Raw genomic sequence first — 122,146 nt, forward strand, 5'->3', positions numbered from 1 at the left:
TTATATTAGAGCAATTCCAGTGTTATGGATGCAACATTTGTAGTAAAAACCTAAAACATAAATTCACAGAGAAAGTACATGTTAACACTATATTGAACCATCTGTTTATATATTCCAAAACAACCACAGTTATGGGATCAGAAAAATATCAATCTGTGAACATTTTATAGATTTTAAATGAGGTAAATAAACATGTTATGGATGTGACCAATAGAGTATGCTAGTTTACACAACATACTTTGAAGAAATTCATTGAATTTAACTGCACAACCCAAAACAAACAATGCTAATCAAAATGATAGGAGTTGGCTCTCTTTTAAACAAAAATGCTCAATTTTATTTTATTTTACAATTTTTTGCATTCATGAGGAAAAAGCTTTGTTATGGATGTGACAGATGTGAAATTGCCACTTGGGTGACTTTGGTAAATCAAATATAATTATTTGAACAGAGACATTTTTGAGTGTAATAGCACTAACATATTGTTGCTGTATAAATAAATTGGCAGGATGATTTTGTTTTGTATGCATTATAAGAAAATAAACAATAATTTAAGATTTTACCACAGTTCAGTCCTAAATCAATGCCTCTTTTTCCTAAAATTATTTATGTTTACAACCCACATTATTAATTCGTTTTGAATTTAGACAAGATTTAGTCCTAAAATGGAAACGGTTTCAACTGGTTTTGTAAGCATGACATTTTTTTCCACTATGAAACTTTCAAACATGTAGAGTGTTATAGGAGTAGCCTGAAAGGAAGTTCTTTAGTGGTTTAACCTCAGCTCAGATGTGTTTCCGCTCAGAGTAAGAGAGGTTTGAATGATCAGTTTATTCATGTGGATCAGACAACTTACATTGCAAACATCAAACATGCTTAAGTTGTGTAATATGAAAATAATTAAATATTTTGATGTTGTTAAATGTCATATTGTTAGTGTTTCATACCTTGTGCCTTTGAATTTGAGAAAGAAAGCCTGAGAGACAAAAACAGGACTGGTTTTAAAAAATGACACTTTTAGAAATAGCACTCAGGCCACAGCAAAACCTCCTCTAAACTATGGACACAGACACTGTTTGTCTTTGGTTTTCAAGTGACTGAAGGGAGGAAACATGTTACTCTTGACTATTTTGTTGAAAGTAAAGGATTAAATATTATGCAGGGTTTTAAAATAATAAATATAGAACCATATTATTTGTTTATTCACTTTTTAAAGGGATATTTTACCCAAAACTCTCTCTGTTTAGTGGTTTTATTAGTTTCTTTATTCGGTTGCACACATTTTTTTTTAATTAAGCTGAAAACCAGTACCCATGGTAATAAAACCATAGTAAGAAATAACAAATACTGTGGAGGTCAGTGGTAACAGAATTTACAGTTTTGGGTGAACTTTCCCTCTAATGTCAAGCCTATCTTCATAGTGATCTCAGAAAAAAATTCTGAATGATTTACAAGTAACAAAACATTATAAAAGGCGACGCAGTGGCGCAGTCGGTAGTGCTGTTGCCTCACAGCAAGAAAGTCGCTGGTTCGAGCCTCGGCTGGGTCAGTTGGCATTTCTGTGTGGTGTTTGCATGTTCTCCGCGTTCGCGTGGGTTTCCTCCGGGTGCTCCGGTTTCCCCCACAGTCCAAAGACATGCGGTGCAGGTGAATTGGGTAGGCTAAATTGTCTGTAGTGTACGAGTGTGTACAAGTGGGTATACATGATTCCCAGAGATGGGTTGCAGCCGGAAGGGCATCCACTGTGAAAACAGGTGCTGGATAAGTTGACGGTTCATTCCGCTGTGGTGACCTCGGCACTGAGCCGAAATGAAAATGAATGTATTGTAAGGCGTGAGATATCACAAATACTTTGATGTCTTTGACAATTCAAACATGAGCCAAAAATAGAGACAATTGGCTTCACAACCCAGCAGGTGGGAATGCGGGAAAGAACCAGTTACCGCTACATTTGCATTTGAATCCGCTGAAACTCGAATTCAACCACCCCAACTCACACATATGGTCATTTCAAAGTCTGAATGTTCTAAATTAACCCAAGTGACTTTATCTATCATGTTTGATATCATTTGAAATGTCTCAGTGCGACTGGTACAATGGTCTCATTCTCTCAGAAATAGACATAATCAAAACAATAAATATATAACTTCAGGCATCTTTTGAACCACTGTGAAGGGTGTGACTTTACCACAGGCAGCACTAAATGCAAATGCCTTTTGTTATGCACACACCCGATTTCTCTGAGCGACATGAACACCCGAATGAACGGATGTAATAGTTACTAGTGAAGACAAAAGGTTCAAACATTTATCTAAATTATATATTGATATAATCTTCTTAATGTTTTATGATTGGAGTCAGATAAAACTTAAGATAAATATATTAATATTCTAAACCACCTCATGCTAAAATTGGAGTCAGATATGAGTTAAATTTAAGGTAAATCAACATTGTGCATTGGTAAGACCGAACAGGCACTGAACCTTCATCCACCAGTGGACACCGGCATTGGGCCAACTGGTTGAACCTTTGTCATGTTCACCAGCGAACAACCACCAGATGTCGCTGGTAAACACACACACACTTAGAACTACACTTTTCCTCGGCCAACTGAAGGAGTTAATGTGTGGCTTGAAAAGTGTGTGTTAATCAGTCTCTAAAGTCCTCAGGTGTGAATGTAAATCAAGCTAAATGAGAAAGCAGGTGTGTGGGCGAAGAGCATGTATGAAGTTGTAGTCCAGGAAAAGTGTAGTTCTAAGTGTGTGTGTGTTTACCAGCGACATCTGGTGGTTGTTCGCTGGTGAACAAGACAACCTTATAGTATGAATGAAATAGGAACACACTGAAAATAAAGGAAACAAATCTCAGTGCATATATGCAGCTGTCACAATACTATATCCACTATATTCATGAAATTAACTATCCAAAAAAAACAAAAAAACATGGGATATTTATGAGAGCTTTAATGCCAGATGCCTAATGCTAAAACACGAAAACTACATGAAGTATTTATCATAGCAGAAGAAATATGTAAATATGTTTTGGATGAACTTAAGTGTTAAATGAAGACAACTCATATTTTATATTCCCACAGAATATTTGACCAACTCCCTCTGTCTCATCCATGTTAGCCATCCTTGTGTTTCTCCTGGTAAGCTACACAAACTAGCCTACATACAATGCGCCAACATGTTTTTAAAAAGCAGCACATTTGCACATTGAAAAAAACTTAATCAAAAAGGCTTTCGATTTGAGTAATGACAAATGATGACACACAACCCAACACAAGGCTGATTAAAAATGTAAAGAGCAGAAATTACATATATTTACTTAAAAATGTAATGAGTATAAGTAATAAGTCCATTCATTTTATTTTCGGCTTAGTACCTTTATTGATCCAGGGTCGCACACTCACACACTACAGACAATTTAGCCTACCCAATTCACCTGTACCGCATGTCTTTGGACTGTGGGGGAAACCGGAGCACCCGAAGGAAACCCACGTAAACGCAGGGAAAACATGCAAACTTAACACAGAAACACAAACTGACCCAGCCGAGGCTCGAACCAGCGACCTTCTTGCTGTGAGGCGACAGCACCTAAGTAAAAAGTTAAGACAAAAAATAGTGAAGTGCTGTTCCTGAAAAAAAAAAATTTAAGTACATGAATTAATTATTTGTTCTTTGTTATTTCCCATCAATGTCTTCGGTGCAGCAAGATGATATTACAGCAAACAAGCAAAACTTCAGTGCACAGGACCAATTCTGTATATTTCCTATTAAAAAAAAAAGATACAGTCAGTTCTTAATATGGCTGCTCAAATACTTTCAAATAATCAAAGAAATTTCAGAACTATGCCTATTTGTTTAATAATATAATAAGCATTTGACTGTATATTAATATCTGCATATGGACCAAAGATAAATAAATAAACACAAATTTTAGGCATTTTAACTAAATGTTGATTTATCATACTTTGTAAAACAAGAGGGCGTGCTTCAAGTCTATGAATAGTTTAACAAACCTATTTACAAAATCTATGATCCAATAACACTGCAAGACTGAATAAAATGATTTGTAACTAATATAAATGCAATCTAATAGAGAGAAAAAAATTATATATCAAATATATCTATTTAAATCGGTGGGCCTGACAGGGTTGAATACTATAGCAACCAGCATTGCTGTATACTTGGACAGGGACATGTGTAATAAACTGAAGAGAATTAGTTTTCATTTAAGTTGAATTACACTCTGCTTTCTGCATGATAGGCTGGATATGTAATGTATTGTAATGTGTATTTATATAGCGCATTTATTGTGTATGGCAATACACCCAAAGCGCTTCACAATCATGAGAGGAGGTCTCTCCACATCACCACCAGTGTGCATCGTCCACTTGGATGATGCGACGGCAGCCACAGGACAATGGCACCAGTGCGCTCACCACACACCAGCTATTGGTGGAGTGGAGAGACAGTGATAGAGCCAATTCAGTGGAAGGGGATAATTGGGAGGCCATGATCGTAAGGGCCGATAGAGGGACTTTGGCCAGGACACCGGGGTTAAACCCCTACTCTTTCACGAGAAGTGCCATGGGATTTTTAATGACCACAGAGAGTCAGGACCTTGGTTTAACGTCTCATCTGTAAGACGGCGCCCACTGACAGTGTAGTGTCCCCTTCACTTTTACTGGGGCATTAGGACTCACACAGACCACAGGTTGAGTGCCCCCAGCTGGACTCACCAACACCACTTCCAACAGCAACCTAGTGTTCCCTAGTGGTCTCCCATCCAGGTACTGACCAGGCTCAGCCCTGCATAGCTTCAGTGAGTAACCGGTCTTGGGCTGCAGGGTGACATGGCTGTGGCATGTGCCACAATCTGAAATATTGTTATGTCTTTTTTTCCTGTTCATCTAAGTCCTGCTATAGCCACTCCTCATTTTATTTGGGCTTGGAACCGGAACATGGAATTTCAAATAAACTCCTGTGGCTGAGTTCTGAAACACAAACATCATATGTGTTTAGTTAGTGTGATCTACTCATGACATTTACTTCTTGCTACTGTTAAATCTGAATAAACTGAACTTACAGTAAAGAGAGAAATAATTCCAATACATACAGCAAACATTATTGCAGTCCTCTTTGGTCTTGGTTTTGTTCCTTGGTTTGTACTTTCTCTTACTTGTTTTTCTGAATCGACAAAAATGAATAGGAAAAACTATATGAAAACATACATGCACCCATTCCTAGAGCAAAATATTAATGCGGGGCAAAGATTAATCGCAACCAAAATAAAAGTTGTGTGTGTACTGTATATATGTATTATAAAAATATAAATGCAAACATGCATGCATATGATACAGATTCTAAATATATTCAAATATTTATGCAATAAAAATGTTTTTACACACCTTTGACAATAAGATTGAAACTCTTTAATATTGATTGTCTTATAATATAGCACGTGTATCTTCCTTTATCACTGTGTTGAAGATTGTTGAGTTTGAGCGAGAAGTTTCCATTCTTATATTCATCAGGGAAGGTTTCAGCTCTGTTCTTATATTCTTGATTTTGTCCCTCTACTGAAACTTGTCCATTAATAATGTCGTACACGTTCAGATTATTGTGTCTCCAGCACATTATGATGTCTTGAACTGTGAGCTCAGGTTGTCTAGTAGAGCATTCGATAACACTTGAGTCACCAATAAAACCCACAATGCTCTCCTGCAGAGACACTAAAAAGAGAAAAGTTTATTATATAAAAAGAACTAATAAGGCATTTTCTAACTTGACTGTTAAACTTGTGCTCACTTTCAGTCATCAGCAACATCAGCTGGAATAATAATAATTCCTTACATTAATATAGCACTTTTCTGGGCACTCAAAGCGCTTTACACATGGGAGGAACTTCCTCATTTACCACCAGTGTGCAGTATCCACCTGGATGACGCAACGGCAGCCATTTTGCGCCAGACCGCACAACACACACCAGCTGATTGGTAGAGAGGAGACAGAGTGATTAAGTCAATTATGATATAGGGATGGTTAGGAGGCCATGATGGACAGAGGCCAGTGGGCAGATTTGGCCAGTATGCCGGCGTTAAACCCCTACTCTTTTTCGAAGGACATCCTGGGATTTTTAACGACCACAGAGAGTCAGGACCTCGGTTTAACGTCTCATCCAAAAGACGGCGCTCACTGAGCAGTATAGAGTCCCTGTCACTATTGACCTTATTCTAAAATGCGGAAGTGCGCCTGTTTTCGCGATTGTCTTAGAACTTCCGTTTCAGTCACCTATGGGAGAAATGACTAGGAATAATAAACGGCAAAAACGGTCAAACTACTTGCTCTACAAACAAATGTTTGCATGACTATAAAGACCAAGTAGAATAATAAAACAAGGAAAAAGATTCAAATGGCAGCGCCCACTCGTCTGCGGAGAATAAGGTCAATACTGGGGTGTTAGGACCCACACAGACTGCAGGTTGGGCACCCCCTGCTGGCCTCACTAACACCACTTCCGGCAGCAACCTAGCTTTCCCATGTGGTCTCCCATCCAGGTACTAACCGGGCACAGCCCTGCTTAGCTTCAGTGGGCGACCATGTAGAGGTCTGCACTCCCGTGGCTGCCCGCGGGCGCCGCGGGACCCGACCAGATTTCTGCGGCGCGGGAACAAACTTCCGAATAAATCGCAGGAGCGGTCGGTAACGGGTTTAATTTGGGACGGGAGCGGGCTGTCTAGTAATATCGCAGATATTGCTATGCGAATGAGAGAGAGAGAGAGAGAGAGCTTTGCCTGTGTGTGTGCTTGGTGCTTGTGTGTGTGTATGTTAGTGCGCGCGCGCGAATGAGAGAGAGAGAGAGAGAAAGAGAGAGAGAGAGAGAGAGAGAGAGCTTTCCCAGATAGCAAAATACACTCGGGCTAGTTCCGGCTAGATTCTCGCCTGCCTGAGACTTACCACTCGGCCTGGCTCTGGCTGCCGGACTCGGGCCAGATGCTTGTGGGCTCACACCTGTGTGTCTGCTTGGTGCTTGTTTGTGCGTTTGTGCGCGCGTATGAGAGAGAGAGAGCTGTCTGTGGCCCCGTTTACACTAGTGCGTTTTAGTTTTAAAACGGCGTTTTAGAATGAAAACGATCCGCGTCCACACTCGCGTTTTACCCAGCGTTTCTGAACTGCTCTCCGTCCACACCAAAACGCTGAAAACGCACATCACGTGACCACACACACACACTTTGGCAATCGCTGGAGCCCATCTACCCAGATGAGAGCTCTGCTAGTCGGACTTCTCATCAAGCATCTCCCGCTGGATCTAATCTCACTATATTTATTAAACGTGATATTTCATTCATCTTGTTGTCTTTATCTAACGACATATTCCCTGACTTTGGTCATTGGAATATATTACTTGTTCTCAGGTAACGTGTTTTGGCTGAGCGCAAAGATAAGTTAATGATTAATGTAAGCACGTAGCCTACATTCTGTATATTGACTGATCGCTTGCCTTTATTTCCTATAATGTATAAACTTATTGTATGTTATACTTTTATAATGGCCATTATCGATTATTAAAACTGATATTCAGCAAAAGAGAGGGTGTGTTTCGCATTTTCACTGAAATTGAAAGGAGGCAGTTGTTATCGGCTCCGTTTTGTTATAAATATGCACACAGTGAAGATGACGCTCATGCAGCACGACGCCTCAACATTTCTGCGGTCTGTTTAGTTGTTAATATTAAAATAAAAATAGGCAGTTCCTTATATCAAGTTTACATTTTATTGTTGAGAAAGTGAAACAATGTAGCCAAGGTGATGTGAATGAAGTTATAAAGTACACTGTTCCCTGTGAAGATTGACGCGTGTCCTCGGTATGTTTTCCATATCAAACTGAGAAGAAGAGATGCAGCCTTGATCAAACTTGCGAAGTCTGAACTTACACGGAGAAGATTCAGGACTGAACTGTGTGTTAGGCTACTTAATATTGAGGAAAAGCCCCAATCAGAGAGGCGAATGTCTGCAGCCCCACCTCCGTTTTCAGATGTCTCCGTCTTTCCCCATCCACACTGAGACGGAGCAGCAGCGTTTTAGAATGAAAACGGCCTCTCCAGCGTTTTCGAAACGCTCCGTTTTCGGCGCTCGAGAACTCCGGCGTAGTGTGGACGGATGGCGTAACCGTAGCAAAACTTATGCGTTTTCAAACTAAAACGCGCAGATCTCTACGACCATGTAAGCGCTGCAGAGAGCTAGCTGCCGGAATAAGACCAATATGTCTTGCCTGTTAATAAAAAACGTTGTAAGCAATATTTGGCGATACATATCATACGGTCCTTACAGTGAAACATATGAAAACATATAAAAGAGTATTGCTCAACTCTAAATACATTGCTTGCTGTTTAAATTGCAATTGTTTAGGCAATTAACAAAATTATTTTTTATTTATAAATGTAAACTAAGGCATTTTTATAGAGACAGTTTATAGACAATTAAAGACTAAAGTTGTTATTGCGTTACACTGTTTATTGCACCCTCTTTTTTAGCTCATTTCTCTCTTTTTTTAAAGGTTATAATACTTAATTAACAATATGGACTATTTTATTGAAAAATGAATTGTTTTGTTATTTTGGCTTCAGGGCCCTGTTTCAGAAAGGAGGTTAAGTGAAAACGGAGTATGTGAACCCTGAAATGAGAGAAACTCTAGGTTTTCCATTTCAAAATGACAGGTTTGTCGAACTCGAGAAAGCAGGGTAAGTCAAGCCTGTTTCTGAAAGAGAGGTAACTTACTCTGTGAACCTAACCTGGTCTGGAGCTGGTTTTATTCTCTAAACTTTGAGTTTCTGACGGTCTCCTCCCCTTTTTTAAAGACGAAGCAGTATTTTCAATGCAATCTCATGGCAATTCACAAAGAAACGTAAGTATTTTACGTTTGGTCAGTTTAGTGGCTAATTCGTATGAATTCATACGATCTAATTTGTACAATTTAGTACGATTTGCTTTTTGGTGGGGTAAGGTGCCACGCCTTCTTTTTAAAATCGTACATTTTTGTATGACTGAACTCGTACAAATTCGTACGAATTAGCCACTAAACTGACAAAACGTAAATAACTTACGTTTCCTCGTGAGATCGGGCTGGTGTTTCTCACCTTAGCCTTACGTTTCCACTCACCTATTTTATTGTTTGATTTGGAGATGCGCATAAAAAAACGATTGATGGAAATGTCATGATGCACATAACTTTTGTAAATAGACATAAAATCATGCGCATAACTAAGTAGGATAAACTTTCATTCAATAAGAAAATATGTACATAAACTACGATGGAAACACTTTTACCGAACAAATTCCAGGATGTGTATTAAAAAAGAGATCGTACATCAGGTGCGTACATCAGGTGCATTCGACATGAAGCACGCTACAGCCGGCAATCAACGAGATTAGCCAAGCACAGGTAAGGGCGGAGTTGAAAACGGAGCTGTCAAGCCAGACACTTCAGGGCTCAAAGTTGCCAAAGTCATGATGACCGATCACAAGGTGTCATCATTATTTTTTTTTTATAACAACAAAAGATTTACAGTACAAATAAAAACAGAACACAGTCTCTACAAACTAGTACATTTTTAAACAATAAGAGAATTATAAATTAAATATCAATTGTATGAAAGAAATAAGGGGAAATGAAAGGATAATATAAACATAAAAATGAATAGGCCTATTAAATGCAAAGCAATAAGCACAAATTTTAGGAGTTTAAACATCACTCTTTAGGCTAATACTTCTTGTTTGAATATGGGTTAACATTTATTTACATTTATAGATAAAACTTCATTCATTCATTCATTCATTTTCTTTTCGGCTTAAGTCCCTTTATTAATCTGGGGTCGCCACTGCAGAATGAAACACCAACTATCTAATCCAGCATATGTTTTACACAGCAGATGCCCTTCCAGCTGCAACCCATCTCTGGGAAACATCCATACACACTCATTTACAATGGACAATTTAGCTTACCCAATTCACCTGTACCGCATCCGCATGTCTCTGGACTGTTGGAGAAACCTGAGGAAACCCACGAGAACGCGGGGAGAACATGCAAACTCCACACAGAAACACCATATGACCCAGCCAAGACTCAAACCAGCGACCTTCTTGCTGTGAGATATTTGATGGGTTGCAAATATCAAAATCAAAGCTCTGACGTTTGCTTGCAAATCAACTTCTGGCTTTGCTCCTTTTTATCTGCTCTCACTTCTGCAGATTTATGTGCCCTCCAGAAACTTGCGTTCTGTGAATAAACGTCGCCTCGTGGTTCCATCCCAAAGAGGGAAGAAATCACTTTCCCAAACTTTCGCATTCAATCTGCCCAGTTGGTGGAATGAACTCCCTAACTGCATTAGAACGGCAGAGTCACTCGCTGTCTTCAAGAAACGACTAAAAACTCAACTATTTAGTCTCCAATTTCCTTCCTAATCTGCAATTGCCTTTCCGGCTCCACCGCTAACTGTTCTACAAAATAAATAAATAATGTTTTGCTTCTTACACTTTACATACCTGAATCTTGCCTACAGCACTAATTCATTTTTGCTATTATAGTTGTGTAAATTGCTTCCTTGTATGAAGTGCCTAGAAGGATTTAAATCAAACTTCGCTTATCAACACATACATAAAACACGTGTATATACACCTATAAATTACTCGCATATACACCTATACTCCTGGATGTTCAAAACAGCACAGATGAAACTTGTGCATATACATATAAACTTGGCGCATGCATACACCCACATACATACGCGAATACATTTAAATTCAATCCTCACATAAACACCCACATTAACACACGCACATACATATAAACTTGCTGCTACAAACACACCTATACACATTTGCATATACATATATACTCAATTCTCGAATGAACACCCACAATTACACGCACATACATATAAACTTGCAGCATGCAAACACACCTATACACACTCACCTATATGTATAAACTCGATCCATGCATTTGCACCCATGAACTCTCACATATCAATGTAAACTTGATATGTGCATAAACACCCAGATAACACTCTTACAAACATACAAAATAAAATTCACAAACATGTACAGTTAGTTGTGTGTGTGTGTGTGTGTGTGTGTGTGTATATATATATATATATATATATATATATATATATATATATATATATATATGTGGGGGTGTGTGTGTGTGTGTGTGTGTGTGTGTGTGAGTGATTTCATATGTGTATATGTATGAATTCTCAGTGTAAAAGCAAGTTATTTCACTTAAAAAAGAAGTAGCTTAATTTCTACGTAAAAGTCCTTTGAGCACAAATGAACAAGATCGTTATTTGTCATGAATCAGGTTATTGCAAAGCTTATGAAATAGAAAGAATGTGATTAATAGAGGTAATAAATCTATTCAATTATGAACATATGTTATATAAAATATTAGTCTATATAAATAGACTATACAAAATAAGAAATATTTTTAAACCTTTTAATTTAATTGGATAATTACACAAATATAAATGGACAGATAGAACCCTTAAAGCAAGTTCAAGCTGAAAAGCAGCCAGAACTATAAAAACTGTATACTCAAACTAAATTCCTTTTTTCTATTGCAAATGTTAATGTAGCCCAAGCCCGGTTTGGATAATCGGGAGGACAGGGAGAATTCCCAGTGGGCCAGTCCGTTTTTTTTTGCCAGTGAGGGCCAGTGTCCCTAGCTGCTTGCACTCTCAGCTGTCACACTTTTTTTCATTTATTTATTTATTTGACCATAGCCTCATTCTTTTTCTTCATTATTTTGCTGCAGATCCGCTGTTTTTATTTATTTTCTCACAGCCCCATGAGCAAAATGCAGCCTGTAGGTTAATGATGAGGTAGCTCATCATTCATTCGACCCCAAACAGCGGCACCTTAGTGAATATAAGAATTTGAATAATTAATGTTAATGAATTAATTGTGGTGAATCAATGAATATTACACCTGCTCAATAAAAATCACGTTTCACTACATTAATAAATCTGACTTAACTTGATCAGAAATCTAAAAAGGGGAGAAAAAGATTAAGCCATCAATAGAAAGTAATACTGTGGTTAAGAGTCTTTCAGAATATAGTGCAATACTTACTTTACAAACGTTCTGACACAACAGCTCCCTTGTGGTCCAGTGGTCATCATGTTGCATTACGACGCCGCCAACATGAATTCTAACCTGATCTGAGTGATTTTTACATTATTTTTATTTTGTTGTTAGGACATATAATACTGTTTGGGTTACTTATATAGGTGTACATATTTTATTTATTTATTTATTTTGTGTGAACACCATTACAAAGGACTGGATATCTATAAAAAAATGTGCACAGAATATATATTCAGATATTGCACAGTGGGCCGGACTAAGGCTTGAAACTCTAGGGCTGAAAAGGAGTCCCACTCTAGCCCTGATGTGGCCTATACACTTCTTGTTTTGTTTTTTAATTATTATAATTGTTATGCTTTTAATATGTTTTTATAATTTGTATGTCATAATTGCAAGATTTTGGTATAATTTTGATTGTTAATTATGCAGCATATACAAAAAAAAAGAAAAGAAAAAAAAAACTCTGATTAAAAGTTTCTAACTGTACATATGTTTGTGAATTTTATTTTGTATGTTTGCAAGAGTGTTATTTGGGTGTTTATGCACACATCAAGTTTACATTGATATGTGAGAGTTCATGGGTGCACATGCATGGATCGAGTTTATATGTATATGCGAGTGTGTATAGGTGTGTTTGCATGCTGCAAGTTTATATGTATGTGCGTGTGTTAATCAGTGGCGTTTCGAGGGGGGGCTTAAGCCCCTGATGTATTGTCAAAAGCCCCTGATCCTTTGCAATATGTTGCACTTAAAGAAAAATATGATGTATAACATTTATTTTGTTTTCTAAGTACTGAATATTACTGCGCACATCACGCACATTCCACCTAATGCAGTGTTTGTGTCGGGTCAGCTGTTCAGCAGTACCTGTATCTACCGGCAGGTGGGAGTGGCACTGTTGTCAGATGATGTTTAAAAAAAATCCGCCACTGCACTTTATTTATTCATTATTTTGAAGAGCTGAAGCTGATGAGGTAATAATACAACTCTTTCACGAAACTAATTAGTTCTGACTACTGATGAAGCTTAACATTTGTTTCCACAGTATAAAATATGTGTAGTTTTGGTAAATAATAAAATAACTAATGGATAAAATGTGCATCATATATCAATGCATACATGTGAATTAGTCAGAAAAAGGTAAATTGTTTCTAGCTTTTCTATGATATCTAGGCATATTTATCTACATATGATATAGCCAGTGCCAGTCACATCTGTTTCTAATAGTTAAATCACAGTGAGCTCATGCATCTAGCATATTATTTTATTGCTTCTATTATAACATGCTATATCAGTTAGCACGGAATTATAAATCGAATTTATTCTTATGAAAATACCTGAAATGGCTGGATGATGACATACAGTTGAAGTCTTATTAGCCCTAGTTGAATTATTAGCCCTCCTGTTAATTTTTTTCCCTAATTTCTGTTTAACGAAGAGAAGATTCTTTCAACACATTTCTGAACATAATAGTTTTAATAACTAATTTCTAATACCTGATTTATTTTATCTTTGCCATGTTGACAGTAAATAATATTTGACTAGACATTTATCAAGACACTTCTATACAGCTTAAAGTGACATTTAAAGGCTTTAAAGGCAGGTTAGGGTAATTAAGCAAGTTATTGTATAATGATGGTTTGTTCTGTAGACTATCAGAAAAAAATTTAGCTTAAAGGGGCTAATAATTTTGACCCTAAAGGGATTTTTTAAATGTGTAAAACTGCTCTTATTCTAGCTGAAATAAAACAAAAAAGAATTTCTTCAAAAGAAAAAATATTATCAGACATACAGTGAAAATCTCCTTGCTCTGTTAAACATCATTTGGGAAATATTTAAAAAATAAAATAAAATTCAAAGGGGAACAATAATTCTGAAAATCAGTTAAAGCCTTTTTATGTTTATTCAGATCTAATTTTCATTAAACACAGCAATAGCTGGATACCCTTATCCATATTAAGGATTTCCTGGAATGATCTACTACTTTTATGAGGCATCTCTGGAATTTCTGCTCAATGAATGAATGAAACAGGCTACATGCATTTAAATTGCTACAATGCCCACATTACCTTATTTTGAGGAAAACTGAAAAAATCTCCTTCTAAAGAAATTTGAAGGAAACACATTTCTAGCATATAGATCTTTATTTTTCTTTTTTGTACTATTTTTGATAAAATTGTTATTATGTCAAAAAATAGTAGCCTATTGAATATCAATATTTAGCAAGGTATTGAATTTAAAAATTTCAGTATTTTGACAACACTACACCTTAGTTAATCACTCTGTCCAAATGAACATGTTTGTAGCTTTTTATTGCATTGGATAACTCACACTATAAAATAAATCATATTTTCAGATTTAAGGACATGCAGAAAATTACATTTTCAAAAAACAAATAGAAACTGCAAATCAGGAGAGGAGATAGGAGGCTCAAGAGGTATGATATGGCTCACAACAAACTAGTAAATGAGAAGTGGGATAATTTATCAATGTTTTTTTTTCCTTTTTGGTGTTACAAGTCACAAAGCTTCAAAAATGTATTGTTAAAATACTTTCAACTCAAAAACCCTATTTATTATTAAAACATTTATAAATATAAAAGTAGATTTTGGGGTGAATTTGAACAATGAATTTGTGGGTGTTTATGTGAGGATCAAGTTTATGTATTTGCGTGTGTATGTGGGTGTATGCATGCGTCAAGTTTGTATGTACATACAAGTTTCATCTGTGTTGTTTTGAATATCCAGTAGTATAGGTGTATATGCGAGTAATTTATAGGTGTATATGCATGTGTTTTAAGTATGTGTTGATTAGCAAAGTTTGATTTAAATCCTACACGGCACCTCATATCCTTGTCCTCATTTGTAAGTTGCTTTGGATAAAAGCGTCTGCTAAATGACTAAATGTAAATGTGAGGCGACAGCCCTACCTACTGCACCACTGCGTCACCGAAATAAAACTTTCCAATATATAATAATGTAAAACCTAAAACAAGTTGTTTTGATTAAGTCTTAAACAATGATTAAGATTATTTTGGATAATGAAATCATTTTTAAAAAGGCCCTTTAATCCAAAAAGATTGAACAAAAGGGCATTCCTTAAATAAATGAGTTACACTTTAAGCAGACAAAGGGCAGATACATCCATGTCACTTTTAAAACTTTTGCATAAACAGCTTGACAGGAAAAAATACATATATTTTAAATCATATAAATATATATCTATTTTGTTTTATTATTTAATAAAATAGTTCTTTAACTTAATTTGTTAAGAAAACATTATGGTGTCAGGATCAATGATGATAATTATTTTATTACAAGTCTGTAAGACTTATTTGAGTTAATATTTAGGGTCACTAATACATATATATATAATTGAAATTCTTGATGGAGCTGAATGCAGTAAATATTTTGTATAAAAAAGGTCAAAAATAAACCTGTGCTAACAATCTAGCTTTTATAACCAGATTATTTAACAAAAGATGATACTGCAGTAAATATTTGTAGTCTTTTAATAAGCAGGAAATATACAAGATAGAGATCGTATGAAAAGTTGTTTGTTTTGAAATTTGTGAATCGGATTTTGTCCAATAATAAAACCAAAACACACGTGGTTGTTGTCATGCGGTGAACTCGACCAATATAATAATATCGGAGTCTTCATGGCAGCTCCAGCAGTCATTCCTTAGATGCTGGACCGGCTGAATCAGTCGCCTGATCCCCGAGTGTTGCGGTACTTTGATGCCACATGTGACAGTCACGTGCTGTTGGCACAGCATCAATCAGCGTTGCCAGGCGTACGATAATTATCGTATTTGTATTGTATTATCGTATTTGGCACTTTTCCTCCCATGCGCGCCGTGCTTAGGTCAGTACAGTAGTTTTCAGCTTGAGGGCGATCGTATTAGCAAAACAATAAAGTTTAAAAAATGAGTGCTGGAAAGGAAGGTGAGAAGGACAGGGGAGAGGCGAAGAGGAGGGCAGAGTCTGTGGAGCAGCCTAAAAGTAAGCACTGACAGCAAACGTACAGAAGTGAGTGGGAAAAGGATCTGATTTTTGCAGGATGGCTAAGGCCTGTTTTTGGCAATGACAGCAAAGCTTTCTGCTGGTGTTGTAATGTACACATGGTGGCTGAGATCACTGTTTTAAAAAATCACGAAAAGTCAAAGAAGCATCAAGACAAAAAGAAAAATCTTGTCCCAGCTCAAATGTCCACTTGCTGCAAAAACCTGTGGAGAGTGAGATGGATACAGCTGTGAAAAATGCAGAGATGAAGTTAACAGGGTTTATGGCAGAGCACAACATAGCACTACGGACCTCAGATCATTTGGTTGGTGTCTTGAAAGATATATTTAAAGATTCAAAAACAGCTCAGCACATGTGCCTTGGGAATGTAAAAACGCTTTGTGTCGTTGTTCGTTTTTTCGACAAAGGCATAAATAGAATTCAAACTTGTTTCTGGAAACTGGTACAAATCTATTCAGACAAATACGGACAGTTGGCCGCTGAGGGAGCAACTGCTGAAAGACTTTACAACGAGATAATGAACCGATGCAGAGGTACCGATTGAAAACACAGTGGGATTCGGTTCGGATGGTTGCAATACAATGATTGGAAAAAATAATTTCGCCTCCAGTCGCCTTAGAAACGATCTGCCAGGCATCACAGTGCAGCAGTGCGTTTGCCACTTGTAGCACCTCTGTGCAAGTGAAGCATGCAAGCAGCTCCCTCACAGGTGCGAGGATTTAGCCAGAGACATATATCGATATTTCAAAAACAGTGCAAAACGTGTCGCACAACTCAGAGATTTTCAAGACTTTTGCCATGTTGAGCCCCACAAACTACTAAAGCCCGCCCAGACTAGATGGCTGTCATTGAACGAAGTTGCCCAGTGGAATGGTCTTCGCCTTTTTTTTACCGACCAGTGGCTCGAGGCCAGATTGACGGCTGCGGAGAATATTTTTCACCCCTAAATGATGAGTCTCTTCATCTGTACTATTATTTCCTTGAGTGGACGTTGCCTAAATTCACAGACCTTAATCAGTGTTTTCAAAGTGAAAAGGTGGTGATTACTTCATTGAAAAACAAGGTCTGTGAAACCTAAAAAGATCTCCTCCTCACCTTCATGGACAGAGACTATGTTCTGCACACTCCTTTGAATCAGGTCAACATAAATGACAACATAAAAAATCAGATTAAACACACTGTACTTGGGTGTAAAAGTGATGCAGCTTGCTGTCTTTGGTTTCCCTCACGCAACAATTGCCACGGTTGATTGACAAGACAAATGCAGACCGTCTCCAAATCCTCGATGACCAGTGGAGGCGATTGCCACTGGTGGCCTTAAGCAAAGATACAAAGGCAATGGATGTTGATGAATTCTGGCACCATATTTCTACATTAAAGAGTTTCGAGGGTGCAACGGTGTTCAGTAAATTGGGAGAGTTTGCCCTTAATGTTCTCGTTTTCCCCCAACCAAATGCCTCATGTAAGCGTGTGTTTTTCAAAATGAATCTTATCATGACGAAGCCACAAAATCGGCTCATTACAGATACCCTGAATGGGCTCGTGCACACCTCAGACTGTATTATAAATTCTGGAGGGTGCACTGCCTTCAAACCAACCAGCACAATGTTGAGGTCCATGACTGCATCAGATTTGTACCCCAAAGTGAATCCTTCAACATCTGGCAACACACAGGTCTCCGATGACAGCGACTCGGAGGTGGAGTTTGAAGCTTCCCACTAAGGTACGCCTAGTTTTTTACGCATTCTGGTAATTTGCACGTTGTGGCAAAACGCTATTTGTCTAGATAATAACTGCATACTGTTCATTTGACTCGTGTACGATAATTTTTTCTCCAAATCTGTTAATTTGATGTTCTGGTACGATAGTTTGACATTTCCAATCTGGCAACCCTGATCCGGACAAAATTTCTAACCAGCATGCACCGCTTTATGGCAGATTTCGATATATCTGCGCAGTGCTGCATGAAGTCGAACGCACCTAATGTCTACATACCGAATGTGCCTTCAATTAGGGATGGCTGAGGTGAAACTGACATTTCGACACAGTTTCGAAATCCCGAAGCGCAAGTGTTTCGAAGCACTGCACCGAAGCATGATCCGAAACACCCAGGTCACGTGACTAAAGTGTTTATAAACACCTAGTCAAGTGACTAAAGCGATTCAAAGCATCAATCACTTCAGAAACGTTTCAAAACCTGGCAAATCTGCGTTTGACTGACTGGCTTAGAGTGAAACTTTGTCCCATATGGCCTGGTGGCCTGTGCATGTGTACACTAACTGTGCTGCAAATGGATTTTGGGTTCAAATCCCAACTTGTAAATGCTCCGAAATTATGATTTAATGTATTTTAATAATGTTACTGCTTTATAGTGTTGTCTAGATAGGATTAGCTGCGCATATGCCATAAATACAGCATAATTTTTGTAAAACTGTATAATAATAATTCATATTTTTGCATTATTGTGAATTTCTGAATAATTCTGCAACTTGGGGTTTAATACCTCAATTTGCGTAAATGTTGCTTTACTGAAGCTGTTCCAGTGCAATATATAAAAAATTATGTCTAGGTCACTGTAGAGTGGGGTCTCTAAATGATTTGAAGCTTCGACACATTTGCATCATCTGTTTTAGTGTTTCATGAAGCCTTGCTTTGCCCACCACTATTTTCAATACAGCTTGTATTAAGAACAAGGAGCAAATGATACAGTAGCTACAGCCGTGTGCTCTTACATGCAGCTTCTGAATACCTAGGTTCACATTTATGATGTCATGAAATAAGGACTCTAACATTAAATGCAATACCTATTTAAAACCAGAAAGGGTCGCTAAATCACAACTTAATCCTAACTAAATGTGAAATGTCTGGATAAGACAACACCTTGATTAGCAGTTTCAGTTTTTTTCATTGCAGTTGGTGCTTACACTGCAGTAAAGTGCCCCAAAGATTGAGCTTGGCACCTTTTGAAATAAAGGTTTAACTTACATTTGTGTTAGTTTAAGTTAGGTTTAATCTGGTTGTGCTGCACAGTGACGGTTCTAGCTTAAATGACACCCTGGGCGAATTACCCCATATACGCCCCTCAACACCTCCAACCCCTAATCCTAAATGTAACTGGAAAACAATGTAAAGACAAAACCGGAGTTAAGAAATATTTTGCATGAATATTAATTATGGCAATTCTATAGAATACAAAAATAAATGTTTTATAGAATTATCTGTTCATCATTACGGAAGCGTAGATGCGGAAGCGTAGAGCTACTTCTTACACAAACTCAATAGTGATGTGCAAAACCCACTGATTTCCTAGCTGATCCTATACCAAGTTAGATGAAGGCGAGTATCGGCAATACCGATCCGATTCCGAAACTGCCCAAAAATGACTGTTTGGTAAATTAAAGTAGCAAGTAGTGTACTTAAAAGTGTCCCTTTATACTGAATACGACACATATAACGGGTTATAATTGTTTAATGATGAAGAATTATACAAAAAAGCCAACATATATTTATTGACAACATGTGAGCGTGTATATCTTAAAACGCCTGTCTGAAAAAAAAAAAACATTCACACTTCTACATTTAGTGGCATGTTAATCCGGTTCCCATGAAAGTTTTTTTTTAACCTTTTTTCGTTGTTTTATCAGTCACAAAAAACCCAAGACCCCTAATACAGCCACATCGCCGCATTTTCTCCCTCTGTACCTGGATGGTGCCTGCCTGCTGCACCTAAGGACTCTGAAAGCGATGTTAGTCTCGCCCTAGAAGCACTTGTGCCTCTCCTTTCCTCCTCGTCTGACAGCCTATCATGATGTTGTCATACTCTGTCTTGTGATTATTATGTAGATTTTTGATTAAGTTTATGGTATTACCACAGTACCTCACTGTTTTGTTACACTTGTCACAAACAGCATCATTTGAGTTTATGGAAGTGAAGTAGCTACACACATAACTTCGCATGTGCCACGCCAGCGGACTGAGTGGCTAGCTACCGTGATCTGCAGTTGTATAGTGCCACCTTCGATATAAGCAAATATGTATCTCTCGTACCAATATTTAGGGAATCCGAAGTCGATACATATTTTAGCGCTTTCGAGCGCATAGCGGCTTCTTTTCGCTGGCCTAAAGATTCATGGTCCCTTCTTCTCCAGTGCAAATTGGTTGGAAAGGCACAGGAGGTTTTTGCTACACTGTCCTTAGAGGACAGCCTTAATTATGATACTGCTAAATCAGCAATCCTCCGTGCTTATGAACTCGTACCTGAAGCATACAGACAGAAATTTAGAAATCACAAAAAGCTTTCTAGCCAGACTTTTGTTGAGTACGCGCGAGAAAAAGGCGTTCTTTTTGATAAATGGTGTAATGCAAGTAAGGCAACTGACTTTAATTCGTTAAGAGAATTAATTTTGCTTGAAGAATTTAAAGATAGATTGCCTGAACGTGTAGTGGTATACCTTAACGAACAAAAAGTTATGTCGTTGTCACAGGCAGCTGTGTTGGCAGATGAGTTTGTGCTTACGCACAAAAATGTGTTCTATCCAGTCCGATCGGATAAAAATCCCACTGTTCAGTCTGTGAATTTTCCACGTATTCCGACTGCTACTTCCCGACCTAAAGAGGCAATAGAGTGTTACTACTGCCATAAGAAAGGGCACAAATTATCTGAATGTTCCACGCTGAAGCGAAAAAATCCGCAACAGCCATCTAAAAGTGTTGGTTTTGCAAAATCTATTTTAACTAACAGCAATGATGAGAGCACTGATCTGAGCTACACACCATTCTTGCTCAGGGGTCTAATTTCATTATCTGGCAACCCTGAAGATCAGTGTGAGATTGTACTGCTGCGTGATACAGGCGCTTCTCACTCGTTTATGGTAGAAAATGCATTATCTCTGCCTGAACACTCATCTTGTGGATCTAATATTTTAGTCCAAGGCATTGAGATGGGTTTTGTAAATGTGCCACTATATCGCGTTCATTTACAGTGCGATTTGTTCACTGGGTTTGTGTCAGTCGGCATTCGTCCTTCTCTTCCTGTTAAAGGAGTTTCATTTATTCTAGGTAATGATTTGGCCGGTGGTAAAGTAATGCCTATTTTAGAAGTTACTGATCACCCCAATCTTACCTGTTGTCCAGACGAGTTATCAGTAAATCACCCAGATACTTTCCCAGCGTGCGTAATGACGCGCGCCATGTCACGGAAAGATGATTCAGTTGACTTATCAGACTCTTTTATTGCGCCAGTATTTTCTGAGAATGTAGTTTCTCCTCCAGACAAAACAGCTACACAGAAACAACAGGAAAAATCTGAATATTTTAATTTTGATGGTGATGCTCTGAGTTTGCCCGTTACTCGTCAGCAGATTATTGCTGCGCAGAAAGATGATGATACTTTGGTAAAGTGCTTCGACTCCGTTGTTGATTCAGATCAGATTGATAAAAAGCAAATTGCGTATTTCGTTGAAAATGGCTTGTTGATGCGCAAGTGGTGCTCTAATATTGAGACTGATGCTGATTGGAATAATGTCTATCAAATTGTCGTTCCCTCCGCTTACCGCCAACATGTATTATGTCTAGCACACGATCATGTGATGTCAGGTCATTTAGGTATCACGAAAACATACAATCGGATACTTAAACATTTCTTTTGGCCTTGTTTAAAGAAGGACGTCGTGCAGTTTTGTCGCACCTGCCATACGTGCCAATGCATGGGGAAGCCAAACCAGGTAATTCCACCTGCTCCTCTTTTTCCTATCCCAGTCATAGGAGAGCCATTTGAACATGTAATTATTGATTGTGTGGGTCCATTACCTAAAACCAAAACAGGTAATCAGTTTTTACTTACAATAATGTGTACTGCTACTCGATTTCCCAAGGCAATACCGCTCCGCAGAATTACAGCTCCTCTTATAATCAAATCATTGATTAAATTTTTCTCCACATTCGGCTTACCAAAAATCATACAAACTGACCAAGGATCAAATTTTATGTCAAAAATGTTTGCTCAAGTTCTAAAATCATTGTCTATCACCCACCGAGTATCAAGTGCTTATCACCCACAAAGTCAAGGTGCTCTCGAGCGATTTCACCAGACGCTCAAGTCTATGTTAAAGAAATACTGTGCGGATACCTGCAAAGACTGGGATGAGGGCGTTCCATTGGTACTATTAGCGGTGAGAGAAATTATCCAAGAGTCTCTCGGGTTTAGCCCCGCTCAGCTTGTATTCAGTCACGATTTGCGAACTCCTCTTAAACTTCTGAAAGAGAACATTTTGGAAATTAAGGAAAGTCCAAAAATGAATGTTCTTAGTTATGTAAGCCGTTTTAGAGAACGTTTACATGATGCTTGTAAATTGGCAAAAGAATCACTTAAAGCTGCGCAAAATGTCATGAAGCGTCAGTATGACACCCGAGCGGTCGCGCGCTCCTTTCAGCCCGGCGATCAGGTGCTCGTACTGTTGCCAATGCCTGGTTCTGCTCTCTCTGCCCGCTTTTCTGGACCCTATGTGGTGCAGAAAAAGTTAAGCGAGACAGATTACGTAATTGAAACACCTGACAGAAAACGCAAATCGCGGGTATGTCATGTTAACATGTTAAAAACGTACCATGTTAAAGAGAAAACTCAGATCACCACACCTGTTCTTCCTGCTGTTGCAGTTGTGAGCGATGTTACGCATTCTGAAGCTGATGATGGTGGCCTGGTGTTACGCAATGCTCCTCAGCAGTGCGCTCGTTTAACTAATTCAGAGATGCTGAAAAATCTGAATTCACATCTCACGTATTTATCAGATTCTCAAAGGCAAGATATCATTCATTTAATTCAGAAATTCCCCAATCTTTTCAGTGACACTCCAACGCAAACATCCGTAATTAAACATGACATCAATATTCAAAATTCTTCCCCAATAAAGCAACATCCTTACCGTGTGAACGCACACAAGCGTGCTATTATGAGGAAGGAGGTTGAATATTTGATGGAAAATGGTCTTGCAGTTCCTAGTTGCAGTCCATGGAGTTCACCGTGCGTTCTGGTACCCAAACCAGACGGAACATTTAGATTCTGCACAGATTACCGTAAGGTTAATGCTGTCACTGTCCCAGATTGCTACCCTTTACCCCGTATGGAAGATTGTATTGACAACCTTGGTTCAGCTAGTTTTGTCACTAAACTTGATTTGTTAAAGGGCTACTGGCAAATTAAATTAACTCCGCAAGCTTCTGCTATCTCAGCCTTCGTTACACCAGATCACTTCATGCAATATTCAGTTATGGCCTTCGGATTGCGAAACGCACCTGCCACATTTCAAAGATTAATTAATACGGTTTTATTCGGCGTTCCAAATTGTAACGCATATTTGGATGATTTAGTGGTTTATGCATCTGAATGGTCTGAACACATTTCTTTGCTGCACACTGTTTTTGAAAAACTGTCCAACGCCACATTAACATTAAATTTGGCAAAATGTGAATTTGCTAGGGCGACCGTCACATACCTTGGTAAGGAAGTTGGTCAAGGTCAAGTTCGGCCAGTCGCTGCGAAAGTCTCCGCCATAGCCGAATTTCCCGTACCTAAAACCAGGCGAGAGTTGCGCCGGTTTTTGGGTATGTCGGGGTACTATCGGAGTTTCTGCCGAAACTTTTCCAGTGTGGTTTCACCCCTAACGAATTTACTTAGTCCTTCTCAGCAATTTGTTTGGTCAGCTGAGTGTCAGCATGCTTTTGAGAGCATAAAAGCTTTGCTCTGCTGCGCTCCTGTACTCGCGGCCCCAGATTTCACCACTCCTTTTAAACTGGAAGTAGACGCGAGTGCTCTAGGTGCTGGCGCGGTACTTATTCAGGAGGACCGTGATAGTATCGAGCACCCAGTCTGTTATTTTTCCAGAAAATTCAACAAACACCAAATTAATTACTCCACTATCGAAAAAGAAGCACTTGCATTACTATTGGCATTACAATACTTTGAAGTTTACCTTGGTTCCAGTTCGTTTCCAATCATTGTTTACACCGATCACAATCCGTTAGTTTTTCTCTCCCGAATGTACAATCAAAATCAGCGCCTCATGCGCTGGGCTTTGATTGTACAGAATTACAACCTGGAAATCCGTCACAAGAAAGGCACCGACAATATAGTGGCCGATGCTCTTTCCAGGTGTGTGTAGTTGGTCGTAATTAAACCGCATGGTTTGTTTTGCGAGTTTTTTTTCTTTCTATTTCACAATTTTTTTTTTTTTTTTAACAAACAATATTATATGTTTGTTCTCATGGGTGGGAGTGTTATGTATTTGTGTTTTTTGTGCTCTGTTTTCTCTGTGTTTTTTCCCTCTCTCTCTCTCTCTCTCTCTCTCTCTCTCTCGCTCTGTTCTCCCGTATCTGCTCTCATGTATTCTCAGGTTCTGTTCATTGGTCCATTCAGCTGTCAGTCATTCCTCTCCGGTTACGTCACTCTTACGTCACATCCAATAAGCAAAGACCTCCCGTGTTAAAAGCGCGCGCCAGACCACTCGCTCTTTCTTGCTTTCTTGCTTGCATTTGTCTCTTTCGCTGTTTCGTCGCTTTTTTTTGTATTTACCGCGTGCGTTTAGAAATTACCCCGTCTAACTGTGTTTTGTTGTTGCTTGTTTCTGTGTGCACGTTATCAGTCCGTTATTCGTACATTGTTCTTAGTTTATCGTTGTTTACGAGGCTTGGACGAAGCGGACAGGTAAGAAGGTCACGTGACATACATTTCGCAACACTCAGGACTACTCTGCTGTCTAGTACATTAGGTTAGGGGCGAGCGCCACTCCTTGTACTTTTTGAATAGATAGATAGAGTAGATAGTTAGGGCTCGGAAGATCTTCGTGTATTAATTATACTGTTTTTCACATAGTTAGTTAGCTAGATGCTTCTGGGAAGTTAGATTTAGTTTGGGTTTTGTTCTTTTCATTTCTTTAGCGCCGCCCGCGTCCCTTCTGCCAGCTCTCTTGTTTTCCCCGTCTTTATTTGTTTCAGTGTTGTACATATTTGTAACAATTACGCACATGACTTTGAGGGCGGAATAACAAGTAGTTCCGACTAAGTTGCCATTATTCAGAGAAACTAGGGTAATTAGGGTTACTTTCTGCCGTTACCTTCCACACATTTTTATCGGCGTACACATGGGGGTAAATTAGATTTTACAGTAGGGGGGACAATAAATATAAAATTTCTTATGAGCAGTTTTTTCAAGGGGACACAAATAATACAGACAAATTGTACTTATAAAGATATGTCCCCACAGTTAAAAACGGTTCCATCATTATTATTACAACATAAATGAATACGTCATTATACGTCATTATGGTTATCATGAATTGTTTTTCTCAGGTTCAATGACAAAACAAATTGTTCTTCAAAACTATTTATTGCATTGTTTGTTGAGTTGTTTACAGTCAACTGACTGACTCCTGAAGCAGAATAAATGCAGTCATACTGTATCATACTGTAAATGGGTGAGCCTGTGAAGTTCATCTGCTAAACAGCCAGAATTGTCATTATCCCTTCATTAAAAGCACAACACCCTTATCTGACACTGTACATATGATTGACCCTGCTCTGCTTGTTTCTCAATAATTTCTCCTTTGCCTGTGATTAATATTGTGACATTAGTATTTTCATAAGCACTCAATCTGAAAGCCAAATTGTCTCAATATGTGAACTTTTTGTACTTGGCATTTAGGTGCACTGAAAAATGATCTTATGTCCATTTTCTCTGTCATTTTATCTAATGGATGACACTGCAAGGCAAGTTTATTTATATTGTAGCACATTTAATACACAATGGTAATTCAAAAGTGCACATAAAGTACGCAAAACTCAGAAAAATAATCACAACAACAAAAACAAGGAATTTAAAAAGAAATACCAGAAAATACAGTGGGGTTAGTTTGGATGTAGCACAGTGCTCATTAATCGGGGTCGCCACAGCAGAATGAACCGCCAACCTATCCAGCAAGTTTTTTACGCTGCGAATGGACAGCTAAACAATATGCTAATTGTGGCCGTTAATGTTAAGTTAAAATTATGCCAAGTCGTCACAAATGAAACAATGCATGGGAAACGGCTTTGACGTGTTAGTTGCAGTGCACTATACAACAAGCTATTGTATACAGGCTAACGTTAAGTAATTTTAATGGCTAATACAGCAGATTCATGGACAATTACATCTGTAATCAGCCTTTTTGTCGCAATAATTTATGAATGAGTCTGCATTAACTACATTGAAGAGAATCACTTATTTAAGGTGAATAAAATACCTACTTGCTAAAGTTTAACATTGACTGAGCCGAAGCCAAACATCCGTCTATCCCCGGGTGCCTCCTAATGTGAATCCCGGTAGTTTATATGCACAACGATAAAATATGCGACACAAGTTGTCGGCTCGCAGTAAGTTTTGCTAGATGACAAAACTAAGGTTGATATAATATGAGGATGATCTTATTTTGACTAATGGCTATAGAAGCAGAAAGGAAGGATAATGAGGCAGGGGTAAGACCCAGCCGGGGAACGAACCAGCGACCCTCTTGCTGTGAGGCAATTGTGCTACCCACTGCGCCACCGTGTAAATGAATGAATGTTTTTATGGTTATTTATGCCATTACCTTATTATCATCCTATATATGTTGCATTATTATTATCATCCTTTGTATGCAGGCCCGGCGCCAGGATGTCATAACTGAGCAAAAGTATCTGGATGCAGCCTTATGATGCAAGCTGAGATTGCATCAATCAGCGATGCAATGTCAAACACATTGCACTCAAATGGAGTGCATTCCTTTTTCCTTTTAATTTGGCTATTTATTCACTTATTTATTATTACTTTGCATTACTGCCGTACTATACTTTTTATAGTAATAATAATATGCTTCGCTATTACTGATTTTATCAATGAAGGTAATGCAACCATACCATTTACATAATAACTCAGACAGACCATGGCTTCAGAACCAAACAAGTGCTTTAAATTAAGCTACATTATATTATCCTTATTTCTTTCTGTTTTATTCAAATAATATAAATGTTTAAAGTTTTAGGTAAAGACATCAAACTATGTCTACACATGCAAGCTAGACAACTCTATAACCGGTAAATAAATATAGTGAAATCAGCATAACCAAGTCATCATGCTTCATTACCCAACCAATCCGCTTGTTAAGTGTGACGTCACGCGAAGCGGCTTCCGGGTCCAAGTGCTCTATTCAACTGAATGGGGAGACCATGGTAATAATAAATGTTTACAAAGCAATTTAAAATTTCTGAAAATCACGATTGCAATATATATATATATATATATATATATATATATATATATATATATATATATATATATATATATATATATCCATGCCTAATACCCAATGGCTAGAAAGTAGGGATGTAACGGTATCAGAATTTCACGGTACGGTAATACCTCGGTATGAATGTCACGGTACGGTATTTGAATCATTTACAGGAAAAAACAAAACTTATGAAAATACTCCAAAAAAGTGCCAAAAGTGTCAATGACATACAAATTAGCCATCTATCTGTAAGCTTTGAAACAGGAACTTCAATTTTAATAACAAAAAAATATTAAACCATGTAAAAAAATAAAGTTTCAATTTAGTATTGTTGAAAACTCATCACATTCAACATTTAATCACTCACTCACTTAGATAGAGATGGGTTTAAAGGAAAATTATCATATGAATATAATCTGGTAAAAGCTGGTATCTCTGGGTATTTACAATGTCCCCTGCAACAGAAAAAAACCCTCTCATTTGGGACTGAGGTTTCTGGGATAGAGAGATATGAGTTGGCCCAGGTTGACAGCAGTGGGGTAACGTTGTGCATTGTCTTTCCCCCACTTGAGAGGACAAACCATGAGTGAGATAGAGATCTCATGTCTGCATCAATCTGAACAGTGTGCTGACAACACAGCTGATAAGAACTCGCGCGACAACACCCCTATTCAGTACGCGCGCGGCGACAACACAGCTGATAAGAACTCGCGCGACAACACCGCTATTCAGTACGCGCGCGACAACACAGCTGATAAGAACTCGCGCGACAACACCGCTATTCAGTAAGCGCGTGACAACACAGCGCTATTCAGTAAGCGCCCGACAACACAGCTGATAAGAACTCGCGCGACAACACCGCTATTCAGTACGCGCGCGACAACACAGCTGATAAGAACTCGCGCGACAACACCGCTATTCAGTAAGCGCCCGACAACACAGCTGATAAGAACTCGCGCGACAACACAGCTGATAAGAAGTCGCGCGACAACACCGCTATTCAGTACGCGCGCGACAACACAGCTGATAAGAACTCGCGCGACAACACCGCTATTCAGTAAGCGCCCGACAACACAGCTGATAAGAACTCGCGCGACAACACCGCTACTCAGTACGCGCGCGTCAACACAGCTGATAAGAACTCGCACGACAACACCGCTATTCAGTACGCGCGCGACAACACAGCTGATAGGAACGCGCGCGACAACACCGCTATTCAGTATGCCCGCGGCGACAACACCCGCTTTAGAGTTTTCCAGCTCTTTTTCATCCCCGCTTCTAGCAGCACACTCCATTTCCGCATTACTGGATTTGTAGTGACAACAGACCGCAAGGGATGATGGTCAAGCATGGGCTGATGGGAATTGTAGTTTTCGCTACCTCCCGTTCGCTTCATTCGCCTGAGCAAATTTTCTCAGAAGATCTATAGTTTTACCGAGTCATGCGACTACGGTAATATCGAAAAAAATTTATATTGCGGTATGACGGTATTTACAATACCTTTACATCCCTACTAGAAAGTGATTATTTTTTTATAAATTGTAAAAATGTTGGTATTTGTTATGCAGCAAGCCCAGAGATTGTTGTGTACACTATGACTTTATGTACAATTAACTTTAATTTGTGATATGAATAAAAAGTTATCAAAAAATATATATTTCTCAACTCAAATGAGTGGCCCGGAAACAGTATTACATACGTCACCAACACGTCACCACTTAACACGCGGATATCAGTTTTGGGAAAAAGTTCAATGTTACAGTCTAATGTCATTTAAAAAATATCTTAGTAACATTTTAAAGCATTGTGCCTGGTTTATACTTCTGCGTCAAGTGACCGGCGTAACTCACGGCGCATGCAACACTCGTAGATGTACATTTATACTTCTGCTCGCTGTCTCTGTTGGTCAGCAACACTTCCGAAACAATAGTTGGCAATTAGGTGTTAATGTTCCTTTGTGTCGAGTTTCTTTGCTGCTGTTTTGTTCTTTCTGAACACTTGCTGAATGTACAAGTGGCTCAAACACGCTCATTTTGAGGCAGGAACTGGCGGACGTGCAACAACTTTAACTGTGAGGTAAACACAAAAAAAAATCTTTCCATCCAAACAAAAGGTAAACAATCGCTCCATCTGGGTCACGCCATTCGCACGGATCTCGGTCCCGCCCAGACTCGTCAGCGCTACCAAACCGACCAATCACAGAGCTTGCGCTAAGCCTCGTTGCAACGTGTAGTTAAATTTTTTGAGAGGTGCACGTCAGCGACGCAGACGGCTACGGCGTAGGGCTATGCGTCAATGCTGTTGCATACACCTGCGTTTGACGCAGAAGTATAAATCAGCCTTTAGTGTAGCCAGAAAATTACCAAAAAAGATACCCAAGTTCACAGTTCACATAATTTTGGCATGGATGACACGCAACTCAATAGGCTATATATCTTTTTTTCATCATTTTAAAGGTAAAAATCAGGGCTCTGAACCGGTTCAAAGAATGAAAACGATAAACGAAAACAACTGACATTTTCCAGGAACAGAAACAAAAAACGAAAACAAGAAACAGAAGAACAGAAACATAACCATATAATAACAGTAATTTATTGTTCTCTTAATTATATGAATTTGGGAAACAAAAAGCATTAATTTATATCATGTCTAGCTACAAACGCGACGGTGACGCATACAACGTGAATGCCCGTGAAGCAAATGTCATAAGCGAAAGTCGTTTCTGATGCGACGAGCTTGTCTTATAGGTCACAGAGAACCTGCTCGTTCAAGTACAAAGATATGTTTCGTTTTTAGTTATTGTTATTAAAACTTGTATTTATACTAAATGAATTATTGATAGTCGATTGTTTTTATATGTGTCTCCATAAAGAAAATCCTTATGTTAATATTTCTCAATCATCTGATAAATCAATCTGTAATATTGAAGGATGAGGGGAGGATTGTGGCAAACCAGTTTATTTTGTTGACCAATCATATTGTACCCGATTGGTGCAACTCCACCCCGTGGGTGTCAAAGAGGGTCATCCCGGGAAGTTGATTAGAGAGTTCATGAAAGTGCGTAGTTCATGCGATCTGTTTAATAAAAGCAATCTGTGAAACAAATGAAGAGTTTCCATGACAAAGATCATAAACATGAGAGATAAAGTTTTGAAAGATATGATATATTATTAAACCACTAAAACATTTTCCTTTTGGAGAATTACAGTATTTAATAGCTTAGTCCATATAAATAATCCATAAATAAAATACATTATTTACAAGGCTACTGAAGAATTAACCAAATATGCAATATGATCCGCATAATGATCACATTGAAATTAGATAAGCGTTCATCTTTATATAAACTATAAATGCCTGGCCGTGATGCGTTTTTATGCCAAAGATCATATAGCTTGAAAATCTTTAACATTTTAGAGGAAGTAGGTAAAGTTTGCACAATCGGTGTTTGGTCTTATTAATCTGCTACCCATAATTAAATTTCATGTAGCCTACTTTTTTATTGCTTGATTATATTTGTGCATAATAGGTTTTTATGTGTCCCCAATATGCAAAGTCAAGAGAGTGCACGACTCCATAAGGTAACGTAAACTGCACACACTTGATTATGTAATGTGTGAAATTGGGCACACGTCTCACAGCGCAAAGCATATCTTAATAAATGCTCCTGCCTAATCGGTCATCGATAAGGTATATCGGTTTTAAAGGGTTATCGACAATAAATTGATCATTGAGTAATCGTTAGCATCCCTAGTTTAATCAATTGTGAATGTATTGGCAATGTTATTTAAAAGGCACACACAATCTATAAATTAATCTATCCAATACAGGGCTCTAGACTAACTTTTTGCCTTGGTGCACCTTTTTTTCTTAGGTGCACCTCGCATTGCATTGCATACAATTTTATACAGTACATTAAAGATAAATAAAGCAAGGATATTGGAATGATGCTTTTTATATTTTTACACCAACAAAAATATCTTGTGTCATGCCCTTGTATAATAAAAATCTTTGTAATTGTAACATTCAACATGCAATAAATTGCCATTAAAAAATCCTAAACCGCATAATGTTTTGTATTTTAAAATAAAATATATATTTTTTTAACTTGACCTATGCCTAATCCAAATAGCACTAAATAATTTACATATTTAAAAATTACACTAATTAAACTAAATAACTATATATTACGCTAAATAACTAAAATAGCCTATATAATCTTATTCTCTGATTAAAACTAAAGTGATTTAGCAATGCCGCACCACTGACAAGCCAATCGCAGAGAAACAAAATCAACCACAGAAATCGCAGAAACCGCAGTGAGCACTTTTTCCAAAGTTATGCCTTTCTTTTTCCACAAATAATTACTGTGCGTTTAATGTTAAATAAAACAATAATGAATATAGGCCAGCATATAGGCCTATAAGTGTATCCTGTGTGTGTGTGTGTGTGTCTGTGTGTGTGTGTGTGCATGTGCGTGTGTGTGTGTGTGTTCGCATTGTCATCATGAACAAAAGTGCAGATATGATGAAAGTTAGAGATACATTTTGAAGCTTTACTCATTATAACAGGAATTTTTTGCAAAAATACAGACATACTTAAATATTCGTTTGGTCTCAATAATAAATGCTTCTTTTGGACATGATGCTGACAACAGCTATAGTGTTTAGAAATGGCCAACGAAGGTGGGCTGGAGTATTATAAATGTTTTTACTGTAGATCGAAACTGGTTACAGATATTAAACTAGAGATACTGATATTATATAATAAAAATGATTTTAATCTATAAAATAAAGAGGTGCACTTGTGGTCAGTGAAAATTTGACTTGAACTTCCTTTCAGTGTGGGTAAAGCTCTCGATGTGAGCTAAAGGTTAGCACCAAAGAGGTGTGAAACAACAAGACTTCATGTAGAAGTGCTCAACTAGACGTTTGAACAAAATGAGGATTCTGCAACTTCAGTTCTGTAAGTTTTATAGATTATAGATATCTTTGTGACTCTGGACTGTTTGCTTTTGTATGTTTTAAGATTTCTTTCTGTTTCTGATTAATACATTTCTGTCTGTGATTTTCCTGCAGATCTTCTGATGTGGTGTCATGCTGGAGATACATTTACGAGTCAGTTTACGGGTTTGGGTGAAAATGTGACAATAAGTTGTGATATTGATGCAGATGAAGTGACATGGCTGTTACTGAATCCACCAGATCACCCTGTTAAGATATTACACATCTTCTCAAACCCACCAACACATTTCTACTTAAATGAAACATACCGACAGAAATACTCAGTGCTGTCAAATGATCTGATCATTAAAAACATCACATATGATGACTTAGCAGTTTATTATTGTGCAGACATAGATGCATCTGTACAATTCAGCAGTGGTACCAGACTACAGCTCTTGGGTGAGTGGTGTTTCTCTTTTCTTTCTTTTCTTTATACTTGCTGTATTATCCATTAGATACATTTTAGACGCTTGGAGCTTTCTTTAAAAGCTCTAAAGAAATAAATTTCTTTATTTTTTAGCTCCATCTCACTTACCAGAGTGTCAGAACTACACGGAGATGAAGAACTTGCATCAAAATCACACAACAGTGAAATGTATTCAGCAGAATCAAACACCATGGAGGACATTTACAATCATCTCTGGTCTGCTGAATGCTCTTCTGGTCATTGGTGAGGTTTTTTCATAATTATTTAAGTAACCGCAGTGTGATTCTATAATGAGGTAACAACCGTGTGACTCTATATGTAGAAAAATAAAACCGAAAACTCTTGTACACGATGTTGGTGTAGAGATGTAGTTCTTACATTATGTTCAATGTTTGTATTTGAAATTAGGATTATTAAAAGTTATAATACCTGGAAGACGATTGCAAGAACTTTATATCACTGAATGGCATCAAACTCAGTCAAGTGAAGAATCAAGTAAACCACGGGTAAGTTACACAAAGCAGCTCTTACCCAAGAAAACACAAAATTTTACTTATTATTGTTTTCTCATTGATCTTTCAGTGTGCTGAGGAGGATTTTTCAAAGCTGCTTAAACCGTTCAACCATTCTGAGGTGTGTAATTCCCTGATAACAGCCGTTGTCTTTAAAAGCGATGAATAACATGTACCAACATGGAAAAAAATACTGTAGTTATTTAATATCACAGTGTTTTGGACCATACTAAAGTGTATTATACTGTGTATGTTAAAGCATTTACAGCACATTGTTAATGAATTCTAATGTCTAGTTTTAAAAGTGAACTGATAAACTGTAATTAGTGTAGTATAATTTACTTTTTACTACAGTAAGCAGTGTATTGTTACGGAGACCCAAAAGGGATGTGATGGTGGAGAAAAAATGGGTGGTAGAAAAAGAAAACGTGGTGAGAGGAAAATATATTTTTAACTATACAGTTAATATCAGAATTATCAGCCCACCCTGAATTATTAGCCCCCCTGTTTATTTTTTCCCCAATTTCTGTTTAACAGAGAGAATATTTTCTGAACACATTTCTAAACATAATAGTTTTAATAACTCATCTCTAATAACTGATTTATTTTATCTTTGCCATGATGACAGTAAATAATATTTGACTAGATATTTTTCAAATCACTTCTATACAGCTTAAAGGAACATTTAAAGGGTTTACTAGGTTTACTAGGCAGATTTGGGTAATTAGACAAGGTATGGTTTAATGATGGTTTGTTCTGTAGACTATCGGAAAAATATATAGCTTAAAGGGGCTAATAATTTTGACCCTAAAATGGTTTTTAAAAAATTAAAAACTGCTTTTATTCTAAAACATTAAAAAAACAAATGAGACTTTCTTCAGATGTAAAAATATTATCATACATACTGTGAAATTTTCCTTGCTCTGGTAAACATAATTTGGGAAATATTTAAAAATAAAAACCAAATATAAAAAAAAAACAAAGGGGGGCTAATAATTCTGACTTCAACTGTATATTTTTTTTATATTTTTGCATTCCCTCGCAAAGATGTTTTGCGTTCCCTCGCAAAACTGACGTTCCAAAAAACTTCCTGTTCACTTTGTATTTTATAAATATAGCTCATTTGTTTATACAGTCAAGCATGAACCCAGAGTATGAATGCTATTTCTTTCATTAAATGGTTGATGTGCTTATTGTGACGTCCTACACTGTGGAGTGTTTTAGAGTGATTGCATTAGGAAATTAATACATTAGGATAACCTGTTAAAAAGAATTATTTAATAATTTATTTTATTAAAGGCCTAGACCTGTTGTACTTAAACCCATCAGTGTTCAACAGAAGAATTATATTATATTATATTATATTATATTATATTATATTATATTATATTATATTATATTATATTAGTCTCTCAAACCAAAACAATAAAATAAAATAATTGGATTAATAATTAATGATTACATATTAAAAATATAGATATTAATTAGGTTTTCCTCACTTCCTTCCTTTCTTTTTTTCTCCCACCAATTTTTTTCCCACCATAACATCTTTCTGGGTCTCCGTATATTGTAGTATAATATATGCTAGTTGTAGTTTTTTTTTTTTTTTTTTTTTTTTTTTGCTTGTTTGTTTTTTAAGTTACAAAATATTTACAAAAGTTATCTGTATAATAATCTGTAATGGAAATCAGGCTTGCTGTCTTTTAATTGAAACGCAGCTGCTGTCAGCTTTTGTCTCTGTTATATAGTTTTCAGTATTGTATTTAAAATTAAATCTGAGATTAATGAATAAAATAAGAATCTTTCCACCATTTACTCACACTTCAATAAATCTAAATTGTTATGAGTTCCTTTCTTCTGTTGAACACGAAAGAAGATATTCAGGGATGCTGGTTTGCAACATTCTTTAGCTGTCTAGAGCTAAAACTACTATAGAAGTCAATAATTACAAGTTTACAACATTCTTCAGAATATATCTTCATGTTCAACAGAAGAAATAAAGTCAAACAGTTTCAGTGAGCGAGTGAATGATGACAGAATTTTTATTTTAGGGTGAACTACTGTATTTCTTTAATTCTGTAATACTGTGGTTTTCGCTTTTTTACAAAAACAATTGTTTTGTACACTGTGATGGCTTATTGAATAAAAAATATTTTAAAACTGTCATCAACTTGTTTATTTCATTAAAATGTTTATTAGAGACAATAAGACAGTTAGAGAGCAATAGATTTACTACATCAAGGTCATATACACTATTAATAAATCTATTTTAACAAAAGCTGTTTTCTTATTGAAGGTAATTAGAATGCTTAAAACCAGTCTATATGTAGTAGGTCTAGAATATTTGTCCAAATGAATGTTTTATCAATGTAAAAATCATTAGAATATAAAGTAAAGATCAACTTTCATGAAGACATTTCTGTGAATTTCTTTCTGATTAATAATCGCTAAATACTTTATTTAAACAGATTGAATAGATTTTTTTCAACCCTCAAACTGATGCCTATCTTCATCAGGTCGTGAGAGAAATGGTCTGATCCGTGCAATATTGCGGAGATGAAAGAAGGCAGTTTTTGTTGTGTTTGAAGTCGGAGTTAAAACTGAGCTGTGTTTCAAGGAGCACCCCAAGATTACGCACCTGGGTTGAAGGAGACAGTTGAACATTATCATCCGAAAGTGTAAAATCCTTGTGCTGGCTTACCTTAGTAGGGGTGCCATTAATAAGACCTCAGTTTTGGAACTATTTATTTTAAGGAAGTTTTGACTCATTCCAAGATTTAATTTCTAAAAGACAGGCAGACAAATCTGACATAGCAGTACTGAGAATGCCACAGGCCCCACTATCTGCAGTTAGATAAAGGTCATTTACGACCCTAACTAGGGCAGTCTCAGTACTGTGCCCAGCTCTTGCATTACAAATAACGTGAGTTATGTAATAATATTACTCCTCTAAGTAACAAGTAACGCATCACTTTTCAAAATGAAGTCTGTGGCGAGGGGGCGTGGCCGAGAGCCGTGGGAACGGGGTGAGGCCACCGCGTAACTGGATACACCTGCGGTGCGCACCTGCCTCGGATCCCACGGAAGGAGCTCTGGACCATAAAAGGAGGACCGATGGCAGAGGAAGCTGAGAGAGGATCGGGCCCGGACTTATTTTACTTTTGCTTTCAGTTTGACGGCAGTCTTCATGAGGAGCTGCCGTCCGTTTGTTTTGGTTTAGACGGCAGTCTCCGTGAGGAGCTGCCGTCATTGTTATTAATAAATCATTTTAAAGCTCTGTTGGTTCTCCGCCTCCTTCTTCCCGGCGGCCAAAGGGCCGTCAACTTCACTACAGTGGTGCCGAAGCCCGGGAGAAGGAGGGACGCGTTGTCCAGATGCCCTCGCCGCTGAGAGAGGGGGCGAGTGTTCGGGAGTTAACCCGAGTGGGGGAGAAACCCGTCCGTCTGCCCAGAGTGCCGGGGCGGCTTGAGGCTGGCGAGGAAAGGATCTGCCTGCTGCCGTCTCCCAGCATGGGGGAGGAGCAGGGGACGCGGGGCTCACCACCGGAAGGGAAAGTGCTGAAGGGAGCCATCCCACAGAAGCCGGGGGAGTCGCCGCGATCCGCCATGATGCCGTAGCCTGCATCCATCCACCGAAGCGGGAGCGGAGCAGGAGACCAGAAATGCTGCCAGCCAGCCAGGAGAACCGCCGCCGGACGCCAGAAGACGGACGGGTGGATAGATTCCTCCACAGGGCTCCCAGCACGTCGTCGCATCTCTCAGCTGGTGGAGGACCGAGTGGCAGCGTGTCTGGAGAACCGAACCCCAATTTTTTTTTTTCTTTTTCCTCTCTCCCCTTTCTCGGTCTACTCTGTCTTTCCTCCTTTTTTTTTCATCTCCTTTTCTCTCGGCCCGTCTCATATTGGTCTTGCGGGTGCTGTGGCGCCAAAAACCCCCGGCCTGTGATGGGAGATGGGGGTATGTGGCGAGGGGGCGTGGCCGAGAGCCGTGGGAACGGGGTGAGGCCACCGCGTAACTGGATACACCTGCGGTGCGCACCTGCCTCGGATCCCACGGAAGGAGCTCTGGACCATAAAAGGAGGACCGATGTCAGAGGAAGCCGAGAGAGGATCGGGCCCGGACTTATTTTACTTTTGCTTTCAGTTTGACGGCAGTCTCCATGAGGAGCTGCCGTCCGTTTGTTTTGGTTTAAACGGCAGTCTCCGTGAGGAGCTGCCGTCATTGTTATTAATAAATCATTTTAAAGCTCTGTTGGTTCTCCGCCTCCTTCTTCCTGGCGGCCAAAGGGCCGTCAACTTCACTACAAAGTCATAATATTTTATTTACTTTTTTAATAATGTAATGAAAGTTAGATTATAGTAATTGCTGAATTAAAATGAACGTCGCCACGTTAGATCCTACATGCAATGAGAGAACACAGGAGCAGACAGAAGTGATGATGGCAGAGCCTTACATCTCTGTGAAGGAAATATTCTCATTATTTTAAACACATGGAGGAAAAGGAAAAGAGGATTATCTGAATATACAGTGATTTTACTTCACTAATAAGACAAAATACAAAAGAAGCAAACACATTGCTTTAAAGAGCACCTATGGTGAAAAATCTACTTTTCAAGCTGTTTGGACATACATATGTGTATATATAGTGTATATACTGTCATATTGGGGTGAAATAAAAACACCCAGTCCTTTTTTTTTTTTTCCAAATTTAACAACATAAAAACCGTGGACCAATTGGAGCGGTTTTCAGATCGACCGCAACTTTACGTAGGAGTGCGGTCCCCTTGCCCACCAATATTGATTGAAAGCTTTTTTTATTAACATGTCTCCATAGCAGGCCCGGATTGGCTAATCGGGAGGACCGGGAGAATTCCTGGTGGGACGGTCCGTTTTTTGGCCACGGGGGCCGGTGTCCCTAGCTCCAGAATCTGTTGCTCTCAGCTGTCACACTTTTTAAATTAATTTATTTATTTACTTGACCACAATCTTCTTAATCATTATTTTTTCAGCTCTGCTCTTTTTATCTATTTTCTCGCAGCCTCGTGGGCATGATGCAGCCTGCAGGTTAATGATGATATAACTCAGATGAGTCACTTCTCATTGTACAGCTGTCGTAGTCCAGTGGTTAGCTTGTTAGGTTACAGCGCCACTGATCCGGGTTTGATTCTTGCTGAGTAATTTATTTTTTTCATTTTTATTGTTAAGACATATAATACTGTTAGGGTTGTTAAACATTTGAAGTTCTAAAACAGCTGTTTTCTCAAAAAAAAGACCTGATAGTGTAATTAGAAACTGAATTGGAAATTACCAAATTTTTACTGCTATATTAGTGAAATTACAGTTGCAACACTCATCCTTTATAAATTCTCCTTTAGTGAAGGGTTTCCTGTGCTGTGCGATTAGCTGGGCTACATCATAACTAGCCAGCGTAGAATTTTCTTGCATTTTATTAGCACGAAAAAAACTGCTGTTGTTGAGGTGATAAGCCAGCTGCAATTTGTTTTACTTTTTGACCTCGTTCGGCACCAGTGTAAGAGCTAAAGGCCTGATGTTTTATTTTATAATGTCTTTTAATATTATATTCCTTCATTACTGCAACTGATTCCTGGCAAATTAAACAGCAGTGTTGTGCAAGTTACTTCCAAACTGTAATACATTACAGATTACTTATTACTGTTATTTCAATGTAATCCCTTATCTTACAATATTACTGTCTCAGAATTGTAATATGTTACATTACTCTTATATTACTTTTTAGTTACTTTCACCAAAATAACTGCAGAATTAGAACTTAACATTATAAAATTCTATAATGAGCATTTTACATCCAGTAGAAAGTAATTTGATGTAGCAGAATGACTGTGACCTCTCCAGGCTACTAACAATATAGTATATAATTGGCACTGTGATAGCTCAAGACAATGCAAGAAAGGATGACAGCCAGAATTACAAATGATCTGTTAAAAGTATGGTAGAGGTAAAGTGATTACCTGGCAATATCTGTGAATGGCTTGGCTATATTCATATTAGACACAACAGGCCGATATGTAAACTCCAATGCCATGACAAAATGCAGATTTTGTTTCTTTTCTTATTGTTGCCATTATTGTATTTACTTTACATTCAAGTGGTTTACAACACAAAACAGTCCTGCACAAAGTGAGCATGATGAACAGCTTTCTCAGTATAATGTTTGTGCTTCGATTTCCTGTTTGTGGACAAAACTGCTTGCGAGCTCTCACATACGCTGCTTGCGCACAAATTCTCATGATCTCTCAAATATGCACTGCTCACGCACAAGTTTTCTTGCTCTCAGTACACTGCTCTCTCAGTGAGATTATATGCAGACTCACAATTTGTGTCTTGTGTTCCCTCTTCCTTTCAAGCTTTTTGATATGATTTATATTAGTACACTATTTATTAACAATAACCAAAATACTAAAATAGACTTATAATTTTTAATATAAAAAAACATATTATTGTTGGCTGTATGTTATATAATGAGATATTTCAAATAAAAAGCATTTAGACAAAAATAAAAACTAACGCAAGCAGAAATGCAACTAATAGAAACACTTGATATAGTATTATCCTACTGTACTATTCACTCTTCAAATAAATGTCATTATCAATCACATTTTTTTATGGCAACTAAAATAAAGTGAACTAGTGTCTGTTGTCTTCTACATTGTTGATGAGATTTTGGAGGACATTTTCCCTCCCATCATCTTCATTTTGAGAAGAAGCTGTTCCACAGGGCCCCTGAACACACATATTGTCATTAAGTACTTTAATTACTCTGTTGTGGTAATATTATATTTGCTATGGTAACACAACAAGTGTAATATAAACAAATGATTCAGTGCTGTAGTTTTTTTTACAATATGGGGTAGATTGTACAACAATTCACCACACTTTACTGTAGTAAAACTACACTTTATATTTAATTTTATGAGTTCACTATTCTTAATACGACAGTATGCTTAAGCATTCATTGTAAATACTAGCCTAAAACATAGGCAGTATACCTTACACTCAAAAACACTAGTATTTATTATAGAATTTATCTTAACCTGTAAGTAAATAGTGTAGCAATAATAAACCATATAAAAATTCTTGGGATAACAATTAAATAGGAGGATCTCTGGAGAGCAACAGAACAAAATGAAGAGGAAAAACAAGGCACAGATTGTGAGTCTGCATCATCTGTCGGAGCGAGAGCAGGTCGTTAGCACGTGAGCAGCCCAGCCAGTGTTGAGTGAACGCGAGGAGTTTTGTCCACAGAGGAAACCGGCACGCTCACTCGCTCGTATTACATGAATGAGCTTACGACATTTGTCAGAGAAATAACGCCATATGCACTTACGTCCGTCTCGCGAATGCACTGTCTTATGCCATTTTCATCTATTTTCCGCTGCGCGTACTGCGAACCGGGCTGAGCCAATAGCCCCGGACCTTGAGCTCAGAAGCTGAAATCATTCCGCGTTCAAAGTAAAAAGGTCATAGCCAGATGGGAGATTAATGACAGCACGCGCATATATTCTCTAGCCACGAACAGGAAATAGAACTGCGGTATTTTTTATTTGTTAATGTCTTGCGGGTGAAAAGTGTGTTGTAACGCACACGTTACTGAACATGTACCGAGTAAAATATTACTGAAAATTTATTAGTAATGCCTTACACTACTGCGTTACAGGAAAATGTAATACATTACTGTAATACATTACTTTTGTAACGTATTACTCCCAACACTGTTAAACAGACACAAATTCCACTGACCTCTGTGAAAAAATATGCTTTGACCCATCGTGACTGAAATTTCCTGCACTCACTGTTGATTTTCCTTTTTCTTGCTTGCGCCATAGCTCGCCAAAACGTGATTATGAATTATGTTTCTTTTAGTTTGTTCGGTTCATTTTACTTCATAACAGGAACTGCTGCCTTATGAAGGCATGTAATAGCAACACCCAGTGGTTATTTATTGAATTACGTTCATTTTGTATAGCGGGCCAGATTCTATTAATATCCATGAATAGCCTCGCGGGCCGCCACAAAACTGATTGCGGGCCGCAGATGGCCCGTTGGCCGTAGTTTGGACACCCCTGGTCTACGCTATGTATGTGTGTGTGTGTGTGTGTGTGTGTGTGTGTGTGTGTGTGTGTCTGCGTGTCTACGCTATGTATGTGCGTGTGTGTCTGCGTTACGTGTCTGTGCTATGTGTGTGTGTGTCTGCACTGTGTGTGCGTGAACTCATTGTTGCAACTCCACAAAAAATGCATCAAATACTGATTGGTAAAGTTCTTACTGTAGTATTTTTCACAGATCTTACGTGAGATCTGCTTCCTAAGGCAGCCGAGGGCGGCGATTGAGGCATGTTGCTGACAGGCACATGGGAACGTTGGATGGGGATGACTCGCCTTAAAGGCCCAGTGCAAAAAAACAGCAACAACCTTTTCCCAGCTATAATACAGACATTTAAAACAGCTATAATAAATACTCTGATGGGTGTTTTGAGCTGAAACTTTACAGACACATTCTGGGGACACAAAAGACTTATAATAAATATGAAAAAAGGGGTAACCTATGTGCCCTTTAAACTGCATTAATCTGTATAAACGGCATGCACAGCTCTGGGGTCAGGAAGTTCTCAAAAGATAACATTGCCCTGTATTATTATGTTTTTTCTTTTCTAAAGGTAAATAAAGGGTATACAGTGTGTTCTTAACTGCAGAGCTCCTCTATTTAAAAGAAGAGAAAAAAAAACTGATCTGCAAGTTCTGAAAGAGATCAAGCCTCAGCCAGGTCAGAAAAAGTCATACAAAAGTAATTCAAAAGTAACGTAACGCTTTACTTACCATAAAAAATAACTAAGTAACACAACAAGTTACTTTTTTGGGGAGTAGCTGAATATTGTAATACATTACTTTATAAAGTAACTTTCCCCAACACTGTTAATCACAAATGAATCGTCTGTGCTTTATAAACTGTTAGCATCTGAGATGAAGAAAACCATAAGGCAGAAAAAATAAGATGAGAGCGGTTTTAGAAACTCCACTTGACACCTACACAAAGGTGTTGTTGGTTGTTATCATGTGACTAAATGAATGGAACGTTTTTTTTTTTTTTTCTGGTTTTGGTTTGGTGCTTCAGCAGAGTTTAACCACATCCCTTTTCAGAACAACAGAGGGACACAAATTTGTGTCAAACAGGAGATGTGGTTTTAAAAATAAGTATTTAAAAATCATTTGAATGCGTCATACATTTACCAACAACATGTTAAAGGGATAATCCATATATAAATATAAACCTCACTGAGGAAAATTAACCATGGTCCGTAACCATGACTTTAGCTACAAACTATGGTTTTTCAGAGTGTACTGTGGTTTTAAAACCATGGTTTTACTACAGTAATACTGCATATTACAGTACCATTGCATAAAAACAACAAATAAATTACAAATAAAAAGCCTTTTGCCTTTCAATTCTTTTTACATTGGATTGCGAATTTGTGACCCCTGGGGTTATTATGCTAGATCAGGGGTGCCCAACCCTGTTTCTGGAGATCTACCTTCCTGCAGAGTTCAGATGCAGCCTTGATCAAACACATCTGTCTTTAATTACCGAGTACTGCTTCAGATCCTACTAATGCTGCTGTCACACTTGAGATTATGCATGTGAAATTTAGTTGTACAGCTGTGAGAAAAGGGGCGGGACCAAACAAGATAATTAATTTTAAAAAAAGCGATCGATTGGTCCATGTTTGGTCCATGTCCATGTTCTGTCCAGAGGGGTCATGGTTGGTCTTCGATTGGTCTCAGGCAATCATGTGATGTGATTTTGCACATCAGAGTTCACCAAGCTTGAACTCTCCAATGCAGCGAACTGTAAAACTTGTGTTTCAGGTCAGATACATTAAGATTTAATTGAGTTAGCTGTTTGATTAGGGTTAGAGATAAACTCTGCAGGTGTTTAGGTCTCCAGGAACAGGGTTGAACACTCCTGCACTAGATAAAGGACACAGCAATAGTGTTAGTTTCAGTAGGTTTATTTAACAGCACAATGTTAAACTTCAAAACCCTCATGGCACTTTCATACATTAAAAATAAAGGCCAGGACTGCACATAGAGGCTCCAAGTGGCGGTCTCCAAATTTAAACCAAGAATAGTCTTGGTAGTTTTGGTCTTCTTTGGCTCTTGGCGAAAGTGGTCACACTTTTTCCCTCTCCCTTCCTTGTCTCTCCTCCTCTTGTCTCATTTTATTCTATCTCTGAGGCTCTCCTTGCCCTGCTCTATAAACAAATAAGGAATTATCGATTTATCAGTTGGTCTCTGAATGCAATTGACACCATTTTCTCGATGAAAAGTTTCGGTTCAGTGGAACCCAACTGTCCTGCGGGAACGTTTGCAGCTGGATACATGATGGACAGGTGGGAAAAGTAGCATGTCATGTGCCTGGTTGCTCTGTCCCTGGAGAATGTTGATGATTTCTATCTATTCTGAACTTTGATAACAGGGTTTCTGCTGATGGGCTTAGGCGGGGCTCTTTGGTATGGATGATTGATAAAAGTGGTCAGTGCGGCTCAAAACCCCACCAAGCTGGCTGGATTAAAATGGTAGTGAGCAGAGCTGTTATTACTGTGGCTATAGACTGCAAATTAGAAAACATCAGGGAGAAACTAGCGGCTTCATGTATGAAGACATTCTCTTTATACATCCGAATGAACGTGAGCTGAGCGCACATGCACGCTGAAAAAAAGTGGAATGTGAATTGGAGATGCTCCTTTCGAAGGTAGACTGGAGAAAAACAGTATTATTTGCATATTATTATTTCCGATGTAAAGGTGTAAAATTTTGTAGTTTATTTAGGCTAAGTGCAAATAGCACACCTCGTTGGAATGATTCCCATTCAGGGCTGGACTGGGGCAAAAAATCGGCCCTAGCATTTTGGGCCAGAGCGGCCCACTACATTCAATCAAAATGCTATCTATCTATGTCCAATATATTTATCAACTCATATTTTATAAAACACAAAAGCCATATATATGAAATAAATAAGTAAATACAAACTTTAATCTCAATTTAATTTCTGTATAGTGTCCATGAAGATATTTGTTGAGTTCTAAAAAATACACTATTCATTCATTTTTTTTTCTACACATTAGTCCCTTATTTATCAGGGGTTGCCGCAGTGGAATGAACTGCCAACTATTCCAGCATGTTTTATGCAGCAGATGCCTTTCCAGCCACAACCCAATATCAGAAATCACCCATACACACTCATTCACACACACTCATACACTACAGCCAATTTAGCTTATTCAATACACTATTCAATCAGCCCATGTTTCAATAATAAACATAACAAAAACTGCCTGCTAATGCATGGGTAAATCTTTAAAGGGAACAGTGTACTTTATAACCTAATTTACCTCATTCTGCTTGCTGTTTCACTATCTAAACAATGAAAACATAATATAAGGAAATTTGTTTCATTTTGATATTATGATTAACAGACACCAAACAGCCTTGTGTAGCTATATATTTATATGAGCGTCATCTTCACTCTGCATATTTATAACAAATCAGGGCTTAAATATAACTGCCTCCTTTCATTTTCATTGAAAAGAACAAACTTTACCCCATCTCTTTTGCAGAATATCAGTTCCCCTTCGGGGGGAACTTCAGCACTATAAGTGGATTTGATTGTAAAATCCACGCATTGGGAGGTTCGGTTCAGAAGCTACTCGTCTGAAAGAGTATTGAACGGGCCAATTAAGAATGAATTGGCAGCGCAAGCCTGCGCAGGTGAGCGGCATAAGCAATCAACTGAGTATATAAGCTCACCTGGCGCAGCAGACGCTATCCTTTTCGCTTCAGAGACTTTCTGATCGAGTCGATGAGGGTTCCTCCTGCTGTGACCAGCGATTCTGAGCGAACGAGAGCATTCTCCCGGTCCAGAGTGTGTACACGCAGTGGCAGACGGTCGAGCTGGGTTTCTCCCTTGCCTGGCGTTCTTTGGGTCCGGTCCTCCAGAGCGGTGCGTATAAAGTTGCAAACTTCACAGAAAGAGCAACACAGTCGTGCAGCACGTCCTTATCAGGACGGCGCTCCGACTGTGCGTTTCTGGATGCGGTGGTTTCCTGTCCTCGGATGATGGGCGCGGGCACTGCGTTACATGTCTGGGGGTCCAGCATGTTAATGCGCTGCTCGCGGGCAGTTCATGTCGTCATTGCGATGCCATGACTGTTGCGCAAGATCGCGGTTAGCCTTTGCAAAAGGGCGAACCACCCCAGTTGTCCCCTGCTCTGCAGCGGGCACTCGGGCAGATCTGAGGGTTTCAGCGAGAGATAATCCGTCGCCCACGGGCCCGCGGACCTCCCGCTCCTCTAAGCGCTCCATCCAAGCTTCGGGCGGGGGAAGCGATCCGTCTAACAGATGGTAGCCCTTACGCCCGATGACACCGGAGACCAGATGTCCACCGCGGCATCGGAGGGTGGGCTTTCATTGTCCGATGATGATCCAGACCCGCTCGCCCCCTTCGGGCTGGTGAGCGCTGTCACTACGGATCCTGAAACGGACATGTTAGCCGTGCTTTCCCGGGCTGCTTCGGCCGTGGGTTGGAGATGGTTTATCCCCCAGCTCCGCGGCCGGACCGACTAGAGGGGCGTTCCCTTCTTCCCGGAGGTGCACAGTAGGCTCACGCGGTCTTGTAAAGCACTTTTTTCTGCTCGTGCTGCGTGTTCCTCCACCCTAACCACTCTTGACGGTGAAACAGCCAGGGGGTATGTGGCGATTCCTCAGGTTGAGTGCGCGATGGCGGTAAATCCGCGCGGCGCCTCTTCTTGGCGGGGTCCGCCTCGTCTCCCATCCAAAGCCTGTAAGTTATCTACCTCCCTCGGAGCTAGAGCTTACATAGCTGCGGGCCAGGCTGCTTCTGCCTTGCATGCGATAGCCACCTACCAGCGCTACCAAGCGCAGGCGCTGGCCGAGCAGCACGAGGGTGGGTCCAACCCAGGCTTACGAGCTTCGCACCGCCGCCGACTTAGCTCTTCGGACTACTGAGTCCGCTGCGTGTGCGTTGGGGAGGACGATGTCCACATTAGTGGTCCAGGAGCGCCACCCCTGGCTGATATGCGCAAAGTCGACAAAGTCCGCTTTCTTGACTTCCCCATATCCCCAGCCAGGTTCGGCGACACTGTCTGTGAATTCACCCAGGAATTCAAGGCGGTGAGAGAGCAGTTGGTGGGTGATGTCTTATCGGCGGTCCGTAGCCCGCTCCGCCCGCCGTGCCATTCATACCTGCTCCTCGCCGAAGGCGCCCGCCTACGAGAGCTGCTCCGCCCCCGCACACGCCTCCGGCGAAGCGAGCGCGTCGGGCACCTCGGAAGCAGGCAGCCCCCCTGCCCAGAACGCCGCTAAGTCCGGCAACGGACCGCGAAGCGCCCCTGGGACAGGCCATCTGGAGAAAAGGGAACTTGCTCTTTCCCCGCTGGAGGGCGGGGCCCCATTTCCAACGGCACTTTTTACTGCCATGAAAACATTATGAAAGGGCACTTTTCACTTCCCCAGATGTGACAGCCCGAAATCTGCCAGTCTGGGACGCTATGCTTTCTAGCTTGCAGATTCGGTGCGTTTCGCCAGTGGCTCACGAGCGCTGGGAGGACGGTCTCCTTTCTCCCACCCCTCGAGCCTCCCCTCCGGAGCTCGGGTTTGGAGTGAGAGCAAATATCTCACCTCCAGCTTTTCCGTGGGACCCGCGAGCTTCCCGGATCAGCACACCCACTCCGCGCTGCCCCACTGCTGGTACGTCAGCGATTGTAGCGATGAGTCCATTAGCGAGAGCTCTGCCTGCCTGGTTAGCGCGGGCCAGCTCTTCGCGGTGGCTCATACACACAATCAGACTCGGCTATGCGATTCAGTTCGCGAAACGGCCCCCCAAGTCACGGGTGTGTATTCACCAGGGTCAGCCCCCTGTCCGCCCCTGTCTTGCGAGAGGAGATTGCTGTCCTCCTGGCGAAGGATGCAATCGAGCCGCTCCCTCCAGCCGAGATGGAGAGCAGGTTTTACAGCCCACGCTTCATCATGCCCAAAAAGAGCGGTGGGTCACGGCCAATCCTAGATCTGCGCGTTTTGAACCGCTGCCTGCACAAGCTGCCGTTCAGAATGCTCACGCAGAAGCGCATCCTCCGGTGCGTTCGTCCTCTGGGTTGGTCTGCAGCATTAGACCTGATGGACGCGTATTTCCATGTCTCCACTCTTCCTCGCCACCGACAGTTTCTGCGGTTTGAGTTTGAAGGTCGAGCTTGGCAATACAAAGCCCTCCCCTTCGGGCTCTCTCTGTCTCCGCGGGTCCTCACCAAGCCCGCGGAGGGTGCCTCAGCGCCCCTTCGGCTCGCGGGCATCTGCATACTCAATTTCTTTACGACTGGCTGATTTTTGCCCTCTCTCGGAGCAGTTGATTATGCACAGAGACAAAGTGCTCTGGCACTTCCACCTGTGGGGGTTTCAGGTCAACCGAGAAAAGAGCAAACTCGCCCCCGTGCAGAGGATCTCTTCTCTCAGGCTGGAGCTGGACTCGGTCACCATGGCAGCGCGCCTCTCCGGAGAGCGCGCTCAGCTGATGCTGTACTGTCTGAGAGAGCTCGACAGTAAAATAGTGGTCCCACTGAAACTATTTCAGAGGCTCCTGGGGCATATGGCATCCGCAGCCGCTTCATGCCGCTCGGATTATTCTATATGAGACCACTTCAGCACTGGCTGATCACGATCGAGTCCCCAGACGCGCATGGCACGCGCGCGCACACCGAGTCTCTGTTACTGCGCTGTGTCGCCGCGCCCTCAGCCCTTGGAGCGACCCCTCGTTCCTACAGGCCTGGGTGTCTCTAGAACAGGCGTCCAGTCTTGTTGTCGTTTCAGCAGACGCTTCCAACACGGGCTGGGGGGCTGTGCGTTGCGGGTATGCGGCTGCGGACCTGTGGAAAGGTACCCAGTTGCATTGGCATATCGCCTGGAGCTGTTGGCAGTGTTCCTCGCTCTCCACCGTTTTTTTCCGGTGCTGGAGCGGCAACACGTGCTGGTCAGGACGGACAGTACGGCGGCGGTGGCGTATATCAGCCGTATAGGGGGAATGCGCTCTCGCCGCATGTCTCAGCTCGCCCGCCGTCAGCTCCTCTGGAGTCATCCGCGGCTGAAATCGCTGCACGCCATTCATATTCAGGCAAGCTCAACCATGCAGCCGATGCGCTCTCACGGCAGCCTTGCGTCCTGGAGAATGGAGACTCCACCCCGAGTCTGTTCAGCTGATATGGGCGCGATTCGGGGAAGCCCAGATCGATCTGTTGCTTCCCCCGAGATCGCTCATTGCCAGTTGTTCTTTCCCTGACCGAGTGCTCTCGGCACGGATGCACTGGCTTACAGCTGGCCTCGGGGCACGCGCAAATACGCGTTTCCCCCAGTGAGCCTGCTCGCGCAGTTACTGTGCAAGGTCAGGGAGGACGAGGAACAGGTTGCTGGTTGCGCCCCTCTGGCTCAACCGGACCTGGATGTCAGAGCTCTCCCTCGCGATAGCCCTCCCCTGGCAGTCCCTTCGAGAGAGCACCTACTCTCTCAGGGACAGGGCACCACCTGGCACCCTCGCCGATCTTTGAAGAGATTTTTAGACGCGAGGAAGACTTAGGTAACCTCCGATTGCGGTGGCTAATACCGTCACTCGGGCTAGAGCCCCCTCCCCGAGCGCGCCTATGCCCTGACGTGGAGTCTATTCACTGAATGGTGTGTCTCTCGCTGAGAAGACCCCCGTAATTTGCCAGATCAGCGTTGTGCTTTCTTTACGCCGAGAGAAGTTGGAGAGCAGGCTGTCGCCCTCCACACTCAAGGTTACGTGGCTGCCATCTCCGCTCTCATAACGCGGTGGCTGGCAGCACCGTGGGAACGCATAACCTCATCATCCGGTTCCTCAGGGGCGTTAAGCGAATTAATCCACCCCGCCCCCTCTCATGCCCTCTTAGGATCTCGCCCTCGCTACACAAGCCGCGTCAGATCCCTTCGATCCTCGACTCAGTATATTTCTGTCCCTGAAGACAGCTCTGCTGGTCGCGTTGATATCGATTAGAGGGTCGGGGACCCGGAGGCATTTTTCGGTCAGTGACTCGTGCCTGTAATTGGGCTGGCTTCTCTCACGTATGAGACCCCGCCCGCGATATGTGCCCAAGGTTCCTACCACTCCGTTTTAATACGAGGTAGTGAGCCTGCAAGCGCTGCCCTCGGAGGAGGCAGACCCAGCCCTTATTTATTGTCCAGTTCGCGTTTTGCGTATTATCCGGACCGCACTCAGAGTTTAGATCATCTGAGCAGCTCTTCGTCTGTTATAGCGGTCGGCAGCAGGGAAGTGCCGTACCGAAATAAGTTCCCACTAGATTGTGGATGCCTTTCTTTCACTATCAGAGCCGAGATGAGCCGCGTCCCCCGAGAGCGCGTGCGCACTCCACTCGGAGCTTCGCATCCTCTCGAGCGCGCGCACGCGGCGCCCCTCTAACAGACATCTGTAGAGCTGCGGGCTGGGTGACACCCAACACATTTGCAAGGTTTTACAATCTGCGAGTGGAGCCGGTTTCCTCAAGGGTATTAGGTAACCCTTGGTGATTGAGGAAACAATTCGGTAGGGTGTTGAAACACGCTTGCTGCGCCATTTTCCCTAACACGGAGATACGTGCGCCTTTTTATCTGTCAGTAAAGTTCCCCGTCAGGTGAGCCCTGCAGATTCCTCCGTGGCCCCCAGCACTGACTCAGCGGAGGAGTCACTTGCTGGCCCACTACGTTGTAGGTCTGCCCGCTGGTCAGCCCGCGTTTTGGGTAAAGGTGCCTGCTATGCGTGGTCCCCACTAGGCGATCCCATATGCTTATTCAGCCACGGTTAAGCCCCCCCCCCCCTGGGCGGACCCGTGTCTTCCCTCCCCGCTAACCACTCTTTTGCTATGCGTACTCCCCCTTTTAGGGCTAGTCCATATGTAAATTCTGCCATCTATCCCCCCTTGGGTAACGGATGGCCTCCGCAGCGTCCTCCCTATCGGGATTGCACGCTTCCCAACGTACTGTCGTATTTTCCTAGAATTATCTAGATGCTCACGACTTCCCAAAAAATATATATAAATCCGTAAAACTTCTGTTGAAGTAGGATAAATTAGGCAGGGACACGTTGGAGGACCGCGCCCCCCATGATGTGGGTGCGTCACGCTTGCTTGACTATCTCCTCATCGGGGGTGTTGGTAAGATGCAGTCATTGTGGCGCTTTCAATGGGCTCCCAATGCGTGGATTTTACAATCAAATCCACTTATAGTGCTGAAGTTCCCCCCGAAGGGGAACGTTCGAGGTTACTAAAGTAACCCTTCGTTCCCCGAGGAGGGGAACGGAAGCACTATACTCCGTCGCCATAATGACTGTCCCTTAGCTGTTGAAAGTCTCTTCAGCTTAAAAAGGATAGCGTCTGCTGCGCCAGGTGAGCTTATATACTCAGTTGATTGCTTATGCCGCTCACCTGCGCAGGCTTGCGCTGCCAATTCATTCTTAATTGGCCCGTTCAATACTCTTTCAGACGAGTAGCTTCTGAACCGAACCTCCCAATGCGTGGATTTTACAATCAAATCCACTTATAGTGCTTCCGTTCCCCTCCTCGGGGAACGAAGGGTTACTTTAGTAACCTCGAACGTTTTAAAAATCAATAATGGCCATTATAACAGTATAACGTACAATACATGTATATGATAAAGGTAAGCAATCAGTCAATGTGCAGAATCAGTGTATGTTACATAAAGTAATATATTAGCTTATCTTTGCACTCAGCCAAAACAGAGTTACCTGAGAACAAGTGATTCAAAAGACATAAGAGTTGTTAGATAGACAACAAGATGAATTCAATATCACGTTTAACAACTATAGTTAGATGAGATCATCCAGCAGATTAACTGTGACATGCACTATACTCTCACCTGGGGTTTAAGCTCACCCGCTGAACTACTTTCTGCAGCTCTTGGCAGAGAGTGTGCGGTCACGTGATTTGCGCTTTTAGCCTTGTAAGTTACTAGAATGAACGGAGATCTTTTCAAAACCGCTAAATGAAACGCCGGTGTATTTCCCGCGATTTCTCTGCGCCTCCCCTTGCATTCTTTCTTTCTGACTCTCGGCTATTTTGACAAATACACACAGACTACGCACGCTCACACAGAGTCCAAAATAGGAGTTTGTGATTGGGCCAGCCCAATGTCAATACAGAAAAGATTTTTGTGACCATTTTGAGCAGTCACCACTTATACTAACGTTTATACTATACTTTGCTTTTTGCACTATTGGGATTGTTGTAAAGCTGTATTGTTGGAGTGATGTATTATGCTACTTCTCCACTTCAGAAGATGCTCTACTGTGATCCCCCCCCCCAACCCCTCCCCCCCTAAGTGACGTTGTGCTATACGTATACTGATTTGTGAGTTGCCCTGTTTTATTAAACTGGTCATACGCTGAACTGAGTGCTTGTTTTAAGTGTATCCCTGAAGTTTGTGTGTTTGTGTGTGTGTGTGTGTGTTTGTGTGTGTGTGTGTGTGTCTTTTTGTACTGGTTTTTATCTTGTTTTTTCTTCCTTCAGAATTGGGGCGCGCTGGTGTAGAATTGGTGTGGTGCTGGTGTATCCTTCGCCTGCTGTGTTCACAACTGGTGGTGTGGTGAGTGTGTGTGCGTGTGCCTCCAACACTATAACCCAGTGGCCCCGGTTCTGAGGAGGAAGTACTGAGTAAAATGTGTTTAAATGCATTAAAGTGTTTGTACTGTTTTAATAATCAGATTTTTTAATAAATTTGAATCAACTTCATTCAATTTTTGTGTTCTGAAGTCTGATTTGAGCCACAACGAATCTGTGTGTCTTGAAACTGTTGAATAACTGTGTAATGTGGGTCCCTGGCCAATAATTTCCAGGGTGGCGTAGTCGAGCAATATACCTATAATTCAACCAATCCTCTTACAATCCAACACCCCCCCCTCCCCACTTATATATATAATTTGGAGGTGTATGATGTTGTTTTTTCTGACCATATGCCCGTGGTATTTGAGATTTCTTTGCCTAGTAATGCAGACAGGCCACGCCCCCTTGTCGTGCGTTATCGTGTTTTTTAACTCCTCCACTGCCACACGGTTTTATGATTGTTTTAACTCTTACACCATTTCTGTGCCCTTGCATCATAATACAGATGTTTTTAGCTCCTGGTTACATGACACCTGTAGGTCTGTGCTGGACAATGTTGCTCCATTTAAAACCAGGCAGCCTAAAGTTAAATTTGAACCCTGTTTAAATGATGATAGTCGTGCTGTTATAGGCGAAAATGCCGTATAGCTGAGCGAAAATGGAAAAGACAATTTACAGGTGTCTTTTCAAATTTTAAGAGAACATTGACATCATGTCCAATTGTAATAAACCTCAGGTGTTATTTAAGTCAATTGATTCTATTCTTAATGCCCCTCAGGCTCCCTGTTTTGAACCCTCTTTTGAAATGTGCGATAACTTCTTGCTGTTTTTTATTAATAAGGTGGCCTCAGCTAGAGCCCAGATAACACCACCCAATTTTGATCCCTCAATCCTTCCCATGTTCCCTGCTGCCTTTCAGCAGTTTGAGCATGTCACTCTCGCTTAGCTAGATGAGATTGTGGCCCACATAATGCCATCAGGTTCACCTCATGATGCTGTTCCCCCACACCTTTTGAAAGAGGTCTTTTCCATGGTGGGCTTTTTTGTTTTAGCTATTATAAATAACAGCCTTACTTCAGGAGTGATTCCTAAAAATTTCAAACATGCTGTTGTACAGCCCCTTCTTAAAAAACCTGGAATGGACACAAATATTCTTCAAAATTATAGACCAATCTCCAAGCTGCCTTTTTTATCTAAAGTGTTGGAAAAAATAGTCTATAATCAGATAATTGCACACTTGAATGAGCACAACCTTCTTGAGATTTTTCCAGTTTGGTTTTAAAGCAAAACACAGCACTGAGTCTGCCCTTTTAAGAGTTTTTAATGATATTCTTTTATCATGTGATTCTGGTGACTGTATGGTTCTTGTCCTATTAGATTTAACAGCTGCTTTTGACACTGTTGATCATGACATTTTACTTTCATGCTTGGAACATTGGGTTGGCATTAAAGGTGTAGCTTTGGAATGGTTCAGGTCTTATTTGGAAGGCCGAACCTTCTCTGTGCGGTTGGGTGATTGTGAGTCCTCCGGTGCTCCACTAGCATATGGAGTTCCACAGGGTTCTATTCTGGGCCCTATATTGTTCTCTCTATATCTGCTTCCACTTGGTTCGATTCTCAGGAGACACGGCATCTCCTTTCACTGTTATGCAGATGACTGTCAGACTTATGTTCCCCTTAAAAAAACAGATGACCTTCCGCTAAATGCACTGGACTCATGTTTAAAGGACATTAAGTCTTGGATGGCACTGAATTTTCTCCATTTTATTGATTCTAAGACCGAAGTGATGGTGTTTGGCCCCAGTTCCAACGTTGCTCATTCTGTACAACTAAATAATCTCGAAACTTTTTGTAAGCCAGAGATTGTGAACTTGGGTTTTAAAATGGATCCTGAACTAAACATTGAAAGCCAAATTCGGTCTGTTGTTCGCTCTAGCTTCTTTCACTTACGACAACTGGCCACAATTAAGCACGTTTTATCGCACAAGCACTTTGAAACAGTGATCTATGCTTTTATAACCTCCCGCTTGGACTACTGTAATGCCCTTTATTTTGGGGTGAGTCAGTCTTTGATCTCTCGACTGCAACTGGTTTAGAATGCAGCTGCACGTCTTTTAACTGGCACACGCAAATACGAGCACATCACCCCGATTTTATCTTCTCTTCACTGGCTGCCCGTGCACTTCAGGATCCATTTTAAGGTACTTTTATTTGTTTTTAAGTGTCTAAATGGTGCTGCACCCCTTTACCTCTCTGAGCTTCTCTGTTCCTACACACCTTATCGTTTGCTCAGGTCAGCCGACCAGCTCCTCCTGGGTGTGCCCAGGACCAGTCGAAAGCTCAGAGGGGATCGGGCTTTTGCTGTGGCTGCACCAAAATTGTGGAATGAGCTGCCGTTGTACATTAGACAAGCCCCTTTCATCACTGTTTTTAAATCTCTTAAAACCCACCTTGGCTTTTAGCACAGCTTGAGATGTTGACATTTTATGTTTATTTATTTGTATCTTAAAGTTTGTTTTACTCTTTGTTGTCAGCACTTTGGTCAACTGTGTTGTTTTAAAGTGCTTTATAAATAAATTGAATTGAAAGAGAGGGATAGAGAAGAAAATTACATCAGTGAGTTTACATGGTTGAATTCTAAAACAACCCACTTAGCAAAATTTCTCTGGCCCAGCTCTGGCCCACACAATCAGGTTTTGCTTGGCCCACATGCCGCAGTGAATTACGGTACATGACTGGACCAAATCTGGCTTCCAGACAAGGGCCAAACACAGACCATATCTGGGCCAAGTCTCAGCCAAGTTAATAACTCATAACTGGGCCTGAACTGGGCCAGATAGGTTGGTGTGTCACGATTGCAATGAAATTGATAAACCCATGGAGTGACGCGCTTTAGGTACACTATGGGCACGCTTTTTCTCAAAGTGACCTGATTGGTAAAATTTTTTTTCTTTACTCAAAAATGATTTTAGTGTATTTTAAATGTGGGTCAAGACTGGCCAAACTCACATGGCCCACTTATCAAATTTTTAAATCTGGACCAAATCTTGTGTGCCGCCTTAAAAACGGTGCCACCTCTGCCAAACCCGGGCCATGTTTGGCCCACATGCTGTATGCCTGTGCCGGATGAATGCCTGCTGTGCCAGCTTTTTGCCAAATCTGGGCCAGAATTCTTTGCTACTAGGGAACCGTTATTCTGTTATACTTGGACAGGGACAAGTTTCAAAGAAGAGTTTTGAAACACAAACATCATATGTTAAATTGGACAGTATGATCTACTGATGACATTTACTTCATGCTACTGTTAAAACACTGAAAACACTGCACTTACAGTGTGTCATTTTGGTAAAGTAGATGCTCACAGAATTTGAAAGAGAAATTGCAAAAGGCACAAAATAAATTAGCATGAATATTTTCAAAAATGCATCCAAAAGCACATTTTCACAAAGAGTGTTTTAATAAATTAAGTATGTTAACTGTTAGTAATAGAGTGTGTTTTTTAAAACTGGGAAAGGTACGTAAAATGTTTAATAATGTGGTTCCTAGTTATTTGATAAACTATTTTTTAAATGGTGGGGCAACAGCATTCATACAGTACTAGGAGTTGGGATTTTAATATTTGTTTATTTAAGTTTAGAAGTTTAGTGGGGGAAAATATGTTTTTATATACAAGTGCAATCATGTGGAACAAACTACCAAAATCAATCAAGGAAATAAAAGATTTAGGGTTGTTCAAAAAAGCTATCAAAAGATGTTTTTTTGATGAGGATAATTAGTTTGCATGGTGGATCCTCGACAGTTTTTTTTAACAAAGTGTATGGAATACTTTTTGTACAGTTTGTCTAAAATCTGTCAAATTCAATTCAATAATTCCAATAAACAGAACAAAAACTATTACAGTCATCTCTGGTCTTGGTTTTGTTGCTTGGTTCATACTTCCTCTTATTTGTCTTTCTGAATGGACAAAATAAATATTAAAAAACAATATGAAAACACAAATACACATCTGTTCTTAGAGCAAAATATTAGTGCTGGACAAAGATTATTTGCATCCAAGATAAAAGTTTGTTTTAACAAAAATTCTCTTATGATAAGCACGTGTATCTTCCCTTATCACTGTGTTGAAGATTGTTGAGTTTGAGCGAGAAGTTTCCATTCTTATATTCATCAGGGAAGGTATCAGCTCTGTTCTTATATGCTTGATTTTGTCCCTCTACTGAAACTTGTCCATTAATAATGTCGTACACGTTCAGATTATTGTGTCTCCAGCACACTGTGATGTCTTGAACTGTGAGCTCAGGTTGTCCAGAAGAGCATTCCAAAACAACTGAGTCACCAATAAAACCCACAATGCTCTCCTGCAGAGACACTAAAAAGAGAAAAGATGATTATATAAAAATAAAGAATAAGGCATTTTCTAACTTGACTGATAAACTTGTGCTCACGTTCAGACATCAGCAGCATCAGCTGGATTAAGACCAATATTTCTTGCCTGTTAATAAAAAAGTTTAAATTAATATTTGGCAACACATATCATAGTCTCCTTACACTTGTTTATGCTTAGTTCACTCTAATTCTCAACTATCACTCTATATATCAATGAATCTCAGACACGCAGGTTTTCACTGTGCTTCCTTTACTTCACATGCATGCGCATAGCAATGACGTCATACACTACAAACCATACATGGTCTGTCACATCCTCCCATCCTGCTGTCTATATACATAACATATTGGAACATCTTTCCTTTTTTTTTTTGTTTTTTTTTTAAACAATTTATATACAGTAATATGTGCACTGTATGCAAGGAACAACATAACATTACAACATGTGCACAACAGCATAACACTGTATGCTCTTAATTTCGCTTCAGTGTCATAAAAACAATGACAGATGTTTAAACAAAATCTCTCAAGTGTGTTGGTCTTTTAACTATTCTGCCACTTCTAGTTATCACAACACTGTTGCTGGTGTCTGTATGGTGTGTGCGTGTAATGCGTGTCTCTGGAACTGCCTTTGTATGTCCCTCATCTGGATGATTAGTCTGAGCAAGCTTGACAGTATTCCCTGTGTCTGCTCCCTGTGGTCTTCCAGGCACAGTCCTGAGATGTTTCCGATTTCTCCGTACAACAGTTCCATTTTCCAGCTTGACAGTGTATGATCGGTTATTGGTCATTCTTTCCACCTTTGCCAGTGTCCAGTGTGCTTTACGTTTTGTGTCCAACTGGACTCTTACTTGTTCTCCCTCCTGCAGAGGTCTAAGATCTTTCGCCCCTCTGTTGTAGTAGTAGGCTTGTTTGCGTTGGTTGATTTTTACAGCGTGCTCTGTGTTTACAACACCTGGCTGCAGGAGGCTGTCCCGTGTTGGCAGTAATGTTTTAGTTCTTCTGCTCATGAGTCTTTGGGCAGGACTGGCATTAAATCCTTGAGATGGAGTGTTCCTGTGCTCTAGTATAGCCAGGTATGGATCAGCTTTTGCTCTCTTAGCTTTTTCCATGAGATGTTTTGCGGTTTTAACTGCTGACTCGGCTTTGCCGTTGCTTTGCGGATATGCTGGAGATGACGTCACATGCCTAAATTCCCAAGCTATGCTGAATTTTTTAAATTCCTGAGAGCTGTACTGTGGCCCGTTATCAGAGATAACTGTGTCTGGGATCCCGTGTCGTGCAAAATGGGCCTTTAGTTTGTGTATCACTGTGCTTGAGCTGGTATCAGTAAGATAATCAATTTCCCAGAAGTTAGAAAAATAGTCAACTGTGATGAGATACGCTCTGTTGTTGAATGAAAAAAAATCTGTGCCTACTTTTGCCCAAGGCCTTATCGGAATGTCATGTGCGCACATTGTCTCTTTCTGCTGTCGCGCATCTACAGTTCTGCAAACAGCACATTTCCCTATGTATTCTCTCATAGCGGCACTCATTCCAGGCCAGTATACACAGTCTCTTGCTCTTCGTAAACAGCTTTCTATGCCTAGATGTGATGCATGAATTCTCTCCATGATCTCTGTTCTCAGCTTTGCTGGTATTAGAGCTCTCTTACCTCTAAAAATCACTCCACCTCGCTCACTAAGCTCTTCTCCTATAGAAAATAATTGTCTCACCTCTTCTTTCAGCTGAGTTTTCTCCTCTGGCCATCCCTGAGCTATCACTTGCTGCAACATCTGAAATTTCTCATCCTTAGCTGTTTCTCTCTGTATCTTTTGTAGAATCCCTTCTGATATGGGCAGGTACTGCAACATGTTGATTGTCTCAATTTCTGTCTCTACTGATCCTTCTGCAGCACATTCTGATAGGTATGCTCTGCTGAGAGTATCTGCTAAGTGCATCAGTTGACCTGGCACATAGACAACGTTAATGTCATATCGTTGCAGTCTCAAAAGCATTCTCTGTAATCTTTTGGGCGCATTAAGCAATGGCTTTTTTACAATGGTTTCTAGGGGTTTGTGGTCTGAGTGTACTTCTACTTTCCTGCCATATGTGTACTGGTGAAATTTCTCCATTCCAAAAAGAATTGCTAGGCATTCTTTTTCTATTTGTGCATACCCTTTTTCTGTGGCTGTGAGGGCTCTGCTGCTATAAGCGACTGGTTGTCCTGCCTGCAAAAGTGCTGCGCCCAGTCCTGTCTCAGAGGAGTCACATTGCAAAACTAGGTCGTCCTCTGGATTGTAGTACTTCAAAACAGGTGCTGAGGCAATCATTTGTTTCAGTTTGTTGAATGCATCTTCCTGTACATCAGTCCACTCCCAAATCACATCTTTGTGTGTCAGTTGTCTTAATGTGTCACAGCTGTCTGATAAATGTGCACAAAATTTAGACAAATAGTTCACCATACCTAATAATCTCTGGAGTCCCTTCACATCAGATGGCCTGGGCATCTCCAATATAGCTCTCACCTTCTCTGGGTCAATCTTTAATCCCTCAGATGTCAGTCTGTGTCCAATATATGGCACCTCTTTCTGTCTTAGCTTGAGTTTGTTGAAATTTAGTTTAATGTTTCTGTCTCTACAACGGTCCAGGAGTTGTCTTAGCTTTGTGTCATGATCTTTCTCAGCTGCCTCATCATTGTCACCTTCACCACAGATAAGGATGTCATCCGCTATTATCCGTATTCCTGGAAGCCCCTCTAATGCCTAAGTCAACCTGTGCTGGAACACTTCTGGAGCCGGGCTGATTCCCATAGGCATTCTAATCCATCTGTACCTGCCACATGGCATTGCAAAGGTAGTGAGGTAGCTTGACCGTTCTGAAAGCCTTATGTGCCAGAACCCATCTTTCACGTCACACACTGTAAAGACTCTCGCTTTGGTCAGATCGGGGAGAACATCATCTATGGTGGGTAAGGGAAAATGTTGACGTCTCAATGCTTTGTTTAATTGTCTTGGGTCGATACAAATTCTGAGTTTTCCAGACGTTTTTTTCACCACCACCATTCTGCTAATCCACTCTGTGCTCTTTTCCACCTGAGCTATAATGCCTCTCTCTACCAGGCTTCCCAGCTCATCTTTTAGGTGTTTCATTAGTGCCACAGGAACTCTTCGCTTTGGAAGCCTTACTGATTTCACTGCGTGATCCACTTCTAGGTTATATTCTCCTTCCAGGCATCCATCTCCTTCAAATACGTCAGCATACTCCCTATGTATGTCACTTTTGTCCCATGGTTCTTTTCCTCTGCATCTTTCTGTGGTAACAATATCATCAATTGCCATAATATTTTCATGCTGTATTCTTACCAGATCTATTGCCTGTACTGCCTTGTTTCCCAGTAGGGGCACTGAAGAGGAGTCTTCCACAACAATAAACTCCATCCGGTACAGTTTTCTATTTCTCGGGTTTCTTATTTTTATTTTGCATTTTCCCACTGGTGCTCTTATTATACATGACCAGGATTTGTTCAGTATTTTCCATCACGGTGTCAGGGTTTAACTGCTGAATGGGAATTACGTTACAACTGGCTCCACAGTCTAATTGAAATTTTACTGGTCGTTCTCCTATCAACATGGTTGCAAACAGTTGTTTTTCCTGTGTGTCCTCTCTCATTTGCGAACTAAGGCTTAGGATTTCCTGAAATGGTTCCTCTTCAATTTCTGCCACACTGTGTATTCCTTTTCTCTTAGTTTCTTTTGTTTTACATGTGGCAGCAAAATGGTTTAATTTGCCACATTTTCTGCATTGCTTTCCATAAGCTGGGCAACTCAGTTTTTTCCACTCATGCTGTTTTCCACAAAATTTACACTTTGTAGGAGTTTGTTTTGCACCCTGATTTTGTTTAATTATCTGTACTGTGTGCACTTCTTCAGCTTTCTGTCCTTCTATGGTCATTACATTCTCTTTTGACAGTTCTGATGCTCTACAAATCCTTACGCATTTCTCAAGCGTCAGTTCAGGCTCTCTTAATAGACATTCTCTCACATGTGAGTTCAGTATGCCGCAGACAATTCAGTCTCTAATCAGAGAATCTTTAGCTGATCCAAAGTTGCATGTGTCCACTAGCACTGTCAAATCAGTAATATACTTATCAATCATTTCGCCTGAGTTTTGATTTCTGGAGAAAAATTTGTATCTTTCTACTGTTTCGTTTGGTGCTGGATTGCAGTGCTATCTGAACGCGGTTATCAGCCTTTCGAGCGTCAGTTCACCGTCAGCCGGGAGGGCGGCGCCTAGCGTCTTACTCAGTTCTCTCCCGGTTTCTCCGATTAAAAACTGGAAAACTTTTACCTTCGTCTTGTCATCCGCATCTGTAAGCGATAAATCAATGTACAGGGAAAACGTTCGAGGTTACTAAAGTAACCCTTCGTTCCCCGAGGAGGGGAACGGAAGCACTATAAGTGGATTTGATTGTAAAATCCACGCATTGGGAGGTTCGGTTCAGAAGCTACTCGTCTGAAAGAGTATTGAACGGGCCAATTAAGAATGAATTGGCAGCGCAAGCCTGCGCAGGTGAGCGGCATAAGCAATCAACTGAGTATATAAGCTCACCTGGCGCCAGCAGACGCTATCCTTTTTAAGCTGAAGAGACTTTTAACAGCTAAGGGACAGTCATTATGGCGACGGAGTATAGTGCTTCCGTTCCCCTCCTCGGGGAACGAAGGGTTACTTTAGTAACCTCGAACGTTCCCCTTCGGGGGGAACTTCAGCACTATAAGTGGATTTGATTGTAAAATCCACGCATTGGGAGCCCATTGAAAGCGTCATAATGACTGCACCTTACCAACACCCCCGATGAGGAGATAGTCAAGCAAGCGTGACGCACCCACATCATGGGGGGCGCGGTCCTCCAACGTGTCCCTGGCCCTAATTTATCCTACTTCAACAGAAGTTTTACGGATTTAGATATATTTTTTGGGAAGTCGTGAGCATCTAGATAATTCTAGGAAAATACGACAGTACGTTGGGAAGCGTGCCATCCCGATAGGGAGGACGCTGCGGAGGCCATCCGTTACCCAAGGGGGGATAGATGGCAGAATTTACATATGGACTAGCCCTAAAAAGGGGGAGTACGCATAGCAAAAGAGTGGTTAGCGGGGAGGGAAGACACGGGTCCGCCCAGGGGGGGGGACTTAACCGTGGCTGAATAAGCATATGGGATCGCCTAGTGGGGATCACGCATAGCAGGCACCTTTACCCAAAACGCGGGCTGACCAGTGGGCAGACCTACAACGTAGTGGGCCAGCAAGTGACTCCTCCGCTGAGTCAGTGCTGGGGGCCACGGAGGAATCTGCAGGGCTCACCTGACGGGGAACTTTACTGACAGATAAAAAGGCGCACGTATCTCCGTGTTAGGGAAAATGGCGCAGCAAGCGTGTTTCAACACCCTACCGAATTGTTTCCTCAATCACCAAGGGTTACCTAATACCCTTGAGGAAACCGGCTCCACTCGCAGATTGTAAAACCTTGCAAATGTGTTGGGTGTCACCCAGCCCGCAGCTCTACAGATGTCTGTTAGAGGGGCGCCGCGTGCGCGCGCTCGAGAGGATGCGAAGCTCCGAGTGGAGTGCGCACGCGCTCTCGGGGGACGCGGCTCATCTCGGCTCTGATAGTGAAAGAAAGGCATCCACAATCTAGTGGGAACTTATTTCGGTACGGCACTTCCCTGCTGCCGACCGCTATAACAGACGAAGAGCTGCTCAGATGATCTAAACTCTGAGTGCGGTCCGGATAATACGCAAAACGCGAACTGGACAATAAAGAAGGGCTGGGTCTGCCTCCTCCGAGGGCAGCGCTTGCAGGCTCACTACCTCGTATTAAAACGGAGTGGTAGGAACCTTGGGCACATATCGCGGGTGGGGTCTCAGGACGTGAGAGAAGCCAGCCCAATTATAGGCACGAGTCACTGACCGAAAAATGCCTCCGGGTCCCCGACCCTCTAATCGATATCAACGCGACCAGCAGAGCTGTCTTCAGGGACAGAAAGATACTGAGTCGAGGATCGAAGGGATCTGACGCGGCTTGTGTAGCGAGGGCGAGATCCTAAGAGGGCATGAGAGGGGGCGGGGTGGATTAATTCGCTTAACGCCCCTGAGGAACCGGATGATGAGGTTATGCGTTCCCACGGTGCTGCCAGCCACCGCGTTATGAGAGCGGAGATGGCAGCCACGTAACCTTGAGTGTAGAGGGCGACAGCCTGCTCTCCAACTTCTCTCGGCGTAAAGAAAGCACAACGCTGATCTGGCAAATTACGGGGGTCTTCTCAGCGAGAGACACACCATTCAGTGAATAGACTCCACGTCAGGGCATAGGCGCGCTAGGGGAGGGGGCTCTAGCCCGAGTGACGGTATTAGCCACCGCAATCGGAGGTTACCTAAGTCTTCCTCGCGTCTAAAAATCTCCAAAGATCGGCGAGGGTGCCAGGTGGTGCCCTGTCCCTGAGAGAGTAGGTGCTCTCTCGAAGGGACTGCCAGGGGAGGGCTATCGCGAGGGAGAGCTCTGACATCCAGGTCCGGTTGAGCCAGAGGGGCGCAACCAGCAACCTGTTCCACGTCCTCCCTGACCTTGCACAGTAACTGCGCGAGCAGGCTCACTGGGGGAAACGCGTATTTGCGCGTGCCCCGAGGCTAGCTGTAAGCCAGTGCATCCGTGCCGAGAGCACTCGGTCAGGGAAAGAACAACTGGCAATGAGCGATCTCGGGGGAAGCAACAGATCGATCTGGGCTTCCCCGAATCGCGCCCATATCAGCTGAACAGACTCGGGGTGGAGTCTCCATTCTCTAGGACGCAAGGCTGCCGTGAGAGCGCATCGGCTGCACGGTTGAGCTTGCCTGAATATGAATGGCGTGCAGCGATTTCAGCCGCGGATGACTCCAGAGGAGCAGACGGCGGGCGAGCTGAGACATGCGGCGAGAGCGCATACCCCCTATACGGCTGATATACGCCACCGCCGCCGTACTGTCCGTCCTGACCAGCACGTGTTGCCGCTCCAGCACTGGAAAAAAACGGCGGAGAGCGAGGAACACTGCCAACAGCTCCAGGCGATATGCCAATGCAACTGGGTACCTTTCCACAGGTCCGCAGCCGCATGCCCGCAACGCACAGCCCCCCAGCCCGTGTTGGAAGCGTCTGCTGAAACGACAACAAGACTGGACGCCTGTTCTAGAGACACCCAGGCCTGTAGGAACGAGGGGTCGCTCCAAGGGCTGAGGGCGCGGCGACACAGCGCAGTAACAGAGACTCGGTGTGCGCGCGCGTGCCATGCGCGTCTGGGGACTCGATCGTGATCAGCCAGTGCTGAAGTGGTCTCATATAGAATAATCCGAGCGGCATGAAGCGGCTGCGGATGCCATATGCCCCAGGAGCCTCTGACATAGTTTCAGTGGGACCACTATTTTACTGTCGAGCTCTCTAAGACAGTACAGCATCAGCTGAGCGCGCTCTCCGGAGAGGCGCGCTGCCATGGTGACCGAGTCCAACTCCAGCCCGAGAAAAGAGATCCTCTGCACGGGGGCGAGTTTGCTCTTTTCTCGGTTGACCTGAAACCCCCACAGGTGGAAGTGCCAGAGCACTTTGTCTCTGTGCATAATCAATTGCTCCGAGAGAGGGCAAAAATCAGCCAGTCGTAAAGAAATAGAGTATGCAGATGCCCGCGAGCCGAAGGGGCGCTGAGGCACCCTCCGCGGGCTTGGTGAGGACCCGCGGAGACAGAGAGAGCCCGAAGGGGAGGGCTTTGTATTGCCAAGCTCGACCTTCAAACGCAAACCGCAGAAACTGTCGGTGGCGAGGAAGAGTGGAGACATGGAAATACGCGTCCATCAGGTCTAATGCTGCAGGCCAACCCAGAGGACAAACGCACCGGAGGATGCGCTTCTGCGTGAGCATTCTGAACGGCAGCTTGTGCAGGCAGCGGTTCAAAACGCGCAGATCTAGGATTGGCCGTGACCCACCGCTCTTTTTGGGCACGATGAAGTGTGGGCTGTAAAACCCGCTCTCCATCTCGGCTGGAGGGAGCGGCTCGATTGCATCCTTCGCCAGGAGGACAGCAATCTCCTCTCGCAAGACAGGGGCGGACAGGGGGCTGACCCTGGTGAATACACACCCGCGACTTGGGGGGCCGTTTCGCGAACTGAATCGCATAGCCGAGTCTGATTGTGCGTATGAGCCACCGCGAAGAGCTGGCCCGCGCTAACCAGGCAGGCAGAGCTCCCGCTAATGGACTCATCGCTACAATCGCTGACGTACCAGCAGTGGGGCAGCGCGGAGTGGGTGTGCTGATCCGGGAAGCTCGCGGGTCCCACGGAAAAGCTGGAGGTGAGATATTTGCTCTCACTCCGAACCCGAGCTCCGGAGGGGAGGCTCGAGGGGTGGGAGAAAGGAGACCGTCCTCCCAGCGCTCGTGAGCCACTGGCGAAACGCACCGAATCTGCAAGCTAGAAAGCATAGCGTCCCAGACTGGCAGATTTCGGGCTGTCACATCTGGGGAAGTGAAAAGTGCCCTTTCATAATGTTTTCATGGCAGTAAAAAGTGCCGTTGGAAATGGGGCCCCGCCCTCCAGCGGGGAAAGAGCAAGTTCCCTCTTCTCCAGATGGCCTGTCCCAGGGGCGCTTCGCGGTCCGTTGCCGGACTTAGCGGCGTTCTGGGCAGGGGGGCTGCCTGCTTCCGAGGTGCCCGACGCGCTCGCTTCGCCGGAGGCGTGTGCGGGGGCGGAGCAGCTCTCGTAGGCGGGCGCCTTCGGCGAGGAGCAGGTATGAATGGCACGGCGGGCGGAGCGGGCTACGGACCGCCGATAAGACATCACCCACCAACTGCTCTCTCACCGCCTTGAATTCCTGGGTGAATTCACAGACAGTGTCGCCGAACCTGGCTGGGGATATGGGGAAGTCAAGAAAGCGGACTTTGTCGACTTTGCGCCTATCAGCCAGGGGTGGCGCTCCTGGACCACTAATATGGACATCGTCCTCCCCAACGCACACGCAGCGGACTCAGTAGTCCGAAGAGCTAAGTCGGCGGCGGTGCGAAGCTCGTAAGCCTGGGTTGGACCCACCCTCGTGCAGCTCGGCCAGCGCCTGCGCTTGGTAGCGCTGGTAGGTGGCTATCGCATGCAAGGCGGAAGCAGCCTGGCCCGCAGCTATGTAAGCTCTAGCTCCGAGGGAGGTAGATAACTTACAGGCTTTGGATGGGAGACGAGGCGGACCCCGCCAAGAAGAGGCGCCGCGCGGATTTACCACCATCGCGCACTCAACCTGAGGAATCGCCACATACCCCCTGGCTGTTTCACCGTCAAGAGTGATTAGGGTGGAGGGACACGCAGCACGAGCAGAAAAAAGTGCTTTACAAGACCGCGTGAGCCTACTGTGCACCTCCGGGAAGAAGGGAACGCCCCTCTAGTCGGTCTAGAAGCAGCCCGGGAAAGCACAGCTAACATGTCCGTTTCAGGATCCGTAGTGACAGCGCTCACCAGCCCGAAGGGGGCGAGCGGGTCTGGATCATCATCGGACAATGAAAGCCCACCCTCCGATGCCGCGGTGGACATCTGGTCTCCGGTGTCATCGGGCGTAAGGGCTACCATCTGTTAGACGGATCGCTTCCCCCGCCCGAAGCTTGGATGGAGCGCTTAGAGGAGCGGGAGGTCCGCGGGCCCATGGGCGACGGATTATCTCTCGCTGAAACCCTCAGATCTGCCCGAGTGCCCGCTGCAGAGCAGGGGACAACTGGGGTGGTTCGCCCTTTTGCAAAGGCTAACCGCGATCTTGCGCAACAGTCATGGCATCGCAATGACGACATGAACTGCCCGCGAGCAGCGCATTAACATGCTGGACCCCCAGACATGTAACGCAGTGCCCGCGCCCATCATCCGAGGACAGGAAACCACCGCATCCAGAAACGCACAGTCGGAGCGCCGTCCTGAAAAGGACGTGCTGCACGACTGTGTTGCTCTTTCTGTGAAGTTTGCAACTTTATACGCACCGCTCTGGAGGACCGGACCCAAAGAACGCCAGGCAAGGGAGAAACCCAGCTCAACCGTCTGCCGCTGCGTGTACACACTCTGGACCGGGAGAATGCTCTCGTTCGCTCAGAATCGCTGGTCACAGCAGGAGGAACCCTCATCGACTCGATCAGAAAGTCTCTGAAGCGAAAAGGATAGCGTCTGCTGGCGCCAGGTGAGCTTATATACTCAGTTGATTGCTTATGCCGCTCACCTGCGCAGGCTTGCGCTGCCAATTCATTCTTAATTGGCCCGTTCAATACTCTTTCAGACGAGTAGCTTTTGAACCGAACCTCCCAATGCGTGGATTTTACAATCAAATCCACTTATAGTGCTGGAGTTCCCCCCGAAGGGGAACTCTTCTTCCCATGCTTTCCAAGCTTTTGGTATATTCGTCGCATTCCAGTCAAAATTCGCTGGCGGCTTCAATCCGAAAGCACCCTCCATGATCGGCGCACGTCTCTCTTAATTACTTTCTCCGTAGTGATTTACCTCGGTCTTTCACTTTTCTTCTTGGTAATTTACCGCTGCCACCATGTTTATGCTTAGTTCACTCTAATTCTCAACTATCACTCTATATATCAATGAATCTCAGACACGCAGGTTTTCACTGTGCTTCCTTTACCTCACATGCATGCGCATAGCAATGACGTCATACACTACAAACCATACATGGTCTGTCACATTCTCCCATCCTGCTGTCTATATACATAACATATTGTAACAACACTGAAACATAAAACAAGTCACGGTTACAGAAATGTAACACTTTAAAAGAGTAATGCTCAATCCTAAATACATTGCTTGCTGTTTTAACTGTTTGGGCAATAGGGTATATGCCGAGCTAGTGCTGTTCCCATGCTGATACACTTCCGGTGACCTGTTATTGTGAACTTTTTCTCATTTTATACGGTTCCTTATACAGCATCGATGTTGAAATGTCATTAAAATACATTTAGTTAAATAAACTTTAGCATTTATTTAGTTGCTCAAGCGTAAAACGAGACAAAAAGCTGTTTACTCCCACGCGCTCGTCAGAATCGGCAGGCTAACGCAGAAGCTCCATTGAATATACTGGGGTAAAATAAATGCTCATATTATAAAGATATGGCAGGGAAAATGTAATTTAATGCAGTGCTTCTTGTACAATCTGAGACCCACTTTAAATCGGATATCACTCAGCTATTGGAGATCGCTGATTTTTTTTTTTTTAAAGAAAACAGTAGTGATGTGACGTTGTGCGCCGAGGCTTCGAAGCATGTATCAAAAAAACGATACATCTGGCAGTGAAGCAGTGTACCGGAGCTTGATTCGTTTTGCCATCATCACGTGATCAGTGACGTCCGAAGCTTCATTTTCGCCTTTACCCACGTGACTGCTTCAAATTTTGATTCAAATGTTTAAACACCCTCATAGTAAAGAGTATAGCGAGAGATTAGGCGTCGATTACATACATTTGTACTGTTTCAAAGCACTGCACCAGTCCCACACAGCAGTAATTAAACTAAAATACAATAGTAATTTTTAGTAAAAAGGTTTTGAACCATACTAAAGTGTATTAGCTTATTTTTTTACAACTATCTTTAAAGAAAACCACTGCATATCGTAGTATTGTCTTTAACAGAGACCATCTGGCGAGCGCATCTTTATAGTATCAATCACATGGCGTCCTTCTAGAGCACTCGCCTCCCACACAGGAATCGCTGGTTTGATCCCCGCTTGGAGCAGAGCTAGTTGTATTATGATAAACTTTTGAATACCTTGGATTTTACCACAGTCATCAGTTGTGTAATGTAATATATCTTGTGTAAAAACTACAGTATTTGAGTAATTTGTTTATATTGCTGTTGTTGTATTACTACATGAATGAGTTGGTCAGTTGTGAACATTTGACATTATGGCAGCACAGTGCTTTCCCACACTTTCACCAGAAGAGGTCCTCATCGAGCTCTGATTTAGAAAGCTTCGAGTAACGAACCCTTTTCCGATACAATTGAGTCGAGCGCTTCACTGGTTCAGAAAGCTTCATTTCACCATCAAAACAGACCTTAAACGCACCGGATTTTGCATTGCCATTCAATTCGCCGGAAGCGCTTAGGTTAAAGGCAAATTAAAAGTCCTATTAGCATGCTTCGCCCCATTTATGAAAATGTTTTCTTTTATAAATGTAAATTAGGTCATTAATAAAATTAAGACATATGCAATAAAAATGTTATTGCGTCGTTTATTAGACCTTTTTTTTTTTTTTACTAATTTCTCATCTTATTTTAAAGTTTAGAATAATAACTGAACAATATGGAATATTATGGGCTGGAATCGGTCTGCTACATCTGGCAACACTGTTTGAACACTTTAGTCACATGACCAGGGTGTTTCAGATAATGCTTGGAAAAGTCTAGATCGGATACATGGCCAGGTGAAAATAAATGAAATTTTTAATAAATAATAACAATATTTCTCGTTAACGTCCGGCAACAACTACCGGTGCTTCGAAACGTCAGTTTCACGTCACCCAGACGTACAGGAAGAGCAAATTAAAAGTGAAACAGCCGTTCGATCTTGCAGAGGGCAGATAGCACCGCATTTTAAAATCAGGTTAACGTTAAAAAATAATTAACTGTTTTTCACCGTAAGTGACTTAGGCAGTGAGTGACGATGTTGGGAAAATCCAGGTATGTCTGTCGAAGTTTTTTTCTGAATAATAGCCTACCATTCAAGCTAATATGTTCGGTAACACTACACAGTTAGCTTGAAATAAGCCATCATTTGTAATGTTTATGAAAACGGGATAAAATAGCCAGGCTAAATTTGGTGCAATTAGCTGATTGGTCGGCTTATGTCCATCACTTCACCCATCATTTGTCGAAATATTTCGGACACATACGCAAACTATTTTTATTACTTTGCTTACACCAAATTCTGCGACCGTCGTATTCTGTGACTCTAGTAGGCGCCGTTCTCACTGTTTTACTTGAACTCGCTCCCACAGGCGGACTGGGGTCCGTTCTTCGTACCTCGCTTAAATGATCTAAGATGATTTTGCCGAACCTGGATCTTTTAATCTTGATAACTGATCTCTCGCTAATTTGGTTCTTCAAACAAGTTCGTGAATCAGATTAGAATGTCTGGATGAACTGATCTGAGATCGCTGCGTGTGTTGTGAAGGGCAGATCTATCGATCCTCGAAATCATGATCAGCAATGCAACGATTGGCTGACGGCACAGCAGCGTAATGACATCATCTGATTAATATTCAATTATCCATGTGAGCAAAATTACATCAAATTAGCAGTAAATGGTTTGTTAAATATGACACGCAATAACCTTCCACATTTGTTGTGAGCTGCAGGCTTTCCACTTTCATGTGTCAAGAGTATTCATCATGTATTTCAATGCATATCAATGTATTTAGTTCTACATTTAGAAAAGATTTTCTTTATTATAGTAGCCGTTTTTTAATCGTTGTATGGAATAACTGGATGTTTACAAAAGCATTTTGATATTGGTAAAGGTGTCTGCAACTTTTGTGAAGCATCAAATCACTGTCATATTAACTGTCAAAACATGTTCATGACTGCATTAATGTATTATTTCTTTTTTTAAAAAGTCACATATTTTGCATTTCTCATAAACAAATTGTACTAAAACGATCTAAAAAGTTCATATCAATAAATTTTCTCTTTGTACTTTCATTTCGAGGGTGCAGATTGCATAAGTTTTGTTAATATAACTTTATTTTAATAATAATTATAACTTTATATATATAGTTAATTTTTTTAAACTATTTTCCCAAGTGTATATAACTACTACTGTAAGAAAATATCATAATTCGGTACTTTCTCTATTATCTTTGCTTGAACTGACTCGATCTAATCCTGTTTATATGAATTGAACCTGCTCCCGATCAGGTTTGAGCTAGCAGAACTGTTGCTATGACAACAACTCTCAGATCAGCTTTGAAGAATGAAATGATCCTGGATCATGTCAAATCGTCAATATCCAAATCCAGCTAACTGAGTAATCCACGTACGAAGAACGGACCCCTGGACACGCAAACAGCGTACACACTCTCACGTGAACGCGCTCGGCGCCCGTGCACATTATATGAGCGCGTCAATATATTTCATCGTTCTCTGTTTACTATTATTTTTCTTGCCTTTGATATATAGATGTTAAGTTTACATATATTTAACAGCCCATCAAATAAAGCATTTTGCTATAATATGACCAGTACAGCGAGCTTTTATATTAATTTTAGGTTATTAAAACACACTATCTATCTATCTATCTATCTATCTATCTATCTATCTATCTATCTATCTATCTGTCTGTCTGTCTGTCTGTCTGTCTGTCTGTGTAGCTAGTCTAGTTTGTTTTAGCATTTTTCCCTTGTAAGCAGTTATGTAGATTACTGTTGATCCCTTTTAAATGTTCCCTAAATATGTTTATAGAATTTCTAAATTGGCTTTTAAATTAAAAAGAAAATTATTGAAGTAAATGTGAAATGTGTGTGTAAAATACTGGTTAACAGAATGTAGGCACACAAGTTAAAATAAGTAAGGTGCATAATTTAATTTAAAATGAAATGTTTTTTATGTGTATATTTTCAAAAAGGTTAAATCTAAGAAAACATTTAACTTAACAATTACTTGAAAACTATTAACATAAAGACATGGTATGGGATTAACATTCTGCACAGTTGTAGGGGCTTCATGGAGTCAGGCTTAAACACATTACATGTGATACCTCTGGTCACACGTGTCACTGAATCTGTAACGAAGGAATAAATGTTTTGAGACTGCCATCTTATTTTAAAAGAAGGTTACTCAAGAACAAGGTAATGGTTTACTGTATGTTTCCCCTTTCTTCTTCCACTTCTATATTATTTTCCCCACAATAGTGGCACAGCTCACTAAGGTCATCTATTGAACCAAAATATACTTTTATCTACAACTATATGAAGGGTTAATTGGGTCTTAGTCATGTGGGAAAAAGTTACTATGGAAATTATAGCTTGACAATTTGGCAATTACTTATCACTAAAATGTAATATTGAATTAACATTTTCTAAATTCGCACAATTCTATAATAAAAAATATCAAAAGGCAAAATATCTCCAAATTATACCCTTTTTTTCACACAACTTATTTTTGTAAGTTGATTATTTTTATGCAGTGAAAAACAAAGTACCAGATTCATTCAGCAGTCTAATGGCAATTTTTTCCCCTGTCATTGTCCCATACAGAGATATTATTTGCAAACTGCAGAGACTCCACAGTTGTGATGAAACAAAACACTTTATATATATATATATATATATATATATATATATATATATATATATATATATATATATATATATATATGTATCATACATTTTCTTTTGTGTGATTTAAAAAAAAAATCCTAACTTGAAAAAGACAGTAAGGCAGGGAAGAGACTTGCATTTTTTGTTTATTTTTATTTTGACTATGTCAGGTAACACTTATCTGTAGGCTATATACCTATTTTTAAGGTAATATTTATAATGGTTTTCCTAACTGTTTTGGCATGCACGGAGGACTGTGATTTGGCATTTTGGAAAAAATAATCTGCATAAACTTTAAATAAAATTAGGTGTAGAATTATTTTTATTGCTATGAGTTTTTGCTGACCAAATAAAAACTTCAAAACAAAACCATGGTGTAGATCTATATACTTATGCATGAATTAACACATAGTCCTTTAATATGGATACGATAATAATACTAAAATGAGCATTAAAAAGTCTTGTATATCATTTTGAAAGATGCAAGTGTGCGGTGAAAAGAGAAAGAGAGAGCAAAACTGTCCAGAAACATTATTACAAACTGTTTGATTGAACCATGCGTGTTGTATTTTATCATATTTGAATATATATATATATATATATATATATATATATATATATATATATATATATATATATATATATATATATATATATATATATATATTTATTTATTATATATATATTTATTTATTGGGTATGTATTATCAAAATTGTAGTTTTTTATTATCATGTAAGCTGTTTGCATTTGGAGAACATTATTTTTTTCTGTGTGAAATACGAGGGATCAGATACTAGCATTGAACAATTAATTCAGCACACGCAACCTGGGTGCATTAACGAGGCATTAACGACGCAAACTAGACTAATTACACAGACAGACAGACAGATGGACAGACAGATGGACAGACAGATAGACAGACAGACAGACAGACAGACAGACAGACAGACAGACAGACAGACAGACAGACAGACAGACAGACAGATAGATAGATAGATAGATAGATAGATAGATAGATAGATAGATAGATAGATAGATAGATAGATAGATAGATAGATAGATGGTTTAATAACCTAAAATTAATATAAAAGCTCGCTGTACTGGTCATATTATAGCAAATTGCTTTATTTGATGGGCTGTTAAATATATGTAAACTTAACATCTATATATCAAAGGCAAGAAAAATAATAGTAAACAGAGAACGATGAAATATATTGACGCGCTCATATAATGTGCACGAGCGCCGAGCGCGTTCACGTGAGAGTATGTACGCTGTTTGCGTGTCCAGTCCGCCTGTGGGAGCGAGTTGGGCTGTTTCTCAATATGCGTTCTTCAGCGGTCTTGCGTCCTCGTGTTCTCGTGCAACGTCATCATCAGCTGCCTAAGTTCAGTTCCAATACTCAAGATCGCAAGTACGGAGGACGCGTGAAACTTCCCGGATGTGTTCTTGATATCGAGGACACACCGTCCCATTTCTCAAAGGACGCATTCTCTGCCCTCGCGGTCTCCTGAGTTCGTTCTTCCGAGGACACCTGGCAAGACCGCTCTCCACAAGAACGCAAGTCCATTCTCTGCGTTCTTGGAATTGAGAAACACCTTCAAGTTAAACAGTGAGAACAGCGCCTACCAGAATACGGCGGTCGCAGAATTTGGTGTAACACCGCCATCATCTTGTGTTTCTTATCTTAAAGGACTTGGAGAGTGAAAATATAAATTAAATACAATAAAGTATTATGTATGATCAGATGCAGTAAATGAAATAATATAGAGAGAAATAAGTCTGTAAAATGACAGAAATAGTAGTGGCAGTTTATTACAGTACCATAATATACAACACCAAACCATGCAATATATCACTTTACGCTATTAAAATGTCATTAAAATGCCTTTTACAAACTTTTCAAGATTAAACATTGTTGGAAGAAAGATCAAGGCCCCATAATGCAATTCAAAAGCATACAACTGATTTACAGACATTTCTTTTACTATTATTATTATTATTTGTTATACAGCAAAGTGCTTGAAACTGGCGGGTTAATGTGCAATATAACAAAACAATAACTATTATTTAAATAAAATATTCTATATTGTTCAGTAATTATTATAACCTTGACAAAAGGGTCAAATAAACAGTATAACGGAATAACAACTTTAGTCTTTAATTGTCTATTAATTGTCTCTATAAAAATGTCTTAATTTACATTTATAAATGAAAATCCTTTTGTAAATTGCATAAAAATTACTATTAAAACAGCGAACAATGTATTTAGGATTGAGCATTACTTTTAAAGTGGTAAATTCCCGTAACAATGACTTGTTTCAGTGTAAGGAGACTATGATATGTGTTGCCAAATATTACTTTAAACTTTTTTTTTTTAACAGGGAAAAAATATTGGTCTTATTCCAGCTGATGTTGCTGTCGACTGAAAGTAAGCACAAGTTTAACAGTCAAGTTAGAAAATGCCTTATTATTACTTTTTATTTAATCATCTTTTCTCTTTTTAGTGTCTCTGCAGGAGAGCATTGTGGGTTTTATTGGTGACTCAGTTGTTTTGGAATGCTCTTCTGGACAACCTGAGCTCACAGTTCAAGACATCACAGTGCGCTGGAGACACAATAATCTGAACGTGTACGACATTATTAATGGACAAGTTTCAGTAGAGGGACAAAATCAAGCATATAAGAACAGAGCTGATACCTTCCCTGATGAATATAAGAATGGAAACTTCTCGCTCAAACTCAACAATCTTCAACACAGTGATAAAGGAAGTTACACGTGCTATATTATAAATGAATCAAAATATAAGAGTGTCAATCTTATTGTCGAAGGTGTGTAAAAACATTTTTATTCCAAAGAGTAAAGAGGTCTAATAACAAGAATATTTACATTTTAATACAATTAAACATAAATATTTGAATTTATTATTTATAATCTGTTTCATATGCATGCGTGTTTGCATTTAATAACACATATATACAGTACACACATACATTTTGCCAAAACAAATTTTTGTTTTGGATTAATCTTTGCCCAGCATTAATAGTTTGCTCTAGGAATGGATGCATGTATGTTTTCATATAATTTTTCCCATTCATTTTTGTCCATTCAGAAAAACAAAAGAAAACGAGCCACGGAACAAAACCAAGACCAGATTTGACCTTAATCATTTTTGCTATGTGTATTGGAATTTTTTTTCTTGTGACTGTAAGTTCAGTGTATTAAATTTTAACGGTAGCGTGAAGTAAATGTCATGAGTAGATCACACTGTCTAACTAAACACATATGATGTTTGTGTTTCAGAACTCAGCCACAGGTTTTTTTGTGCCGGTCCCGAGCCCGGGTAAATGAGGAGGGGTTTAAGCAGAATTTCCACTAAGTAAGTGCATCTTTAATCCTACAGCCCTTTTTACAATGCAGATAATGTCAAACCAGCTTTATACAGATAAACAGGAAAAAAAACATAACAATAATCAGATTGTGGCACATGTTCAGCATATCACGCAGAACGCAGAGTGTAGTTAAACTTAAATGAAAACTAATTCTATTCAGTTTAATACAAATGTCCCTGTCCAAGTATACCGCAATGCTGGTAGTTTTAGTATTCAACCCAAGGCCCACTGATGTAATTTGACAAAACAAATTTCAGCTGTACTTGTGTATATATATATATTTTTTTCTCTCTCTCTCTCTCTCTCTCTCTCTCTCTCTCAGTTTTTCAGTTCAGTTCAAGTTGCTTTATTGGCATGACATTAAGTACAGTATTGCCAAAGCATTTCAAATATGAAACATATTAAAACCTCTCTCTCTTTCTCTCTCTCTCTCTCACAGTTAGATTGCATTAATATTAGTTACAAATCATTTTGTTCAGTCTTTTAGTGTTATTGGTTTGTAAATAGGTTTGTTAAACTATCCATAGACTTAAAGCACATTTTCTTGTTTTACAAAATATGATACATCAACATTTAACTAAGATGCCTACAATTTTTATTTTTTTATGAATATATATTTTTGTTCCAGATCGTGCAGATATTAAAGGTGGTGTAGGTGATTTGCCAGAATGCTAGCATTAGCATAATAGCTTTGAAATTTTACGACTCTCTCCTGCCGTCCAAAGCCACGCCTCCTTAAGTCATGAACACGCGAACTCGCACTGATTAGATAGAACACTAGATCATGCCATTCACCAGTTAGAAAACTCTATGGAGACATGCACTTTATCAAGCGGAGTTGTTAACAGGCCAAAGGGTGCAGGAATTATATATCTCCAAAACTGTGTCACGGGCTGGCACTGTTCAAACATGAACAATTGTGTGAATTTAAATCAAATTTCACCTCAGTAAAGTTTTTAAGTTCTAAAGGGTTAAATATGCAAGAAAGTTTTACCGTTAATTGTATAACTAATTTTGTCTATTTGAATGAACTGCAACAGGTCATACATCCAATGAAAATAGTTTGGCGGAAAAGGCTTTTTCCAGTTCAATAGGATAATTCTTTTAGCAATTATTAAGCAAAAGACTGCAAAGATGACAGTGACACATTTCTAGGATTGAGTCCGAACAGTGCCACTAAAGGAAACGGGTCAATTTTTAGAAGAAAAATATCAGATATTGATTTAAAGAGCCCATATTATGGGTTTTTGAAAATGCCCTTCCATGTAGTGTGTAACAGCTCTAAGTGAAGTGAAATACCCAGCTAAGGCTTAAATCTGTAAGTGTACACTGTTGATTCATCTATAAAAGAGTCGACTCATAGTGCTTCAAATAAGTCGTCTTGATAACGAGTCATTAGGTGTTTCGCCATGACGTGATAACGAAACCAAGTAGTTGCACTTGCAAACCCGGTCGTCTGTATTTTCAAGTCCATCGTCTGTATTTACATTCACCCACTGGCAGCCAAAATCCACGCCTTACACTATCGAGCGTGTATGAACTGTGAGTACTTTTATATTGTTGATTAGCTGCTGGGCATTTCACTCTGTCTCTCGCTGAAGGCAGTCAGTATAGACCAATCGCAATAGTCTGTTATCGGTCCAATCAGCGCAGTTTAGTTTTGCGCTAAGGAGGGGTTCGGGAACTAATGAATCACTGAACGATTTATATGGGAGTCGCTGGGATAATTAGGTAAAAATAAATGCAGATTACAAGGTAATGAAAGTGTTTTTTGACCTTGCATGCATATTAGACTGTTGTTGGAGACCCTTACAACCAAAATATGACCCTATTTCATGTATAATATGGGCTCTAAGAGATTTCTCTGGACAAAGCCAAAAGGTATGGTAGAGGTTAGCTGGAGCTTGTCGGCATCCATAACAAATGGGATCAAATTCTGGGTTTGTTTTAGATAGTTTTTGTCCAATAAATTCTGTGTAGTAGTTTAAACTGTATCAGTGAATGGCGAGCAATATTCCATCTAAAGTCTTAAAAAAAGATTTGAGTATAAACACTGGAATGTTTTGAAATAAGAAAAGAAATTTAGACAAAATGTTTGGTTTTTATGCACTGCAAAAAATGCTTTTCTTATTTAGATTTTTTTGTCTTGTTTCAAGTTCAAATATCTAAAAATTCTTTAATAAAGGAGAATTTTCTAGACAAGCAAAACCTATCTTGTTTTGAGAAATAATATGACAGCGAGTTTTTCCTTAAAACAAGCAAAATAATCTGCCAATGGGTTGAGCAAAATAATCTTGTTTTTCCTTTTGACATAAGATTAATTTGCTTACCCCATTGGCAGATTATTTAGCTTGTTTTAAGAAAAAACTCACTTAATATTAACATATGATTTCTCAAAACAGGACAATATGTTTTGCTTGTCTAGAAATATCTTCTTTATTTGAGAATTTTTAGATATTTGGACTCGAAACAAGACAAAAAATATAAGTAAGAAAAGCATTTTTTGCAGTGTGGTATTAATTTTGCCTATACAAGCGATAATGGAAGAGTCGTCCACCTAGCTAGATCTTGCTTTGTTTGATCCAGAATTGGAATAAAAGGTTAACAACACACTTTTAACATTTATGTACATCAAGGCACATTTTTGCATCTGTAAACAAATAGTTGGAAGTAATTTTTTTGCCTTCCCATTAATTTAAAAAAATGTTTCCCAAGTAATCTTTAACAAACCAAATAATTCTTCACAGTATTTTCTATAAAAATAAGTTTGTGTTGAATAAAAGCAGTTTTAATAAATAATAATAAAAAATATATATATTTTAAGGTCAGTATTATTAGCCTCCTTAATATTTACTGTGTATTGTAGATTATCTAATTATCCCAGCGACTCCCATATGAATCGTTCAGCGATTCATTTGTTCCCAAACCCCTCCTTAACGCGAAGCTAATCTGCACTGATTGGATCGATGACTGCCTGTTGCGATTGGTCGGCATTCAGTGCGAGACAGAGTGAAATGACCAGCACAGCTTATCAACAATATAGAAGTAGTTAGAGTGCATAACTAGTTTATTGAACCAAAACTCCAAGAACTGGGGAGGAGATCAACGAAAGTCTCCTAGACCATCACACTCTACCTGCTCTTTTTTTTTCACACACACATTACCCTTTTCCTCACTTTCTTTTTCATTTTCGGGTTGAGGGCAGCGTGATTGCCAATAGAGTGCCAGTTCAACTTGCTCCAGCCCTGAATGTTATTCAGACACCTTACCCCAAATTTAACCCCCCTGGTCTTTTGGATTTTCAGGGACTGATGTGTGTGCTGTTTAACACCAGCATATTGCTCTATTCTTAACCAGGACACACATTCAGTATTAATCCACACAGTGGCAAAAGCTGAACTATTTTGAAACTTGACTGCTGCAAGTGTGTAAGAACAGCTGATGATGGCCATAGCAACGACAAACGGCAGTGGAACACAAGGGGTCCGTTCTTCGTACCTCGCTTAAATGATCTAAGATTATTTGGCAGATCCTAGATCTTTTCATCTTGATAACTGATCTCTCGCTAATTTGGTTCTTCAAACAAGTTCGCGAATCAGATTAGAATGTCTGGATGAACTGATCTGAGATCGCTGCATGTGTTATGAAGGACAGATCTATCGATCCTCGAAATCATGATCAGCAATGCAACGATTGGCTGACGGCACAGCAGCGTAATGACATCATCTGATTAATATTCAATTATCCATGTGAGGAAAATTACATCAAATTAGCAGTAAACGGCTTGTTAAATATGACACGCAAGAACTTTCCACATTTGTTGTGAGCTGCAGGCTTTACACTTTCATGTGTCAAGACAAGAGTATTCATCATGTATTTCAATGCAAATCAATGTATTTAGTTCTACATTTAGAAAATATTTTCTTCATTATAGTAGCTGTTTTTTAATCGGTGTAAAGAATAACTGGTTGTTTACAAAAGCATTTTCATATTGGTAAAGGCGTCTGCAACTTTTGTGAAGCATCAAATCACTGGCATATTAACTATCAAAACATGTTTATGACTGCATAAATGTATTATTGCTTTTAAAAAAAAATCTATTATACACAATTTGTACTAAAGCGATCTAAAAAGTTCATATCAATAAGTTTTCTCTTTGCACCAGATGGCAGTCTTTGTATTTTCATTTCGAGGGTGCAGATTCCATACATTTTATTAATATGTATAACTTTATTTATTTTATTAATGACTATAACTTTAACTTTTTTATATATATATATATATATATATATAGTTTAAAAGTATGTACCATTTTCCCAAGTGTATATAACTACTACTGTAAGAAAATATCAGAATTCGGAACATACTTTCTGTATTATTGCTTGAACTGTTTATATGAATTAAACCTGCTCCCGATCAGGTTTGAGCTAGCAGAACTGTTGCCATGACAACATCTCTCGGATCAGCTTTGAAGAACGAAACAATCCTGGATCGTGTCAAATCGTCAATATCCAAATCCAGCTAACTGAGTAATCCACGTACGAAGAACGGACCCCAGCTCGTAAATGCATTTAAATGTAAACAAAGCAGCATGCATCGCGCTTTCAATGTGGCTTTAGACGCAATATGAGAATATAAAGAGTTAACCTGATACAGTACAAGCGGTTACAAGTAACAAAACACAGTTAAATACATAATTTGAAAACAAGGAGACAACCATTTTAATCGCACTTACTTACACTTGTGAAATAGAGGAAGAAACTGATCCTTGTACATAACAGTCCCTTACATCAAGTCTTTTCTGATCCTTCCTTTAGCAAACAGCTGATGAATTATCCATTGTAAGGGTGTAAGACTCCAGAATGCTGAGATATTTTTGCAAAATTAAACTTCAACCACTGATTCTTCACAGTTTCATCTATGGGTAGAGAAAATAGCACTAACTTTCCTCTCACACTTCCAGTAATATCCAGCTGAGTACAGCGTTGATTCAACCGGCGTCTGCTACAGTGTGTGTCTACTCTCTTTTTCTTTGTGTACTGTGCTTGTGGGTGGGACCACAGGCTTCAATTTTCCTGGGTTTGTGCGCACAACAACTGGGCAGTGCTTAAGGCTCTTTAAAAGTCAGACTCTGACACCATTTGTGATAATAGATTCAAATCAACTCTAAAATTGTTTAAAAATTATTTTCTGTAATGCACAAGCTTTGTTTTTTTACAGTTGTGCCTTTTTGATTTTATTTACAGTAATGAATTAATATTTTCAGTATATTGAATTCACTATAAACACTTAGATGAATTAAACTCTGACACCATTTAAGATAATAGATTCAAATCAACTCTAAAATTGTTTAAATTATTTTCTGTAATGCACAAGCTTTGTTTTTTGTTTTTTTACAGTTGTGCCTTTTTGATTTTATATACAGTAATGAATTAATATTTTCAGTATATTGAATACACTAAAAACACTTAGATGAATTAAACTCTGACACCATTAAAGATAAAAGATTAAAATCAACTCTAAATGTATCTGAATATTATTCTGTATGATGCAAAAGCCTTGTTTTTACAGTTGTCTTTGTTGATTTTTTTATATACAGTAATGAATTCATATTTTCATTATATGGAATGCACTGTAAACCAGGGATGGACAAACCTATTCCTGGAGGGCCGGTGTCCTGCAGAGTTTTACTCCAACACTAATAAAACACACCTGAAAATGCTAATCAGTGTCCTCAAGATCACTAGAAATCTATAGGCAGGTGTGTTTAATTAGGGTTGGAGCTAAACTTTGTAGGACACCGGCCGAGTTTGCACATCCCTGCATTTTCACACCATTTGAGATCAAATATTCAAATCACCCCTAAAACTCTATACATACTTTTTAACCACAAAGAAGAAAAGTATTAATTATTTACTACTATGTAAGGCTGGGATCATTTAGAGTTAACTAGTCAGCTAACAAGTGAAGTAATCTTGGCTGTAATCCTCCCACACATCTTGACAGTAGGACACACTTCTTGATTTAGATTAACCATGCTCCTGGAGCCCCTCCAACACTATTTTGCAAGCCTCCTTAAAGTGTGTGTTTAACCAAAAGATAAATTCTGTTTTGAATTACCCCCACGAGACCTTCACTCATCTTCGGAAGACAAATTAAGATATTTTGGATGAAATTCAAGAGTTTCCTCATCTGCCATAGACAACAATGTTCGCAAATCATTCAAAGGCTAGACAAAGAACCAAAGACATTATTAAAACATACTGTGTGACTTTATTGGTCCAACTGTAATCACAACAAAGCTCCAAGAACACTTTTTCTTTATCAGATCAGCGTGCACAGTACTGCACTTTCATGTTGCACTTTTGATTCTAATACATTGTACTGCTTGTAGTAAGCACATCATTCTTTACCGGAAGCGGGAGAGAAGATGTAAGCAATCAAACACATTTTTTTTTTGGTGCACACAAGTGTTCTTGGAGCTTAACATGATTACAGTAGAAACACTAAAGTCACATGAAAGGTTTTGACAATATTGTTGCTTTCTTTTCTGGACTTTGAACATCTCAGAGCCATTCCTGTTCATGGAGGATCAAAGAGCTTTTAATTTCTAAAATATCTTAATTTGTGTTCTGAGGATGAATGAATGTGACAACATGAAGGAATTAAGTTAACTTATTAGTTTTTACAATTTTTTTTCAGTGGATTAAACTTAAAACAATTAAATTCAACGATAATTTAAATGGTATATTCACCACAAAATAGGCAACCGATTAGAAAATAATTTAATCAAAATAGAAACTAGGTTAGCCTAGCCTCATATGCTAACCATTCAACAGCTTGGTTACTGGAGAGGTGACATTTAAAAATAATCTAATAATAACTAATTAATCTGTTATTTCTCTTTTTTAGCCAAAAAGCCTGATGGACTATTGTTGTGCAATGAAATATATCGTTACTAGCCGATTAGGAAACACGCATGGACAGTGCTTCTACATAATTCATTCATAGAAAAAGCAGCCAGAAAGAAGAAATTGACAAATTTGTGCCGAATATTAGCATCATTGACTGATAACAATGTAAAGTACCTATAACTGTCAGTATGTTTGTGTGCTCTTTACAGTTTCTATTCTAATTTGCAGTTAAGTGGAATAAATTAATATATTGAAATGCAGATGAAAGTATAAATAGCAGAAGTGAACAAAAAGATTTTTCCTACCAGCAAATATTAATCCGACACCAAATTTAAAAGCAGACACAAACCAGCTATAATGTCATCACCAATGACCAAATCTCCAAAAAGACAGACGAAAACATCAGTGATTTGTAGATCTGATATGGCCACGAGGCTTATAAATGACAGCTGCAGGTGAAGTAAAATGGTCGCAAGTGCTTAAGCGAGGGCTTAAAAAAACAGACAGCTGGGAAACAGCCTGCTTTGTATTTTGTAGAAACACAGTTTAGATCTTTTTAGGCTAAGAGGTGTGTGTTATTGCCGTCTATCACTGTGTCAGGAATATGGAAATAAAACCAACTTACCTCCGCTCCTTTAGCGCCGCACATAGAGTTTGATCTGGGCTGGCATTTCTCCTCTTGGGTTTTAGGTTTCGGAAAGGGAAAATATTCCACCACCCTGTCTACACTTTTATGATACTGCACATTCCATAGGCACAACGCTTTGGCCTATTATTTCCCTCCCTCGAAAACTTGACAGCTCCTGCGCGTAGCTATGATTGCTAAGCCATGGTTGGTGGGTGGTGTTTTTTTGGGTGTGGCTTAGCAAAAGGTCAAGTAAAGTTAAATGTTAAAGTATATTGATGGAAAAAGTACTTACTACTCTATTTTTACTTATACTTATCTATCTGCCCAGGCATTTTAATATTTCAAAGTGAGTATGATTAATAGACATGTGTTCATAGTTTTACCACATCTACTACCCGTGGCATTTTCTATAGTATGTAAATATATTTTTAGTTTTCTGAAACTAAATTTTTACTTACTCTGTTTGTAGGTCAGATGGTCGCTCTGCACAGGCAAGAACTGAGTGACTTCCTGAAAAACATTTTCTTTCTGCGTCTGCCCATCTTCGCCTACACACAAAAAGAACAACATCTGCACCTCGTCTGCTGATCTTTGATGCAGCTGTTTTATATTATGTGCAGCAGTCGTTTAAAATAATCCCACAGTGACGTAAGCACATTTAGCACTCAGTTATTCTTGGCAGGATAGTCCTGTTATGGGCCAAACTTAGACAGAGCAAGGGACAGCAGCTGCAATTCAGCACGATGGGGTAATAGAACAAAACTCAAGATCGTAAACAACTGTGATTAATGATGAGCTAATTTAAATACTTAAAATTTCAGAAATGATCTAGGAGGAGTCCAAACTAACAGGGTCTTGGCCTGAAGGCATTTGCAAGTTAACAATTAAAATCATAGCACCACCAGATGGCCAACACAATTAATCAGTTGCAAAAATGTTTAAAAGAATTTCAAAAATGTACTATCTGACTGCAGATTTGCATATGGAAGGTGAGATATGCAAGGCATTTTAGAATGATCATATTTGGGGGTCAATGTGGCCACTAAAATATTTTAAGTTGTTCTTATTTACAGGAATGCTGCATTTTCTTTAATCATTGTTAAAATGCTTGTTACACAATATTGTTATCGTCTTGTCCTTGATCATTTTCATTTAAATTTTTTTTTTAAAATGTCATTCCTTTTTAGAATAAAACTTGAATGTGCTGCTCTGATGTGTCCTGTGTTAAACGTTTTTAGAAATTCTAAAACATATTCCTAATTAAAATAATCTTGTTATTATGACATGTTCATCTTACAAATATATTTAGCTTTTGTACTTAAATAGGTTTATCACATTGAGTCATTTGTAGATAAGCCTAAAGTTTCCACAAAGACTAATTATAGCCTATATGATTTATTAATAATTCACATGGAAATCCAAAATTGAGTAAAGCACTGCCCCCAAATCAAATACTGCATTGCCTTATAATATAGATAATATTATAGATAGATTTAATGCTAACAAGAATTAATTTAAATAATGTTACCAGGACTGCAGGCGATAGAAGGTTGCACATTTCGAGAGGAGATGGCAACACTGACCGTGAAAAAAAGCGAAAGTGATAAGCTTCATAGATATATACATTAGATGTAGCCTGACCTATTGTTGTCTATTGGACGGAATGCGTCAATAGCGCCGCCATCTTGCTACAGGGTAGCGCTCTGAAATGAATGCGGAACCAAGGTACAGTGGAGGACTATGGCCATCCAAAGCCAGAGATATACACATATATCTATGATCGGGAGTTTTCCTGGATGTTAGTATGTAATTTTTTTTCTAATTACGAAAATTATAATTTTACATCACTTTTCTACATTGATGGATCAGTGACCGCTTGGGCATTCCTGACAAAAAGCTTGTGTTTGTGTGTACAGAAATTTCACTGTGTGTTTCAGAAATTGAAACTATTCACCCTCCCTGTTTACTGTTATCATCAATAACGTTACCTGATTAGCACTAAAGTTCAGAACATACAAAAACAGAAAAAAAAAAACTTAATATTACCTATGAAATGTTCTGCTTTTGTGCTTTGTTTTCTTTGTTTGCTCGTTACTACACCCGTTGACAGCGCTAGTCCCGCATCTTTACGTAATAACACTGTCTTGACTAGTGCGGATGAATGACTCTTGTCCTGGGAGCACTGTACCAATGTGGCGGCGCTAATGACGCATGCTCAGGGTCCCTATGCGATATCTAGTGTATATATCTATGGATAAGTTTTTGGGCAGACTACTGCTTTTAATATACGTTTAAATTCAACAATAGAATTAAGTACAACATTGTTCACAGTGAGTAGATAGTGGTAATGTTAGAAGTCTTTCATATATATCCGTTCGAATATTCAAAGTAACATCGTAAACAGACATAATGGACGAATGTGCGAATATAAAACCAACTTTACCTCTATGTTAAGCAGAAACTGTCAAATCAAATGGCTGATTACGGCTGAAATTAGCTGATTAGTACTCAACCAAAGGTGAGCACAAAAGTTTAGCAGTAATGTCAAAAATGATTGAAGATCCCATATAATGAAAATCTGGGTATGTAAGCGAAATAATTAGGTTTTCTATCCCTAGATTAAACAGTAATGGTACAATTGAAATCTCTTTGACAAAAAAAAAGACTTTATATATAACAGTGAAGCAATATTCCGCCATGGACAAAAGAAAGGGGCTTTATTTTGATGTAAAAAAAAAAAAAAGATTTTTCATCCATTCAAAATACAAAAATGTATTGATAACTGTCAAATATATGATGTAAATGACATTTAAAAAGAAAATACTACATAAATATGAGAAAGTACACTCTCAGAAAAAAGTGGTACAATGTTGTACCAAAGATGGTACAAACCCTGGTCACTGGGGCAGTACCTTTTTATGGAACATAATTGTACCTTAAGACAAAGAAACAATTTTGTACCATTGCAGTTTGTACATTTAAGGGCATGGTTTGTACCATGGGAAAACAAAATGTAACTTTGGTTTTTAAAACCTGCAGATAAAATATTGTACCTTCTTCAAATGTACAAATCTGATACATGAAGGTATTACAGTGACAAGACACTTTGTACCTTAAAAGGGTCAAATGTGTTCCTTCAAGAACTATTTAAAGACATTTTGCTATATCCAAAATGCGTAAAAAATTCTGTAAATATTAAACATCAAATACATTTTAAACAATGTTTTTTTTAAGTTTCTTTTTGTGTGAATGCACCTTTTCCATTGACAATAAAGAATAAAAATACTTTAACATAACTTTAACACTAAAATGTTACAGAAAAAACTTTCTCCCATGTACAATATAAAACATTTGTTTTCTCCAGTTTCACACAATACCTTTGTAATCACTTAAAAGTCTATTTAATTGACTTAATATTAAAGTAGAAATAGAATTATGCAAAACTAATGTTTAATTATTCATAAAATCACGTTGCCTTTCCAGTAATGTTTATTTTCATAGATATTGTAATAAAGAAGGAGATGTCCAACACTTATGTACCTTTTTATGAGAACAATTGAGTACCTTCATTTCAATTGTACCATAAAAGGTGCAGAACAGTATTGAAGGAACTCATCGGCATATTGCAGTGGTTAACACAAGTTGAATCTGAAATCTTGGGCATCTCCAATGGTCTCATTCATTGAACTAGCTTGAGGGCTTATACCATCAGGATAACAGAGCTCCAATTGATTTCGGGCTCCTCTGACTAGTACTTCTATGCAGATGTTCTGGTACCCTTCGGCTAACTAGCCAATGATTAATTAAACCAGTTAAATTAAAAACAATGGCCCTTACAGGATCTTCAGCGGAAACCATTTCACGAGACTTTTAATTGACTCCTGGTCATGTGCTCGCCTTGGGCATATCCTGCGAGAAGCACAATTTCGTAGAGACAAAGAGATCTCTAGAAACATTAATGCATATGAACAAAAGCTAATCTCTTAATGTTAGAACTAAGGCAGATGTATCTTTGAATAATATGCCATAATGTTCCATATATGCTGTTTATTCCAATCAACTAGGTTAATCAATGTGTTGTTTTAACCCTTATAACAGAGTAAAATAATCTGTATGTGTCTGAAATGTATGATGTCTGGTATTGAACAAAAGCTAGTGACATTTGCAATATGTTGGTGTAAATGAAAAACTAGTAGTACAAACAGTATTCTTCTTGTAACGTTTGATGTAGGACAGTTTCAATCTTGCAAGAGTTCTACCACGTGAAATCTACATGCAGTCTGTTAATTAATGACCTTTCCTACGTCAGTATGGGGCGTGGCCCCACCCTTCATGGCAGCTGCTCATTGGCAGACAGTGCCATGGGGACGAACCAGACCAGGTCACTTAAAAACACCCTGCAACAAAGAAACTTTGCTTTTTGCATCAGCTAGCTTGCGCATGCTTTTGCTCTCTGCCCCCTTTCGCCTGCCCGGACAACGCGTCGCCACGCGATTGGGTCACTATGAACTTCCACGCAAACCTCTTAAGTTTCGGGACTCCCGAAGCTGCATGAACTTCCGCAAACCGACTCTCAGCAGTCTGTCACCTCGGTAACCCAGGACAACAGCCATTCATGAGCGCGTGAATCCCAAAGACGTCATCGAAGCGAGAAACTACCCAATCAGAAGCACCGTGTTTCCCCAAGGCCAGCCGGCGAGGGAGATTCGACTTCAGCAAAAAGGGCGCAAGTAACACAAACTAATGTTGTCTCTTGCTGATCTTGTGCAGATTGATCTTAAGCAGTTAAAGATAAGCCATATCTCTGCTTTTGTGGTTTCTCAGGTGTTATTCTAAGATCTTGTAAGAAGTATTAGAATTAATTTGGGACGTTGTCAACTCATATTGCATCCTCTGAACTACCTCTGTGTGTATGTGTGAATGTGTGTGTGCGTTTGTTTGTTGTTTGCTTATTACGTAGTTAGTTTCATGTATCGTAGTGTAGCTCAATAAATCTTTGTACTCATTTTGTAAGAACTGTGTTCTTGTTTGTGTGCTTCTAAGTCATTGCCTCGAGCTGTAGATCTTGTTACCTTGCTAAACAAACATCCAATACTGTGTTATGTTATTATCGTTGGCCACGTAAATAATATTAACAAGATTGGTGAGATACGATGTCTTCTATTTGCGGGACAAATGGTAGATAAAGTGTGAATCTTTTAATCTGATTCAATCTGACTCAATTGAGTCGAATTGAGGTACCTTCAGGATCCGATTCATTGAAATGAGCTAATAAACCCCTGATCGATATTAAAACGTAGGTTGATCCCCTACAGTATCATAAGAGTTCTTTTCTGTACCATATAAGATACAACTTTTGCAAAGGTACAAAAGTACCTTTTTCAGACTGTATAATGAAAGTAGTCTCCTGGAGTTCAACAAAATCTTTTGTTTTGGAATAAAAATGACTCTTTTAACATAATTTGACTTTCGTCATTCTTATTTTCTTAATTTTCCAACATTCACTTCCACAGACCTTCAGAGAAATTAAGTCACAGTGGCATTTATACCTTTTTCTGTTACAGTCTGTACCAAGGATCATAATGGAGAGACCCTGGCTAGAGAGGAACTTCTAAAATGTTGGTCAACACTTATTTTTCTTTGCCAAATTTCAGAACCAGAAAATATTTTCATGCAACTAAAAAAAGTTTGATTTGAACATGCACTCAACTAATATTTAAATGCAACACTTTCGTTTTTGCTCCCTTGTTTAATGAGCTGAACTCAAAGATCTGAGACCATGTACAAAAGATGCATATTTCTCTCAAATAATACCAGGTGTCTGGTGTGTCCACCATTTGCCTCATGCAGTGCAGCACATCTGCTTGACAAAGAGTGATCACGGTGTTGATTGTGGACTGATGGTCGACTCCTCTTTAGTGGTTGTGCGAAATTGCTGGATATTGGCAGGAACTGGAACAAGCTGTCATATACACTGATCCAGAGCATCTCAAACATGCTCATTGGGTGACATATCAGGTCAGGATGCAAAAACTGGGATGTTTTCAGCTTCCAGGAATTGACAATACCGATGTTTGTGGATGAACGGCACAACAATGGCTCTCAGGGTTTTTTGTCGAGGTATTTCTATGCATTCAAAATACCAATAATAGCATGCCTCACATACCATAATTCCAATGCCACTATTATCAATTTGATTCAGAATGTTGACTTCAAAAACCGCTCATCCACACAACAGCATACAAACTGTCTGCCATCTGCCCTGTAGAGTGAAAACCAATATTCATTCTTTAAGAGGACACTAGTCTCCAAAGTGCCAGATACCATCGAATGTGAGCATTTGCCCACAAAAGTTACAAACTGTACAACAACAAACTGCAGTCAAAACCCAATGAAGATGAGGAGCATGCAGATGAGCTTCCCTGAGACGGTTTCTGACTGTTTGTGCAGACATTCTTTGCTTTTGCAAAGTGATTGTTGCAGCAGCTGTGATTGTGAGGCCAGTTGGATTTACTGCCAGAATCTCAGAAATTCCTTTAGGGATGGCTTACGATAATTTATGGGAAACAGCTGTGGTGGACATTCCTGCAGTCAGCACACCCTATGACATGTAACACGTTGTGGAGTTTAGCACATTTTAGATAGGCGTTTATTGTGGCCAGTCTAAAGCTGTGGTTACACTAGCTAAATTCTGTTGTGTGCTGCACAACACATTCACATGTGTATGAACAAAAGTCTTTAGGGTGAAAAACTCAGCCAGACTGTCTGCAGCACACCTGTCCAATAGTCATGCTGTCTTATCAGCATCCTGATGCCAAAGGAGAAGCACTTTAGCAACGAGACCAACAGCCTGTAAGTACATTTAGACTTGTTTCAGTTGTTGTGTATGGTTTGAGGACACTTAAGACTTGTTTTGAGCTTTTGTGTAAGGTTGTAGGACATTTAAAACTTGTTTTCAGTTGTGTATAGTACTAGAAAAGTTTACCCACTGTTTCCTTAGTTACTATAAGAGCTTGTGTGTTGAGCGCGGACGGTTTCTCGTTGTCCGCCGCAGTTTCGGGCGTTGTTTTGCTCTCGAGGCGTGTCCAGCTGAATTCAATCAGCTAGTGCTCTGGGTGTCCAGCTGAATTCAATCAGCTAGTGCTCTGGTTGTCCAGCTGAATTCAATCAGCTAGTGAAGCTATTCACTAGCTGATTGAATAGTGAGTAAATGAGATGGTGTAAAGACCATCGCCTCTACCTGCGTGACTCCACCGAGCAAAGACACAGACAAAGCACTTGAGTACTTTACTTTCTTACTTTACTTTATCTCTACACTTAATTTTGTTCTCATTGCACTTTTATTATGTATTTACTAATTCCTGTTGTTACTAACACTCGCAAAGCACGGGAGGTACGCTGCAGGCGTAATCCTCACAACCTTTGTTCAATACATGTATCTGCTATTTCACAACTCACTCTCTCCGTGGGCCTCTGGAATTGTCAATCAGCTGTTAACAAGGCAGATTTTATTACCTCTATAGCTACATATTCTGACTATAATCAGAATAACTAGGCCTGGATGAGGCCGGAGGACACTGCTACACATGCAGCTCTTTCTGCTAATTTCTCTTTTTCCCACACTCCTCGTCAGACAGGGAGAGGGGGTGGGACTGGACTACTGATTTCCAAAGAATGGAAATTCACTCAGAGACCGTCCCTGCCAACAATCAGCTCCTTTGAATTCTATGCAGTCTCCATTATCCACCCCTTCTACATAAATGTGGTTGTCATCTAACGCCCACCGGGTACAATAGTTTACTTCTTAGATGAACTGGCTGTTCTTCTCTCATCTTTTTCTAATTATGACACTCCCTTGTTGGTGCTAGGTGACTTCAACATTCACATTGACAGACTTCCAGACTCTGCTTGCCTCTTTTGACTTCAAAAGAGTACCTACTTCTGCTACTCACAAATAAGGTAATCAGCTAGATCTTATTTACACACGACATTGCTTCGCTGATCAAACACTAGTATATCTACTACAAATATCAGATCATTTCCTTCTGTCCCTCAACATCCACATTACTCCTGAGCCGCCACACACTCCAACACTGGTTGCCTTTCGCAGAAACCTATGCTCTCTCTCACCCACTAGACTATCCACCATTGTTTCAGACTCTCTTCCTCCATCTGGCAAACTCTCTGTACTTGATACAAACAGTGCCACTGATACACTGTGCTTCACACTAGCATCATGTCTAGACAGATTATGTCCTCTTACATCTAGGCCAGCCCGTGCCAGTCCTCCTGCACCCTGGCTCTCAGATGCTCTACGTGAGCATTGCTCGAAACTTCAGGCTCCAGAGAGAATTTGGCGGAAAACTAAAAATCCTGCACAGCTTTTAACCCTCTGGGGTCGAAGACAGCGTATACACGTTTTGACCTGTGGTGGCGTCAAACTGCTGAAATGAACTTAAATGATACTTTCAGTTTTGATCGTACAGATAAGATCAATACATCAATCGAATCTGTTATGTGTCTTCTTTCTGTTGTGTACACTCACAACAACAACAAACGTGTGTGCTTTTGCAAAATAAGGAAAACAAACAGTGTAGGCATTCTGTCTTTTCTCTCTCCGTGAACTGCTTTTAGAAACGCGTCAGTAAAATGCGCTGAAACTCCGCGAATACTAAACGCACACAGATGAGACATGCATTTCTAGAAAGCTTAAAGTGTCTACTTTTAAACACAGCTATGCATGTTGAAAATAAACATTGCTTGATAAAGTAATCGGTATGAAACCAACGCTATGTCTAGTTTCTCAGTCTGATCTCGTTAGTTTTAATGCGACCACGCCTATGGGGCATTGTTATTACAAGCGTCTGAAGACGCGAGCAGACTGTGGTCAGAAAAACACGTCACTAAAATGAAAGGAAACTCGGCAAATAGTCAACAAAGATGATGATTTATGATATCTATATAAAGCTTGATATGTCTACTTTTGCATTAACCAATTCAAGTCGTAAACAAATGATCTCTTTTTATGTAATCCGTATAAAAGTAAGGGCTGGTACGGATTCTCCTATATTGCCTCATTACAGCAGCGTGGTCCCGCCTCTCAGTAAGCGCGCTTCATATGTAAATCCAGATGTGAAAACAATGGAGGTAAAGGACCAGTGGCAAAGAGAGCTAAAGTAGACAAGAAGTGCTCTGAGTTTGGTCAGTAATGCGAGTAATGCTGGTCCGTGTGTCATGCCAACAAACTGTTAAATAAAGATGTAGCCTTCAACGTCACAAAAATTTATAAAAATGCTACAAAAGTGGACCAGGATCAAATAATCCTGTGTCTCTGAGTCTCCGCTGATGTCAAGAAGAAGGCCAGGTGTTACAGTGAAATACTGCCTTTTTCCTGCGCCCCTCCTCATCAAAAGATACCTGTCAGCAATTCTACATTTCTAAGTGTCCTTTGTACGTTTATTCCTTAAATAATCACTGTGAATACTGAATGAGAGGATGATCACTTGAGCCAAAAGCTGCTGTGATGCGCGCGACTGTTTAAAATATTTCATTATCGCACATGGTGTGTTTTTCACCTGCTTTCTTGTGCTCACAGTTATTTTTGTTAATATAGATTCATTCTATAAAATAACATTGCTCTATTATGAGATTACCAAAACTAACTCAGAATCGTATTATTATAATTCAAACTTAGTATACACTATTCCATATATTATGATGTATTGTTTTTTTAACTAATTTAAAATGTTTGACAATTTTAAGATAATATGTTGCATTTAGGCATGTTTTTTTTTTTTTTTACTTATTTATAAACTATTTATAGACAATCTTCATTTACAAAAAAAAAATAAAAAATCTGTAGATTTGCTATGTGTAAGTTTACAAGTTTGATGAGTTTTACAGTGTGCACTGACTCTCACAAAAGTATCTCTTGTTTTTTTGTGATTAATATACTTTAAATAAACTGCAAACAAAGACGTATAGAAACTTTCCTCTAACTCCTCCTTGAAACTCTTCCCTCCTAGTCACATACTGTACCTGTCTGATGGCTCATTATGCAGCTCATTATGCAGGTCTTTGTCTTCAGGTGTGACTCACTGCATAGTAATGATAGTTCACACCTTCTCGAATAAATCAATTTCACTTAAAAAGTGACTTAGAATTTTCAATTCATTATATTGTTTTCTGTGAGCAAGTTAACAAAATGATTCTCACATCATTTTGAAGCAAAAACACTAGACTACCAGATCCAGTTCTCAAAAGTCTTGTGCACAAATGTTCTCTGTGTGTTTCACGGCCTTGTTTCAGTGACTTCAAAATTTTAGTTTTTCACTAACCACGCATAAACGTTTCTTTCTCAAAAACACAAACATGCTGCTTAGGTATTATTGTAGCCCAACTTGTGCTGTTTAAAGTGTTATCACACTTTAGCCAATAATATGTTTTTAATATACTGAAAACCACACAAATGTCAGTGCATGTCAGAACTTCTCCAGAACCCCAATTCACCCTTAGACCCCAGCGGGTTAACATACCAAACTCGTCTGTCTTCTTTCTCGGCTGAGGTTACTTCTGCATAGCAGACATATTTCCGTCAGAAAAATCAACAATGCCACTAATCCTCACCTACTTTTTAAAACATTTCCCTCCCTCCTCTATCCTCCTCCTACACCCGCATCCTCCACACTTACTACTGATGACTTTGCTACATTCTTTAGCACCAAAACTGCAAAAATCAGTGCTCAATTTGCTGCACCTACAACAAACACGCAAGGTACACCACCGACACCACACAAACTCCCCTCTTTTTCCTCAGCTCTCTGAGTCTGAGGTGTCCAAACTCGTGCTGTCTAGTCATGCAACCACCTGTCCACTTGATCTCATTCCCTCTCATCTCTTGCAAGCCATCTCTCCTGCTGTCATACCAACACTGACTCACATAATTAACACATCTCTTGACTCTGGTTTATTTCCCACTTCATTTAAGCAGGCTAGGGTAACCCCACTGCTAAAGAAACCCAACCTGGACCATACACTACTTGAAAACTACAGACCAGTATCCCTGCTTCCATTCATGGCCAAGATTCTGGAGAAGGTAGTGTTCAATCAAGTCCTGGACTTTCTTACTCAAAACAATCTCATGGACAACAAGCAATCCGGCTTTAAGAAAGGCCACTCAACTGAGACTGCCCTGCTCTCGGTTGTGGAGGATCTCAGACTGACTAAAGCAGACTCAAAATCATCAGTACTCATCTTGCTGGATTTGTCAGCTGCTTTTGACACTGTAAACTACCAGATCCTGCTATCTACGCTCGAGTCACTGGGCGTTGTGGGCACTGTTATACAATGGTTCAGATCTTACCTCTCTGACAGGTCATTCAGGGTGTCTTGGAGGGGAGAGGTGTCCAACCTACAGCATCTAAACACTGCGGTACCTCAAGGCTCTGTTCTTGGCCCACTTCTCTTCTCCATCTACACAACATCTCTAGGACCAGTCATCCAGAAACATGGATTCTCCTACCACTGCTATGCTGATGATACCCAGCTATACATCTCTTTTCATCCTGATAATCCCTTGGTTCCAGCTCGCATCTCAGCCTGCCTGTCAGACATTTCACACTGGATGAAAGATCATCATCTTCAGCTTAACCTTGCAAAAATGGAAATGCTTGTAGTTTCTGCCAACCCGACTCTACACCATAACTTTTCAATCCGATGGATGGATGGGGCAAACATTACTGCATCCAAAATGGTGAAAAGCCTTGGAGTAACGATTGATGACCAACTAAACTTCTCTGACCACATTTCTAGAACTGCTCGATCGTGCAGATGTGCACTCTATAACATCCAAAAGATCCGACCCTTCTTATCTGAACATGCAGCTCAACTCTTTGTTCAAGCTCTTGTTCTCTCCAGACTGGATTACTGCAACTCTCTTCTAGCGGGGCTTCCAGCTAACTCTATCAAGCCTCTTCAGCTGCTCCAGAACGCAGCAGCACGAGTGGTCCTTAATGAACCTAAAAGAGCACGTCACTCCGCTGCTCATCCGTTTGCACTGGCTGCCAGTTGCTGCTCTGATGTTTGCCTACTAAGTGACGTCTGGCTTTGCTCCTTCTTATCTGCTCTCACTTTTGCAGATTTATGTGCCCTCCAGAAACTTGCGTTCTGTGAATGAACGTCGCCTCTAGGTTCCATCCCAAAGAGGGAAGAAATCACTTTCCCGAACGCTCGCATTCAATCTGCCCAGTTGGTGGAATGAACTCCCTAACTGCATCAGAATGGCAGAATCACTCGCTGTTTTCAAGAAACGACTAAAAACTAAACTATTTAGTCTCCACTTCACTTCTTAATCTGCAATGGCCTGTCTGGATATACCACTAACTGTACTCAAAAAAAAAAATACTAATGCTTTCCTTCTTAGACTTTACAGACCTGAAACTTGCCTATAGCACTTATTCACACCGAATATTAACCATTAACAGACAGATATTCAAATATTATTTAATATAAAAAATTGACATTTTCTATTTTGTGACCCTTTAAATATTTTTAAATACTGATTTATTTTAACATGCTAACAGCATACAGAACATAACAGAACATCTTCATGCACCTGCAGTGTTTCCGACAGCATAGAAAAAAGAATCAACTAAATAAAAACAATAAAACAACAGGCCTGCCCTAGATATTTTTCACTGAAATGGCAAATTTTAATTACAAAACGAAAACACTGACTGAATCCTTAAGAACCGGCATAGGCTGTTTGTCCAATCGTTTTTTTTTCCGTCAAATAAAAATATCAGGCTATTAAATCGATCGCTCCTCTGGAAACATGCATCTAATTAATGCTTCGTTGTTATTATTATGTCACAAAACCCATTTTAACATTTTATTAGAAGTCATTAGCTTAAAGATTGTCATAATGACATATTTCCCCCCGTCTCACTCGTGGTTCATGTGTGCACGCTGCCAGTGCGTTTGAACCTAAGGGCTTGTATGTTGACTTTTTGTAAAGTATAGGCTACTATAGCATATAACAGCATATGCATACATGTTTTATAAGCAAGAAAATAAAGCTTCAGTTTGGTGCAGAGTTATCATTATGAAAAATGTAAGAAAATCATTGGATTTGTTTTATTCATAGATTATGTAGGCTATTTTAAAAATTGATATTATATAAGAACTATAAATAACACATTTTCTAAATGGAAAAAGTTGATTTGTTAGTTGAACACTAAGTCATCAATAGCCTATTTATTAAGTTTATGACGCGGCTTCAGGCAGCACAGAGGCGATCAGCATCAGCGCTGGTTTGAGTCAAACTGTAACCAGAAATATCCTTTTTTTCATTTTGCTTTGCTTCTTTGACAAAATCCGTCTGTAGGCATGTGTGGTTGCACGTGTTACTGTCCCGCGAGTTAACAAATATGTGTTGCACATTAGGGGCCGATCACACTTTTCTGTTCTAAAAACGCGAGGTGGACCTCACTGCCTTTTATGTTGACAAGAAAAAAAGAAGCGCGATGCTCTTTTTCAATGTCACTATAGGAAACGACTGAATCAGCTGGTCTATTGTGCGCGAGTTTTGCTGTCCATGTTGATATATTGTAATATATAATAACATTGTGATGTTCATGATTTGTAAAGTAATACAGCTCTGGATACTTGAAAATGCGACCACAAGTCTCTTCTCCATTATTAAAAGTTACCTGTTGTTCTGACAACACAAACACTGCAGGCACTTTAACAGAAACCCTGCCTCTGCTTTCATTTTATTGAAGAATGAAAGACGCGACAGACGTAACAAGTTTTTCCGCTCAAGGTTGAGTTTTATTTCAACCACGAGCACACAGCACACAACAGTATAACGTGAGGCATGCAGGGCGCATAATGCCTAGTTCACACTAGAGGATTTTAAGCCTGATTTGAGCCCGATTTGGAAGTTAACGAGCTCGCCGACAGATTGCGCTGTGATCGGGAAGAAATCTGCGGGCGCTCGGCGCTCTTTATGTGTGAACTACTGAACAATGCATCAACGAGGCTCGCTGACGCGTCGCAGACACCTCGCAGACGGAAATCCAACATTCAGCATGCTAAATATTCCAGAGCAGTCGGCTGACTCAACCACACGTGTGGTCAGATGTAGTGACGAGCTGCAGCCAATGAGAGAGCATATCAGCATGAGCTGAATGCCTGTGTGTTCAGGAGCTCAGCAGAAACATCTGATTGGTCAGAATGGGCATCGGTGCACTCGCTTCATTCTGCGTTAACACAGACATGAGAGTAGGCTATATTAACAGTGGAACTAGAATTGTGTAACTATTAGAATTACCATACTGCTCATTCTGACCGTTCTCATATAAAGCGCCATATTGTCACAACATATTTACATTCAAAGCTATTATTGAGATATTAAAATTAAGCTTTGAATGTCTGGCATCATATTTAATGACACCATTACCCTAAAAATATAATCTTTTTTTTTGTAATACAGCCTATAAATATGTAGTTAAGATACTAAAACACTTAAAGGTCTTGGCTTTCATTTTCACTTTCAAACAGGAGCTATTTAACAGCACAGAATATGCAGTTTTGAAAGATATCTGAAGTAAATTGATGTTTTTGCCATCAGAAAGTTTTGTTTATGTTAGCAGGAAGTTGCCAGGCAAGAAAATGCACACATTTAAAGTCACAGCGAAAAGTATCAGACATGCATGCAGTCATTTTGACCAATATGGTATTTTAAGGCAGAAATGCTCAGTTCTTTACTGTTTTGTAATAAAATAAAATAACAATGTCAGAAAGAAATACACTAATAGTTAGAAAACGGCAGGGTGTTATAAATATGTTAGTTTTATTTTTCAAAGAGTTATAAAATTACAAAAATTAAAAACTCTCTGTGTATCTATCCACTGGAACCTGCAGATGAGTGAATAATCCGCTAATAAATCAGCTGATTTGACAATGTTTTTAAATGCTTTCTCCAAAGCTTGAAACGCTGTCAGTGATGTAATCAGCACACAAGCAGCCAATAGTGTTCAGCTTTTTCTGACGACTCCTCCCTCAAATTTTCATTGGCTGTGGTTTGGTAGCTTGAATGAGCTGATGGGGAATGAGATGTTGTCAGATCATGTAGTGTGTGACCCCCCTCTTGTGGATCGTTCACGGAGTGTTGCGTAGTGTGAACACCACAGAGATTAAAAGACACAAAGTCAAGTCATGTAGTGTGATCAGCACAGCGATCTGCTGATGTTTAAAATCCTGTAGTGTGAACTAGGCTTAAGCAGTGCGTAAAACACTCACGGCTGTTAGTAAACCATTCAAAAAATACCCTTCTCAATGCAAAAAGCGCGTTCGCTGTAATCAGCCCCTTATGCAGCCAAAATTTTAAATATAAAAAGTAATATAATTTAATGTCGTTTAACTGATACCATTAATCAGTTACAAATGCACCATTTCTGTTAACGGTTAATCAGTTATTTTGAGCATCCCTAATAGAAAAAAATATTTGAATTCAGCTCTTGAAAATGAGAGCAAAAATGAAAGTGTTGTGTTTATATTTAACTGTGTATTTGTGCTCCTATTATTGTAACTTATTCTTGTTCGTAGATGCCTGTAATCTCACTCTTGATCCAAACACGGCACATGAAATGCTCTCAGTTGCAGAGGACAACAAAACATTGGTGCATAACTCAGAGCCGATGATTTATCCTGATCACCCAGACAGATTTACTGGCCTCCCACAGATTCTGTGTAAAGAGAGTCTGTCTGGACGCTGCTACAGGGAGGCTGAGTGGAAAGGACTGGGTGACATGGTGGTGTCCTATGGAGGAATCGGAGAAAGGAGAAAGTCTTGATTGTCGTTTCGGAGCCAATGATGGAGTCAGTGACTCTGTGTGATCTGAACTCTTTCACATGTACAATCACACACATGTGATTAAAACGTTTATAACTCAAACCTTTACCTGCTGAAATTAAACTTTTTTTTTTAAGCTGAGGCTTGGAAAAGATATGCAGTGTTGGTCATAAATCACAATTTAACAGTGTTTTCAAACATATAGTATTTATTTTAGGTTTCAGACACTCAAATACACATAACTACTAGCAAAAAGCAACATTTATGATTTGTAAAATACACGCTGGTGACTATGGAGGTGGCAATAATAATTATTTTTAAATATAACTGCACAATGTGCTTTATTCATATTAGAGACACACTGTTTCAGGAGTTCACACTTAGCTGATGATCCATCAAAAGCTTGTTTGGCACGCTATCCCGGGAGAGAGCCCTGAGCTCAAGGGATCCTTGAGCCCAGGGCTTCCTCCCGTTTGCAGAGCAAGAAGGGAGCTTGAGCTCACGTGTATCTCAAAAACTCCCCGGCTGCAGTAGCTAAGGGAACACTTGAGAAGAAGGAAGCTAGACAAGTGCCTGATTTGTTAAATCTGTTATGCATTATGTGTATCTTTAAATGGTGGGAGGAAACCGGAGAATCCGGGGGAAACCCAAATGGACATGGGAAGAATATACAAACTCCTCACAGAAACACCCACCGGCCTGGTGGGGACCAGGGCGGGCAATGTTCTTGCTCTGGGCTTAACAGTGCTAACCACTGGGCCACCATGCCGCTCGATCTTTGGTAAAAGGGGAGGAAGGGGAGTATCTTCCAGAAGAAGATAAGTGTAGACTGAAGACTGGTTATTTATAGTAACTTAGGAATCATATGATTGGGAGATCATGATTAGCTAATGTGAGACCGGCTGTGATAAATCATAAGCACGCGATCCCTTTCGAAATTAGGGATGGCTGACGTGAAACTGACATTTCAACACAGTTTCGAGATCCTGAAGCGCAAGTGTTTCGAAACACTGCACCGAAGCATGATCCGAAACACCCAGGTCACGTGACTAAAGTGATTCAAAGCATCGATCAGTTAAGAAGCGTTTCGAGACCTGGCAAATCTACATGTTACTGCCGGAGTCTGATTCTTTACTTGTCTCATATGGCCTAGTGGACTGTGCGTGTGCATGCTGTTACTATTTTTCCAATGTCTTTTGGGTTCGAATCCCGACTTGTACAAATACTCCCAAATCATGGTTTTATGTATTTTAATCATATTTCTGTTTTATGGTGTAGCCTAAATAGATTACAGCTGCAGATACGCCATCAATATAGCATCATTTTTGTAACACTAAAACAATAATAAATATTTTTACAGTACTAATGGTTGGGTTTAGGGTTTGGGTAGACGTTAATGAAATACAATAAATGGGAAATTTAATGAATAATATAACATTCTTGATACCTTCTGGCCACAACTGTGTCTAATCTAGCAATAACCGTTTTAATATCAAAACAAGACCTATTTATTCAAAAAGTGTTTATTCGGATGTCAGACCAATGTTAAAACAAAACGAAACAAGAACAAAACATTACCAACTGGTATTAAAGCATTTCGAAATAGCTGTATCTGCCTAGATTCGAACCCACTATGCCCACATGGAAGTCAGAAACCATAACTGCTCCACTAAATCTCTTGAATATATATTTCTACAAAGTGGGGTTTAATACCTCAATTTGCTAAAATGTTCTTGCTGAAGCTGTTTCGGTGCAATACATGAATAAATGACCACTAGGTGTTACCGTAGAGTGGGGTTTCGAAACGTTTCGAAGCTTTGACTCATTTGCTTCGATTGTTTCAGTGTTTCATGAAGCCTCGCTTTGCCCACCACTACTCAAAATGAGTTTAGAAATAAACTTCATTTATTTTACTCCAACATTTACTCTATTACGCTTCCAGTTAAACAGACAGGAAAATGATGAATAAACGTGTTGTAAATCCAGCAGCTTAAATCTCCTGCGGAACCAGAAGTGTCCAAACTCTGTCCTGCAGATTTTAGCTCCAACTTGCCTTAACACACCTGCAAGGATGTTTCTAGAAAGCATTGTAAGAGCTTGATTAGCTAGCCCAGGTGTGTGTGATTGGGGTTGAAACTGAACTGGACAGCCCGAGTTTGGACACCTCAGGTTTAAAGACTCATAACCCTTCATTTATTAAATAATATGATCATATATTTGAGAATTGGAGTATATATGGATATTTCACAATATAATTTGCATGTTGGTCAGTGCTTACAGTAAAGGGAAACAAAACACTATATATACGTAACTCATTGGGGCTGCGGTGTGTCACCTAACTTAAAATAACTTTCTCAATCACAGTCGCGATAAAAAAGCTCACGCAGGGCGGACAGCAGGAGTATTAAGAACTGGTAAAAGGGATGAACAACAGAGCGGATCATTTCTGTACACTACGAAACACAAAGTGGCTCTCAAAACTATTTGGACAGTTAAGACTAAAGATGGGATGGTACCTATAAATAAAAACCCGAACCATTCAATTCACAGCACAGCGTTTCTTATTTTTTAAATCGTTCCACACATAAAAACATCCTATGGCTTCACAAGAATTGGAAAGCAACATGATTTTTTATATGGTTGTGTTTGCAATAAGTACACGACTCCACTTTTATCTACTTTTATTATTATTGTAGTAAGTATGTTTGCAGTAAGGTATGGCGTAGAACAGGTGATCTAAAATCTTTCTGAAAGTGCATTTATAAAATGATTCATATTTTACGAATGCACTCAAACCACTTAACTGGACGCATAATGTAAATGACCATAAGTGTCTGAGGACCGCATGCTTCGTAAAAGAAAACAAAAAAAAAAACTATTTAAAAATAGTTAAAAACTATTTGGTATTTGACTGCAGTTCAGTTAAATTGTTACACCATTATATGACAATAAGATATTGTAAGTCAATATAGCAGAAACCTTTATATTGAAAGGGAACAATCAATGATTACGTTTACATGAACATCAGTAATCAAATTATTTGCCTTAATCTGAATAAGATGATGATATGATTGAGGTGTTTACATGAGTTGCTTTTTCAATGCGCCTTTCATGATCCTGTTTTACATGCTATAGCACATATTTCAATTAACGTCATTGCATCACCACATTTCCTCTGAAGTTTCATGTAATTTCGGGTGTTTCATTTTTAATTTGTCAACTTTAACTGCAGTTTGGCACTTTTACTTTCATTTAGGATCCGTGTACGTTTTGCAGTGGTGGAAAAAGGGTACTGAAAAATCATACTTGAGTAAAAGTACCAATACCCGCCTAAAAATGTAGTTGTAGTAAATCTGTTGTAAATATTACTGAAAGAATGAGTAAAAAGTAGCCCTTTCAAAAGTACTCAAGAGTAGTGAGTATTACGCTGTTAAAAGCTGATGTGTTTACATCTAATTTGTGGATGTGTGTAAACGTAACATTCTGTAGTGCATCAAGTTACTGGCCAGCAGGAACACAACGTCACAAGACGTTAATATTAGGGTAGATTTAGGTCATGATGTCAGGTGACCAAAATTCAATGTCTAGCCTCTAAGGACAACATTATTTTGATGTCCAATAATGACATAAAATGACGTTGATTTTAGGTTATGTTAAAGTGACCAAAATTGAGCCAACATCTTAAACCAACATCATATTGACGTCCAATACTGACATTTATTCATCAGGTATGGCAACCAAAATCCAACGTCTGATGGACGTCATAGTGGTAACGTCCACACAACATCAAGCTGTAACACCATTAGACGTTGATTTTTGTCCAACACAAAACAAATGGTTAAAATATTCTACTACAAGCTAAATTTTTGCATTTGGCTTTGTGTCAGTCTCTCTCTTTTTGTTTTTTTTTGTTTTTGTTTCTGTGTTTACACACAAATAAATACTATTGTAATTTTTCATAGAAATGATGGTGATGATGTTTTTGAACCAAGCTATAGTAAATTGTATTATACTATATGTTATTTGCAACACTTTATTAAAAAATGCTAAAGCATGCTGTAAGTATTAAGTACTCGTAAACTGATGAACTAATTAATACTGTAGTAAACTGTAGGTTTTTTTAGCCTATCAAATATAGATAATTTACAGCAGTTTATAAGTAACAAAAATACACTATTATTTCAGATTTAATGCCAAGTGAAAACCAGAACTGATTTTAATATTTTAAAGTTCTCAGAATGGTATATAAAACAGTTTAATAGTAGTTTTGCAATTGTGCAACTTATTTTTGTCTAGAAAGTCTTATGCTACATTGTGTTGTGACGACCCCTTGTGGTTGTTTGTGGCTGGGGTGTGGGTGTGTGTGTGTTGCAGGTCCAGCTGATAGCGCCGGGATTGAGAACACCGGTTTGTGATTTAGTTGCTCTGCTATAAATAGCGTGTCTGTTTCAGACGAGGAGCGAGGAGGCTGTTCGTGGAATCTGGTAACTTACTTTTCGTCTGGGATCGATCTTGGACCGGAGTGGGCTAGCAACATGACCTTCGATAATAGTAAATAAATATATTTTTTCTACCGCAATCGCACTCGACTTCTTATTTGTGGTGACCAGTTTAGGTCATAACAGTGTGGTTAAACTCAGCTGAAGTGATAAACCAAAACCAGAAACAAGTTCATATGGTCTTTTGAAAACTTATCACAAAAATAAAAAATATACAAAAACCATTATCATTTTTATATCATGTATTCAAATGACATTAATTAAAATCAAAAGTGCTGCTTGAAACTTCTCTGACTCTGTTTTCCTGCATCTGTTTTTGAACCCAGAAGAGTGAAGATGCACTCGCTCTGACAAGATCTGTTTCCACTGAGATGCTTCAACAAAACCGCTTCAACCAACTGAAAGAACAAATTATGTGGATTAAATTTAATGGCCATAAATACAACATGTATTTAAGTTCAACTATAATTTTACATATATACAATTACTCTGTTAATGGTTTTTCAAATAATGAATAGCTGCAACTCAAGTTTTTCAGAAGAACCAAAGTTCTACCAGCTTAATAAAAAGCACTAAAGGTGTGAGATGATGTTGAAAAAGTTTCTGTGTTAAATGTAATTCTCACCTGTTGCTCTTTTACATCATTACATGTTTTATCAGCACATCTTATCACCAAACCTAAAACAGGATCAAAATAAAAATCACAGAGACTCATAAAACTAATGTAAGATCAAACAGGAACAGATTATTAAATGTTTATAGATTTACAGTAAAAACAAGTTAAAAAGCTGATTTATTATCTAGTACACACCCATTGCCATAATGACGGCTAAAGTGCTGAACAGTACGTGATGATGGCCAAATTTCTCCATGATTTCTGATTTTGTAAAGTGTCATCTGATTTTGAAGTCTGGTTTTTGTGGACAAAATCTATCAATATCAAAATTGTATCATCTTAAATCAATGACAGCAATGTAGTATGGTATTAAATGTTGTTAGAGATCTGTTAGGTTTTAATATTGAACATATGAAAATAACTCACTGTTTGAGTAGATTCTGGTGCCATTGCTGAATTTCTGTGGTTTACTACAATAATTCATCAGTGCTGATATTTCTGATGAACAGACGGCTCTTTTCATGGAATATGTCATGGAGTATTTGTGTTTTTAGATGCTCTTTTCATAGTTTTTTCATATGTGCTTTCAAAATTGCATAAGATCAACTGGAGGATTAGGGCCTGGTTTTTCAAAAGTAATCCACTTGGATTTTGGATAAGGGATTGGATCAAATCTTGAAAATGGGTTTTTCAAAAGAAAAAATGGATTACCTAATCCGATAAGATCACGTAATCCAATCTTGGTTTTGATACGGATCAAACCTTTAGTTTGGGATTTTCAGACCTTTTTTGTAGGATCTGGATCACTTTGATCCAAAAAATCTGGATTAAACTGATCCTATCAGAAGGGTGGATTCAGCGTGGATTTCATGCCCAAAATGTAATAAAAACTTACTAAATTTATCAAATAATACTATATTTGGATCATGCAGTATCTTACAAGATATCCTATTCATTCATTAGGTTTTAATTGTATTTGTTCATCCTTCAGGCTCCAGTGATTATAGGCTTTAACGTACTCAGCCTTTCAGTATACGCCTACCGCAAAGTACAAAGAGTTTCGCCTCGGAAAATATTCCCCCAAACAGCTGTCAAAATTAACCAAAAACAATCAATTTTATTCTGTCACTAATTGATAGATATATATTCATCACAATAGAAAATATTTTCTTTTTAGAATACTTATTAGTGATGCATGCAATGATAACAGAATAACAAAAAAAAAAATGCAAAGAATGGCAATGGCTGATTTTTTAAATCACTTTTAACAATTGCAAAAAGAGACTGAAAAGGCAGAAGCACAGCTTCATCTGGCAGAGGAACAACTGACTGTCCAAACTGCAGCAAACCAAGGCTAGACTTGAGATCCGCCTCCTAAAGTCTATGCTCAGACAAGCTGGTCTCTCCACATCAAATGAGGAAGTCTGAAATTATTGTTGAGCTTTTGACATTGTCTTTTTTTATTCAATGCATCTACTGTATATTTGAAACTTGTTATAAATATCCTCAATGTACAGTGTTTGTGTTGTAGGTCTCAGATGAGCGGACTGCTGGATAAGGATGGGCTGGGGTTTTTCTTGTTTTTAGTTTTTTTTTTAATGTGTGCGTTTTCTTTTCAAATAAAAATAAAGTTTTACTGACCCCACACTGGCTATTCTACTTGTTGCTCTTTACATATTTATAGTTCTGCATTGTGATTTCCCATCCTGTTTGAGCACTGGTTAGATTTAGTGATCCTGAAAAGTTCCTATCCAGATCAGATTGATCCAATCCAATGTTGCTTTGAAAAACTGGCTCAAAAAGTAAGCTGGATTACGTGATCACGGATCGCAAAAACAGGATTACTAAATCCGGATCAATTTTATCTTGATTAAACCTTTTGAAAAACCGGGCCCTGGAAATTTTTGTCTGTACCAGTAAATCTCCTTTATATCAAGATCACAAGTTAAAATCACATCAGCTCCTAAAGTTACTGCTATGTTTGTTAGACTCTGTGGCTACCACATGAACAGACTTATTTATTTTATTATTATTATTTTAATTTTCGACAGAACAACAGTGGTATCTTGTACAAACATGTACAGCAGTTTTTGTTCTACATTCTAACAAATGCACACAAATGCTTCAAAGCAAAGACAAAAATAAAATATTATAAAACAAATTTAGAAAGACATATCGTCACCTTAGAATTATAAGGTTCTAGCTGACATTTTTGTCAAAATTGAGTTATCGACATATTTTTATTAAATGACAACTTATTTACATTATGGGATTTCTTTTTATTATTTATTATAAGTTATAAACTATATTATAAGTTGTTTACATTTTAAGACTTATTTAAAAAAAAAATACACACATACTGTTTGCTATATGGAATGCAAAAACTTTGAAGCTCAATGTCTCAGAATCATTCATAACGCAGATAGAACCTTATAATAAAAGGGGAGATAGAACCTTATAATAAAAGGTGACGATATAGTCACTGAGTACCCTCAAGAAAAATTCAGCAGGAGGACCAAATGCCCCGGAAACACATCAGATCTTTGATGTAAATCATAGGTCAATTTTTCCAGTGGTAGAAGTCTGGTTGCCTGACTCAGCCACATATTGTCTGAAGATATCTGAGCAGTTGACCGTAATAATAATAATATTAATAATAATAATAAACATATGTATATGCAAAACTTCAATACACATTCTTTATCATAAAACTTTATATTTATATTTAAAAAGCTCTTAATGGCAGTTAATGTATTTATTTTATTTTCATATAGAGTACCTCAAATATATACAAGTTGTAAGCAGTTAGGCGTACAATTATGCTCTTAATTTACACCACTGATTCATTTTAGAGGCATGCTTACATACTGTACATGTCTATGTATTTGAAAAAAAAGAGACAACAATTTGGTTATAGATTATGGTAATTATTATTATTATTTTTTTTTTTTTCAGATTTTATTACATGCTTTAGATTCAGGGTTAAGGTCATCCTCTTCTGGATTACAGTAAAAGAAAATCCGCAGTCAATGTCATACTCATCAGCTGGAGCTTTATTTAAAAAAATGTCTGTTATCTGCTCCAGCCAAAACTTGCAGGTACCTTGCAGGTCTCTAGATTGCACCCTCGTATTGTTGTTTATTTCTGTGTTATTTTGTTGCTTTCTGAGAATGATGATCCATAGACCTTTCAACCCCTCTTCGTTTAGGCCACATGTCGAATCTTAAAAGAAGAACACAACAACATTAAAATGTATTAACATCCTTTGGACTGGGTAACCTTATGCTTAAGTTTGTGCCAAATAATACAAATACATACTTTTCAGTAGCAAACAAGCAGGAAAGTTCTTTGAAGGAACCAGGATGAGTTGAAAGGTATTTATAGTGGTTGGCCATCTCTGCCACAAGAATCCTCTGCTTCTCCTGAAGAATCCTGACTAGCAAGAAGATGTTGAACGCCATTCTCTTTGTTGTTAAATCAACCGAGTCTGAAATGTATTCCTAAGAAGAAAGTTGTATCACACGGATTATACATCAACTTTTAAAGAATCAAAACTGACAGAAGTCTAGTGTACCATGCCATAAGGCAAATGCATCCATATCACTTCTTTTTTTTTTTGTTGTCTTTGCTTCTGCTACTGAAATATTACAATAATAGTAACACTTACAATTGTTCATGACTACATGTAATATTAATAGAAAATTTCTCATCTGCCCTCTCCTACATCACAGACCAAAGTCTTCCATTTGGTTTTCGGTCACTGCCAGTTCCATGGATTCTGTTTTGCAACTTGCTGTGCAGAGCTGTTGCACTCTACAGTGATAAGCAATCAAAAATCATAATACTATTCAAATAGGTTACTTAACAACTAAAACAAATACTACTGGATATCGTTACCTTCTGATATCAACAGGTGAGTGAGATGGCCGAATTGTTGAATATCTGCTAATTCCAGCACATGACAATGAGAGTTACAGTAGCATGTCTGGTCACTGCAATCCTAGAGAGGAAGCACTGCACTGTTCCAACCTCCAGCCCAACAGTCAAATCACACATATCCTGGTATGCCTCACTCCATTTCACCTGGTTAACATATACAAACAAACATATAAGTAAAGCAATAACAAAGTTTTGGCATCAGTTTAAGATAATCATATAGTTCACCTATCTCACATTTAAATTCATGTGCTTTGGCAACTTTGGACAGCTTTTTGCAACTGTTTGGAGGTAGTGTCAATAGTAAATGTAGTCCACAAATCCTCTAGTCAAGAACAAGTGCATAACAGTTTATATCTTCGAATCTACTTTTACTAGGTGAACATCAAAGAGCTGTTTTCTTGGTAATTTCGTTTCAACACATAGAGTTTAAAGTACCTAGTGCATTCTTGAAATGGTTATGCTTATGGTTCACATCTACTTAAATTGGCAGTATAGCTGGTGTGAAAGCAGAACAGATGAAAGGCTCTTCCTTGAAAATACTATCCACCTTGTATTGCACAGACTCCCACTCAAGAATATGTCAGAAAAATGTCTGCTGAGATCTTGGCAGTCTATTAAAAATCATTATACCAACATCTTTTCCACCAATGGGAAGAATATAAAAATATTTTAGGATATATCAATTTAATACTTGCATGACCAAATCAGATATAAAAAGGCCATCAGTATGCCTTAGTTTAAATAAAACCAAAATTTTACTCTAGCCCATTGTCACCTAGGTTTACAGATACAGGGACTAATGGAAACAATGAAGTACACACCGACAGTCACTGGAGCAAGGCTCTCTCACAGTTGGGAAGATTGGAGTTCCTATGAGCTGTACCAGATGAAAACAACAGAAAATTAACATTTATAACATTTCCAACTTATCCTAAGACTAGTAGACAAGCAGCATAAGCAGACTATATTATATGGATTTTGGATGATTACTGTTGTGGAAAACAACAGATCTGGTAACACTGTTCCTCATTTTCAAATGTATAACTATATTGTTCTGAGCTATGGACGACTATATGTGAGGAAAATATATGTTTTAATAAATGAACTTGGATGTAGTTTAGATAGCGTCGCTAGTTTACGGTACATGCTTTATTTATATCAAGTCTGCAGTCTTTTACTGCATCAGGAGATAGCTACCCTTCTTTTATAAAGGTTCTAAGCAAAACCTAATCTAAATCCACAAATCTTCTTCATTTGTTTACTTTTTACTTACCGAGTGGAAAACCGCAGTGGACCTTGGGATCGCAATGAATCTTGTTATTGAAACCATAGACTGTAAAAAAATAGGTCGCGACATACAATAACCCCAACTTCAATGAATAATTTAAAAGTAAAAAGATCAGCTAAAAATAATTTTTAAACTTAGTACTTTCAATGTAATATTTTTTAAAGTAAAAAAAAAAATACAAATATAAATGAATCGATAGTTTTATCAGGCATAATTACCATAAACTGGGCAATTGAATATAATTTCACTCATTAAATGTAAAGTAAATGATAACATATTTATCAACACCAACTAATCTCCAATAAAAATAAAAAAATACATTATTTAGCATTAACCTATCACGTATCGTGTCTGGCCTCATTTGGGAAAGAGTTGAACTCATCAGAGAACTCACCAGTATTGCATTTTGACCAATAGCTGAGCGATGTTAATCTCACTGTAACAAAAGTCACGCTGACCGAGTCCTTTACAGTCGTCTCGACCCTGTTTACAGACGCTTTTCATGAACAAAAGAAAAACTACATATTTAATATAATTTAATATATTTAATATATTGACATCTATTGGTAACTATATGAGCCTTTCAGCGTCTCCAACTGACGCCTCAGGCAACCCATTAAAAGCAATGGAATTCCTTTTGCGTCGGTATTCACCTTATTCTCCGTCGACGAGTCGGCACTGCCATTTGAATCTTTTTAGCTTGAGACTTCCGGTCTCATTCACTTCCATTCATTTTTTGACATTAAAAACTGCTCATTACACTGCTTGATGTTGCAATTTGATATTTTCTTATTATATTATTCTACTTGGTCTGTATAGTCATGCAAACATTTGTTTGTAGAGCAAGTAGTTTGATCGTTTTCTGCCGTTTATTATTTCTAGTCATTTCTCCCATAGGCGACTGAATCGGAAGTTCTAAGACAATCGCGAAAACAGGCGCACTTCCACATTTTAGAATAAGGTCAATAGTGACGCCAGGGGGCACCTTCTGCGTCCTCAAACTGACGTGAAAGGGGGTTGACCATACTTTAGTTTTTGACGCCTTCGGGGTGAGAATAGGTTGGGTGAATTGGGTAGGCTAAATTGTCCGTAGTGAAGGATTCGGATTTCTGCTTTCCAATCCGTCTCATCATGGACCAACGTTTATCCTTTTCATCATCCTGTTTCTCAGTATTTATCTGTGAATTGATTTTAACTAATGAATAAGTTAAAACTGCTTACTGTAAGAATGTTCTGTGTCCTTGTTTCTCTTTTTGCCTGTCTATTTTAACTTTGTTTTCTGGAGACACACAAACCAGGTCATAGGTCATGGAGATCTCTCTCTCTCTCCCCATACAGAGGAGAAGAAGACACCTGTTCTAGTTGTCCTGATATTGCCTATAATATTATAGCTGTTTGATTGATCTATTTTTGAGTATAATAAATTTTAATGTAATTCCTTTTTGTGTGGAGATAGACTGTGTGTAGTAAAGATATTGCAGCAGACTGTTGATGGAAACAGTCTTGAACCAGCCTGATAACACAGCTGAACGTACAAGAAACATCCTTGAGTCTTTAACACAGATGGTCGTTTGTGTCTATTGTTTTCCTGGTTTAGCTTTTTACAGGTCAGAGATCAGCTCCTAATAACTTAGGGTGACCTCACCTCTAGGCATCAGGTCGCCATCCATATCTGGAGACAGATACAATGCTTTCTTTGACGCACGCATTAAGGCCATCCATATCTGGAAGTAGATACTATGTTTCTTTGACGCATGTATTTAGAATTGTCTATTTCTGTTGTAACCAATGAGAACTGTTTACCTGGATCCCACCCTTTCTGGACTTGTGTAAAGAGTATAATTGTTCGATTGTTGAATCTGTAAGCAGAGCGGCCTAGGAACTTATTGAGAGTGTTGAAGCTGGCTTCTGCGAATGAAACTGCAAACTATCTTCAGTAAACTTAATTTATTTTTTTAAAATCTCTGACTCCGGCTCTTCTTCATCAACCAGACTGGTCATTCTTTGGGTTAAACTGTAAACTATCCCTACAGTAGTGTATGAGTGTGCGACCCTGGATCAATAAAGGGACTAAGCCGTAAAGAAAATGAATGAACTTATTACTTATACTCATTACATTTTTACGTAAATATATGTAATTTCTGCTCTTTACATTTTTAATCAGCGTTGTGATGGGTTGTGTGTCATTATTTGTCATTGTGCAAATCGAAAGCCTTTTTGATTCAGTTTTTTCAATGTGCAAATGTGCTGCTTTTTAAAAACATGTTGGTGCATTGTACGTAGGCTAGATTGTGAAGCTTACAAGGAGAGACACAAGGATGGCTAACATGGCTGAGACAGAGGGAGTTGGTCAAATATTCTGTGGGAATATAAAATATGAGTTGTCTTCACTTAACACTTAAGTTCATCCAAAACATATTTACATATTTCTTCTGCTATGATAAATACTTCATGTAGTTTTCGTGTTTTAGCATTAGGCATCTGGCATTAAAGCTCTCATGAATATCCCATGTTTTTTTTTTTTTTTTTAGTTAATTTTATGAATATAGTGGATATAGTATTGTGACAGCTGCATACATGCATTGAGATTTGTTTCCTTTATTTTCAATGTGTTCCTATTTCATTCATACTGTAAGGTCCAACCAGTTGGCCCAATGCCGGTGTCCACTGGTGGATGAAGGTTCAGTGCCTGTTCGGTCTTTCCAGTGCACAATGTTGATTTACCTTAAATTTAACTCATATCTGACTCCAATTTTAGTATGAGGTGGTTTAGAATATTAATATATTTATCTTAAGTTTTATCTGACTCCAATCATAAAACATTAAAAAGATTATATCAATATATAATTTAGGTCCCGTTTACACTAGTGCGTTTTAGTTTGAAAACGCATAAGTTTTGCTACAGTTACGCCATCCGTCCACACTACGCCGGAGTTCTCGAGCGCCGAAAACGGAGCTTTTTGAAAACGCTGGAAAGGCCGTTTTCATTCTAAAACGCTGCTGCTCCGTCTCAGTGTGGATGGGGAAAGACGGAGACATCTGAAAACGGAGGCGGGGCTGCAAACGTTCGCCTATCTGATTGGGGCTTTTCCTCAATATTAAGTAGCCTAACACACACAGTTCAGTCTCGCATCCTCTTCTTGTAAGTTAAGACTTCGCAAGTTTGATCAAGGCTGCAGTCTCCCCCTTTTCAGTTTGATATGGAAAACATACCGAGGACACGGGTAAATCTTCAAAGGGAACAGTGTACTTTATAACTTCATTTACATCACCCTGGCTACGTTGTTTCACTTTCTCAACAATAAAATGTAAACATGATTTAAGGAACTGCCTATTTTCTTTTTAATATTAGAAAACTTAACAGACAGCAGAAATGTTGAGGCGTCATGCTGCATATATGAGCGTCATCTTCACTGTGTGGATATTTATAACAAAACGGAGCCTATAACAACTGCCTCCTTTCAATTTCAGTGAAAATACGAAACGCACCCTTTCTTTTGCTGAATATCAGTTTTAATAATCGATCATTATAAAAGTATAACATACAATAAGTTTATACATTGTAGGAAATAAAGGCAAGCGATCAGTCAATGTACCTGGATTAATCATTAACTTATCTTTGCGCTTAACCAAAACATGTTACCCGTGAACAAGTAACTTAATAGATTCCAATGACCAAAGTCAGGGAATTGGCCTATGTCGTTAGATAAAGACAACAACATGAATGAAATATCACGTTTAGCAAATATAGCGAGATCAGATCCAGCGGGAGATGCTTGATGAGCAGTCCGACAAGCAGAGCTCTCATCTGGGTAGAAATGCTGGAGCGCTTGCCCCAGAGTGTGTGTGTGGTCACGTGATGTGCGTTTTCAGCGTTTTGGTGTGGACGGAGAGCAGTTCAGAAACGCTGGGTAAAACGCGAGTGTGGACGCGGATCGTTTTCATTCTACAACGCCGTTTTAAAACTAAAACGCACTAGTGTAGACGGGGCCTTAGATAAATGTTTGAACCTTTTGTCTTCACTTGTAACTATTACATCCGTTCATTCCGGTGCTCATGTCGCTCAGAGAAATCGGGTGTGTGCATAACAAAAGGCATTTGCATTTAGTGCTGCCTGTGGTAAAGTCACACCCTTCACAGTGGTTCAAAAGATGCCTGAAGTTATATATTTATTGTTTTGATTATGTCTATTTCTGAGAGAATGAGACCATTGTACCAGTCGCACTGAGACATTTCAAATGATATCAAACATGATAGTTAAAGTCACTTGGGTTAATTTAGAACATTCAGACTTTGAAATGACCATATGTGTGAGTTGGGGTGGTTGAAGTCGAGTTTCAGTGGATTCAAATGTAAATGTAGCGGGAACTGGTTCTTTCCCGCATTCCCACCTGCTGGGTTGTGAAGCCAATTGTCTCTATTTTTGGCTCATGTTTGAATTGTCAAAGACATCAAAGTATTTGTGATATCTCACGCCTTACAATACATTCATTTTCATTTCGGCTCAGTGCCTTAGTTAATCCGAGGTTGCCACAGCGGAATGAACCGTCAACTTATCCAGCACCTGTTTTCGCAGTGGATGCCCTTCCAGCTGCAACCCATCTCTGGGAATCATGTATACCCACTTGTACACACTCGTACACTACAGACAATTTAGCCTACCCAATTCACCTGCACCGCATGTCTTTGGACTGTGAGGGAAACCGGAGCACCCGGAGGAAACCCACGCGAACGCGGAGAACATGCAAACACCACACAGAAATGCCAACTGACCCAGCCGAGGCTGGAACCAGCGACCTTCTTGCTGTGAGGCGACAGCACTACCGACTGCGCCACTGCGTCGCCTTTTATAATGTTTTGTTACTTGTAAATCATTCAGAATTTTTTTCTGAGATCACTATGAAGATAGGCTTGACGTTAGAGGGAAAGTTCACCCAAAACTGTAAATTCTGTTACCACTGACCTCCACAGTATTTGTTATTTCTTACTATGGTTTTATTATCATGGGTACTGGTTTTCAGCTTTATTAAAATAAAAAAAAATGTGTCCAACCGAATAAAGAAACTAATAAAACCACTAAACAGAGAGAGTTTTGGGTAAAATATCCCTTTAAAAAGTGAATAAACAAATAATATGGTTCTATATTTATTATTTTAAAACCCTGCATAATATTTAATCCTTTACTTTTAACAAAATAGTCAAGAGTAACATGTTTCCTCCCTTCAGTCACTTGAAAACCAAAGACAAACAGTGTCTGTGTCCATAGTTTAGAGGAGGTTTTGCTGTGGCCTGAGTGCTATTTCTAAAAGTGCCATTTTTTAAAACCAGTCCTGTTTTTGTCTCTCAGGCTTTCTTTACTCAAATTCAAAGGCACAAGGTATGAAACACTAACAATATGACATTTAACAACATCAAAATATTTAATTATTTTCATATTACACAACTTAAGCATGTTTGATGTTTGCAATGTAAGTTGTCTGATCCACATGAATAAACTGATCATTCAAACCTTTCTTACTCTGAGCGGAAACATATCTGAGCTGAGGTTAAACCACTGAAGAACTTCCTTTCAGGCTACTCCTATAACACTCTACATGTTTGAAAGTTTCATTGTGGAAAAAAATGTCATGCTAACAAAACCAGTTTAAACCGTTTCCATTTTAGGACTAAATCTTGTCTAAATTCAAAACGAATTAATAATGTGGGTTGTAAACATAAATAATTTTAGGAACAAGAGGCATTGATTTAGGACTGAACTGTGGTAAAATCTTAAATTATTGTTTATTTTCTTATAATGCATACAAAACAAAATCATCCTGCCAATTTATTTATACAGCAACAATATGTTAGTGCTATTACACTCAAAAATGTCTCTGTTCAAATAATTATATTTGATTTACCAAAGTAACCCAAGTGGCAATTTCACATCTGTCACATCCATAACAAAGCTTTTTCCTCATGAATGCAAAAAATTGTAAAATAAAATAAAATTGAGCATTTTTGTTTTAAAAAGAGCCAACTCCTATCCTTTTGATTAGCATTGTTTGTTTTGGGTTGTGCAGTTAAATTCAATGAATTTCTTCAAAGTATGTTGTGTAAACTAGCATACTCTATTGGTCACATCCATAACATGTTTATTTACCTCATTTAAAATCTAAAAAATGTTCACAGATTGATATTTTTCTGATCCCATAACTGTGGTTGTTTTGGAATATATAAACAGATGGTTCAATATAGTGTTAACATGTACTTTCTCTGTGAATTTATGTTTTAGGTTTTTACTACAAATGTTGCATCCATAACACTGGAATTGCTCTAATATAAAATCATTTAACCTCATTTAATAAATCATTAAACCTCATTAAGTGAGATAGCATCTAACTCCAAAGAGTCCAAATAGTATCTAACTACAGAAAGTAATGATATTTTTTCTTACCAAAGCTCGACACTTCTGCAAATACTTATAATATTAATAATACATTTTTATTTGTATAGAACATTTCATATACATTATATTTTATATTTCCAGAGCTCAAGGACACTTTAAAATGTATGCAATAAAAAAATATAGTACGAACAGACATTGAAAGGCAAGGCAACTTTATTTTCTAGAGCACAACTTTATGCAACTGTAGTTGATTCAAAGTGCTTTACAATGAGATAAAATATTTAATAAAATAAAATAAAACTTGTATTAAAAATGTAAGAAAAGAAAATATACAAGTACATATGTAATACCAAAATACAGAAAAGAAATTACATGTTTGGGTCACTCAAAGGCAAGGGAGTAAAAATAAACATTTAAGTTAGATTTGAAATTATCCAAGGGTGGAGAAATCCTGATGTTCAATGGGAAACTGTTCCAGAACCTTGGGGCCGCAACACAGAAAGCTCAAGCACTTTTTGATTTGCAGCGAGATCGAGAGATCGACAAAAGAAACTGATCATGGGACCTTAATGGTCTACAAGCTGTATGACCTAATGAGCTTGCTGACATAAATCGGGGAAGAATTGTACAAAGCTTTACATGTAAAAACAAGGATTTTAAAATCAACTGAATTTTATAGGAAGCCAGTGCAGTGAGGCGAGGATGGGGGAGATGTGATCTCTTTTTTTAGTTATCAATCTGGCGGCCGAGAGAGTGTTGACAAAGGTAGACAAATGTACAAGGAGTTGCAGTTGTCTAATCGGGAGGAAATTAAAGCATGAGTTACAGTTTATAGATCTTTTTTTTTTTTTAAATGGCTCAACTTTTGCCACCAATCTAAGTTGAAAAAAGCTGCTCTTTGCAACTGCATTTACATGCTTGTCAAATTGCAGAAGTGGATCAAAAATTATGCCGAGATTCTTGGCATGATCATGCAGATTACAGGAATCCTAGCTGAGTTTTAATTGAATTGTTGGAATTGTTGGAAGCAGCAGGACTTTCAAAGAATTTGAGTTAAGTCAGTCTTTAATGTCCTTTACACAGGCAGATTTTATCAATTTGGGCGGAGGGAGTAGGTGTACAGATAGAATAAAGTTGAATGTCATCTGCATAACAGTGATCTGTAAAATCAGACCAAGTGGGATTAGGTAAATTGTGAATAATAGAACTAAAACCACCAGAAAATAAAAAGTTACTATTTTGTCACCTAAAAAATAATAATTTCCAGCTTGGTAACTGGTAACTGTGCTGTTTTCTATCATTGAGCCTGCTGCAGCCATGGTACAACAGAAAAAGTTCCTTGATTAATACGACAGAGTAAGACTAAGAGTAAAGAGTAAAGTTCCTAGCTATTTAGATCTAGTAAATAACTTTTAATTTTTCATCAGTCTTTCCAGCAGGCACAGGACATCAACATGGCGTCAGATTGACCCTGTACCCCAACGTTGTGGGGGCGTTGCATTTTGGGTGGAAATGAATATTGGGTTGACGTCAGAACTCACAGACGTCAATTTTCAACACAGCCTAAAATGACCAAATATCAACTTTTAATGGTACAGCTTGACGTTGTGTGGACATTATCACTATGACGTCTATCAGATGTTGGATTTTGGTTGCCATATACCTGACAGATAAATGTCAGTATTTAACGTCAATATAACGTTGGTTTACGATGTTGGCTCGACGTTGGGTTTTGGTCACTTTCTAACACAACCTAAAAGCGAAGAAGTATCAACGTCATTTAACGTCGTTTATTAGACACAAAAATAACGTTGTCCTTCGACGCTGAATTTTGATCGCTTGACATCATGACCTAAATCTAACCTAATATTAAAGTCTTATGACGCTGTGTGCCTGCTGGGTCAGTACACAATGTAGAAGTAAAGCTTTAAATATAGAAAAATGTTCAAAACTCTTTTTTGAAATTTGTGACCGAGATGCTAATGATCTAATCCAATTCAATGATTTATGCTAAGCTAAGCTAAAAGTCCTCCTGCCAGACCTGAAGATTGGCTGAATGGATTTAAAAATGGTAAAACTCAACTGTTTAATATTGAGGGAGTTGTAAGATTTCCAAAAAAGCACTGTTCCTTTAATACTAAAGTCTATTGAAAATGCAAAAAAAGACAGAAGATAGCAGGAACTGCTTTAGTTGAAACAAGAAATGAGTGAGTTTGCAATGAACCGTATATTATTCAAGGTTGCTGATCAATCTCTAGATATCAATAATGAGTCAAGAATCAAGTAATTAATAAATTAGTATACATGTAATAATTTATGACTTTGGAAGCTTTATAGCAGCATAGGTGCAGGAAGAGACTTGGTTGGACCTGAAAAGTTTACGCAGCTTCGAAACATTCACCTCAGAGTACTGAAAGAGACACAAGGAAATCAAAATGAGCAAACTGTAAATAAGAAAATTGTGTTTGATTTTTATTAGTAGGAGTTTTGTGTTGTTTACCACTAGTTCACTTGACTGATGCTGCTGCTGATTTGTGCTCTGAAGTTTTTGTGATTGTCCTCTGGATACTTTACACCCAGTCAGTGATAGTCCTTGTGACATATTCAGATTAGTAACAAAAAATCAAAAATCAGAACAACATAAAGGGATGAATATGTCACCTAAAAACTGAAAACAATATTTAAACTGGTAACCAATTGACTTCTATAGTATTTGTTTTCCCTATATGGAAGTCATTGGTTACAGGTTTTCAGCTTAACACCTTCTTTTGTGTTTTGTAGTTTTTCGGTAACTGTTCATTCAATATCTCATAAAGAACATTTATGTTTGTGCGTTTATTGCTAAACAACTCACCAACAACCACAATGACCAGAAGAACATTCAGAAGACCAGAGATGATTGTAAATTTCCTCCATGTTGTTTGATTCTGCTGAATACACCTCGCTGTTGTGTGATTTTGCTGCAAGTTCTTCACCTCTGTGTGATTCTGACTCTCAGATAACTCAAAAAATTGAGTTGGGGCTGTAAATAAAAAAACTTTGTGTCAGCAGCAACTAAAGGGTCACTTAAAGGAATAGTTCACCCTTCAAAATTAAAATTTACTCACTAACTATTGAAGTTTTTCCAACCATTATGAGTTTCTTCTGTTGAACACAAAAGAAGATATATTGATAAAAGCTGAAAACCTATTACCAAACAGGTTTCCAGCTCTCTTCAAAATACCTTCTTTTGTGTTCAAAAGAAAAAAAGAAACTCAAACAGGTTTTGAACAAGGGAGAGTAAACAATGAATTTTCAGTTTTTAGAGAACTATCCCTTTAAGTATTTACAAATCAAGATAAATCAAGTGTAAAGCACATACTACTACTATTAATAATAATAATAATATTAATAATAATTATAATAATGATAATAAATAAAAAGGTAAGGATCACTCACCAGTGATGTGTAGTTTTGTGCCGTTGCTAACTTGTGCAGTTTCTTCTATGTTTATACAGTAATAAACTCCTAAATCATCAACAGTGATGTTATTTATGAAAAGATTATGTTTGGGTTGCACTGAATATTTCAGCTTGAATTTGTTGTTAAAGTAAAACACTGGTGGTTTTGAGAATGATCGTAAAATCAGAAATGGAGAATCTGCTAGATTCAGAAACATCCACGTCACCTCATTTATGTCAAGATCACAGTTTATAGTCACATTCTGACCCAAATGTGTTAACTGAGTTGTTAAAGTCTCTGAAGCTTCTATCCAAATCAGCAGATCTGCAAATTGATTAAATGGATAAATTATAAAATAAAAATCAAATAATAAAACAAAAATGGCAAAAAAAATAATTATGATCTTAAAAATCATATACACAGTGACATTTACAAAGTAAGTGAAAACATCCCATAACACTTACAGAGTTGAAGTTGCATAATCCTCACCCTGTGAAAAGTTGAGCGCTTCAACATAATGCAGTCCTGTTTGTTTCACACCTTGCTGCCAAACCTCAAAATGAGAGCTTGAACATTGAAAGGAAGTAAAACTCTGAAGTTAAAGTTTTACTGACCGCAAGTGCAGCCTTTCATTACAACTGTTCATAAATGAAGTAGCCATAGATGCTTTTAAATGACGGGTCATGACAAATGTTTGTTTGACAAATAAATTCTTAGGGGGTTAATTATATTGACATGCTTATTAGGTCTATATAAACTGATATTACTCCAGCCAGACTATAATAAATAGCCCAAGACTTTCTCCAGAATAAAAACTATTAGACTGTAGGAAAAACTGTGAAAAAATTCTTGGTCTATTAAACATGACTTTTGACTTCACATACACACACACACATGTATATATATATATATATATATATATATATATATATATATATATATATATATATATATGTGTGTGTGTGTGTGTGTGTGTGTGTGTGTGTGTGTGTGTGTGTGTGTCTTGTTTACTACACCCTTTTCACTTCTCATATGAAACCACACAAAGATGAGGCATAATGACAAAACAGTCTGATTATCTTTGTATTTCTGAATATATGTATATACTGGATTGACTTTAATGGAATAATGCTGCATAAAAATTGCAATACAAAATTCACACAAACATACAAAAAGTGAAAATGACAACAAACAGGACTTAAAACTGACAGAGAAATAAAATACACACACACACACATCCTAATGATTTATTAGTAACATTTAGTTATATTGGATAGGTCACGTTATGTTTTACAAAGATGCTTTTTTTACAAAGATAATAAATGGCATTAGAATGTTTAGTTTTAAACAGAAAGCTATATTTCATTTTTTTTTAAATTTAAGCTATATACATATAAGTATACTTCAATTTATTAAAGTTCATGCTAGTTAATACTACAGTGTGCTGTTGCATTCATTAACAAAGTTGTAGATACTGCAATATATACAGTATAATACAGTTTATTATAGTTAGTATGGTTCAAAAACGTAATATTGTTTACTATAAATACTATTACAACTTCTTATTTCATGTGGGTTGAATCGTATCTTTAGAACCATATAACATGATTGAAAGCAGCTCCTAGATAACTCATAACTGTTTCTTATATAAAAAAACAAACAAGAGAAGCACCCAGCACAGTCCTTAGCTTAGCTAACAGTATTTAACATATAGATAATTATTAAAAATCATAACGTACCCTCTGATTGCTCGAGGCCTCCAACAACGTGAGCTGCCCTGTCTCCTGACAAACAGAAACGCCCCATCTCATTGGCTGGCTCTAGCCAATAAACTGGCTTTGCTGCTCTTTTACTGGTATGTACATTTCCACAGAATTTATTATTTTTAACAAGAATCTCTTCAGAAAAGAGTTTAAATAAACCCTAAATAATAAAATAATCGTGGGAAATGATTCCTTTGCACCTCAGTCCTGTTGGCTGCTGACATTGTTCATTGGTCAGGTATCAGCCAATCAAACAGCTTTACACCTGCCCCGCCCCTCCCCCGCCCCGCGCTGCTCGCGCCTCTGCATCTGCGAGTGCACAGATGAGTTCTGCTACAGAGATCGCGGGAGATGTGTAGCAAAAGTCAGAGCGCGGGAGATTTGTAGTTGTACTGACGAATCTGAGAGGTTGTGAGTGCCGACCAATGACTGTAAAAAATATGGACGACGCGACAGCCCTTTTTCCCATTGAACGCCTTGAGGGCAAAACGCCTGCTTGACGGGCACAAACTGTCGCAAAAGACTGCTGAAATTGGAGCCAGACATGCGCAGAAGGATTGTCTGATGGAGCCAGAGGAGGAGCCACGAAAATGAGCAGAGTCGAGCTTCCAATCAAACGCTTTATGTAAAATCAACTACGCCCCCCGAACTTCTCAGCATGCGTTTGCTGTCATATCAACACAAATGGATGTAATAACGTTAACAAATATGAGGGTTTTATATATTCAATCGCGCCAGCTCCAGGCCGCAGCGCATAACTTACTCGCGGCGTCGCGGGCTGATTCCGGCTCGCATGCGGCAGCGCCGGCTCGCTCGGCCGCCGCATCTGGCTCAATTGACTCGGACTGGAATCGGGTAGTGAGTCCAGGCATCCGGAGTAGGTCCAGCAGAGGTAACATTAGTCAGTCTGAGCTCTAAGAGATAAGTCTCCGGCAGGCGAGAATCTAGCCGGAACTGTGTTTTGCTATCTGGGTGGCTAGGCGTGTATCAGCAAACTAATAAAGCCCGAAAAAAGCCCTTAACTTAGCGAATAAACAGTGTTCCAACAGGATCATGTATGTCAGAAACTATAGTTTACTGCTGAACTCATTTTGTCATGGTAAAATAACACAGAAATCGAATAATAACATTTCAGTCTACTTCAGTCTCCTGCCAAAGCTCAGACGCCGCGCTTTGAGAAACTTTCAATCACAGCTGTCAATCACGATGACACGCCCAGCATTAAATTACTGCTAAAAACAAACTGTTTACAAAAATGAAGATCTGCACCTATTTCAGCACAATAACCAGTGCCTTAATCGACCAGAACTATCTTTCGGGACATTTTATTGCAAGTGTAATATTTTTTTTTTATTTGGGCTCAAGTCTCCTTCATTAACACGGAGGAGGCGGGCTTTATGACTTGTACTGCAGCCAGCCCCCAGGGGGCGATCTAACGGCCGAAACCTTCACTCAAACGCAGGCTTGCGGCACACTTGGTGCCGACCTGTGGTTGTAGAATGGAGATGCAGTCAAATTTGCCGTGCACACGTGTGTCTCTCACTTTGTATTTGTGAA

The 122,146-nt window shown here is 39.3% G+C and overlaps 4 protein-coding genes, 3 long non-coding RNA genes and 1 gene segment (V, D, J or C); 3 read left to right on the forward strand and 5 right to left on the reverse strand.

Annotated features, from left to right (window-relative positions):
* Window positions 1-812: 812 nt before the first annotated feature.
* LOC100535347 (V-set domain-containing T-cell activation inhibitor 1-like) lies at window positions 813-83,030 on the reverse strand. Of its 7 annotated transcripts, none has more exons than XR_015522256.1 (6): window positions 79,997-80,268; window positions 5,417-5,740; window positions 5,125-5,195; window positions 4,748-5,002; window positions 3,592-3,775; window positions 813-1,536 (listed from the first exon to the last, which is right to left on the reverse strand). XR_015522256.1 is itself a non-coding variant. In XM_087304659.1 (5 exons), exons 2-5 carry the CDS (start codon window positions 80,031-80,033, stop codon window positions 4,919-4,921), a joined length of 516 nt encoding a protein of 171 aa, XP_087160785.1. In that variant the 5' UTR covers window positions 80,034-80,175; window positions 82,797-83,030; the 3' UTR covers window positions 813-4,918. The 7 variants fall into 7 exon arrangements, 2 of the variants coding, with proteins under 2 accessions (XP_087160785.1, XP_087160784.1); XR_015522257.1 differs by having other exon boundaries at window positions 813-1,525; window positions 3,584-3,775; XR_015522253.1 differs by having other exon boundaries at window positions 813-3,775.
* On the reverse strand, window positions 20,073-24,517 carry LOC147831639 (uncharacterized). The gene is made up of 3 exons (XR_015522283.1): window positions 22,546-24,517; window positions 22,307-22,433; window positions 20,073-21,987 (listed from the first exon to the last, which is right to left on the reverse strand). It is a non-coding gene; the product is annotated as an uncharacterized LOC147831639 (long non-coding RNA).
* LOC147831640 (Ig kappa chain V-V region T1-like) lies at window positions 32,414-34,368 on the forward strand. The segment is given in 4 exon segments: window positions 32,414-32,438; window positions 32,537-32,878; window positions 33,000-33,412; window positions 33,489-34,368. Coding segments are annotated over 3 exon segments (534 nt in total).
* On the reverse strand, window positions 53,803-56,532 carry LOC147831641 (V-set domain-containing T-cell activation inhibitor 1-like; the record flags this gene model as incomplete). The annotated part of the gene is made up of 1 exon (XM_087304803.1): window positions 53,803-56,532. A coding segment is annotated over one exon (303 nt), but the record flags the coding sequence as incomplete, so codon positions are not given.
* On the forward strand, window positions 68,913-84,009 carry si:dkey-169i5.4. Of its 5 annotated transcripts, none has more exons than XM_087303270.1 (6): window positions 68,913-68,974; window positions 74,250-74,296; window positions 74,373-74,696; window positions 74,978-75,072; window positions 75,169-75,244; window positions 83,269-84,009. In XM_087303270.1, exons 1-5 carry the CDS (start codon window positions 68,967-68,969, stop codon window positions 75,214-75,216), a joined length of 522 nt encoding a protein of 173 aa, XP_087159396.1. In that variant the 5' UTR covers window positions 68,913-68,966; the 3' UTR covers window positions 75,217-75,244; window positions 83,269-84,009. The 5 variants fall into 5 exon arrangements, with proteins under 5 accessions (XP_087159396.1, XP_087159398.1, XP_087159395.1 ...); XM_087303269.1 differs by lacking the exon at window positions 68,913-68,974 and adding an exon at window positions 69,095-69,230; NM_001126460.1 differs by lacking the exon at window positions 68,913-68,974 and adding an exon at window positions 73,260-73,477.
* A 3,205-nt stretch (window positions 84,010-87,214) lies between these two features.
* Window positions 87,215-103,747, forward strand: LOC110438286 (uncharacterized). 3 transcript variants are annotated; one of them, XR_015522266.1, is made up of 4 exons: window positions 87,215-89,651; window positions 90,668-90,758; window positions 103,030-103,206; window positions 103,481-103,747. It is a non-coding gene; the product is annotated as an uncharacterized LOC110438286 (long non-coding RNA). The 3 variants fall into 3 exon arrangements; XR_015522265.1 differs by lacking the exon at window positions 90,668-90,758 and adding an exon at window positions 98,409-98,681 and having other exon boundaries at window positions 89,432-89,651; XR_015522267.1 differs by lacking the exon at window positions 90,668-90,758 and having other exon boundaries at window positions 89,432-89,651.
* Window positions 103,748-106,512: 2,765 nt separating this feature from the next.
* On the reverse strand, window positions 106,513-109,087 carry LOC141380220 (uncharacterized). The gene is made up of 4 exons (XR_015522271.1): window positions 108,531-109,087; window positions 107,668-107,853; window positions 107,089-107,583; window positions 106,513-106,992 (listed from the first exon to the last, which is right to left on the reverse strand). It is a non-coding gene; the product is annotated as an uncharacterized LOC141380220 (long non-coding RNA).
* Window positions 109,088-115,580: 6,493 nt separating this feature from the next.
* On the reverse strand, window positions 115,581-120,608 carry LOC137488971 (uncharacterized). The gene is made up of 6 exons (XM_087304649.1): window positions 120,566-120,608; window positions 119,291-119,392; window positions 118,824-119,150; window positions 118,240-118,407; window positions 117,886-117,977; window positions 115,581-117,795 (listed from the first exon to the last, which is right to left on the reverse strand). Exons 2-6 carry the CDS (start codon window positions 119,340-119,342, stop codon window positions 117,700-117,702), a joined length of 735 nt encoding a protein of 244 aa, XP_087160775.1. The 5' UTR covers window positions 119,343-119,392; window positions 120,566-120,608; the 3' UTR covers window positions 115,581-117,699.
* Window positions 120,609-122,146: the final 1,538 nt, after the last annotated feature.

This window comes from Danio rerio, chromosome 22 (genome assembly GCF_052040795.2).
Source record: "Danio rerio strain M-AB ecotype USA chromosome 22, GRCz13ab, whole genome shotgun sequence".
Lineage (NCBI taxonomy): Eukaryota > Metazoa > Chordata > Actinopteri > Cypriniformes > Danionidae > Danio > Danio rerio.

What these genes read in the sequence shown, in the direction of transcription:
- si:dkey-169i5.4 (XM_087303269.1), top strand. An exon ending in GATGTTGCTGTCGACTGAAA is followed by an intron (nt 74,297 to 74,372) that starts GTAAGCACAAGT and finishes TTCTCTTTTTAG; the next exon opens with TGTCTCTGCAGGAGAGCATT. An exon ending in GAATTTTTTTTCTTGTGACT is followed by an intron (nt 75,073 to 75,168) that starts GTAAGTTCAGTG and finishes TTTGTGTTTCAG; the next exon opens with AACTCAGCCACAGGTTTTTT.
- LOC100535347 (XM_087304659.1), bottom strand. Translation starts at nt 80,033, where the DNA reads ATGTACAAGGATCAGTTTCTTCCTCTATTTCACAAGT. An exon ending in TCTTCCTCTATTTCACAAGT is followed by an intron (nt 5,741 to 79,996) that starts GTAAGTAAGTGC and finishes TTCTCTTTTTAG; the next exon opens with TGTCTCTGCAGGAGAGCATT. An exon ending in TTTCAATCTTATTGTCAAAG is followed by an intron (nt 5,196 to 5,416) that starts GTGTGTAAAAAC and finishes TTGTCGATTCAG; the next exon opens with AAAAACAAGTAAGAGAAAGT.
- LOC137488971 (XM_087304649.1), bottom strand. Translation starts at nt 119,342, where the DNA reads ATGTTGAAGCGCTCAACTTTTCACAGGGTGAGGATTATGCAACTTCAA. An exon ending in CACAAAACTACACATCACTG is followed by an intron (nt 118,408 to 118,823) that starts GTGAGTGATCCT and finishes TTTTATTTACAG; the next exon opens with CCCCAACTCAATTTTTTGAG. An exon ending in TCTGGTCATTGTGGTTGTTG is followed by an intron (nt 117,978 to 118,239) that starts GTGAGTTGTTTA and finishes ATATGTCACAAG; the next exon opens with GACTATCACTGACTGGGTGT.